General features: G+C 37.6%; 2 protein-coding genes and 2 non-coding genes across 4 annotated transcripts; 1 reads left to right on the top strand and 3 right to left on the bottom strand.

Moving 5' to 3' along the window:
* Window positions 1-27616: 27616 nt before the first annotated feature.
* On the bottom strand, window positions 27617-89632 carry C17H9orf85 (chromosome 17 C9orf85 homolog). The gene is made up of 5 exons (XM_065908142.1): window positions 89413-89632; window positions 57274-57380; window positions 29362-29475; window positions 28040-28881; window positions 27617-27875 (listed from the first exon to the last, which is right to left on the bottom strand). Exons 1-4 carry the CDS (start codon window positions 89512-89514, stop codon window positions 28740-28742), a joined length of 465 nt encoding a protein of 154 aa, XP_065764214.1. The 5' UTR covers window positions 89515-89632; the 3' UTR covers window positions 27617-27875; window positions 28040-28739.
* Window positions 39387-39458, bottom strand: TRNAE-UUC (transfer RNA glutamic acid (anticodon UUC)). Its single transcript has one exon. It is a non-coding gene; the product is annotated as a tRNA-Glu (tRNA).
* LOC136148824 (U6 spliceosomal RNA) lies at window positions 49160-49266 on the bottom strand. The gene has a single exon (XR_010659588.1). It is a non-coding gene; the product is annotated as a U6 spliceosomal RNA (small nuclear RNA).
* An 835-nt stretch (window positions 89633-90467) lies between the features above and the next one.
* On the top strand, window positions 90468-136489 carry ABHD17B (abhydrolase domain containing 17B, depalmitoylase). The gene is made up of 4 exons (XM_065908055.1): window positions 90468-90602; window positions 127710-128179; window positions 131757-131936; window positions 134529-136489. The coding sequence occupies exons 2-4, from the start codon at window positions 127713-127715 to the stop codon at window positions 134746-134748; spliced, it is 867 nt and encodes a 288-aa protein (XP_065764127.1). The 5' UTR covers window positions 90468-90602; window positions 127710-127712; the 3' UTR covers window positions 134749-136489.
* Window positions 136490-144179: the final 7690 nt, after the last annotated feature.

The following is a 144179-nucleotide window of genomic DNA, read 5'->3' as shown; positions in this document are numbered from 1 at the left end:
CAACCCACTCCAGTGTTCTTGCCTGGAGAATCCCAGGGACGGGGGAGCCTGGTGGGCTGCCGTCTGTGGGGTTGCACAGAGTCAGACACGACTGAAATGACTTAGCAGCAGCAGCAGCAGAATTGCTTCCCAGGTGGCCCAGATAGTAAAGAATCCACCTGCAATGTGGGAGAGCTGGGTTTGATCCCTGGGTTGGGAAGATCCCCTGGAGGAGGAAATGGCAACCCACTCCAGTATCCTTGCCTGGAGAATCCGTGGAGAGAGGAGTCTGGCCGGCTACAGTCCTTTGGGTCACAAAGAGTCAGATGCCGCTGACTAAGCACAGCGCCGCACACAGAGTTGCTCTATATGACCTCCAGAGGGCGCTGTTCTCCTTCAGTTCTCAGGGATCCAGCCTCAGCATCCACGGAAGGCTTAAGACACACATCACATCACATCGGGAACCCCCAGAGCTCCTGATCCAATAGGTCTGGATGGCACCTCTGAATGTGCATTATTAATGAGCTCCCAGATAGATGCTGCTGCTGCTGGTCCAGAGACTACACTTTGGAAAGTGTGCTTTCCACGACTGCGCACAAGGATCAAAGACCCTTTTCTGTCTTTTCAGAAGGACAGGTGAAACAAGGACAGACCTCTGAAAAGAGACCATATTAAAAGTCCAGGAGGAAAATAAACACCAAGCCAAAAACCCCAGAACTAAACCCAACCAGATAACGTGGCTTATATTTTGTGACTTTGAGTTCTGCATGCCCTCAGAGTTCCAGCTTTCCGACAGATCTGGCCTCTCTCCCCCAGCCCTTTTTTTCAGGGCAGAGACACATGCCATGTAGAGACAGTAAGCTGTTTCACCCCACAGCCTTAGCAGGAACAAAACCAGTGAGAAAATAACATAAAACAAGAATTCCTTAATCTGAGCAAATGTGATACATATAAAACAGCAAGAAGTCTTCATTTCCTTCAGTTCAGTCATTCAGTTGAGTCCGACTCTGCTACCCCAATGGGCTGCAGCATGCCAGGCGTCCCTGTCCATTTATTTTTATGTTTTTCCTTAACAGTGTCATTTATTTTGACGCTCCCTTCAGTTCCTAGGACTGAGCTCTGTCCTGGTATGCATCTAATAAATGTCAGAAGTGAACTGAGTTATGGCTTATAACATCTCTCCACCCACAGAAGCACAAACTTCTTTTCTGATGTTGGGCATTTGATCTTAACCAGCTGCATTTATCCAAATGTACTTGGAATCATTTATCATTTTTCACATTGCTATAGCTTTCCAGATCGTATACAACCTCAATAAACATACAGATTTATTCTTCCATCTCTCTGTACTCTTTCTGGATCATTATCTTGGAAACTTGTGCTTAATTAATAGTATGTATTTCAGTTGTCATGGCTTGTCACGACTGTGGGTTGTTTTTGGAGAAAAATATGCATAAAAATTTCTTCCTTGAAGCTCATTAATGACTATTTACCCTTTAATGCCATCTATGATCCTCTTGAGAACAAAAATTAAACTTCATCACTTTTATTTCCCATCTTATCCACTTTTTTGTGTGTGTGGTTGTGTTCCCCTTACAGATAGAGGACCAGTAAAACCACCTGTTTTCTTGCACACAAATATTTCCAAAGCCTAGTAGACTTCAGAACATAGACTAAAGCAGGAGTAGGAGGAATTGAGGAATGACAAGAGATGACTGCAACATCAAGAGACCCAGTAACGTTTCTCTGTGGATATCACTGAGACCCAAATAAAGAACAAGATAAAGTAATGGATGGGCTTCCCTTGTGGGTCAGCTAGTAAATAATCCGCCTGCAACGCAGGAGACCTGGGTTTGATCCCTGAGTTGGGATGATCCCCTGGAGAAGGGAATGGCTACCCATGCCAGTATTCTGGCCTGGAGAATTCCATGGACTATATAGTCCACGGAGTCACAAAGAGTAGAAAACGACTGAGCCACTTTCACTTTCAAAGTAACGGATAGAAGAGTGCTAGAAGGGATGCAGATCCAGCTCCCTTGGTGGTGGTCCTGGGTATACCAGTCCTCTTCCTTCCCCAGACCCGGCAAGTCTCAGGCAAAACCCTTGCTCTAGATCTTTAAAGGACATGCCAGGAAGAAACTGGAGTCCAAGCAGGTCTAAGATAAAAAGCAAAAGAGAGTCTTAGAGAGTATGAGAGCAAGAGAAAATGAGTAAGAAGAGGACAGAGCACAAGAGAGAGAGATGTAGAGAGTCTTTTAAAAGGATGAATCACTCTTCCAACCAAGCTACACACACACACACACACACGTCATCAAAACACTTTGCAAGTCCCTCACTCTGGAAGTCCAAGCTTCCGCAAGCTGATTCACTACCTAAGCCCTAAATCTGCTTAACCTAGTTCTATAGGGGATTACTTTTAGCCTTAGTCACTCTTAGATTAGTATTTCCTTTATACTTGCAGTGGCCACCTGTCTCGTCCACCCAAGGTGATTAATGGACCAGCGTCACATTTATGATGTCAAGTTTGTGACATCAGCTTCATGAAGCCAGGTTTTAAAAAAAAAAATGCAAAGCCTGAATAAAATAGATTATTGCTTCTGGATTTTCATCCAGATTCAAACAACTGAAACAATTCCTTCATTCCTAGACCAGGTCATAGAAACATAAAGAAATCACAAGATATTAAAATACAGCAGCTGTTTGCCAGCCCTCAGCCACAAGCAATCTTGAGGAGCAAGTATTATGCGTGCAGATCTTTGTGGAATGTAAGAAATTCTGACTAATGATTTATGAGTGAAGATAACTGGTATATCACATTTGATCTCCATAATGGCCCAGTAAGAAAAATGAACATAATTTTATACATAAGCAAACTGAAGTTCAGAAGAGGTAAGTGATACCCAGCAAGAACCAAAAATTATAACTCAGGCCTCCTAATTCATAGTCTAGTGTTTGCCTGAAAGTATGTATGGGCAAAATGTTGGCTCCTTCAAGACTTATGACAAAGAAGTATATCTCCTTACAATCAATACTATCAAAAGCCCTCCACAAAAATATGCTTAAATTTACATTCGCCCACAGAAAGCATAGTCACCTTATTAAAAAATCAAGATTGCTTGGACTTTTCTCCTCCCAAGTTAAATGAAAGACAATAATCAAGAATTAGAGGACTTCCCTGGAGGCACAATAGATAAAGAATGCACCTAAAAAAAAAAAAAAAAAAAAAAAAGAATGCACCTCCCAATGCAGGAGACACGGATTGACCTCTGGCATGGGAAGATTCCACACGCCTCAGAGCAGTTACGCCCCTGAGCCACAACTACTGAAACTCACCCCCCAACAGCCTGTGCTCCAAAACAAGGAGTAGCCCCCACTCACCACAACTAGAGAAAGCCCACGAGCAGCAAGAAAGACCCAGTGCATCCAAAACTAACTAAATAAAAAAATAAGCAGTTCAGTTCAGTCGTTCAGTCGTGTATGACTCTGCGACCCCATGGACTGCAGCACACCAGGCTTCCTTGTCCATCGCCAACTCCCGGAGTTTACTCAAACTCATATCCACTGAGTCCGTGATGCCATCCAACCATCTCATCCTCTGTCGTCCCCTTCTCCTCCCGCCTTCAATCTTTCCCAGCATCAGGGTCTTTTCAAATGAATCAGTTCTACACATCAGGTGGCCAAAGTATTGAAGTTTCAGCTTCAGCATCAGTCCTTCCAATGAATATTCAGGACTGATTTCCTTTAGGATGGACTGGTTGGATCTCTTTGCAGTCCAAGGGACTCTCAAGAGTCTCCTCCAACACCACAGTTTAAAAGCATCAATTCTTTGGCACTCACCCTTCTTTTATAGTCCAACTCTCACATCCATACATGACCACTGGAAAAAACACAGCTTTGACTAGATGGACCTTTGTTGGCAAAGTAATGTCTCTGCTTTTTAATGTGCTGTCTAGGTTGGTTATAAATTTTCTTCCAAGGAGCAAGCATCTTTTAATTTCATGGCTGCAGTCACATCTGCAGTGATTTTAGAGCCCAAAAAAATAAAGTTTTTCACTGTTTCCACTGTCTCCCCATCTATTTGCCATGAAGTGATGGGACCAGATGCCATGATCTTAGTTTTCTGAATGTTGAGTTTTAAGCCAACTTTTTCACTCTCCTCTTTCACTTTCATCAAGAGGTTCTTTAGTCCTTCTTTGCTTTCTGCCATAAGAGTGGTGTCATCTGCATATCTGTGGTTATTGATATTTCTCCCTGCAATCTTGGTTCCAGCTTGTGCTTCCTCCAGCCCAGCATTTCTCATGATGTACTCTGCATATAAGTTAAATAAGCAGGGTGACAATATGCAGCCTTGATGTACTCCCTTCCTGATTTGGAACCAGTCTGTTGTTCCATTTCCAGTTCTAACTGTGTTTCCTGACCTGATTTATCAGGTCAGGATACAGATTTCTCAAGAGACAGGTCAAGTGGTCTGGTATTCCCATCTCTTGTAGAATTTTTCAGAGTTTGCTGTGGTTCACACAGTCAAAAGCTTTTGCATAGTCAATAAAGCAAAAGCAGATGTTTTTCTGGAACTGTCTAGCTTTTTTGATGATCCAGCAGATATTGGCAATTTGATTTCTGGTTCCTCTACCTTTTCTAAATCCAGCTTGAACATCTGCAAGTTTCGGTTCAGGTACTGTTGAAGCCTGGCTTGGAGAATTTTGAGCACTACTTTCCTAGCGTGTGAGATGAGTGCAGTTGTGCAATAGTTTGAGCATTCTTTGGCACTGCCTTTCTTAGGGACCGGAATGAAAACTGACCTTTTCCAGTTAGTTCAAATCCTAAAAGCTATTTCAAATCCTAAAAGCTAATTCAAATCCTAAAAGATGATGCTGTGAAAGTGCTGCACTCAATATGCCAGCAAGTTTGGAAAACTCAGCAGTGGCCACAGGACTGGAAAAGGAAAAAGAGAGGCCTAAATCAAACACAGAAATGGGATGTATAGAACAGACTTTTTGGACTGTGTGTGAGAAGGCGAGGGTGGGATGATCTGAGCAAATAGCATTGAAACATGTATATTATTTAAAAAAAAGAAAAGGAAAGAGAATTAAATCATTCCTCTATCTTTGTACTATAATATCTGCCCCAAACTAACCTCATGCGAAGAGATGACTCATCGGAAAAGACCCTGATGCTGGGAGAGATTGGGGGCAGGAGAAGGGGACGACAGAGGATGAAACAGCTGGATGGCATCACTGACTCGATGGACATGAGTTTGAGTAAACTCCAGGATTGGTGATGGACAGGGAGGCCTGGCGTGCTGCTGTTCATGGGGTCACAAAGAGTCGGATACGACTTAGTGACTGAACTGAAGTGAACCGAATGAAAATAATGAAACTATTCAAGTAAATGTGTGGGAAAACTAGAATGCTTATTAATTGCAGATAGAAATGCAAATTGATATAATCCTTCTAGAAAGCAGTTTAAAAATACATGTAACATGCCTTAAAAAAAAAAAAAAAAAAAACATAGAAATGGGAACCCAGAGGAAACAGGCATAATATAGGAAGTGGAATAGGAAAAAACAAGTCACAAACAAAGGATGGGGAATCAAAATGATATTTGATTCTGAAAAGCAACACCAAAGGTATTAGGACAATTACTTTCAAATATTTAACAAACAATGCCAGCCAAATTTTGTGGTAGTGATAGTCGTGGTTTAGTTGCTAAGTCGTGTCCAACTCTTGGGATCCCAGGGACTGTAGCCCGCCAGGCTCCTCTGACCATGGGATTCTCCAAGCAAGAATAGTGGAGTGGTGTGCCATTTCCTTCTCCAGGGGATCTTCCTGATCCAGGGATCAAACCTGAGTCTCCTGCACTGCAGGCAGATTCTTTCCCAATTGAGCTACCAGGGAAGCCAAGTATGAAGATAAAGATACTTTCATACAAGCAAGGACACCAAAAATTTAGCTCAAGTGTCCTTCTTAAGAAGCTACTATAGTATTTGTTTCAGTAAAGGAGTTATAACAACAAAGGAAGGCAGCATGGAATACAAAAAACAGGGACCCCACCAAAGGAAGTCACAGAACTGAGGCAGAGTGGTGACCAGCAATTCAAAACGGACCAAGGGGACTAAGGACAGCAATAGTCAACCTAGAACCACATACTCAGTACATCTCTTTTCCTTTTTAGAAAAGATTTGGGTTGCTTACCACCAAAAGACTTCCTGAAGATAGAAAGGAGAGGATAAACAGGCTAAGGGGAGGAAAGTCGGAAGGATGTACAAGTGGGAGGGGACATGGGTAAACCTATGGCTGATTTATGTTGATGTTTGGTAGAAATCAACGCAGTACTGTAAAGCAATTGTCCTTAAATTAAAAATGTTAAAATTTTAAAAAAAGAAACAGGCTAGGATCCTGGTAAATATAAACACATAGAGATTGACTATATATGTTAGTAATAATAAAATCTAATATGGCGGGGGGTGGTGGAAACAAAAGAAGATTGAATTAAAACCCTGACAAAAATAATGTGTAAGATAAATGCCAAGGTCCTAAAATTGGAGGGGGACATGGATTAACTTAGATTTTGTTAAGTATGCATATTAAGATTATAAGGGTTAACAGTTAATAAAACTTTATACCATCTTTGGAGTAAGAACTGCACTTAACTCATCACAGCACTGTCACAACAGCCAGGACATGGAAGCAACCTAGATGCCCATCAACAGACAAATGAATAAGAAACCTGTGGTACATATACACAATGGAGTATTACTCAGCCAGTAAAAAGAATGCATTTGAATCAATTCTAATGAAGTGGATGAAACTGGAGCCTATTATACAGAATGAAGTAAGTCAGAAAGAAAAACACCAATATAGTATATTAACGCATATAGATGGAATTTAGAAAGATGGTAATGATGACCCTATATGCGAGAGAGCAAAAGAGACACAGATATAAAGAACAGTCTTAAAAAAAAAAAAAAAAAAGAACAGTCTTTTGAACTCTGTGGGAGAAGGTGAGGGTGGGATGATTTGAGAGAATAGCATTGAAACATGTATTTAATCATATGGGAAATAGATCGCCATTCCAGGTTCGATGCATGAGGCAGGGTGCTCAGGGCTGGTGCACTGGGATGACCCTGAGGGATGGGATGGGGAGGGAGGTGGAAGGGTGGGTTCAGGATGGGGAACACATGTACACCCATGGCTGATTCATGTCAATGTATGGCAAAAAACACCACCGTAGTGTAAAGTAATTAGCCTCCAATTAAAAAAAAAAAAGAACTGCACTTAAGAGTAACCCAATAGCCCTAGCTAAAAACGAACCTCTTCCTTATCAGAGAATTTCAGCTAGTAAATAAAAAAGAAATAAAAAATTAGAAAGTGACCATTTTGCAGCCCTTAACTAAAAAAAAAAAAAGAAAAGGATCCGGCAAAGATTACCGATGAACAGTGAAACAACATTAAAAAATTGATAGAGAATGAAATATTTGCAAAGTAAATATTTCATGGGTTACTTGTGAGTCACAAGAAGAAAAACCAAACACCATGTTGAAGGCATTAGGCTTACCCCATCTGAACCAAATGATAAATACTCTCATCACTATTTTAATGGAATGAGACATTATGTGCAACTTGACGTGATGTAATGGGAAGTAAACAATATTTACTGTCTGTGATGTATAGTCTTGCCAAAAATGTTTAACCTGAATCTAATCAAGCCTTTGGCTCTTACTTGTAATTTACAAGAAAAACAGGGACTAGAAGAACGAGTTAAACATGACTACAAGGAAGCAGTCAAACCCAGAACTGAGGACATTCTACAAGACAACCGACCTGTCTTTAACTAGACAATGTCATAAAAAGAAAAGGTGAGTGTGCGAGGGAGGAGAGGAGTAGTCTAGATTCAGACACACTTAAGAGACGTAAAACATAATGACCAAAAGCTACAGAGAGACCAAGATTTGATCCTAGTACACACTAAGTAACTGCAAAAGCTCTTTTGGAAAAAGCTGGAGAAATCTGAATACAAATTTACTACTAAGTCATATGAGAGAATTATAGTTAATGTCATTAAGTTTTGATGATAACATTGCAAATATGTACAAATGTCTCTTATTTTTAAGAGACCCCCCATTAAACTATTTAAAAAGCAAGTCTCTTCCTTTCTGCAATTTACTTTTAAATATGTAAAGAAAAAATAAATATATGAAGCAATTATGGCAAAAGGTCAGCATTTGTTACTTATAAAAGATGTTTTCTCACTAAACTAGTGCTTCTCACACTTTAACACGCTCATGAATCAACTGGGGCCTTGTTCACATGCAGATTCTGACTCAGCCGTTCTGGGCTAGGCCCTAGAGTCTGCATTCCTAACAGGCACTCAAGTGATACCAAAACAATGGCTTCATGGACCACATTTTCTGTAGCAAGATATTGCAGTATTTTTTATGCATTTCTGACTGCTTGACAAAATCATTAAAGCTATTCACTAAAGAAAAAGAAATAAGTGCATAAAATTCAAAACAGAAGAGACACAGTCAAAGGGAAAATAAATTCTGAAGGAAGTATCACCAGCAAAGCCCATTCTGGATAAAAAGTGAAGTCTAACCTTTTTTTTTCCTTTTCCTTTGTGCTTAGCATTTACTTGCTTGTAGGATGCCGGGTCCAGAAGCCCTGCAACCAACACTCCCAGTGAGAAATGGCTGGGCCTGTGCTTCCTCGTAGGGAAGCAGGACGCCTCAATCCGAGATGGCAGCAACGGGCCGTGTGCAGAGACGCTGGGCCGGAGCTGGAGCCTGAGCGGCTCAGCTGCACCCAACCTGCAAGAATCCCACCCCCTCCTCTCCCTTCCCCACTGACAGGAACCCTATAAAGTAGCCCCACCCACAGCCACGCAGGAGAGCAAGCACTCTCATGTGTGTCCATTCTTTAACAGAGCAATAAAACTTTCCCTTGCTTCTGAACCAAACTCATTCTACTGGCTCCAACCACACGGGGCAGGAAGACCCTTGTTGGGTACCAGCTCTAAAGGGTCAGCAAGAAAAGCAGTAGAAAAAAGGAGGGAACATAGGAAACAGTCAGGATGAGACAGCAAAAGATAACTCAGAAATAAATCTGGGTACATCAGGAGTCACACACAAAAAGTTAACTCAGTTTACCAATTAAAAGACTGAGATTGTCAAACTGGAAAAACTAGTAGTAGAAGAACTGAAATATATGACACTAACCAAGATAAAAACTTTTGTAGCTCTAGTAATGCAAAATAGAATTCAAGGCAAAAATACCAGGTTGAAGAAGTTCCCCAGGTTGAGAAGTTTTCAAGTACTATACTGTGGAAATCTTATAAAATGAAATACTCTTAAGAGCAGTGAAAAGGAACAAACCCGAGTAAAAACAGTAGATTATAAAAAGATGTGGGAATTGCCCAGTAGTCCAGTGGTTAGGACTCTGTGCTTCCACTGCCGAGGGCCTGGGTTCAGTCCTTGAACAGGAAAATAAGATTCCACAAGCTACCTGGCATGGCCAAAAAAAAAAAAAATGTGTGCAATATTATACCATTTCTATAAAGTACAAAGCCAGGCAAAAAATATATGCACACACATGTATATGTATATAAAGTATGCAAACACTTGTGTGCACATTTGTATCGTTTAGGAATACATAGACATATGGGAAAATTATAAAGAAGTACATGGGAATGACAGAACATGAATTCAGAATAGTGGATCCTTCTCAGGGAAGGGAAACATGGGTGTGGCCTGGAAACATTTTATGTATTAAATGGCTCTGGGATTTATCACACTAGTCTTTGTATTTCATATTTTTTTCAAAGATGATGGAATGAGAACATGTACTCACTCACCATTGGTTTAAATCCCATTATAATGGGGAAAAAAACACATAAGGACAAGCACCTTGGGCCCCTCGTTCCTGAATGAGGGACAACACGGCAGCATCTGTTTTCTGCTCTTCTGGAGCTGAAGTTTCTACCAGCCCTTGGCCTGTCTGGCCCTTGCTGTTATCTTCCTTTTTTCTTCTGCCCTAGATCGTGTTCCCAGGCCTTTCTGCTCTGCTGGCTAAATGTTAGGTTTTTCAGGCCTTTTCTCTGGAGATTCTGATTTAGAGAATGTTATGGATTGAACTGTGCCCCTAAAATTCATATGTTGACATTCTAATCCCTAAGTCCCTCAGAAGGTGACTTTATTTGGAGATAGAGTCTTTACGAAGGTAATCAAGTTAAAATAAGGTCACTCAGGTGAGCCTAATCCAATGACTGGTGTCCTTGTAAAAAGGGAAAATTAGGACACAGAGACTCATTGGAGGGAAGATGATGCAAAGACAGAGAGACAATAGCCATCAACAAGCCAAGGAGGGGACTTCCCTGGCAGTCCAGTGGTTAAGACTCCTCACTCCCAATACAGGGGACCTGGGTTCTATCCCTGGTCAGGGAACTAGATTCCACATGCTGCAACCAAATAAATAAACTTTAAAAAAAAAAAAAAAAACAAGCCAAGGAGAGAGGCTTAGAATAGGTTCTTCCCTCAGAGCCTCAGAAGAAACCAACCCAGCTGACCCCACACTTTGATTTGGGACTTCCAGCTCCAGAACTGTGAGAAATTTCTCTTGCTTAAGTCACCCACTTGTGGTACTTTGTCATGGCAGCCCTCACAAATTAATATAGCGTACTTAGGTTTCCCTGGTGGCTCAGAGGTTAAAATGTCTGCCTGCAATGCGGGAGACCCAGGTTCGATCCCGGGGTTGGGAAGATCCCCTGGAGAAGGAAATGGCAACCCACTCCAGTATTCTTGCCTGGAGAATCCCATAGATGGAGGAGCCTGGTGGGCTACAGTTCACGGGGCGCAAAGAGTCAGACATGACTGAGCGACTTCACTTTCACTTTCTTTCACTTTCACTTTGTATCAAGTCCAGAAATTTGTACTTTTAATAAATGCAACAAACATGGGCACATGTTGGAATGATCTGTGGAGCTTTTTTTCCTAAAAAAAAAGAAAAAGATACTGACCCTGGGGTTCCAATTCCAGAGATTCTGACCTCAGTGATCTAGGGTGGAGCCTCAACATCAGGATTTTCTGAATCTTCCCAGGTGACTCTATGGAGAGTATGTTTGAGAAAAACCAGCTGGGAAACACTCTTCTATAATATCAGATTTGATATTAATATAACAGTTATATTTTAGTTCACTGTTTTTCATTTCTTAGTTTTCTCATCTGTAAATACTGTTGATAGCTACCACTTAGTAGGGCTCTTCGATGTGCTAGGCACTTTCTAAGTTGTCTCATTTAACCACTAACAGTCTCTAAATTTGATTCCTCTCTACAGTTGAGGCAAGTGGGGCTCCATGAGATTAAATAGTCAGTTGAAGGTCACACAGGCTCTTAAGTGTCAATCTATAAACCAGTGTCTTTCCACATTACTATTTAGTCTTCCAGGAAAATAGGTTAAACCAGGTGACCTCTAAAAATGCATCCAGTTAAAAAACTCTTTACTAAGTTTAAAAAATATTTTTAGAGTTTTTTCAAAAACTCTTTAAGATTCACGTGCCTCTGCCTACAAACTCCAGAACCTTCTACTTCAAAGCACAAATAAATGAATAAAATGGACTCTGTCTTCTTCACTTTTTAAGGCAGGAAATTATGAACAATTTACTTAAATCTATTTCATGGTAATGAAAAGTAAAGCAACAGTAGCACATATAAAACAGACCCCGGGTGGAACAAGACAGTCAAAGGTGAACGTTCATGATGAATTATTGTTGTTCATAATCTAGCGAGACTCAGTAGCTTAAGTATCCATTTCCTTTAGTGGCCTAAAGGAAACTATTTCCTGCCATAGACCCTGGGATTACCGCAGTAATCTCTCTTTCTCCTTCTCTTTTTTTTTTGGCCATGTCATGTGACTTGCGAGATCTTAGTTCCCCAGTCAGGGGTCAAATCTGTGTTCTGCAGTGGAATCGCAGAGACCTAAGCACTGGACCAGCAGGGAAGTCCCACCACAGTAATCTCTTTAAAGATGTTTTATGTTAAAACATGCATTGTATGCTGTATCTTCCTCATAATTCTTGCCATTGAGTTTGCAAAAGGATAATGCATGTCTTTGAGATCATCCATTCTTTACATTTCATATTTATGGAGGGCCTACCATATGCAGACCCTATGCCAGGAGCTTGGGGTACATTGGGGAACCAAACTGTCTGCCTGCCCTCATGGAGCCTAGGGAGACAACAGTCAATGAGAATGTCAGTAACTGAGAAAATCACAGATTTTGAAAAATGCTAGGAAAAGAAAAAACCAGGATGAGGAAATGTAGTTTCTAGGGAAGAATACTTCAGATAAGGAGGTCAGGGAAGACCTCTCTGAAGAAGGGATATTTGACTTGAAACCTGAAGAGTAAGAGGGGTCTGGGTAGACAAAAGCTGGGGAGACACAGGAGCAGTTAATACAAAGATCCTAAAGGAGGAATGAACTTAGTGTGGTTGGGGGATAGCAAAGGCTGATGTGATTGAAACTCCACGAGAAAAGAGAAGAACACTATCAGATGAGGTTCAGCATGGGTAGGCCACAATAAAAGGTCTAGGGGCCTTGGAAAGGAATCTGCATAACAGGTTATTGATATTTCTCCTGGCAATCTTGATCCCAGCTTGTGCTGCATTCAAAGCCCACAATAAAAGGCCTAGGGGCCTTGGAAAGGAATGTGTATCTCAAGTTACTGATATTTCTTCTGGCAATCTTGATTCCAGCTTGTGCTTCATCCAGTCCTGAATGTTCACTGGAAGGACTAAGGCTGAATCTGAAGCTCTAATACTTTGGCCTTCTGATGCGAAGAACCAACTCATCAGAAAAGACCCTGATGCTGGGAAAGATTGAAGGCAGGAGGAGAAGGGGCCGACAGAGGATGAGATGATTGGATGGCATCATCGTCTTGATGGACATGAATTTGAGCAAGCTCTGGGAGTTGGTAATGGACAGGAAGCCTGGCATGCTGCAGTCCATGGGGTCACGAAGAGTTGGACACGACTGAGCAACTGAACTGAACTGATCACTGTAATGACTGAATGCAACAGCTACTTGATCTCCCAATGCCTTGTTCTCTTCCTATTCTTCATCTCATGTCCACACAGTGATAATCTGAATAATCTTATGGGATTATACTTCCCATTTGCCATTGGCAAATACAGTATCTCTATTTCTTCAGATAGATATGCAACCCAGACCCAGAATCCATTCTGAGTGTTTATTTCCTAGACACTGGGGCTACTTATGAGAGCAATTTTTATGGCAATCAAGATTCCAGAAAGAAACAGATGACTCACTAAAATTAGATAATTTAAAGAGAGTTTTTAAGAGACTATTTATAAGGATATGAGCTGAGTATAGGGAACCCACAGAGCACAGATTGTACCCTGAGGCTAGGAACAGCATAGCATCGTTACCACCCTAGACCCGAAGGCGGTATGAGAATGTCTTTCCAGAACTGGAAGGCAGAAAACTGGAAGGCAGAGAAGTCTACACACAGAGAATCATCAGATCTTTTCAGCTTGCCCATGGTGACCCCAAAGGGAGGGAATCAGGGGAATAATCTGAACTCTTCTTTCAGGGATACACATGGAAGGAATCTAATTGGAAGGCCAAGGGTAAGGACATCCATGAACACAAACAACCCTTAAGGTCAGGCTCCCAGGTCACAGTGCAGGGGCAGCAGAATACAGTTAACCTAGGGGAACAAAGGGAAGATATCTTGTGGTTTTTAAAACTTAATTTTTGTGTTTTTATGTTCAGTTCAGTTCAGTTGCTCAGTCATGTCCAACTTTTTGTGACCCCATGAACTGCAGTACGCCAGGCCTCCCTGTCCATCACCAACTCCCGGAGTTCACCCAAACCCATGTCCATTGAGTCAGTGATGCCATTCAACCATCTTACCCTCTGTCGTCCCCTTCTCCTCCCACCCTCAATCTTTCCCAGCATCAGGGTCTTTTCAAATGAGTCAGCTCTTCACATCAGGTAGCCAAAGTATTGGAGTTTCAGCTTCAACATCAGTCCTTTCAATGAACACCTAGGAATGATTTCCTTTAGGATGGACTGGTTGGATCTCCTTGCAGTCCAAGGGACTCTCAAGAGTCTTCTCCAACACCACAATTCCAAAGCATCAATTCTTTGGCACTCAGCTTTCTTTATAGTCCAACTCTCACATCCATACATGACCACTGGAAACACCATAGCCTTGACTAGACAGACCTTTGTTGACAAAGTAATGTCTCTGCTTTTTAATATGCTAAACTACCTGGGGCAGAAATTGTCTCACCCTTTCATGGATTCTCCCACAGCACCTGGGACAGTTTAGCATGAGTGAATGAATGACAGTACTTCAATGTTCAGAGCTGTGCCATAACATGTCCACAGACCCAGTTATAAAGCATGATAAAAAAAATTATCTGAAGAAAAAATCTGCCCTATGTATTCTGCCCAATTCCAATGGAAGGACATCAGAGTGACTGGAGCATAATGAAACAGAGCACAGTATTTCAAAATGACTGAATCAGGGAAAACTCTGACAGCATTTAACGTAGTCCCAGCTGAACAAAGATTTCAGCTCTCTTTGAGTGATTTCACTGGTAGGCGTCAGCCAGTCCAGCCCCTGCTTTTGATTAGCAGGGCTTAAGATGAAATCAGATCACTCAGCGTGTGGCTTTAAAGTGATAGCTGAGTAATGGATGGTAATTTCCCATCTATTATGATAAGGCTCTCTTTCCAATGGCTTTTTGTGTATTCTGCTAAGTGACTCTGGTTTTCATTTCCCCAACACATTTTTCTTCCCTTAAATGCCCTTCTAATATGCCTTATTTGGACACTGAATGGCTTAGTACAATTTGCAGAGATTTGTTTGTCTCTGCTACAGATTGATTCTTCTTATCTCACCTCGATTTGTTAGGATGCATTTGACCTCCTCACACTCACAGGAGAGGTGGTGAGGTCTCTTTCTGCAGATGATAAAGAACAGGCAGTTTCATTTCTTAGATTCATTATAAGATTTGAAGAATAAGGAAGAGATAGCAGAGGGTTGCCCTCCCTAAGAGAATCAATTATCCAGGTGTATTGCTGTAGAATACACACCCTGGTCACATACAAATATTCAAAACAAACAAGGGCTTTCAATATACAGAGATCATGCCATGACCTTCTTAACTTGGAGATTGATATACTGTACTCTGAACCTTAATATCCACATGAAATCAAAGTGCTGTGTTCATGTCTGGTGAACACAGATGGCACAAATGAAATAATTTATTGAGTGATCATGGGTTGGTGTACCAGTTACTCCTCGAGGATCACATTTCAACTTTTGAGTCTTTGTTATTGAGGAAAAACATACAGTAAAATGCACAGATTAAAGATTTCAGTTCAATACATGTATGTATAATATGTATATAACTATCACCAGATCAAGTAGAGTATTCCCAGCACTCTGCTTACTTTTAGTTATTTATCACCTTACCCCTAACGGTAACCACTATTCTGACCTCTACCAATATAGATTAATTTTGCCTGTTTTTTATTTTTATTTAAATGGCACCATACAGTGTTTCTATTTTGTGTCAGAGTTGGGGAGAGAGAGAGGATTTTTATTTCTCATCATCAAATTGTGAGATTCAGCACTATGTTTGTGTATATTAGTAGTTTATTCATTTTTACTGCTGAGGACTATTCTATTGTAAGCATATACCATAATTTATCCCATCATTGATGGGCTTTCCTTTGAATAAAATTGAACAAATTGCCGATGAGTATTTAATAAAGTGTGTGTGTGTGTGTGTGTGTGTGTGTGTGTGTGTGTGTGTGCTCAGTAGCACCTGACTCTTTGCAGCCCCATAGACTGCAGCCTGCCAGGCTCCCCTGCCCATGGGATTTTCCAGGGAAGAATACAGGAGTGGGTTGCCATTTCCTACTCTGGGGGAGTAGGACCTCAGGATCAAACCCGAGTCTCCTGCGTCTCCTGCACTGGCAGGCAGATTCTTTACCACTACATCACAGAATTACCTGTTACCAGAAGTTAAGAAATACATTTTCCTCCTCTGTGCCTATCCAGCAGCAGAGTTTTGGAAATGCCTTTCTATTCTTTTATAGCAACACCTAGTGGCCTAAGAAGGCTGTGGGTCTGGATGCCCACATTTACATTTGGAAATAGTAACTTTCAGTGGTAATGGACAGCACCTAGATGTCCACTGGAACCACATCACAATGTCTGGGTCCCACCAGAAATCATTTAAATCAAATTCTTTGGTGGGTAAATTCAGGACTGGTAGGTTATAAAAGCTGCCTAGGTGATTTTAATGCACAGCCATGACTGAGAACTACTGATCTAGATCACGGGTTCTCAAAGTTTTGCTGAACATCAGAATCCCTGGAGGGCTTGCTAAAACACAGATTGCTGGGCCCCTTCCCAAGTATATTCCAGTGTGTCTGAGATGATGCCCAAGAATTTGCACTTCTAACAAGTTCCCAGGTGATGCTGATGCTGCTGGTCCTGGGACTACCTGATGAGAACTACTGATCTAGATCAACTCTGTTATTTTACATAAGGAGAAATTACAGGCCAGGGAGTCGAAGTAATTTACTGGAGTCGTGGAGCCAGTTAGCAACAAAGTTATAATTAGAATGGAGCCTCACAATCACTTTTCCTTTCATCTGATAGAACCAAAATTGGATATCGCAGAATGCCATATCATCTGAAGCTACGTGAAAAGAGAGACTTCCACCCACCAAAAAACAAAATAAGGAGACATTTAAGGAGTGGGTGAAGGTAGCCCTTTTTCACAAGCCTATCTGCAAGACTTTAAGAATGCTGAGCAAGTGAGTAGATCATATACTCTAGACCCAGGACTTGAGGAGGGTAGGAGAGATGGGGAATGTAGATTATGGGGTTGCCTTTAGCAGCTTGAACACTGACCCCTGCCCAGGAAAGGCTGCATTTGCCTTTCAGTATCCCTCCCACTTCTTCCCTCCTTCAGCTACCTCCCAAAGGCTAAGCTGCTGCTACCCAAATGGGCTACATGGTCACAAGCCATCCTGTCAGGAGTCAGGGACTCCTGGGACTCCTGCCAATAGTTTGTTTCTCCCACATCTTTCACGTAGCACAAGATTTAATCTGTCCTGATATTTCCCCATGGAACCTAAATGTCACCCACGTCTGCCCCTTACAATAGAATTTTTTCAAATGTGGCCAGCCTGTCCCCACATCTGAGGTTTAAACAGCTCTGTGCCTGAGGGTTTGTAGTAACCGGGCTGTCCAGAAAGGCGAGTCCATCCTCCTAGCTATGCTAAACATACTGTAATGACAACTGATGGTGTAAATTGACCCTGGCCTGCAGAGCTATTTCTGCCTTCCTGATTGGCTCCCCAAATTAGCTGGTACCAACTCTGCAGAACTTTGCCTAATGGACTGGAGGATCAGTATTTTAATACACATCACAGGTGATTCTAATCTACACCCAGGTCTGGGGACCACTACCCAATATCATGTCTCAATTGATTTTTATTTTTGATGGAGGGTATGGTTACTGGCATGATACAGTGATCTTAGTGTCCACACTTTCAAGCAGTGGAGAAAATATTTTCAGCTCAGGATTCAAATAGGAACAAATTTGTTAAAAGAGAAGAGAAAAAAAACTTCATCAGGCAGAGATGCAGGTGTAGTGCATTTTTATATATGACATTTTTTTAATGTTTTCTATAGAAAACAACTGATGCAGACTCATTTAGAGTAAGAACATAGGCAAAGACTTAACAGTTCTCCGACGCACAGCAAAAAGGGGCCATCCAATCCAGTGGTGGACAAGAGTCACCTTGAAAATAAAACCATCAAATAAAAAAAGAATCTCAAGATAGACCAAACTGATTCCAGCTCTACAACGGTTATACACCATTTTCTTAGGAAGAACCAGAGGCTGATATGAGAATCTACATTTGGCTTTTATGATTTGCTGTATACAGTTTTCATTATTGAAGGTAGATCCAGTTATTCTTTTGTACCCTTCATGAAGTGCCTGGTTGAACCACCTCCTCCAACCATGTTTATTTATTTACAGACACACACATTTATACACATAATCAAATAGTGAAATTCCATTTTGACTTAAAGATGGTGAAAGCCATTTCTTCACATTCTCAACAGATGCCACTCCCCTCCCTTCCCCAGTCATACTGGACATGCCCACAGTATAACCACCACAGAAGAAAACAAAAACTCCTAACATGAAATTTCATACTAACTTACCTCCTGTGGCAATGTGCTAAACTCATACATGCTCTCTATATGTCTTCCAGTTCTAAAAATCTACCCAAACAAAATTGCATGCATGAAGGTTGTTCTAAAATTTTCATAAATGATGTAGCCTATAGCTGGGGGGAGCAGTGGACGGTTTGTCAGGCTTCAGAACTGCAAGCTTCCATAGCAACCAGAGATTATTATGTCTCTACATTGATAATTCCTTAATGTGAATAATCACATAAATTATATTTATATATCTGCCACAGACTGGGTAGAAAAGTATTTTGACATTACATCTGATAAAGGATTTGTATATAGACTATATATAAAGAAATTTTACAATAGTAATAAAACAACCCAATTTTTAAAATAGGCAAAGAAGATATACCACTAGCTGATAAGCATAAGAAAAGATGCTGAGTCAACATCATTAGTCATTAGGAATATGCAAATTAAAACCATGATAAACTTGACACTCACTAGAACAGTGACAATCAACATGGATCAACAAACAGTGTTGGTAAGGATGTGGAACTCCTACATGTGGAACATGTGGACCCCTTGACACTGATGGCAGGATTATAAAACTGGTAAAGCCACTGTGAAAAACAGTTTGGTAGTTTCTTAAAAATTAAATATAAATTTACCATAGGATCTGTCAATCTCACTCCTAGGTGAGAACACTCTAGAATATCCACGTAAACGCAAGGCAAATGTTCACAATAGCATTACTCATAACAACCATCAAGTGGAAACAGTAAAACTGGAATGGGTAAGCAAAATCAGTATGCCCATATGATGGGATATTATCCAGCAAAGAAGAATGATGAAGTATTGACACATGTTACAACATGGATCTATCTCAAAAATGTTATGTTAGACGAAAATACCCAGACTTAACGACTACATATTTTATGATTTCATCTATCTCAAAGGTTCATAAAAGGCAATTTTATAGATACAAAGATTAGCTGCCTGGGGCTGGGAATATGAATGGGGAGCGAGTAAAACTGGGCATGACGGATCCTTTTGAAGTGATGTGAAGAGACTAAAACTAGATTGTGATGATGCTTGTACAACACTGTAAATTTACCAAATCATAAAATTATACACCGAAGTAAATTTTACTAACATATAAATTATACCTCAATAAAGCACTTAAAAAGTATAGAGATGGAATTATCACTCTGTTGTGGGAAAAGCTTTTATAGAATTTTACAGAATTTATAGCACAGTGAAGGCTGATACTTTTACCAATGATTCTCAACCACTTCCAAGACTAGAATCACTCTTCCAAGACAGTGACAGCCCTGCATATTTATATAAATGATTCAAACTTTGGCATAAATTGAGGAAATATAATTTTAAGAATACTATAAAATCATTAATAATTTTATGCATTTAGCTAATCACACCTACACAAAAGAACAGTAGATACACACGTAAGACATTTATTCAGTCTACTGTCAACGCAGAGTTGCACATGTGGATTCATGGGCTTCTTGAACACTGGTGGGTCAGCAGCTGAGTTGAAACACCTTCAAAATCTTCATCATGCAGACTTTTTTAAGTCAAAAAACCCCCAACAAATATACTACTTTAAGTTCAATTCTATGGCATTTTAATTATCTTTGTCATCAGTTTACAGCTGGGAAGAACACGCTTGACTTTTGGACTATAGGATAGGTGTTGTCCAACATGCGGACAAAATGTACTTAAGTGGATCACAGAGAAAGAGGAAGTCGTATGACTGGAAAAATAGAGAAAGGTTGCCTGGTCGGATGCTTGTTCAAACACATAATGACACTGTTCTGTGGGTTCCTGTTTTGTCTCAAATCTGTCTGCAGGGCCCATTTCAGTTGTAACTGGTCATGTCACTACAGTTCTCCAGGACAAGCCTTGTTATTAGGTAATTGTGACCATGCAGAGACGGCATGCTCCCACACGTCTTCCTTCCTCTGGGATTTTCATTTTCTGTAGGATAGCCTTTCAACTTTATGGACAGTGGCATGACATCATTAAGTATTTCCAGAACTACCTGTTGAGGATTTCCCACATATAAATCAATCTCTTAATGGGATCTGAAATGTACCATTTCCATTGCCAAGAAATGGATCCCAAAATTGTTTCCAAATTATTTATGAGACACTTGTTTGTTTCAGTAAGTCTTGTTTTCATCACTGTACGCTGGCAGCCACTCTTGCTGCACCTGCCTTGTTCAGCTGCAGCCACAAGTGTTGCAAAGGTGGGAAACATAAGAGAAACTTATTTTTAAACAGCATCTAACTATTCAGTTGTATTTCCAAATAGTATGTTCAATATACTTTGGGATGAAGTATAACAAAAACATCTTTCTCCCTGTTTTCTAGATGTTTTGGACACTGTATAGTGTATCAATTGTATTTTTCTAGAATAACTATTGACCCTATTGCTTTAAATTTAGAGCATTTCACCAGAAAACACACTGAGTATACTATTTGAAAGTGTAAATAACATTATTTAAAAGTCAGTTTGTTTCCGGACTTCGTGGACATGCTGTAATATCTTCTGCTGTGGGACGTCAGTTCTGTCCTGTAGGAGACCATCTTTCCTAACCTCAGCTGGTCCTGGCCATTTCCCCAGAGCCAATTCATTTCCTCTATCAATCATTTAGGTCATTGTTCTCCATGTTATTGTGGTTCTTCTTCATAATACTACAAGAAAAAAATAACTGTTTTACAGATTAAAGAAAATTACTCTGCAAATAAATTTGTGATTAAATAATTAAGTGAAAATAAAAAGTAGGATAAGGTCATGCTCAACTGCACAAAAAAATTTTAATTTAAATAAAAGTTCAGTGTCATGTAATATGCTTTTCTAATTTATATTTTTAATTCACTAGCTAATCTTAAAAATATAAATTTTTGATCCTTTGATTTACTGAAGATTCTCAGTTTTTCTGATATTAATTACAGTTGGCAGTATGTTATTACTTAATTTTAACAAAGAAATGAAGGGCAGTTTATAAAGTTGCTACTGCCAGAAATATTTTTTCTAAAGCTTGCTATTCACAAATTGGCAGATATTGTTATTCAATGGCCTATCCCTCACAAATACTAAAAATAGCCAATAGCAAGCATGACATGTCTTATTACAAGCACTTTCATTAGAAGGATTTGCCTCTTACTTTCAATGTATAGGAACTTAGTATCAAGATTTCTTTCTTTCTCCCCCACCCAAGGATTTCCAGTAACCTCATGTGTAGTTTGATGTAGTGATATCTTTTGAAAGCCTGGTGCTTTAATTACTTAAAAATTGTCTTATGAGATTTGGAGGTGTGTATTTTTCCATAATTGATGAAATTGTGGAGCTTCTTAGCATAGAGATAAATAATCCCAACATACATCCCTGACTCCACAGGGTTGGCAGTAAAAACTGTGGAATACAGTCTTGCAACATTCAATATTACTGAATTATTTGAACATAATGAGTGACAAAAGTTCTGTGCCACAAGTTATATGGAGGATATCTACAATTGTTTTCTTTTTCTAATGTAGCTTGAAAAACATTTAAGAACATGGAATATTTGTAATTTTGCATAAATGTGGTTGAAATAATATAGGCTTTGGAGTCACATAGACTTGGTATGAACCTTAGGCTTATTACTTATTATCTTTTTGACTTTGCAAATTACTTAACCTCAAGCTTTAGTTATTAAGTCATCTGAAAAACACAGGATACTTACTAAGAACACTGCTGTTTATCTTTTACAAGATAAAAAATATATGCACCAAATACATATAACAACTTTTTCTTCTAATAATTATTACCATATTAGGAGATAATCACTACAACTTACCTTCCCAATACAGCTATTAGATATATCCAGAATTGCTTGTAAATACCTATATCCTTTCCATTGTTCAAGTAGGTCTCACTATAAAGTGACATCACTAATTAGAAAGATTACAAGTTATCACCACTAAAGCCACTTGGGAAGCCCCATGATTTACATATGGAAATCAACAATCATGGAAGAAAGTACAAAAAAGTGATTTGAATTCAGGCAGTTCAATTGGAGAAAATCCCCTGGAGAAGGAAATGGCAACCTTCTCCAGCATTCTTGCCCAGAAAATCCCATGCACAGAGGAGCCTGGTGGGCTATGAACCATGGGGTTGCAAACAGCTGGACACAACTTAGCGAGTAAACCACCACCACATCTGCAGTGGCCTAAAACTTAAGCACTCTCAGCAGTGATATCTGGAACCCAAAAGTTCTTCGGAAAAAGAGAGAGAAGCTCTAAATTTTCTCAAATAATAGAGCGGGAAAGTATGGCAGCAAGAAAGACTGTCAGCAGAGCCCTAGAATAGAACGAAAAACAGTGAAGTTATATAGTCAACAACTACACATTGTTCTTAAACACACTAACCTTATTGCACAGAATGGGGTTTGAGATCACATGGTTGTGTAGGTTTAAAACCTGCACCTAAACACTTTGTGGCTGTGTGTCGATTTATTTAATCTGTTTCTCAGTTGCAAATGTGGATAGTGATAGTTATCAGTACACAGGGCCATATTGAAGGGCTTTACCATGAAAAGGGTTTAGTTGAGAGCAGTGCCAGGATACGGGATACTCGGTGTGTGTGCCTGTTACTTTTCCGCACACCCTTCCTTGGTTCTCCTCTAGCCACTCCTTAATCTCCTAACCTGTATCCATGCAGGACAAACCTCCAGAATCCTAGCATAGAACATCTGCTAGGCAGATACTTCAGAGGTCACCCAGTGTCGCTGTTTGGGCTTACCCAGACGGGAGATCCTTTGGTGAACACCAATGGCATTAAGACCTCAGAAAACATATGCCTAGGAATAAAGACAAAACTCGAGGGGAAAGAGACAGGAATAAGCGTGAAACTGAAACAGACTACCCCTAATAAAGCCTAAACCCAAGTTTTGAAGGGATCCAGGTCATTGGCTTGGAGAAGGAAATGGCAACCCACTCCAGTGATCTTGCCAGGAGGATCCCAGGGATGGCGGAGCCTGGTGGGCTGCCGTCTATGGGGTCGCACAGAGTTAGACACGACTGAAGCGCCGCAGCAGCAGGTAATCAGCAGTAATTTACTTTTCAGAAGAAGTCTATAATGTACCATCTACAACTGCTAGCATACAATAAAAATTATTAGATGTGCAAAGCTGGGAAGAATGACCAAAAACCAAGAGATAAAATAATCAATAAAAGCAAGAAAAAATAAGGACTTCAAAGTAACTGTGATTAAATCATTAAAAAAAGATAAAAAGGCGTAGAAGAGAGGTAGCACAGAACATTTCAGTTTTTAAACATTTAGAAAAAGAATGAAATGAACATTTTAGAACTGCAAAATTCAGTGTCTGACCTGACTCAAAGAACTGACTCACTGGAAAGGAGCCTGATGCTGGGAAAGATTGAAGGCAGAAGAGGATGACGGAGGATGAGATGGTTGGATGGCATCACCAACTTGACGGACATGAGTTTGAGCAAGTTCAGGGAGTTGATGATGGACAGGGAAGCTTGGCGTCCTGTAGTCCATGGGATGGCAAAGACTCGGACACGACTGAGCGGCTGAACTGAACTGGGGTGGATTTAAAAGTATACTAGCAGAAATTCCCTGGTGGTCCAGTGGTTGGGACTCCATGCTTCCACTGCAGGAGGCACAGGTTCAATCCCTGGTCAGGGAACTAGGATCCTGCAAGCCTCATGGCCAAATAAGTAAATAAATAAAGGCATACTAGCAACACATCCTTTTCACAGGAAACTATATTCAATATCCTATAATAAACTGTACTGGAAAAGAATGTGAAAAAGAATATATAGATATATATAAGTCACTTTACTGGACAGTAGAAATTAACACAACAGTGTAAATCATCTATACTTCAATAAAACTAAAAAAATTCCATACCTTAGAAATCAAACCACTGAAAAACAAAGAAAAGCAGGTTTCACATAACATGGCCTCCCATTACCTTCCTGATCTTATCTCTTTCAACTCTCCAACTTAGTAACTCCCTCCTTGCTGTTCCTTAAACACACCTGGCACAACCTTGCTTTAGAGGCTCCACAGTGGCTGTTTCTTCTGCCTGGAACATTCCTCACCAACATGTTTCTCTAGGTACCTTATTTAAAAATCAACACTTCCATCCACTTGTGCACCCTCCCTCCCACCCCATCTGTGCCCTTAGACTTCCAATCACCCTACCATGCCATTCTTCCAAAGAACTTTTCACCTTCTAACATTCTGCATTTGATATTTATACATGTATATATGGAACATATATATAACTCTTTTGAAGAACGTAGGCAAACAACCAAATTGACAACTTCATTACCAATTACTAATTATTTCATTTCCAATTAATAATTACTAGTTCATTACTAATACATATATATATAAATCACAGTAGCAATAATAATCTCAGTTGTTTAGTGCTCTCCTAGTTGGCACAGAAAGATAGATTAATTGGTATCAAGTCATACAGCTACCGTTAAGTGGCAGAGCCAGGATTTAGATACATACTGAGTTCCAATAAAAATAATTTTTACATTAGAAAGGATAATACCTAAAGATATGTAAATGAACTAAATGTAACAGTGAAATTTCAGTCTGTTGAAAAAAACTTTTCCCAGCATTAAAGAATGAAATGCAGATATTAGTAGATGTCACTAGGTGATGCTCTTTGTTAAACTTCTCTCTCAGAAAGGTAATCTGAGGAATTATAACTTACTCAGATGGGAAAGAATTTATGCTAGGTCTAATAATAATTACGTTGGCTCTTTAACCACAGAAGTTACATGGTTCAGAAAACAAATTTACAAACCAAATGGTAAGCCACACAAATTTACGGTAGAAAAAATTTCTGTAGACTGTAAACTTAAAGGCTTCTATGTCACAAACATGAGATCTCCCTTCATTTATTTTTATCTTTTTCCATTTATGTCTCCATTTAATTTTAATGTCTTGATAAGATTTTCATTTTTGTCAACAGAGTTCCTGAATGTTTTTAAAATTTATTCCTTAGTAACATAGTTTTGATACTACTGAAATGTTCTCTGTAGCTTTACTTTTTTATGCTAAAATATTTTAAAGTAAATTGATCATACACCCTTTAATATTTCAATATGCATTTCTCAAATAACATTATCATGCTTTACCATTAAGTAAACGATTCCTTAATATCATCTATTATCCAAAAGTCAATAGTCAATAAACTAAGGGCTTTAATAAACTTTGACTAAAGGCAAAGCAATTGACTAAGGGCGCTCAAGCTTATTAGTAATTAGAGAAATACAAATTAATAAGACGAAGGCATACGTTGCACACCCATCAAACTGACAGAAATGTAACAGTATGATAGGTGTTGGGAAGGATGCAGGTCACAGGAACTCTAATACATTGCTACAGGGAAGGGAGGTAAAACTCCTTCTGGAAAGATGGCATGACATAGCACATGGAATAGTGAAGATGCATATACCTGATGTCCTCTACCACTGCTAGATATACCTAACAGAAAATGTAGTGTGAAATGAAAATATTTCCTGCCATATTAATCAATAAGAAATGTCACAGCCATCAGTGGTTTCTGGCCTCCAAAAGTGAATGCGGGAGCCCCAAGCTGTGATCAGGAGGAAGAGCCACCCCCCACGGTGACTGCTGAGGAGCTGGGGGAATGCAAGAAGCAAGGTGAACTAGGAAACAGGATTGGCCCCAGGTATCTGAGGTGCATATGAAAGGAATGAATTCAGTGAGCCCAGAGGCTTGAACCTTTCCAGAGTATGCTAAATTCTTTAACTAGCTATCTGATCTTTGATGTCCAGACTACCTGCTCCCTTTGTCACAAACTTGTATATAGCCTGACTTCCCTCCGGCCTCCTTGGACCAGTTTTCTCAGAGCTACTGAGATGCTATCTCCCAGGCTTGGAGTCCTAAACATTCCCACCAAATAAAATAACTCTCTACTTTCAGGTTGTGACTATATTTTTTTAGTTGACAGTAGTGAGAAACAAGTATACCAAGAAACATTTCAATCTTCTTCTATTACATAGTTAACAAAAAATGTACCAAGAGATAAGACATTTATACCAAGAAACACTTAGTATTGTTTGTAATAGGACAATTTTTAAATAACTCAAATGTCCCTCATTATTAGAGGGGGTAAATTGTGGTATGTAAATACCACAGAAAAAACACTAATGTAAAACTAACAAATTAGAACTTTTGCAACAACATGGATCAGTCTCACAAATTTCATAATGAAATAAGAACAGATACAAACTAACAGGCATAGGATAAGTCGCTCACATAAAAGTTCAAAACCAGTGTCTGACACTTACTTTCAACTGTTTCAGAAAATAAAAAATATATCCACATATATCTATACAAATATAAAGAAAGTGTGGCAAAATGTTAACTGTGAATCTAAGTGAAGAGTATACAATGGTTCATTGTACTACATTGCTACTCTTTAGGTTTGTGCATTTTCAAAGTAGAAAGGTGATTTTTCTTTATAAGTATTTATTAAACTATACTTATTTTATGCATTTTTTCTGTACGTAAATTTCACAAGAGAAAAACATAAAAATAATGTAATAAAATACATAAAAACACTTTCAAAGAAAAATTGCTATGCATTTGTTAAACAGTGACAGGCTTTATTTTCTTGGGCTCCAAAATCACTGCAGATGGTGACTACGGCCATGAAATTAAAATACACTTGCTCCTTGGAAGAAAAGTCATGACCAACCTAGACAGCATATTAAAAAGCAGAGACATTAATTTGCTGACAAAGGTCCATCTAGTCAAAGCTATGGTTTTTCCACTAGTCATGTATGGATGTGAGAGTGGAACTATAAAAAAAGCTGAGTGCCAAAGAACTGATGCTTTTGAACAGAGGTGTTGGAGAACTCTTCAGTGTCCCTTGGACAGCAAGGAGATCAAACCAATTCATCCTGAAGGAAATCAGTCATGAATATTCACTGGAAGGACTGAAGCTGAATCTGAAGCTCAAATACTCTGGCCACCTGATGCAAAGAACTGACTTATTGGAAAAGACCCTGATGTTGGGAAAGATTGAAGACAGGATAAGGGGACAACAGAGGATGAGATGGTTGGATAGCATCAATAACTCAATGGACCTGAGTTTGAGCAAGCTCTGGGAGTTGGGTGATGGACAGGGAAGCCTGGTTTGCTGCAGTCCATGGGTCAGACACAACTGCAAAGAGTTTGCTGCAAAGAGTCGGACATGACTGAGCGACTGAATTGATTTGTTAAACATTACTATTAAAAATAATAAACTTTTTGCTTTATAATAAGCAAGATTAAGCAAGAGGGCTTTTTTTTTTTTTGCAAGAGGGCTTTTTAAAATTTGGGACATTTACCTGAAATCAGTCTATCAAAAGATACCTCCTTAAGACTAGTTTTTGAGGCTAGCAACATAAGAATGTCATTTTATTTTTCCATGAGATAGTTCTCATACAACCATCAATTCTGAATCTTTAGTTTGATACTAGATAGTGTATTCTTCTAAATAATTTTCACAAACTGCAATATGATACTCCAATACTCATTTTGGCAGATATACTAGCATATGCTACTTTAAAATGTATTATAAGAAACCTCTGGATGGAGTGGAGAGGGAGGTGGGAGGGGGGATCGGGATGGGGAATATGTGTAACTCTATGGCTGATTCATGTCAATGTATGACAAAACCCACTGAAATGTTGTGAAGTAATTGGCCTCCAACTAATAAAATAAAATTAAAAAAAAAAAAAAAAAGAAACCTCTGGATGAAAGTTTTATCATTATTCAAATATCATACACAATTCATACTGTATGTGTATTTTCTATAGGTTTTTCCAATATTCTTACTAGGATTCCACAGTTTGTTTGTTTTTTTAACCCTCAAAGTCTCAGATGGTAAAGAATATGCCTTCAATGCAGGAGACCAATTTTTGTTCCCTGGGTCGGGAAGACTCCGGTGGAGGAGGAAATGGCAATCCACTCCAGCATTCTTGCCTGGAGAATCGAAGGACAGAGGAGCCTGGTGGGCTACAGTCCATGGGGTCACAAAGAGCTGGACACGACTGAGCGACTTACCACCACGTCTCTCAAAGATGTTCAGAGGCCCTCCCTGGTGGCTCAGTGGTAAAGAATCTGCTTTCCAAGGCAGGAGACAAGGGTTTGATCCCTGGTCTGGGAAGATCCCACATGCTGGGGAGCAACCAAGTCCATGAGCCACAACTACTAAGCCTGTGCTCTAGGGCCCACAGGCTACAACGACTGAAGCTCATGATCCACAAGAGAAGCTACTGCAATGAGAAGCTGAGCACCGCAACTAGAGAAAGGCCCCCACTGGTCGCAACCAGAGAAAAGTCCGTGCAACAACAAAGACCCAGCACAGCCAGAAATAGAGTGGAAAAAAATTTTATAAAAGGATGGTCAGAATTTCATGTTTTAAAACTGACTTTTAATACAGTTATATTAATTGTCTTCTTCAGTGTCATCTAAATCAATATCAAAATCTAAATCATCATCATTTTCTTCATTCCTTCTGCAGCTTCTTCTATGGCTGGAATGTAAATTATTTTCAACATTTTCTGTCTCTTCTGGTTCTTTATCAAACCTGAAGATGGAAGAAAAAAACTCTTATTTCTCAAGATTGCATTGTTTGTATAGACTGAAAAGACTTTTACACTACACTTCTCGATTAATAAGAGCTTAATGAAATAAAGAGGAAAAGATCCTTGAAGATTAACTTAATTGAAGAGCCAGCCAATTATAATACTGCTGTCAATAAAGCATGATCAAACAAATTAATCCGTGCTGTCCATTAAAGAAGTTATACAAAGAATAATTCTTTTGTAATATATAATAAATATGACTCTCACAGATAAATATTTTAATTTCCTAAAAATGATGTTTTGCTTTTATTATAACAATAAATAATTAATTAAGATGTTTTTTCTTATTGGGTAGAAAAAGTCTACATTACTGCAATATACTGTATCTTAAGATCCTCAGAGTTACTCAATGTTTCCTTAAAAGAAAATTCACATACCATTTACTAAAAGAGCAAATACCAAACATAAAAAGAAATACTCACGGAATAATAACATCTTCTCTCTTTCCACACTTGGCACAAACTTCAAGTTCACAGGCACATGGTCTACACATTATATGATAAGAATCCTTCACTGTCTTTTGTAAACATTTAACACTAAAAATAGAAAAGAAAATCAAATCTTAATTTTTACTAATTGTCTAAGATTTTATTTAGTGAAATAAGGGGGTGTGTCTAAGTATATAGCTGAGAAGCCTCAAACTCAGATATCTCTCCCATATGTCACTTTAGATTAACTATAGAGCATTTCTAGACAATGGTTGACAGCTCAAAATAATAGTACTTAACATTTATCTACTTTCTTAAAGCTTGTAAAGAATGTCACCTGCAAACAGTAACAATTTTACCTCCTTTTCAATTTGGATTCCTTTTCTTTTTGTTCTCTGACCTCCCTGGCTAGTACTTACAACACTATGTTGAATAAAAGTGACGAGAGGGGACATCCTTGTCTTGTTCCTGATCTTAAAAAAAAAGCTTTCAGTTTTCACCACTGAGTATAATATTAGCTGTTAACTTGTCATATACGGTGTTTATTATGTTGAGAAACTTTCCCTATATATCCACTCTGTTGTGAGTTTTTATCATATCACTGTGTAAAATGCTTTTTCTGGATCTACTGAGAGGGTCATATGATTTTTACCCTTCATTTTATTAATGTGGCATATCATATTGATTGATTTGAGGAATCTGAACCATCTTTGCATCCCTGGAATAAACTCCACACTTGATCATGGTGAATGATTTTTTTAATGTATTGTTAAATTTAGTTAACTAATATTTTGCTGAGGATTTCTGCTAATATTTTGTTGAGGACTGCTGCATCTATGTTCATCAGGGATAATGGCCTGCAATTTTCATTTCTTGTGGCTTCGTCGTCTGGTTTGGTATCAGAGTAATGCTGACCACATAAAATGAGCTTGGAAGAATTTCCTCCTCTTCTATTTTTTGGAAGAGTTTGAGAAGGCCTGGATCATTTCTTCTTTGAGTAGTTGGTAGAATTTACTAGTGAAGAAATCTGGTTCTGGACTTTCGTTTGTTAAGAGGTTTTTTATTTAAATTCAATCTCATTACTAGTAACTGAGCTTTCAGATTTTTACTTCATGATTCAGTACTGGCAGGTTGTGTGTTTCTAGGAATTTATCCACTTCTTATAGTGGATCAAATTGTGGGCAAACAATATTCCATGAAAGAGAGACTGTTAGTTGCTTAATCGTGTCTGAGTATTTCCAACCCCATGGACTGCAGCCCACCAGGCTCCCCTGTCCATGGAGTTCTCCAGGCAAGAATACTGGAGTGGGTTGTCATTTCCTTCTCCACGGGATCTTCCCCACCCAGGGATCCAACCCAGGTCTCCTGCATTACAGGCAGATTCTTTAGTATCTGAGCCAGGGTACCCCATAGTCTCCTACAATCCTTTGTATTTCTGTGGTATCTGTTGCAGTGTTTCCTCTTTCACTTCTGATTTGAGTTCTCTTTTCTTTTCTTGATAATTCTAGCTAAAGGTCTGCCTGTTTATCTTTACAAATGACCAGTTCTGAAATTCACTGACCTTGCCTGTTGTCTTTTCATTTCCTATTATCATTATTTCCAATCTGATCTTTGTTATTTCCTTTCTTCTACTAACTTTAGACTTTATCTTGTCTATGTTTCTAGTTTCTTTAGAAGTTAAAGTTAAGTTGTTTCAGATTTTTCTTGTTTCTTGATGTAAGCATTTATTGCTAGGAACTTCCCTTTCAGAATTATTTTTTGCGGTACCCCATAAATTTTGGTATGTTGCCTTTTCATTTCTCTCAAGGTATTTTTAAAATTTCTTTTTGGTTTCTTCTTTGACCCACTGGTTGTTCAGTAGCATGCTGTTTATTCTCCCCAAATTAGTGAATTTTCCAGATTTCTTCTTACAATTAACTTCCAGTTTCATACTATTGTGGTTTGAAAAAGATACTTCATATATATGATTTCAATCTTAAATTTTTAAGACCTGTTTTGTGAGCTAACAAACAATATTTTGTGGAGAATATTCCGTGGACACTTGAGAAGAGTATTTTGTTGCTTTTGGTTGGGATGTTTTGTGTACATGCATGTAACATTGCCTAAAAGGCCATACATCCAAATTTCAATGATATTTTTCACAGAAATAAAAAATCCTAAATTTGGATGGAACCACAGAAGGCCCAAAATAGACAAAGCAATCTTGAGAAAGAAGAACATAGCTGGAGGTGTCACATTTCCTGATTTCAAACTATATTACAGTTTCAAAACAGTATGGCACTGTCATAAAAATTAAACACATAAATTAACGGAATAGACAGCCCCGAAATAAACCCACTCATATGTGGTCTTCCCTGGTGGCGCTAGTGGTAAAGAATCCACCTGCCAGTGCAGGAGATGCAAGAGATGCAGGTTCAATCCCTGGTCAGGAAGGTCCCCTGGAGTAGGAAATGGCAACCCGCTCCAGTATTCTTGCCTGGAGAATCCCATGGACAGAGGAGCCTGGCAGGCTATGGTCCATGGGATTGCAAAGAGTCGGACATGACTGAAGTGACTTAGTACAGAACAGCATGATTTACAAAAAAGGAGCCAAAAATATAAATAAGGAAAGAACAGTATCTTCAATAAATAGTATTTGAAACTGGACATGGAAAAGAAAGCCACATGCAATAGAATGAAACTAGACCACTATCTCACACCATACACAAAAAATTAACTCAAAATGGGTTAAAGACTTGAATCTGAGACCTAAAATCTTAAAACTCCTAGAAGAAAACTAGCAGAAAGTTCTTGACAACAATTTTAGAATTTTTTTCGAAATCATATTTAGAAATAAAGTAAAAAAAATAAGAAATAAACAAGAAGGACTGTATCATACTAAAAAGTTTCTTCATAGCAAAGGAAACCATCACACAAAATGAAAGGCAACCTATAGCATGGGAAAAATATCTGCAAGTCATATATATATTAAGGAGTTAATAACAAAAATATACAAAGAGTCATACAGTCAAAAGGCAAAAAAAAAAAAACAAAACACCACAGATTAAAAAGTGGGCAAAGGATCTGAATAGACATTTTTCCAAAGACATACAGATGGCCAACAGGTACATGAAAAGATGCTCAACAACACTAATCATCAGGGGAATGCAAATCTAAACCACAATGAGATATTAATTCATACCTGTTAGAATGGCTATAATCAAAAAGACAAGAAATAACAAATGTTGGTGAGAATGTGGGAAAAAGGAAACCTTTATACACTGTTGGTAGGAATGTAAATTAATGCAGCCACTAGAGCAAACATTATATTAGTTAATCAAGAAATTAACAGAACTACAATATGATCCAACAATTCTACTTCTGGGTATTAAAACACTAAAGTGAAAAGATATATGCACCCCAAGTTCACTGCAGCACTATTTGCAATAGCCAAGAAATGGAAACAACCCATGTGCCCACTGATGGATGAATTTAAAAAATGTAATATATACATATACCCTTCTGATGGATGAATGAATTAAAAAATGTAATATATACATATACCCTCACACACACACGAATGTACTGTCACACGCACACACAATGGAAAACTATTCAGCCTTAAAAAAAGAAGGAAGTCTTGTCATTTGTAATAACATGAACAGACTCTGAGGAAATTAAGCCAAGGGAAATAAGTCAGACAGAGGCAAAAGCAATATGATCCCACTTATATGTAAAATCTTGAGTGAATAAATGAATGAATGAATAAATAAAATACCTAGCTTACGGATACTGAGAACACATCGGTGGTTGTCAGAAGCAAGGGGTAGGGTGTGGGCAATATGGGTGAAGGGGGTCAAAAAGGCACAAACTCTGAGTTGTAAACTAAATAAGTCATTGGATGTAATGTACAGCATGGTACTATGGTAAATATCATTTTTTAATTTTATTTATTTATTTTGGCTGTGGTGTTTGTGGGATCTTAGTTCAAACAGGGATTGAACTCAGGCTCCCTTCATTAATGCATGGAGTCTTAACCACTGGTCTGCCAGGGAAGTCCCTATAGCTAATAATCTTATATTGCATATTTGAAAGCTGCTAAGGAAGTAAATCTTAAAAAATTCTCATAAGAAATAAATTTTTGTAACTGTGTATGATGACGGATATTAACTAGACTTCTTGTGATCATTTTGTAATGTATAAAAATACGTTGTATACCTGAGCCTAACACAATGTTATATATCAATTATACTTCAATTTTTAAAAAATTAAAAAACTTCTGTGCATCAAAGGACACAATCAAGAAAGTGAGAAGAAAACCTTACTGAATGAGAGAAAATACTTGGAAATCATATCTGATAAGGAAGTGGCATCTCAAATATACTAAAAACTCCTATAACTTGATAACAAAAAGATAACTCAATTAAAAATAAGCAATGAATCTGAAAATATATTTTCCCAAAAAATGACACATAAATTGCCAATAAGCATATGAAAATATTCTTAACATCTTTAGTTATCAGGGAAATGTAAATCAAAACCACATGGAGAAAAAAAAAAAACCACATGGAGGAACCATGACACACTGACCAAAATGACTATTACAAAAAAAGGGGGGGGGGGGCAAAAAAAGCATGGGTAAGGATGTGAAGAAACTGGGTTTCTTGCATTGCTGGTAGGAAATAATAAGGTATGGTCACTTTTGAAAACAATTTGGCAGTTCCTCTAAAAGTTATAAATATATAAGTATCACATAACCCAGAAACTCTACTTCTAAATACATACTCAGAACTGAAAAAACATACACACACAAAAACCTGTACATCATTGTTCATAGCAACATTAACTGTAACAGTCAAAGAACTGGGACTAACCCAAATGTCCATCAATCGATTAATGGATAAATAAGCATATATATCTTTACAATGGAACATTATTTATTAATAAAAATTAAGCACCAATAAACTTGAAAAAAGTTGAAAAAACTTGAAAAAACTTGAAAAAAGTCAACATGCTTGAAAAAAATTCCTAAGTGAAAGAAACCAGTCACAGAAGTCTAGATATGATATGACTATTTATATGAAATGTCCAAAATAAGTAAATCTACATGGACAGAAAACAAGGGATGGGAGAATGTTGGTGTGGAGGAGAGGGAATGGAGACTCCTAACGGGTATGAAGTTACTTTCTGAGATGAGAAAATGTTCAAAAACTGATGTGTTATAAAAAAAATTGAGTTATACAACTCTGTGACATACTAAAAGTTACTAAACTATGTACTTTAGATGGATGAACTATACAGTATATGGATTAAACCTTAATAAATCTGTTTTTAAAAGTAAAATGGAAATATTAGAAATTTAAAAATGGAGTGTAAGATACAAGATACAAGAAATCTACTTTAAACGTAAAAAGGTATACCTCATTTTATTTTGCAGCGACTGCATTTATTTATTTATACAAATTCAAGGTTTGTGGCAGCCTTCTGTTGAGGAAGTCTATTGTTATCATTTTTTCCAATATTTGCTCACCTTGTGCCTCTGTGTCACAATCTGGTTACTCTTGCAATATTTCAACTTTTTAATTATTATTATATTTGTTACAGTGATCTAAGATGAGTAATCTTTATGTTACTACTGCAAAAAGGCTATGACTCATTGAAGGCTCAGATGATAGCTAGCATTTTCTAGCAATAAAGTATTTTTAAAATGAAGTGCTCACTGATTTTTCTAGACGTAATGCTACTGCATACTTAATAGACTAAAGTATAGTATAAATGTGAGTTTTATATGCCCTGGGAAACCAAAAAATTCACGTGACTCAGTTTATTGCAGTATTTGCTTTACTGAGGTGGCCTGGAATCAAGTCCACAATATCTCTGAGATATGCCTGTATACAGTTAAAAGTAGAAGGAAAGGAAAAAAAAAAAAACAAAACATGCAAACATTAATCAGAAGAGAGTTGGAGTAACTACATTATTACTGAAATAGACTTCAAAGCAAAGAAAAAGAAATTGTTAAGTTTAAGAAAGATTTATTATATGACAATAAAGGAATCAATTTCCCCAAAGCATGCAATAATCTTAAATATTTACTTATGCACCTAAAAACAGGGTTTGAGATAACTGATGCAAAACCATTGAACCAAAAAGAGAAACAGACAAATCCACAATTAAAACTGTGGACTTCAATGCTTCTCTCTTCATAAGTGAAACAACAAGAAGACAAAAAGCAGTAAAACTATACAGCACCTGGTTGACAGAGTCTATCAATCAAACTGACATTTACAGAACACTCCGCCAACAAGAGCAATATAGTCTCTTCAAGGACACATTGAACAGAATCTAAAATTGACTCTACTCTGAACTATAACACCAACATCAATGCATTAAAAACAAAAACCAAAGCTTATACAAGGTGCATTCTTTTACCACAATTTAATTAACTAGAAATCAGTAAAAGAAAAACATCTAGAAAATGTCCAAATACACAGAAATTAAAACACTTCTAAATAACCTATAGGGTAAAGAGGAAGTCTCAAGAGCATTAGAAAATGTTTTGATTCAAAAATAATCTAATATAGCATCAAAATTTGTGGATTAAAGCTAAAAAGGCATTCTTGGGAAATTTATATAATTAAATGTTTACATTACGCAAAAGAACTATCCAAACTTCCACCTTAAGAAAACAAAAAAAGAAGAGTAAATTAACTCAAGGCAATATCGATGTGAACAGAAATCAATGAAACTGAAAAACAGGAAAAAAAGAAAACCAATAAAACTCCAAGCAGCCTATTTGAAAAGATTAATGTAATTCATAAACATATAACCAGACAGACCAAGATAAAAAAGTAAAGAACACAATAAACCAATTTCAGGAAAGAACAAGGGAACAATACTATAGATGCAACAGATATTAAAAGAATAAGAAAAATTTACTAACAAATCTATGCCTATAAACCCAAACACTTTATTGAAATAGACAAATTTCTGGAAAGACAGTATAAAAACCTGCTTAAGATGAAACAGATAATTTAAAAACTCCTCTAGCCATTAAAGAAAAACTTTATTATCGTTTAAAACTCTCCAACAAACACAACTCTAGGCACAAACTGACTTTACTTTTGTTTACTGTAAACATCTGGAAGTTCACAGTTCACATATTGCTGAAGCCTGGCTTGGAGAATTTTGAGCATTACGTTACTAGCATGTGAGATGAGTGCAATTGTGCGGTAGTTTGAGCATTCTTTGGCATTGCCTTTCTTTGGGATTGGAATGAAAACGGACCTTTTCCAGTCCTGTGGCCACTGCTGAGTTTTCCAAATTTGCTGACATACTGAATACAGCACTTTCAAAGCATCATCTTTTAGGATTTAAAATAGCTCAACTGGAACTCCATCACCTTCACTAGCTTTGTTCCTAGTGATGCTTCCTAAGGCCAACCTGACTTCACATTCCAGGATGTCCGGCTCTAGGTGAGTGTGAGTGATCACACCTTCACGATTAGCTGGGTCATGAAGATCTTTTTTGTACAGTTTTTCTGTGTATTCTTGCCACCTCTTCTTAATATCTTCTGCTTCTGTTAGATCCATACCATTTCTGTCCTTTATTGAGACCATCTTTGCCTGAAATGTTCCCTTGGTATCTCTAATTTTCTTGAAGAGATCTCTAGTCTTTCCCATTCTATTGTTTTCCTCTATTTCTTTGCATTGATGGCTGAGGAAGGCTTTCTTATCTCTCCTTGCTATTCTTTGGAACTCTTCATTCAAATGGGTATATCTTTCCTTTTCTCCTTTGCTATTTACCTCTCTTCTTTTCACAGCTATTTGTAAGGGTTCAAGCTGGTTTTAGAAAAGGCAGAGGAACCAGAGATCAAATTGCCAACATCCGCTGGATCATCGAAAAAGCAAGAGAGTTCCAGAAAAACATCCACTTCTGTTTTATTGACTATGCCAAAGCCTTTGACTGTGTGGATGACCACAAACTGTGGAAAATTCTGAAAGAGATGGGAATACCAGACCACCTGACCTGCCTCTTGAGAAACCTGTATGCAGGTCAGGAAGCAACAGTTAGAACTGGACATGGAACAACAGACAAGAAGTGCATCAAGGCTGTATATTGTCACCCTGCTTATTTAACTTATATGCAGAGTACATCATGAGAAATGCTGGGCTGGAAGAAGCACAAGCTGGAATCAAGATTGCTGGGAGAAATATCAATAACCTCAGATATGCAGATGACACCATCCTTATGGCAGAAAGTGAAGAAGAACTAAAGAACCTCTTGATCAAAGTGAAAGAGGAGAGTGAAAAAGTTGGTTTAAAGCTCAACATTCAGAAAACTAAGATCATGGCATCCGGTCCCATCACTTCATGGCAAATAGATGGGGAAACAGTGGAAACAGTGGCTGACTTTATTTTTCTGGGCTCCAAAATCACTGCAGATGGTGATTGCAGCCATGAAATTAAAAGACACTTGCTCCTTGGAAGGAAAGTTATGACCAACTTAGACAGCATATTAAAAAGCAGAGACATTACTTTGCCAACAAAGGTCCATCCAGTCAAAGCTATGGTTTTTCCAGTAGTCAAGTATGGATGTGAGAGTTGGACTATAAAGAAAGCTGAGTGCAGAAGAATTGATACTTTTGAACTGTGTTGTTGGAGAAGACTCTTGAGAGTCCCCTGGACTGCAAGGAGATCCAACCAGTCCAACCTAAAGGAGATCAGTCCTGGGTATTCATTGGAGGGACTGATGTTGAAGTTGATACTCCAATAGTTTGGCCACCTGATGCAGAGAGCTGACTCATTTGAAAAGACCCTGATGCTGGGAAAGATTGAGGGCAGGAGGAGAAGGGGACGATAGAGGATGAGATGGTTGGATGGCATCACTGACACAATGGACATGGGTTTGGGTGGACTTCAGGAATTGGTGATGGACAGGGAGGCCTGGTGTGCTGCGGTTCATGGGGTCGCAAGTTGGACACGATTGAGCAACTGACCTGAACTACTAACATTTAAAAGATAGTACTAACTGTATACAACTGCTTCCAGAAAACAAAATAGAAACAGTCCCCAACTCACTTGGTGAGACCCTAACATCAAGATAACAACAAAATTTCAGACGAGTATTAGTTAATAAAAATGTGTATGAAACTGAGTTGGCAAATAAAATCTAGTAACATGTAAAAAGGATACAGTCATGCTCAAGTGGGCTTTATCCAAGTGCATTAAAGGCTGATTCTATATTAAAATCAATAAATGCTAATGCATCAAATCAATGTTCTAAGAAAGAAAAACCACATGGTTATCTAAATAGATGCAGAAAAAGTATCTGACAAAACTTAATTGAAGCTTTCAAACTGTGGTGCTAGAAAAGACTCTGGACTGCAAGGAAATCAAACCAATCAATCCTAAAGGAAATCAACCCTGAATATTCACTGGAAGGACTGATGCTGAAGCTGAAATTCCAATACTTTGGCCTTCTGGTGAGAAGAGTCGACTCACTGGAAAAGAATCTGATGCTGGGAAAGACTGAAGGCAGGAGGAGAAGGGGATGACAAAGGATGAGATGGTTGGATGACATCACCAATTCAAAAAAAAAAAAACTTGAGTTTGAGCAAGTTCCAGGAGATGTTGACGAACAGGGAAGCCTGGAATGCTGTATCCATTTGTGTCTCAAAGACTTGGATACGACTGGGCGACTGCACGATAAATATCTATTCATGATATAAACTCTCAGCAAACTAGGAATTGAAAGACACTTCCTCATCCAGTAAGAATCATCTACAAAGAATCTAAAGCTAATATCATACTTAATGTAAAAGACTATGTTCCTCACAAAGTCAAGAACAGGGCAAGAATATCTGCCTTCACCACTCCTTTGCAAAAACACATTGGAGGTGCTAGGCAGTGCAATAAAGGCAACATAGAAATAAAAGTCACACAGATTGGAAAGCAAGAAATAAAACTGTCCTCATTTTTTATCACTTAAAAAAATGTATTTATTTATTTTTTGGCCGTGCCATGGGGCTTGTAGGATCTTAGTTCCCTGTCCAGGGATCGAACCCAGGCCATGTCAGTGAAAGTGCCAAGTCCAAACCACTGGACCACCAGGGAATTTTTTTGTCTTCATTTTTTAAAAAAATCACTATCTATGGTAGGAAAATCTCACGTAATAAACCAAAAAAGTATTAGAAATAAAACTGACAAGCTGATTCTATAGTTACAAGAAAAAGCAAAGGAAAAATATTAGCCAAAACAATTTTGAAAAAGGAAAAAGAAGGTGGGAACACTCTTAAGACTGGATTTCAACATTTATCTTAAAGCTGTAGTAATCAAGGTAGTGTGGTACTGGTGAAAAATAGACACATAGATTAATGGGGCAGAACAGACTCTAACATATATAATCAATTGATTTTCAACATAGTACAAAGGGAGTTCAATGGAGAAAGGACAGACTTTTAAACCAATGACCACAGAGCAATTGGATATACATAAAATTAACAGAAAATGGGCCATAAATGCAATATAAAACCAGGAATTACATAATTTCTAGAAGGAAACACAGTAAAAAAAAGTATTTGTGATCCTAACCAAAGATTTTTTACCTACAAGAAAATAATAATTAATAAATCCTGATGAAACAGATATTCACCAAAATAAAACATTTCTCCACTTTAAGATACTTTTAAATGGATAAAACAGAAGTCAGAATTTGGCAGAAAACATTTGTAAAAGCCATATCTGACAAACAATTTGCACCTATAATATATAAGAATTCTCAAAATTCAGTAATAAGTGAAACAACTTAATAAAAACATGAGCTAAATATATGTATAGAAAAAAAGAAATAAGGATGCAAAATGAGCACGGGAACCAGATTAGCATGACTGGTCATCAAAAAGTGCAAATTAAAATCAAAATGAGATATAGCTATCCACACTTATGGTTTAAAAAGAACAAAACAAGAATTCAAGGGGGAAAAATAAAACCCTGACAATCCTAAGTATTGATGAGGATGCTAAACAACTGGAACTCTCTCTCACACTGCTATTGAGAATACAAATGATATAGCCACTATGGAAAATAGTTGGACAGTTTATTCTAAACATACCCTTAACATAAACCCAGCGAGCTTACTACCAGACATTTACTCAAGAGAAATGAGGCCATACATTCACACAAAACCCTGCACATGAATGTTTACGGCAGGATAGTTCACAAGCACCAAAAACTAGCAAAACCTAAATGACCGTCAGCCAGGGGACAGACGAACAACTGTGATACATCTGAAGGAATACTACCCAGCAATAAAAGACCTAACCACTGATTTACACAATTCGGATGAATCTCAAATCCACTATGTTAAAGAAGTCAGCTTCAAAGACCATATACTATGTGATTCCTATATAGGACATTCTGCAAGAAGGCAAAAGTATGGGGAAAGAAAACAGACGAGTGTCTGCCAAGGGACTGGGCGTGAGGCAGCAGGATACCAAGTGGCATAAAGGAATGGGGGGGTGATAGAACTGTCCTGTATCTTAACTGTGATGTCAGTCTCACAAATGCATTCATTTGTCAAAACTTACAAAACTGTTGTTAAAACAACTGGCCCCCAAATAGACTTACTTAGGCTAAGCCCCAAATCATCAATGGTGAAAGTGTTAGTCACTCAGTCTCGTCCGATTATTTGCGACCCCATCAACTGGGGCACAGCAGGCTCCTCTGTCCATGGGATTCTCCAGGCAAGAATGATGGTGTGAGTTGCCATTTCCTTCTCCAGGGGATCTTCCTGACCCAGAGATCAAACCTGGTCTCCTGCACTGGAGGCAGATTCTTTACCATTTGAGCCACCAGGGAAGGCCCCGAATTCATCAAACTGAGACTTAATTTCAGTTTTGGCTCTCCCAGAAATGGAATTTTAAACCAATCCTGATCCTGAATACATGCTCCGTCATATCTGACTTCGTGAATCCATGGACTATAGATCGCCAGGCTCCTCTGTACATGGAATTGTCCAGGTAAGAATACTAGAGTGTATTGCCATCTCCTCTTCCTAGGGATCTTTCCTATGCAGGGATCCAACGCATGTCTCCTGAGTCAGCTGCACTGGCAGGAAAATTCTTTGCCACTGCAGCCACCTGGGGAAGCCCCTTAAATCAGTCATGAACTGTCTGATCAGCAGAAGCTAGGTACTCAGTCTGATAAGACCCTTGTTATCCCCTAAAGAAAAGTGACTCTGCAATAACCAACCTGCTTTTCTGTCTAGTGTTCTTGTTACCATTCCTTTCTACCTACAAAAGTCTTTCATTTTCTACAGTTCCTCACAGATCCTTTCCATCTTCTAAATGAGACAAAGTCAATAAAATCTTTAAAAGTCACTCAGTTGAATTTTGTTTTTTAACACTGTTTCTTACAATATGTACATTTTACTGCATGTTAGAGCTTTGGGAAATATAAATTAGAATTAAAAACAAAAAGTCTTCACAATCAAAGTGAAAACAATTTTGAAAATTGTTTGCTAAATTATTTGGTATGCTTGTGTTTTGATTTTCCAAAGAGCTTTACTTAATTACTTTGAAATAAAAGTTAGATTAAAATTTCATGCTATTAGAATACACACAAAGTCCTACCAATACAAATGGACTAGAAAAAAATCTGAGTATTTTTTGGCTTCAATTTTTTAAAGTTTTTAAAATAATTTTAAGGAAACTGTTTTGGTTAGGTTCTTCTGAGGCTTCAAAGAAATTCATTTCTATGAATATGCTGTTTTATAACGGGGACTCCTGGGGTAAACTAATCCTTAAGTATTCAAATTGCTAATTCAAAGATAAAACTGTATTTATAGAACTGCTAATGTTAAAATTTACATGTAAAATAGGCTCGAAAATGGGATATCCTGTTTTCGAATCCAGAGTCAAAAGAGAGCAGATTCTACACTCTCTGGACCATCTAATCCTCAAGACAGTGACTTTTGGCACGGGCTCAAACACTCAAATAGCTTATTAAAATGCAGATCCCTGGGCTACACCCGTTATTTACATAATCAGAATCTTGGGGATGGGTCTCTAGAATCTGTTCGTTAACAAACTCCTCAAGAAATTCTTATGCACCTAAGCACCTGAGAACTCTTGACCACATCAAAGGACTACTGGCTAGATAGGGGGATTTCCCAATAAGCCCAAAGCTGGTGGAGAAGACAAGGAATTTTGTTGCTATAAGCAATTATGCTCTTTTCAAATTTAAATCCACTCGGAAAAACAGGTTGTATTAGGGTAGTGAATATAAATCTACCTATCTTATAAGGAAATACACACATAGGCACATTTTTAAAATGTTTCCTTTTCATAAATGTAAAATGCAAAATGTTTGTTGCAAGGTAAATTATATACATTTTTTATAACCTTCAAGTTTCTCAATCACAGACCTGAGATCTTTGTGCCTCTTTGCTTTCAAACCTCTTAACCTAGGCTTTATGTCTTCACAGGGAGTACAGAGAAAGAAGATATAAAAGTAATTTGAGTTTCAGCATTTTTCTTCTCCTACGTCACATCTGTCCAGCCTAAGAATCTTGATCTTAAGCACAAGATGGTTTAGACATTATTTTATTTTAATGATAAAGGATATACATTCCAAGTTGTCATAGAACTTGTGCAGTACCTTGAGACATCTTTAAAAATACCTTTAAGTTAGATAATCACTCCTGAGTATTTTTTCTTACAAAACAAGTAGTAAGGAAAAACTTGAAATTGACCTAAATATAAATTTTACCTAATTTCCCCTGAAAATAGCCATCTTTTGAATACTTTATGAGTTCATTACTAAGAGAATTGCAGAGATGTTAGAATAATGGTGGCTTGGCCTTCTTTTCATATTTTCATGGACTACAATTCCCAGAAACAATAAATCTTGTCCATGCACACACCACAACTAACCATTTTAGTGGAACCTGGTCAAATAAAACAGGTTATTCCTGTGAACCACGTTTACTAACTGATAGGGCCCACGTGGGGTCTCATTGATAAGATGGCTCATTATGTTGACCTTGCAAACTAAGAATAAAATCACTGTGATCCGTGATACTGACCAAATTGCCCAAATGACATTCTGTTTTCCCACTGGCGCCTATCTTCTCAAAGCTGTGAGACCACCTCCCTCTAATAAATTTCCCTTTTCTTGCCTGACTGCCCGGCTCCCTCTCTTTCTCTGCACTCACCTTACACTAACAAAGGACACAGTAGTACACTTTTAAAAAATGTTACCATATTTTTTTAATGATGAAAAACACAAAAAGAAAATAAAAGCTAAAAAATGGTTACTATAACTTAAGAGTAAAATTCAAGAGATAAAATTTTATTTTCAAGATCACTGTAAATACTAGAAAATATTATGTATTTTGATTTGGAAAGCAAGAGAACTAGATCTAGCCTAGCTTTGACTTATCCTTGCCATATAATCACTGAAAGTCACTTTAACTTCTTTGAGTCTCATTTTTTATAATAGTTACTAAAAGTGCTCAAACTTAGCATGAACAAAGACAGCAGCACCAAACTGTATTAGTAATCACTGTATTTGTCACCTCCACAAACCCACAGCTAACTAGCAAAAATGAAAAACCCACATTTTTAAATGACATCCTTGCAGTTTCAACACAACATTTTAAATTGTATAATAAAACACAGCAACATTTGGAAGATCTGTATAATTAAATGAATTAGTATTTCCAAACTAGCAAAATGCATGATGTTACAAAACCATGCATGGGTGAAAGATCCATTCAACTGCAAGACAGACCAATGGATTTTAGTATAAGAAGTGTTTACTGATATGGTTTCAGATTCTACACCGTATCAAAGATGAATTTCTATAATTATCTGGAAAAGGTTATTAATATTTACCTATACTATTTAAAAAATGTACGGCTTCATTTTCCTTCTACTAGTCAGACACTCATGAAATTCATAAACATATGAAACAATGCCACTTGTTTCACTAATATTTTTGTTTCAGAAGTTATTTTTCATAAAAAATTATTAGTATCAAATGTGGTGACTCAAGGACAAAAGAGCAAATAAAACCAAGAAAGGTCTTGGAATGCAGGAACATTCCCTCCCCCATGTTGTAATTATTAAGGGATTTCAGGTCCTCCTGAGCAGTATAACCTGTCTCTCCTCCTAACCCACAAGGGCTTCCCCTTCCTCCCCCACCCAGTATATGTGTCTCATCCAATCAGCAAATGTCCCGCAAGACCCCTAGCCCACTCCCTGAATCATATGTATAAAAGCGGACTAAGGACCACTGTTCAACGTCAATTCTCCATTGAGCTGGCCTGCTGTTCTAACAGTGTCTCCTGTTCTAATGAACTTTATTTCCCTCTCATTCTGTTTCATGTCTGGAAATTCTTTTCCAACCTGCACTAGGAACAAGACATTAACCTTTAATGGTTGCTTATATTCACATTATTTATAAGATAATTATTTTTAAGTCTCAGTTTTCATATCTAAAACAATAAATATCATTATATCTAATAAATACCATTAGATATAATGCATAAAAGCTGATATAAATCAAGCTATCTGGGTCCTCAGTAATTTTTAACAATATAAAGAAAGAGGTCCTGAGGACAAAAGCTTTGAGAACTACTAATTTAGACAATAAACATCAACTGAAAAAGAACTGATCTGATATTTTTAGTATTTCTGGAACAGACTTTCTGCCACAACTTTTCTGGTACTGCCTTCATTTCCTGGTTTTAATATTACACTTTAACCTTTATGATAATTCAGCTCCACTTATAATACTCTCACACGAGATGACTAGGCGCTTTCGTAAACAGTGAGCTGTGCTACTCCACCCTTCCTGGGAAAATAACAGAAACTCACACAGACGATCAAGACCATCCCCAAGAAAAAGAAATGCAGAAAGGCAAAATGGTTACCTAAGGAGGCCTTACAAATACCAGAGAAAAGAGAAATTAAAGGCAAAGAAGAAAAGGAAAGATATACCCATTTGAATGCAGAGTTCCAAAGAATAGCAAGGAGAGATAAGAAAGCCTTCCTCAGCCATCAATGCAAAGAAATAGAGGATAACAATAGAATGGGAAAGACTAGAGATCTCTTCAAGAAAATTAGAGACACCAAGGGAACATTTCATGCAAAGATGGGCACAATAAAGGACTGAAATGGTATGGATCTAACAGAAGCAGAAGATATTAAGAAGAGATGACAAGAATACACAGAAGAACAGTACAAAAAAGATCTTCATGACCCAGATAATCATAATGGTGTGATCACTCACCTAGAGCCAGACATCCTGGAATGTAAAGTCAAGTGGGCCTTAGGAAGCATCACTATGAACAGAGCTGGTGGAGGTGATGGAATCCCAGTTGAGCTATTTCAAATCCTAAAAGATGATGCTGTGAAAGTGCTGCACTCAATATGCCAGCAAATTTGGAAAACTCAGCAGTGGCCACAGGACTGGAAAAGGTCAGTTTGCATTCCAATCCCAAAGAAAGGCAATGTTAAAGAATGCTCGAACTACCACACAATTGCACTCATCTGGCACACTAGCAAAGCAATGCTCAAAATTCTTCAAGTCAGGCTTCAACAGTATGTGAACTGTGAACTTCCAGATGTTCAAGATGGATTTAGAAAAGGCAGAGGAACCAGAGATCAAATTGCCAACATCCACTGGGTCATCGAGAAAGCAAGAGAGTTCCAGAAAAATATCTACTTCTGCTTTACTGACTATGCCAAAGCCTTTGACTGTGTAGATCACAACAAATTGGAAAATTCTTCAAGAGATGGGAATACCAGACCACCTGATCTGTCTCCTGAGAATCTGTATGTAGGTCAAGAAGCAACTGTTAAAACTGGATATGGAACAGACTGGTTCCAAATAGGGAAAGGAGTATGTCAAGGCTGTATATTGTCACCCTGCTTATTTAACTTATATGCAGAGTACATCATGAGAAATAGCAGGCTGGATAAAGCACAAGCTGGAATCAAGACTACCAGGAGAAATACCAATAACCTCAGATATGCAGATGACACCACCCTTATGGCAGAAAATGAAAAAGAACTAAAGAACCTCTTGATGAAAGTGAAAGAGGAGAGTGAAAAAGATGGCTTAAAACTCAACATTTAGAAAACAAAGATCATGGCATCCGGTCCCATCACTTCATGGCAAACAGATGGGGAGACAACAGAAACAGTGACAGACTTTATTTTCCAGGGCTTCAAGAGCACTGCAGATGGTAACTGCAGCCATGAAATTAAGAGACACTTGCTTTTTGGAAGAAAACCTATGACCAACCTAGACAGCACATTAAAAAGCAGAGACATTATCTTGCCAACAAAGGTCTGTCTAGCCAAAGCTATGGTTTTTCCAGTAATAATGTATGGACGTGAGAGTTGGACTATAAAGAAAGCTGAGTGCCGAAGAATTGATGCTTTTGAACTGTGGTGTTGGAGAAGACACTTAAGAGTCCTTTGGACTGCAAGGAGATCCAACCTGTCAATACTAAAGGAAATCAGTCCTGAATATTCATTGGAAGGACTGATGCTGAAGCTAAAACTCCAATAATCTGGCTCCTGATGCAAAGAACTGACTCATTGGAAAAGACTGTCATGCTGGGAAAGATTCAAGGCAGGAGGAGAAGGGGACGACAGAGGATAACATGCTTGGATGGCATCACCGACACAATGGACAGGAGTCTGAGTAGGCTCCGGGAGTTGGTAATGGACAGGGAAGCCTGGCATGCTGCAGGCCACGGGGTCGCAAGCAGTCAGACCCAACTGAGCATCTGAACTGAACTGAACACTGACAGAGATCTATAACGTTAAAGTTACTATAGTGGCTCTAAATAATCTGTGCTAAAACATAAAAAGAATCTGAAACCATACTAAGGAATTACATCACATGCTACTTAGGAAATGTTTTTAAGGAAACAATGTCCACAGATTTCAAGAACTTTGAGTAGAAGAAGCTTAATTGTCTTCATAATTAATGTATTTGAAATAAGTGGAGATATTTTATTACCTCTTCTTATTGCAATGGATTTGACTTAGAATAATTCTTAAAAGAGTACAAAATATTCACCTCCAACCAACAGTAGTTTAGAAAAAAGAGAAAATGGAAATTACTGCTCAAAACGATTACTTGGAGCAGGCAATTTAAAATAAAAGCTTGCTGTATCAATCTATACTAATGTCAAAAAGTAGGCTTTTTGAACAGGTGCACAAGTGATGACAGTACTAAAAAGTCTCCTTAATGAGGAGGACTAAAGCTTAAGGACTTTAGTCTAAGGGACTAAAGCTCTGGGCAATAATAAAGCCAGGGTTTACAGTCACTGTACTATGATATGATGTAGAATGGCCTGTGACTAAAACTCCACTCTAGGGCATTTTAATACTCTTGGAATGTGGTGACACAACTCTCAAATTACTGATTAACCAAACTATTAAAAGAGCCTCAAACTATTATAAGAAATGCTGGAGCTGAAGAGCTAAAACAAAGAGTTTACGTTCACACTCTGTATGTGTGTGTGTATGTACATACATAAATACTACATATCTGTATGTATATATACACACACATATATACATATGTATATAATTTCTTGTCATACACTGGTATATATGGAGGGACTGATTATTTTGTTGTGCACTCGTTAAGTTGTGTCTGACTCTTTGCAACCCCACGAACTGCAGCGCACCAGACTTCCCTGTCGCTATCTTCCGGAGTTTGTTCAAACTCATGTCCATTGAGTCAGTGATGCTATTCAACCATCTCTCCCTCTGTTGCCCCCTTCTCCTGCCTTCAGTCTTTCTCAGTAACAGGGTTTTTTCTAATGAGTCAGCTCTTGGCACCAGGTAGACAAATGTTGGAGTTTCAGCTTCAGCATCATTCCTTCCAATGAATACTCAGGGTTGATTTTCTTTAGGATTGACTGGTTTGATCTCCGTGCTCTCCAAGGGACTCTCAAGAGTCTTCTCCAGCACCATAATTCGAAAGCATCAATTCTTTGGCACTCAATCTTCTTTATGGTCTGTCACATACATATGTGACTACTGGAAAAACTGTAGTTTTGACTACACAGACCTTTGTTGGCAAAGTGACACCTCTGCTTTTCAATAGGCTGTCTAGGTTTGTTATAGCTTTTATTCCAAGGAGCATGCAATCTTTAAATTCATGGCTGCAGTCAACATCTGCAGTGATTTTGGAGCCCAAGAAAATAAAATCTCCCACTGTTTCCGTTCTTTCCCCTTCTGTTTGCCATGAAGTGATGGGACCAGATGCCATGATCAGCTTTTTGAATGTTGAGTTTTAAGCCAGCTTTTTCACTCTCCTCTTTTACCCTTAACAAAAGGCTCTTTAGATCCTCTTCACTTTCTGCCATTAGAGTGATATTATCTGTGTATCTCAGGTTGTTGATATTTCTCCCAGCAATCTTGATTCTTGCTTGTGCTTTTCATCCAGCCTAGCATTTCACATGATGTTCTCTGCATATAAGCTAAATAAGCAGGCTGCCAATATACAGACTTGACATAATCCTTTCCCAATTTTGAACCAGTCTGTTGTTCCATGTCTGGTTCTGTTCCTTCTTAATCTGCATATAGGTTTCTCAGGAGGCAGGTTAGGTGGTCTGATATTCTTATCTCTACGAATTTTCCACAGTTTGTTATGGTCTGCACAGTCAAAGGCTTTGATGTAGTCAATGAAGAAGTACAGGATCATCTCGTAGCACCCAACAGTGTTTGTTTTTTTTATGTTTTTTTCCATTTATTTTTATTAGTTGGAGGCTAATTACTTTACAAAAAAATATGGAACGCTTCACGAATGTGCGTGTCATCCTTGCGCAGGGGCCATGCTAATCTTCTCTGTATCGTTCCAATTTTAGTGTATGTGCTGCTGAAGCGAGCACCAATGTTTATTTTTATAAAAAAAAATCAAAGAAATACTAATCAACACACTTTTTAAGGCTAGAAATCCAATGACTAAACCGAAATTCTATCCTGTTTTCTCTTCATTAAATGTATATACAAAGCAGATCTTCTTTTGACAGGCAACACAGATCAAATGAATGAACAAATGGCCACTTACGTAGAATCCAAAACAAGACATATTGACAGGTCGTAAGTATCTGCAAGTCCATCAAAGAGAACAGGGGGTTCTCGTCCATTTTCCCTTCATTCCCTGGTGCCTTCCTCATAGTGTTTCCTGTAAACACTGTTTACTGCTGCTGCTGCTACTAAGTCGCTTCAGTCGTGTCCGACTCTGTGCGACCCCATAGACGGCAGCCCACCAGGCTTCCTCCGTCCCTGGGATTCTCCAGGCAAGAGTACTGGAGTCGGTTGCTGTTGCCTTCTCCACTGTTTACACCACCCATCACCTTTTCTAGATTTATCTCTCCTGTTTTCATTACTCCTCAGCAGTCTTAACTTGCATCCTTTGGGTCTCTGTGTCCTTTTCCTTTCACCTAGCACTTGCAATCTGTCGATGAGTTATCTGTGGGCCCACTTCCCCTAACAGATTGGGAATTTCTTAGTATCAGAGAGTCATTTTGGTATTTTCTATAGCACAGTGTCTAATACAGTGAAGTTGCTATTCAAAATAACTGCAAAGTGAACCAAATTTCTTGCCTGTTATCCCTAGCAATCCCACTTCTTTGTCAGAAAAGAACTATGCTTGGGGTAATATCCTCAATCATTACCATGAACTCTTCCTCGAGAGAATTTTGTTTCTAACACACACAAATGTGTGTGTGCTCAGTTGCTCAACCGTATCCAACTCTTTGCAACCTCACAGACTGCCAGACTCCTCCGTCCATGGGATTTCCCAGGCAAGAATACTGGAGTGGGTCTTGTCATTTCCTTCTCCAGGGGATTTTCCAAACAAAGGGATCAAACCCTCATCTCCTGTGTCTCCTGCCTGGGCAGGTGGATTCTTTACCACTGAGCCACCGGGGAAGCCCCAAAGTAACATATAAATTTTACTAAATTATCTTTCAAATCCATGGCAGGTTCCTTGGTTTTTGCAGGTTAGATAAGGAAAATCTGATTATATAATCAGATTGCGGCTCCTGGGCTCTAGAGCACTTGGGCTTCCGTTGTTGAGGCACCTGGACTCAGCAGCTGTGGTTCCCAGGCTCTAAGGCACAGGGTCAGTAGCTGTGGTGCAAGGGCTTAGCTGCTCCACAGCATGTGGGGACTCTCCCCAACGAACCTGTGTCTCCTGCATTGGCAGGCAGATTCTTTACCACGGAGCCACCGAGGAAGCCCCGAATCTACTTCTCCCTTGCATGCATTATAGCTTTATGCCAGTGATGGCTCAGAGACTTGTCAGAGGTTTGTTTTAATAACATAAGCTACGCTTCTGGAGTAGAAAGAACTGATAAATGTGCTCAGTTTTACAATACATCAAGACAGGCAAGGCAAAATGCTTTAAAACATGTGGATTGTAGAATAAGCCACCTATATAATGAATCTTCAGATACTATAAGTTCAGATTATATGGAGGAATAAGGGCTCAGTTTGGACTGACCACTGCAGATTGCAAACATTATTTTTCAGGTACCTCATGGTGAACTAAATAATATGCTCAGTTCCTCAGCACTGAGAGCATGCACAACTTGGGATACTTACAAATGGAACCTATCTATCTAAAACATGCTTATAACTGGTTAAAGGAGATTCATGTGATGGTGTTTGCTAAATGAAGAAATGCAAGTAATAAATGCCAGCTGATGGACAAATACAATAATTCAGCACCAAAGAATGAGTGCTAGGTACTGTCATGATTTAACCATTAGCTAGTGGATAAACCTGGGGCTTTCTTTTTGCATTAACTTGCTTTCTTTGGAAAATGAGGGCAGTGGTACTCTTTATTAAGATAGAATTTTAAGAGTATGATACTTCTTCCCTTTAACAATAAAGAAGTTAATACTGTATAGCACAGGGAACTCTACTTAGCATTAAGTGGCAGCCTGGAACAGAGAGGAATTTGGGAGAGAAGCGATACATTTCTATGTATGGCTGAGTGCTTTTGCTGTCCATCTGAAACTATCACAGCACTCTTAACTGGCTATACTCCAGTATAACGTAAAACAGTAAACATATAAAAACAAAACTTCTAGGGGGACAAACTCCACTTAGCCCCCTGCTACTGGAGACCCAACTCTTCCCCCACAAGGGCCTTGAAATATTGATGTGAAGTAAACCTTTGGAAAACACTGTTTTATTCATCTGGACCAAGGGAATAGAGGTGAGACAGAGGACGATGCATTTATTTAATGCAATGAAGTATGAAGAGATAAGGGTTGCACCAGGGCAGCCTGTGGAGATAAAAATTAAGAGGCAACACACTTCAAAATGATCAAGTAAGGAGTTCAATAGCTGGATGTGAGGACCCAGAAGAGTGACTGTAGCAGTGTTTTTAGGCATAAAGTACTCACAAGTAGTCCTGAAACTACTTGTCCAGCATCCCCATGGCAATGTGGTTCTAAGATATGTTACACCAGTTCTCCTCTTTACTTGAAATATTTTTAGGGTGAAATCTACTTTCAATCAACATTCTTCTTATGGCATATAAGGTCTTGACTCTCCTCTCTTCCTTCAGGACAGTTCCACTTTGGCCTATCATATTCTATAGACTCTGGGGTAAGCTTTTGTTTTATTAAAAAATTCTACAGCTGAAAAGTTTGAAAACCACTGAACTAAAATACACATGAAGTTTCAGTGACTCGACCCTGTGAGTATCCATCTATTTTGTACGCAACAACTAAGACACTATTGACATGTCAGGCTGGCTGTATCTTTGTTGTGGGACTGTACTATACACTGTAGGATGCTAAGCCTATACCTGGCCTCTACCTATTACATACCGGTAGCATCCTTCACAGATGGTCTGGTCGTGACAACCAAAAATGTCTCCAGACCTCACCAAAAGTTCCCTGGGAGGCAAAACCCTCCCCTGCCAGACTCTAATCTGTTTGTGGCCTGTTGCTATTTTATACGAGCTTCTCCTTTCTCTTGTAATACCATGGCAATGTTAAACATGAGTTAATACTACATAAACTGGTGGTTTGTTTTTTAGTGGGTAGAAAGAGAAAAGCAAGCAGGCTAGAGATTTTAACACCAACGTGGGTATTAGCACGCCACATTTTGAAATTAACAGGAGAAAAAGGTTGCTTGGTTACCTGAAACACAAGGCATAAGAAGTTTCTAGGTAACAGCTTAGGCATTTCAGGCCCTGAAAGTAAAATCTATTGTCCAAAGATACATGTTATTTCAAAAAAAAAAAAAGAAAAACAAAAGCAGGGCTATATATGCTTGACTCAGAAGTTGGAAACTTTCATAAACAACATGGATGACTTTTATTAAATTTAATATTGGGCTCAGGTGAAGAGGGAGAAAGGACTTTTTTTTTTTTTAAAGGACTTTTTAAGTGAATAATAAAATACTGAGAATTTGCTGTAGGAAAGTAAAAACACGGGGCTTTGAAATAGGACAATTTGCATTTGAATCTTAACTCCATCTGCTTTACTTTCTTATCTTGGGTAGACATTTAATCCCTCTGAGCCCAGAATTAAAAAAACAGAAAGGAGTATATGTAAGAGTTCATTTCCTTACATTACTTGAGGAAGGGGGCAGTTTTTAAACATCTGTATTTCTAGTACCTGGAAAATAATGTCTACAAATGAGTTTTAAGTGAAGAATATCAAGATTCCTTCTTTGAGAGTTACACAAATCACTTTACATTTTTAAGATTTCTTGCTTTTCCAGTAACTTTTAGCTCTACACCTAAAATTATTTACAGTGTTCATGAATGGCTTGGAACTGACCAGGAATGGTAACAAATGGTTTTAATTTATCTTTGGGTTTTTATTTTCCAAAAGTAAAAAACATGGCACTTGAAAAATGAGGGGGTTTTTTTGCTTTGTTTTTTCCTGGCCTTGCCTTGCAGCTCGCAGGATCTTAATTCTTTAACCAGGGACTGAATCCATGCCCTGGGCAGTGAAAGTGCAGAATTCTAACCACTGGACCGCCAGGGAATTTCTCTTGAAAAATGAGGTTTAATACAAAAAGATTTGGTCCTGTCCTGAACCACAATTCTTACATCTAATAGTAATCTTAATAACAATTATACTATTCAGGTGTCAAGGGAGAAGTCTGTCATAGCACCACAACAGTCCTCCACCCAAAAGTAACAATTTTTTGCTTTAAAATCAAAAGATATGAGCCAAAATGATGGGAAATTCTGGTACAACTTACGCTGACCTCTGATTAAGGGGCAGAGTGTAAAAAAAGGATGGCAGTTCATCTTCTTGCTTTTACAGAGATGAAAAGCTATAAAAAACTAAACATTATCTTTATAAGCCTTTCACTTTATTTCTATAAAGACCTAAAGCTTTGTATACTCAATGACATTTAAAATTATCCTATCAAAGGATAGTATTGTATCAGTATCCCATTGTTCACACATTACTAATAGGTGACATGCATTTTTTCCCCTTCCCCTCATAGCCATCCTTCCCGTCTCTCTAGCATATACACAGTTTTCAACTCTTTCTGCTTTTAACTCAAGTTCAGACATCTGTTCAAATAGTCCAGGGTTGTTTCTGGTAACTGGGAGAAACTGTCATAAAAAACATGCTTATACAAATTCTGCAGCACATCACCTTACTGAAGGTGAAAGAGAAACATGAAAATATTTTCTGCCACTTACCAACATCATACAATTTTTGCTTCCCATGACTGAAACAAAGTTTGACGAGTTTAGATATCAAACTCTTTTTTTTTTTCTTGAATCTAACGTTTGATATCAGATCCCATAGACAATGGATATTTGCTAGATGTGCGTAGTTTTTGATGATTCACATGCCAAACAAATGGGAGAAGACGCTTTAATTTCCCCAATACTCAGAATATTACTTCATTCTAAAAGAATTGTTACTTATAAACAGCACTTTCTCCTCCTACATTTTATGTTCTGCTGAACGTTTCTTTATGTACCTCACTGGGTTACATAATCTGTGGAATGAGACAGACAAGCGAAACAATGCTCAATATTTTAACTGAATGTAATATTCAGGGGGCTGGAAAAGGAATCTTTACACAAAGACACATCTAGTGTCAAAGTAAACCTCCTATACAAATCTTAACAAAGGACAAATTTAATTTATAAGTGGCTAGCTTGAATAAAATATTTAAAATTTTAAATAAATTATGCTACTTTAATCATCTTTTACCAGTGGATTTAAATCCTTATAATATTGGTCAAGTTTTGATATGCAGAGACAACAAAGTTTACATAGGTGATTTATACTCTTCAGAACACTCTCAATCTTGGTTTGGAGTTTGAAAGCTAGGCTTTCTAAAATGCCTAATGTAATCTAGAATTCCAGTGTAATCTGAAATTCACGATACTGTAGGCCAGGCAAGTCGACTTCCTAGATAACATGCTCAGAGCTTGTCTTAACTAGCAGTTTCTTAGTTTCTCAGGAGCTATCACTGTTTTGAATTAGTTTGGGCTTCTTATTACTAAGGTCTTCCTTCAGACTTAAAGTCTTGTCACCTGTGCTTTGGTGTCTGTACAACATTGCATTTCCTTCTTTCTGCACTCATTGTTAGCTCTTCTGTGGCTGACTTCAGCTGCTTCAGGGTGATACAGAACGGCAGCTCCTCTCTAGCTCTCATCTCGAAGACCTCTGGGTCACATACTACCAGTACTAGCAGCATCACCATGAGCTTCCCTAACTTCAACGAGTCCAAGACAGGAGAGAGTGGCTGACCTTTGGGTCCATGTGTCTACATTCAACCATTCTTAGGTTGCTGTGTTATAAGTTCTCCAGAATTAAACATAAGATTTGCTACTAATACTGTTTCCTTTTACTTTTATTTTTAACTGAGTCTTTATATTTAGATAAAATATTTGTTCTTCTAGGACTTATAGTATGCAAATTCTTCTGCAGCCATAAAAATATTAAGACCATAAGCAATACACAAAAAGAGTGAAAATTCAAGACCTGTATAAAATCACTTGGTTCAGAAATTCTACAGCAAGTTATATCATCTGGAAAATGTATAATAATTGATATGATCTTTTACATGCTGGCACATTCAGTGAAGATAAACATAAAGGATGCAGCACATATTAAAGAGATTAAAATACTGGGTATGGGTAAGGAACAAATATAATATTTTTCAATTATTTCCTTTGTTATAATGTGACTCTATTACAACTCTATGGCTATATAAATACTTCTTACCTGTACTTCAAATTCTTTTAGGTAATAGTACTACAAGAGAAAATTGCAGACTGGTGATGAAATCTCAAAATACCATTATAGAAAAAAAAAAAAAAAGACCTGTTGAAAATATTCAAAAAACTACAAATTTTGTGTTAGGTCTATTAACTAAAACTACATGGTTAATAGTGAATCAGCATCTAATTTCGATGGTAGGGGACAGAGTTAATTTATTCATGGAAATCTAGTATTGAATAGTACAAACACTTGCCAAATTTCCCTACTGCTAATTTGGACCAATGAGCATTTTTTTTTTTTTTCAATGAGCATAAATTTTAAATTTTCTTTAGATGTGTTTTCTTTGGGGGAAGAGATGCTAGAGAATACAAAGAAAAGGCTGGAAGACAGGAGAGAGAAAAATGTAGAGCTATTTTAAAAGGGGTCAACTATAACTAAAATAAATACTAAAAATTTGCTCTGAAAGAGCAATACAAAAATAAAAATTCTAAAAAGCTGAAGTTAGTCTATCCTTACTTGAGGTTTTTAACCATTCAGTATTAAAAAGAAGCATCTTGAGCAAACTAAATTGCCCAAATTAAAACATTCAAAGCTGTTATTCTCAAATAAACAAATTACCCCATAGCTTGAGCTGAAAATTCACAAAAAAGCTGACATAAATTTTCAAAAGAAATGAACAGCAAAGGTTATAATATATTTATTATTTAGACTAACCTTCCAAAATTTAATTAAAATTTCCTCCCAAAAAGAAAGAGGGAATACATTTAAGGAAGATGTCAGTACTGAATAGCTAAAAGGAAAATAAAGCAACAATGAACAAATGCATTCAAATAGGTCCTATAAATTATAGGTTATATAAATTAACCTATATAAATTATCAAATTAATTATCAAATTATCAAATTAAATATCAAATATATATACATTTTCAAATTATAAATATAAATTATCAAATTAAAATTCATAATTGTCAAAACAATATCACACATACTGATGCTAATTCTTATATTTAAAATGATCAGTTTTCTCTTTCAGGCAGCAATTACCCTCCAATATGGCCCTTACTCAGCTAAGCCAAAGGATGTGAGGAGGCAGCATTAGGATATGCATAAAGCTAATAAAACAGAATCCCAACATTACAGAGGAAGGTAAAGGACAGAAAAATGAGAAACCTTTTGTGTAGACCCAAAATTTCAAAGGAATGAAATTATAAGTTACCAAGCTAGTGATTTACTCATGATACTCAATTTAAGTGATATAGTAATCTTCATGGGTCCAATTAAAAGGTTAGATGCTTTTAAAGATCCCCTGTGGTAAAAATTATTATTTAATTTAGTAAATTAAATAGCAAATATCATTATCTTGTCATTGGGAGATAGAATTTTGCAAAACAAAAACCCTAGTCTCATTTTTGAACAGGATGCTACAAAAACGGTGTATTATTTACTTAGGGAAGAAGGAGGAAAGGAATGATGACTCTACCCTTTCAATCTATTTGTCTCACAAGCCAGGCTGCAGCATGTAAGATGAAATTCTAGTCCACATGGAAGAATGGAAATTTTTTCTCTATTCCCCCTAATATTTATCTGAACACATTTTGAAAATCAGGAAATGAAGTAATATGATACCGATATTACTGGTGAGGTAATTAAGGAACTTAACTTACCATTTTTTGGGCTTTGATAATGGTTTGTACTTGCTGTATTTTACACGCCATTCAAGAACTTCTTTACAACGCTGACATACTCCATCATGAAGTTTTGCATTAATTTTCTTAAAAAGAAACAGAAAAACAAATTGAGAATTTCACTAGTGAGTCAGCATTACAAACTCCAAAAGGCATATGAGAAATTTAAGTTTTTTTTAAGCAGCAACCTAAATTTAACCTGCATAACATTTTATGGTATACTATGTGTTTTTATGTACATCATCAATTTGGCTCTTTATGAAGGCAAGGATTCTTAACTAGATGTAGCTCAGAATCATCTAGGGAACTTCTTAATTTCCTGGCAGGAGTATTTTAAGCACATCATCCCCACTGATCCTGATGCATATTCATTTTACAATTCAAACTATATAGTTAAGATATATGCAGTTTACTGAATATAAGTTACATCTCAAAAAAAGTAGAAGAAAATCCAATCATATTTTAAGCCTACTGTTTTGACAACTCAACTCTTACTACTGAAAAATGAGAAATTAAACTGAGAAATTAGATACTTCTGAATTGTAGTCTGCAGGAGAGGGCAGAGACTAAGAAACTTGAGAAAGGAGAGCCAGGGAGAAGCAGCTGGAAGCAAAGAGATATTTAATTATTCAATTTAATCTTTTTGTATTCTCATGTAAAGATGTCTTAGAAAAAGTTACTTTGATAACCTGGTTTCTTCAAACCAGAAGATAAGTATGTGCATATGACTGGTAGAAAATGGGCTTTATGAGGAAAGAAATTTTTTCCCTTATAATATTCTTCTCAAAATGTGTTGGGAAATAAGAAAGAAGGAAAACTTTTAAATGTGTCATGTGTTCTCACAACAGCTTTGTATTTTGTAATATGTTCATTTGACTCAAGACCTAGACTACATATTTTCACTAAGTACTCTGAGAATTCTCTAACTTGTTTTGGTTGTGGAAGCCTGGTCTTTGCCTATTGTTGGAATAATGAATAAAGGACAGTTTAAGTTTTCGTTCTCTTTGCTTCTTTTCTTTTTTAAATTTTTCAAAAGGAGAAAAACAAAGCATCTCAAAAGATGCAGGTTCTTTGGAAGGTTATTTGAATACTGAGTTAAAAGCACAATGTTTAGAAATCATCTGAAAGAAAACAAAACTTCTGAACAGCGCTTGATATTCTTTAATGCTCTAAACAAAAAGGTAAAATAATGACAAAACATTTATTCAAAGAGAAAATATTTCAAGGGTATTTTCAAAAAAACCATAAATTGAGCTGTGAATACATTATGCTTGAATTTAATTCTGTGGTAAAAAACATATTCTATTACTTATGAATTGTGTATGGGTATTCTTTTCTTCCTGACCTAGATGGAGAGTCCCTGGGAAAATAAATCCTGCATACCATTATATTCCCTCTCTTCTGTGGCTCATTGTTGCCAGAAAGAAGGAAATCTGCCTAATACCAAATTCCTCTTCTTATCAACTTGGCACCTAGTTATCGCATACAGGGTTTGCTAAGAAATATCCAGAACTAAGGTTCACATTTCATCTTTTACTGTCACTGCCCTCTGTCGCCTAGAATATCTTACCAAAAGCACTGCTTATATTTTCCTAGCTCCAACAATAATAAAAAACAAATGACGATCTATGATTATAGTGTGAATGTGACGTAAACTTTCTAGCTAGCATATTCTTAGAATGCACACCATTTCATTACCTGCGATTTTATTATATACAACACATTTTACTTGTTAACTGGCGAGCATTATTTGGTTTCTCGCTTGCTTCGTATCCAATTTCTGACCAGTTCATCTTGATTTACAAAGCTGTGCATAGTTTAGAAACTGGTTTCTTTAGGGTGGATCGACAGATCGACAGTGTAACAAAACAGGTCTTTGTGGGAACTTGTCCTGTGAGTGACGTGTGAAGCGGGGTAAATGGAGATGTGCGGCCCTCACATGACCAGCAGGCATTACTACAAAGTTACACTTGGTTTTCATGCGCTAAGAAATCATTGAGAAAGGAAATGAATGAATAAATGAGAATGAATAATACTTTCATTTAAAAATACTACAGAAAGAAAACTGTGGGCCTTGTTTTTGCTGTATTTTGGCAAACTAGAAAAAGTGAATTCCAGAGACCTAAGTGAGGAAAGCCTAATCCTAGCTTTAAGGAATCACTGTGCCTGGAGCAAAGGGGGTGGCAATCTTACATTACTCACAACTGTGTGTACAACTAACCCTGCCCATTTTGGCAATTAATTTCAGCATGTCCCTTATGGTAGAAAATGATAGGTTACTAAGGTTAAGATTTAAGTATGTTCAAATATAAAATCAAAACTTAAGTTTTCTAAGTACAAACACCTTTAAAGATAATTTAGTTTAACAAGCTACTTCTCAGATCTTTAAAGGAAAAAAATCATCAGTGGAAGATTCCACTGGACTTAAGAATCCTAGCTAAAAAAAAATAAAACCTTCTTTATCAATGAATACTTCTCTTAAAGTTAGAATAAACTTATCATAAACTTAACGTATCAGAGGACAATCCTACGTCATATATAAAGTCCTAAAAACCGTCTTAGCCATTATTAATTCATACAACATATTTTATAGTGCTGTTTTAAACATTCTGCTGTCCAACGATGCATCAGTGGTAATATAAAACATTAATCACCAAAAAGAACTACGTGATGTGACGACTTCAGCTCCCAAGAAGGTAGCAAGAACAAATTGTAAATATAACATCTATATCAATATGCTGATGCTGAAGAATATTTTATAAAATATAAAGTATCATTTAATAGAAGATACTATTGTGTATGAAGGGGAAGAATTCTAATATCATTCAAGAGCAACTAATATAATTTTCATTAGGATTTTTTGTACGTCGTAATCCTTTTAGAAATGCTATAGATAAAACAATGGCACATTTACTTCCCTTCATTAGTTGAAAAAAAAAAGAAATTAAAAAATGAAATTCTCAAGAAAAATGCCAACTCTAACTGCAGCTGAATTTCCATTTCCATGGAATAGAATGACCTCATTCTCTCCCCTGCCTTACACCAAAATAAGGTATTTACTGCCAATATAACTACCACCATGTTACTCCATATTTAACTATATTTAAAAGCATATATTTTTAAATTTTCTAGTAAAACTCCTTTTATTCTAAATTTGGTTAGAGGATAAAGGATCTCTGAAATTCAGAACAAGATATTATATGACTAATAATAATAAGTGTGAAAAATCAGTATTTGGGGCTGTGACTTCCAAATCATAAGCTGCATTTTCTTAAATCCTTTTAATATGGCTAGAATACTGTTGGACATAAAGTATCTTACAAAATAAATATAACCAAAAAATAGATGAAGGAATCAGATTAAGGGAAAAACTAGAGTTGGAAGGGAAAATCACAAAGCAGCCTGTACAGCTGGGAAATGCACCTGCTAGAGATGGGCCACAAGTGAGATGTGAGTTTTCTAATTGCCAAAAGAAATGTTCTGCTCACTTACCTGACTCAAGGTCTGTAACGTGCCAAAAATCCAGTTTCTCAGAAGCAGCACATCTTTTCTTATTATTAAAACCTGAAGTTTCATTTTCCCAGAAGATGCCATACAAATACAGTAAACAATGCCCTCCAAAAACACCCTTACACTACAAAGCATTTCGCAGAGTTGTTTTCTATCCCAGTTCTCAAGGAGACAGTGTTACATAGTGCAGTCTAGTAAAAAGTTATTTTCAGGTGAGAGTGAAGTCGCTCAGGCGCGCCCAACTCTTTGCGACCCCAGGGACTATACAGTCCATGGAATTCTCTGGGACAGAACACTGGAGTGGGTAGCCGTTCCCTTCTCCAGGAGATCTTCCCAACCCAGGGATCGAACCCGGGTCTCCCGCATTGCAGGTGGGTTCTTTACAAGTATTTTTCAGGTATGCAGTGTAAATACAGGTATCTGATATTCATAAGATCTATAGAAATGCACTGCAAATCATAAGGCCATCTTGAGAGAATACTTCCTCCCAAACAAGTTCTAAAAACACTTACCTCTATTACAAAAAAATTCAAACATGCAGAAAAAATTAAAACAATACTAACGCATAATCACAAACATCATCTAGAGACAACTGTTAGCACTTTCCATCTTACCTACTCACTTTTCACGTGTTCAGTTCCGTTCAGTCGCTCAGTCACGTCCGGCTACTTGCAACCCCATGACCTGCATCACGCCAGGCCTGCCTGTCCATCGCCAACTCCCGGAGTCCACCCAAACCCATGTCCATCGAGTCGGTGATTACAAATATCAAGATTCTTCACCTCTCAATCATATATATCCTAGAAATGAGACTTTCTCCTACTTAACCACAATACAGAAAACCACACCTCAGAAAAATGAAAAATAACTAATACCATTGAATGTAGCCAGTCTACATTGAAATTTCCTCAATGATCCCTCTCTGCCCCACACCCCAATCGGTACTCAAGTTCAGTTTGTTCTCTCTCTTTTGGTCTAGCAGGATCTCCCTCTTTTATCCTCTACCCTGATTTTTTTCAGTTTTTTTTTTTTTTTAATTTTTATTGGAATATAGTTGACTTAAAATGTTGTGCAAGTTTCAGGTATATAGTAAAGTGAATCAGTTATACACTGATGTTTTTGAAAATAACGTCAGGCACCTTATCTTCGGGAATACTCCACATTTTGTATTTGTCAGATTGTTTTATCTTGGTATAATTTAACTCATTGCTTTATGTGTTTTTATTTTCATTATCTTAACAATGTTTTTCTAAGAGAAAACCTTTTCACTTTCAATGAAGGACAATTTTTTTTCTTTCTTTCTCTTATGGACAATGTTTTTAATGTCAAATCTAAGAAGTCTTTGAAGAAACATGATTTTCATCTATGTTTTCTTCCGGAAGTTCTGTAACTTTCAGCTTTACATTTAGCCTATGATCTATTTTGAGTTCATTTTTGTGCATGGTACAAAACAGTGGTAGGAGATTCTTTATAAATTATCTATGAGTGTCCAATTTCTAGCATCACTGAATTGTTTTTTTTTTTAATTGTATTTTTATCTTTGTCAAAAGTTAAATATGTGTGTCTGTTTTGGACTCAATATTCCATCATATTAATCTATGTTTACTTTTTCTTCTGTACCACCCTGTCTTGATTACTGGAGCTTTAAGGTCTTGAAATCAGCGCTGTGCCTCCCCTAAATTTATTCTTTTTCAAAACTATCTAGCTATTCTACTTCATTTGCTTTACTGTATACATTTTAACATCAATTTGTTAATTTCAACAGCAACAACAACAAAAAGCCTGTGATGATTGCAATTAGGATTATATTGAAACTATAAATAAATTTGGGGGAGAAGTGACATCTTAACAATAATAAATATTCCAATCCATCAACATTGCATTCCTGGGATAAACCTCACTTGTCTGAGGTGTATTATCCTTTTTATTTATTGGTGAATACAATATGCTAACTTTCCCTGAAGATTTTTGTGTTTATGTTCAATGAGGAATACTGGCCCACAGTTGTTTATTTTAATAATACCTTTGTCTGGCTTCAGTGTTTAGTTCAGTAGCTAGAGGATTCAGGTACAAGGGTTAAAGGGACTGAAAATATAAATAAAGATTTTCTATATGTTAGAAGAACACTGGACTATTAAACATCTTGTAGGGGCTTCCCTAATGGTCCAGTGGTTAAAAATATGCTGCTAACGCAGCGGGCACAGGGTCAAACCCTGGTCTGAGAGGATGCCACATGCCGAGGAGCAACAGAACCGATGGACCACAGCTACCAGAGCCCACGAGCTGCAGCTACTGAAGCTGAGACCCCAGGCCTACGCTCCACAAGAGAAGCCGCTGCAATAAGCCCGCGTACCAAAGCCAGTGCGCCGGCCCTGCTCCCCACATCCAGAGAAAGCCCGCACCCTCAACCGAAGACCCAACGCAGCCAGAAAGAAAAAAACAAATCCTGTAGAATAAGCTCAAGTCCTCATTTTTAAATAATTGTAAGTACAATTATATGTTTAAAAGTGGTTTTTTTGGTCACACACTGAGAAAACTTTTATCCTAACTAGATGAAATTAAATTACTTACAACTGGCCTTTGGTTTATTATATAACACTTTAGGAAATAGAATTTATCACTCAATAAATATGAATGGGGCAGGGGAAAAGACAGAGTTCAAACTTCACACAGAAATCTCTTTTGTATTCTGTCCAGCAGTCTGTACATTTTGTTCATCTCCTTACCACTTGGTTTTGCAACTAGTCTTTTCCCTTTAATATTTTTTCCCACTGTGTATGAACAATGGTATACTCTATTATATAAATTTCTTATGCCAAGAATTTATTACTTTCATGGATGAAAAATAACTTTACTGATCAGTTTTAAGATTTAAAACTGTATGAGCATCTATATATAAATATTCAATTATAGAAATTTTTGTAAAAATTAAAAAAAGGATAAATCTTATCCCTCAGAGATTCTACACTTTTCAGCATTTCAAGCATATATATTCATAGCAATTTGTATTTTTATGTACATGGTGTTTTATAACTTCTAATCAATTTTTTCATATTAGTATATATACTTTTAAAACATGTTTTTATTGACTGTATATTATATTCTTTCAGAGTAATACTTTCACTTAACCTATTTTCTGATATTTTGCTTATTTCCAACTTCTGACTGAATACATACAGTTTTCAATGTATTATGTTATAAATATCAGAAAACTTCTAATAAACATGCAAATTCTCATCACATTGTATTTACACATAACAACTGTTGATCACATTTCAATAAAAGAGTAAAAATGACAGGAATTTTACCAGAGGTGAAAACTCATGGTAAAGAATAACTGTCTTAATTATTTGGACATTAAAGCAAATATTTCCTAGTACTGTCTATAAAAATTTGCTTTGTTTTCTTATCCTGGCAGTTAAAATTTTAAAAAGAAGAGAAGAAACTGCCACTCTTCTTTTCAAAAAGGGAACTAAAAATCCTTCTTGCCAGGAATTCCCTGGTGGCTCAGTGGTTAGGACCCAGCACTTTCACTGCCATGGGTCTGGGTTCAATCCCTGGTCAGGGACTAAGACCCCACAACTGTGCTGCTCAGACAAGAAAGAAAGAAAAAAAACATCATCCCTGCTATAATCAACAATACCACAGTTACTAGAGAGAGAACACTCCTATACGATCCAAAGTATTAATACTGACTCCTAGTCACTTAAAACTTTCAAACATACAAACTATTTCAGTGTGATAAGAAACAATAATTTAAATGCCTATTACTCTCAGAAATACCTTATTTGGACAAGTTACTGAGTCTTACTATTTTTATGTATTTTATTATTTCAAAAAATGAACTAGTCATATAAATAGACCAGAAATACTTTTGAAGTGAGTTCTAGTAACAAAATTCGTTTGTCATTTAAGGAAAAATAGAAAACTAAAGTTACTACAGGCTTAATTCTTTTTAAGAAACTACCCTGGTTCAATGTAACTAAAGCGATTAGCTCTCAACATTTATAAGCAAACTATAACTTTAAAATTCTAAAATATTTGATAATAAATACATATGGACATCAAATACATAAACATTCCAGTTACCAATATTTGATTTTTCACAATATAAAATTCCAATTAAGAGATACCTAGAGGATAAAGTGAGGTATATTTCTACTATACGCTAAAATAATTATTTTTTTCCCCTGAAGTCTAGTCCATCTTTGTCTCCTTCACACTATATTCATCTAAAACACCAATACCAACCAGAGAATTGAAAATATATACTAAAAATATTCAAACTGTCCTCTTGTTCACCATATTTACAATATTAGCTTTTCTAGTCAAGAAACAATATTGGATTCCCTCACTCACTTTTTTTTTTTTTTACTGCTGAAACCTATAACAAACGACATCTGCAAAAACAAACAATTGCATTTTCATCCGAAGACTGAATATAAAATGGGCCCTGATCAGCCTAAACAGAGGACTATTCTCTCAAAAAGTGGGTAGAGCTATTGTCTGTTGCAATTATACAGAGAGGGTCTATGTACAAACTACCTACTGATTTATTTCAGTAGCCATGCAAACGACTCAGATTCTCACTGACAAGCTTAATGCAAACACTTAAATGGAGCCACACCTGCCTACAGGCAGAAACATGCTATTGCAGTATCTTCTGGCAGTAGCAAAGCCTATTAAGAAAGCCATTTCTAAAAAAAAAAAAAGAAAAAAAAAGAAAGCCATTTCTGTTTTCCAAAGTATATTTCACTCATTTACTTTTACGTAAAAATTAAAATAAGTTGGTGCTGTGAATTTTAACAAGAAAATATTTCTGAAGGATTTGAACAACCAAATCATTGCACTGATAAACCAATCACATCTTTTAAAAGGTGTGGTCAGTTGGAACAAGAACACTCTGGTATAAAGATTTTTAATTCTCTCCATATTGTACTAAAAGGCACAATTCAGGAGGATATGTTATGAATGTTTAAAAAAATTTTTATAGAAGGATTCACAATGCAACACTAAGAACAAATTATAAGCAGAACATAGAATAATCTCCCGAGGACAAGAGAAATTTTGCTCTACAACAATTAAAACATTAGGAACTTAGTATTTTAAGATAATGTACATTTAATTATCTTTAAGCCATCTTCATTATTAACTACAGGACTTTATTAAATAAATAATCCAAAAATAACTTTACTTTAAAGTGGAAATAGCTTTATTGTCAGAGTAGTTTTACGGGAGGTGTTTTTTCTCTCAAAATTTTGCTGTAAATGGTTTTATCCAGGAATAATTTTTGTCTTTCCTGAAAAAAGACTCACTTTACAAAGTAGGATTGTACTTCAAACTTCATTTGCTCTTTCTCAAGATCCTTTGCTAATACTTCTTCCTCTGATTACCCCTTAAAATGATCTACTCCTCAATATTTAGTCATCAACCCACTTACTGACCTGCCTTCCCTGTCTCTGTCTCTTCTTCAACTTGGATGTCTGTGCAGTGCTCCTTTCTTCCCACACTCTGTGTGAGTGTGTGTGTGTGTATGTTACTCGTTCAGTCATGTCCAACTCTTTGCGACCTCATGGACTGTAGCCTGCCAGGCTCCTCTGTCTATGGAATTCTCCAAGCAAGAGTAGTAGGGTGAGTAGCCATTCCCTTCTCCAGGGGATCTTCCTGATCCAGGATTGAACCGGGATCTCCTGCATTGCAGATTCTTCACTGTCTAAGCCACTAGGGAATCCCTTCCATGCTCTTCACTCACGGTCAACATAACCTATAACTACAGCTTCAGTAATGAGCTCAATGAAGATTACTTCTAAAACAATGCACAATCCAAATGCTTCTCTGGAGGTCCTGCTATATCAGACTGCATGAAGGACATCCATTTTCCTCCTCATGGAAATCATTGAAATACCCCAAATCCATGGACTGAATCACAATCACTATCTTAGCAGTAAAATCTGTTTCTCCTTTGTCCCAAACGTCATCTTAAACTCGTCTTATAGTCTCAGGTATAAAATCTCAGGTCACCTTTGACTCCTCCCTCTCCTAGCAAAATGCCAATACTGACAAAACCAATTTTTCCACAATGTCCCCTGCTTTGTCTTCTACTTTATATCCCCCCCACTTCTATATGTCAGGTCCTCATTTCTATCTGTACTGCTAAAGCAGCCTCCCAAATGGAAGATGGATTAGAAACTAAAAAAGATAAATGGAGACCAAGCTGTCAACAGTTATGTCTAACAGACATCTGTCCATTTGCCTCCTCTGGTCAGAAACTTACATTCCTTAAGGCATGCCTAAGACTGAAATTGAGACCTCACCACAATATGATCTCTACTTTCCTTTCTGGTCCTATCACCTGTCTTTCTTGCCTATGCATTTGGGCACTCCCAAGTAAACAAATCCGGCAGATACCACAGTCTGCCTCCTCCTGAGGCTTTGCTCTGCCGGTCCTTTTCCACATTCGCATGTCGAAGTTCAGTTCTTCATTCAAATCTAGGTTTGTGTTCCAAACAACCCTCCAAAATCCCATGTAGTATTTTCCATCTCATTCAATTCAAAAGACTTATACAAGGCCTAGAATGGCCAAGCATATATTAGATATAGGGGTACAAGAGAAAAGTAAAGTCTTTTCTTTGAGCTAGTAATCAATCAAACAGAGAGACGGCCTTGGCAGTGTGGAAATTATAACAGAGCTAGACAAAGGGTGCTGTGGGATCATCCTCTACCTTATAAAGGCCAAGAGCCACTGCAAGGGAAGGACACATGAAGCATGAGAAAGTACGCGGCCCTTCGGGGAAGCTGCGAGCAGTCAGGAAGAGCCAAACAACAGGCTGTGAGGAGAATGGAAGGACTGAGCTAAATTATAAGAGAACATGTTTGCCAACTAAAGAATTTTGAGTACTAAACAGGAAAGGAATCTGATTGAAAAAGATCCTAAGCAGCAGTTAAAGATAGGACTAGAGGGAAGTATGGGGAACCCGTGAGGAAGCTGCTGTAGTAGAAAAATAATATACTAAAACACTAAATTTGGCTGTAGCAGTCGGGACAGAAAGATGCGTACAGGCATGGGAGATAATAAATACCAAAAAATGATCTAGGTTCAGTAAGTAGTCAGAGAAATGATAACCAGAATAGAGTTAGGGCAAAGCCAAGCCTTTAGGGAAAAATGGCTTTTAAGTCCATTCTCAAACTCTAAGGTACATCAGACCCAACCCAAAAGCATATTAAATATCAGATTTCCAGGCCCCACTACTCCGAGATTGTGATTTGTAACTCAGGAGTTTCTGCTGCATAGGCCACACTGCGAGAACCTATGGTAAAGTGATGGGGAATGCCACAGAGCAAAAAAGGACTCAGACAATAGCCTCCTGTGACAGCAGCCCCCCACGTTGCTCAGACAGACCTAATGTACAAACGAGGAGAGTGTGGTCACTGGAAAGCTAGTCACACAGACAAGCACATCAATCTGAGTGTCAAATACAGGGGAAGGTAATTAACAGACGACCACGTGGTTTGAAGACATGGACGTTAGAATCTCCTGCTGCTGCTGCGTCGCTTCAGTCATGCCCAACTCTGGGCGACCCACCTGGCTCCTCTGTCCCTGGGATTCTCCAGGTAAGAATACTGGAGCGGGTTGCCATTTCCCTCTCCAATGCACGCACGCATGCTAAGTCACTTCAATTGTTTCCGACTCTGTGCGACCCTATGGACAGCAGCCCACCAGGCTCCTTCATCCACAGGATTCTCCAGGCAAGAACACTGGAGTGGGTTTGCCATCTCCTTCTCCCTCCTGTCAGCTACTTGTTTAGAATGATGATTCCTAGACTCAACCCCAAGATCTACTAATCGATAAAATCTGCATTTTATACAACTCTTCAGATGATTCTTAACCATGTCAAAGGTTAAGAACCACAGGCAGCTGAAGCAAGTTGACATTTCCAGAGAGAAGGATATGTTCCTAACCTTACCTTTGCTACTGGGAGTACTACTTATAAGGGAGTGATATGCTTTTCCTTAGAAAAAAAGTTGATTACTGTAGTTGAAACACCACTAGTTACTGCAAGTGAGAACAATAATATTTATATAGTATCATCTTAATCAATATTCAGTTAATCATATCATTTCCTCAAGACATTAGGGGGAAAACAGTTTTATTTCTATTTTACAGACAAAGAGAAAAATCCAAACAAGTTTAACAATCTGCCTACACTTACATACCTACAAACTCATATAACCAGGGCTCAAGACCACACCCTCTGACTCCAAATTCTATATTTTGCTCTATCATTCTATACTGACTCTCTTTTAGAATCTCAATCTGATTTCTAGTTTCTCCGTTGAGAGCATCTCTATACTGGGAAGATACACTTTGATTTCCAACCAAGTAACTATAGCATATTAAAAAGCAGAGACATTACTTTGTCAACAAAGGTCCATCTAGTCAAGGCTATGGTTTTTCCAGTGGTCATGTATGGATGTGAAAGTTGGACTGTGAAGAAAGCTGAGCGCCGAAAAATTGATGCTTTAGAACTGTGGTGTTGGAGAAGAGTCTTGAGAGTCCTTTGGACTGCAAGGAGATCCAACCAGTCCATCCTGAAGGAGATCAGTCCTGGGTGTTCATTGGAAGGACTGAGGCTGAAGCTGAAACTCCAGTACTTTGGCCACCTCATGCGAAGAGCTGACTCATTGGAAAAGACTCTGATGCTGGGAGGGATTGGGGGCAAGAGGAGAAGGAGACGACAGAGGATGAGATGGCTGGATGGCATCACCGACTCGATGGACATGAGTTTGAGTAAACTCTGGGAGTTGGTGATGGACAGGGAGGCCTGGAGTGCTGCGATTCATGGGGTCACAGAGAGTCGGACACGACTGAGCGACTGAACTGAACTGAACTTAAAAGAAACCTTTGAAACATACAGTACCGACTAGACTATGTATACTAGAGTAATGTATCAAATATCTGAGTCTCCAGAATAGCCTCAGAACTGACAGGAAAAGCTATGCTAGAGACACAAGTCCAGAATCCAGAAGACCTATTATTTAAGAAGCTTTTCCAAAGTCTAACATCAAAAGACATCATACCAAATGTAATTTATCCTAGATTCTCAGTCTGTATGTTTAAAGTCTCTTAATTCAGACATGGTTCACACTGCTACGGAACGGTATAGAAACCATCTGTTTTCTACTCTGACTTCCTCATGGTCAGGAAAAATAGAATTTATAGAAATAGTTTCTGGCCTTTATTGCTGTTTCTGGAATTTAGGCCAGATCTAAACATGCTGAAAGCTGGGAAATTCTTCTTTGCTCTTCCCTGTGTTCTAAACTTGCCTTAGGTATTAATAAAATCTAAACATCAGACCAAATCTCAATTAGCTATGGAATCTAATATTAGGACCCTTGCAGAAGGAAATGGCAACCCACTCCAGTACTCTTGCCTAGAAAATTCCATGGATGAAGGAGCCTGATGGGCTACAGTCCACGGGGTCACACAGAGTCGGACACGACTGAGCAACCTCACTTCACTTCACTTCTAATATTAGGAACATGCTGGGAAATCTGAGTAATTTCTAGATCAGTGATTATCAACTTTTGTTTCTCCCGCCACTATTCACGTCCCCATGTTACTCTTATCATCAAATACAGAAAATAATACAACTTAATTAACAGGAAAGTAATAAGTATTTTGGGGAAGGACAGGGAAAAGAGATCCTGATACATTATTTTCCAACAGAGGATGTCTCTATGCGAACTAGAGGAGACAGAGCTAAATACATGTATTTCTATCTTCTCAAGAAATCTGCTATACTTATCATTTAACTCCCTGTTTGGTTGTTTACAGTTCTGGTCAATGTTCTTTTGCTTACGCAAGTCCTTGGGTGATTTTATACCTATGGGATATGTCTGTACTTTGGTCAGATGTCTAGATAAAAGCATGCTTTGGGAAAAGTTATTTATGTGATTTACTATAAAACAGGTCTTTTTTGGTTTTCATTATAGAAATAATAGCAAACTAAATATTTTTTACATAAGAGACTGCTATCATAAATCTATAAACCACACGTCTAATCCTTTATAAAAATTCTCCCTGCTGCTATTCTTAGAACATTCCTGTGGCTAGGGGCAGGCATAATTATCTTCATTTTGCAGATGAGAAACCTGAGGCTCAGAGAATTAAGAGATTTGCTTGAGGTCACACAATTAATCAGGACAGCAGAGGCAGAACTCATAAAAAGATGCCTTTTATTTGAGGGCATTCTATTAAAGTTAGAAGAAAGTGTTCCCCTATAGCTTTTAAGGTTTTCCAAATAGTAAAGAAAAAAAAGTAAAAGCACAAAACTTTGCTAAATTTGTCTATGTTTTTGTCCTATGTTTTGACTCAAATTCTAACACTGGTATATTGTTTTGCAAATAGGGTCAAACCTGCTGGCTTGTTCCTAAGGAGCCTTACAGTGTTATAGATCATTTGTTTAAAAGGCACAAAAAATTCCTAAGTTAGAAAAATTCATTTAGGAAAGAAAATATTACCTTTGCTAAGCTATGTTCTAAAAGAGGATTTACTTTTCTATCTTGTTCTTCACAGATTCTCAATACACTGAACCCTGAATAATAAAAGGTAAACTAAGCAATGCGCTACACAGGCCAACTATGTCCAATCCAACTGGAATGCAAAAAGTGCTGCTCAGGCAGCAAGCGTGCAGTGTCATGAGGCAACACATGTGTTTTTATAAGCACTCATTAAAAGTTAGTTACAATTTGAGATCCTGTCCAACAAGTATGGTATGCCTCAAGTTAGTGATCTTAAAAGAGACAAAACTACTAACCAACAATTGTTTAACATGTATTAAACAAAAAGGAACAATGATATTAATTTCCTTCTAATAGCATATTTTAGGAATTTATGGATTTAACTCTTCTAAGCATAATAATTGGCAGTGGCCCCAAACCAAATGATTTTATCTTTTAAAATAAGTCAGCATTGTACATCATTTACTTGGGGACAGGATACAAGGGCAATTGCCATCCTGAAGCTAGTTAACTTCTTCAAAGACAGTTGGCTTGTTCTGGTCACATTAGAAGGTTGTAAGAATAATCTGTACATAATGACAATTGATTGAGGAGTCAAGTCACATGAGAAAAAAATTAGGTTTGTGCCATGATTAGTTTAGTCCAGCTATGCACATGTGACTTACCTAACTTCAGTTGAGAGCATTTTCTCATTCCTAAAAAGAAAGATATTTTTTATGACAAGAATATAACAAGCTAAGGGATTAAAATTAAAGTATGTTCTGAAATGAAAGATGCAAGTCACCTACAACAAAACACTACTACATTTTATTTCCAGAGTTTGTTTGTTTTTTTTAAATCTAAAGTTGTCCTATAATTCTTACTTAATTCTCACATCAGCCTTGTGTGGAAGGAAGAAAGTGCTACTGCTATTTATTGTTATTCTAATTTATAGAGCATTGATATAACTTACTCATGGTAACAGAGTGACTCCATAGCCACACAGGGAGGAATCCAAAGAGTTTACTCCTGTGCTGCCCTGACTCCAAATTTAGGAGTCTTTCAAACAGTCAAATTATAAAATGTATCACAGCTTAAAAGTAAGTACAGGATGTATCGTGACCACGATACATCCTGCTGTCTACAGGAACAATTCGAAAAAAAGTATGAGCTAGTGTGTACTCAGACAACACAAGGATTCAGAAGATTTCCAATACACAGTTCTTTCCTCATAGTGCTTCAAATCTAGTTGGAGACAAAAGTAAAGGGCATGACGTAAATCTGAATAGTAAGCAATATACTGTTAAGAGTTAAAACGGTGTTTAAAAGAAGAGATTAACTGGAAGCTTCTTCACACTGGGCTTTTGGAAGGATTTAGACTGAGGGATGGGGCGTCCCAGGTGGTACCAGTGGTAAAGATCCTACTTGCAGATGCAGGAGACATAAGAGATGTGGGTTCAACCCCTAGATCAGGAAGATCCCCTGCAGGAGGGGATGGCAACCCACTCCAATATTCTGGCTTGGAGAATCCCATGGACAGAGGAGCCTGGCAGGCTACAGTCCATAGAGTTGCAAAGAGGCAGACACAAATGAAGCGACTTAGGACACAGAACACTCACTGCGAGGTGGGGGAGTCATCAGAGATTCAAGGCTGACTGGCAGGTTTGCAGATTCAAAAACTCTATTGTTCCATTCAGTCCCAACCCAACAGGACAAAGAGAGGAAGACATACATCCCTACCTCTCATGACAAATTTGCAAAAGTGTTACAAAAAAGACATCTTATGTTTTCAAAGACCATTGTCAATCTTGTAAAGTAAGTCCTCAAAAGGCTGCAGATCAAAGTCTAACGCGACACACAGGCTTGATTTAAAACAATAGCACTTCATCTTCTTTCATCCCTTCTTTGTACTTCTACCAGTTGAGTATTAGAACCAGAAGTGGGGTTCAACTGCAAGCAGAAGCAGGAGAGATTATCTACAGATATTCACACAGATCGTATTTTTCAGCCCTTCCAAAAACTGCTAGTAAAATTTCCAGTTTACTCACTATTACTTCTTGTACACTGGCCTTAACTCTCCAGCTGCACTATCAACACCATAATGGCAAGAACAAGGTCTTATTTTCATCTCCACATTGTTTAGCACAGACAGCAAATAAATAACAGGCATTTTAGACTTTAATGATGATTCTGATTTCTCTTCTCTATGGCTTTTCCACCACCCTAAGACAAGACCTTTAGCTTGCTTTTGTTTTTAGTTCCCAAGTGTGGCTGAAATGAGTATAGATCTTGTCTTCCAAATAGTTTACCTATTCTGTTTTATGATTCACATATAACAGTATTTATGTTTACTGAATGTTTACTGAAAAGTTAACTTAGTTTTATTGAGTTCTCCTTTTACTGCTATTTCTTCTACCATATATCTTCCTAATACCCTGGAGTACATCACTTACTATATAGGTATTTTTCACAAACTTTTAGTCTGGATGATTCTTTTGCCTTGATTTCCAAGCCATAGCTTAGCTCTACAAAGAACTCTTAATTCAGGACTTCCCTGGTAGTCCAGTGACTAAGATTCAGTGCTCCCGAGGCACGGGGCCCAGGTTTGATTCCAGGTCAGTGAACTAGACCTCACATACTGCAACTAAGATTCGGTGCAGCCAAATAAATAAATATTTAAAAAAATAATAATTCTTAATTCAAAATACTTTCTTTATAACACTTTGATACCTTTTCCTTTTTTTTTTTTTTTTTCCCCCAAGTAGCAGATGAGAAGTCTGACGCCCACAGAATCATAGTTGCTTTATGGGTAACCTCATTTTTCCCTCTCTTTGAAAGCCTGTAGAAATTTCTTTGCACTGCTACGACTGGAGTTCCAAAATATAACCATGATAGGTCTAGAAGTCTTTTATCTGAAGGTCTAAGATTTTCGTCAACTTTGGAAAATTTTTGTGTTCTTTTCCATTACTTTTTAACATTTCTTCCTCACCCTCCTTGTCTTCTGGATTTCTTTAGCTTTCCTAACTTGATCCTCCTTATCTGAAATTTCATTTCAGAATTTTTACCATTTTGACCTTTCATACTAGGTTTTAGACAGATCCAATGGCTTGATCTCTCAAACTGCCAATTTAGTCTTTAGTTTTGTCCATACTGCTATTCAGCCATCTTATTAAGAAGTTTACATTTCTGTAACCACAACTGTCATTTTTACAAAATGTCATAGGCTTCTGTAGCTGCTGCCGCTGTTTCAAGCAGCAATCTATCTTTGTTTTATGGATTTTGAGAGCTTTCTGAGTCATTAAAGATGGATACCAATTACACTTTTTCAAAGTTCTCTTCTGTGTCTTCTATGACCTTTCTTAACCAGGCACAGAAGGTAGGGTTTCCAGTCTACATCTCATAGTTTCGGTTTTCCTAAAAAGTTTAGTGCTTCTCAGTAGTCTGCTCGTATTTGTAACTGAGGGTTTAGAGCTGTACTACCCAATATGGTAGCTACTGTCCACATGTAACTATTAAAATGGAATTTAAATTAAAATTCAGTTCCTCAGTTCCACTGGGCATATTTCAAATGCTCAACAGGTACATGTGGCTAATGGCTACCATACTGGGTAGAACTGATCTGAAATATTTCTACCATCATAGAAAGTTGTTCTGGAAAGTACTATTACAGTATAATCAACAGATACAGAATGGGTTACTAAAGCAGAATTGAGAAATGCTACTGTTCTGGAATCCAAATATTATACAGTTTCTGCCTCTGGCCAACAGGAAAAAACTTAACTGCTTGATAGCTTTAGCTTTAGTAGCATAGGAAGCATGTCGCCTCTAAGCCTAGGGATTCCTCATTTAGCTCTGAGACCAGAAATGATTAAGAATATTGCTCTGACTTTGTCTTTCATGGCATGTCCCCAGTTTAGAGAGTTGCTCTTCTGACCTTATCTTGAGGGTAAATGACAGAGAAAACCACTTGTTGCAAAAACTTGCATCAAGATCTTATTAATTAACTGATCTTATTAATTCTGATACTGACATTGTTCCAGAGTTTTATTGGAAAAATCTTGACTTCCATCTGTATTATAACACAGATTCAAAAAATGCTTAGTTGAATCAGTCTAATCTCATCTACTTTATATCTTAAATTTCTTTTTGTTTTTTCAGTTTTTCTAATGTTGCAACTTTATTTTTTCCTTCTGTCATTTCATTTTAAAAACAGAAAGATAAATGCATGCTTTCAGTGAGTCATTTTGAATTAGAAGTTTTAGTAAAATTTGACTGATTTTTTTTCTTACTGGGTACAGAATGAAGGCATTAATAAAGGTGTCCCTAGAGAATCCCTAAGATTAGAATTAACTATCATGAGAAACCAGAGATTTTTATTTAAATATACTAGGAAACAGTTGACCTTGAAATCATCATATGAGGGTCAAAGAACCATCCACGGTTCAATAATACGGAGTTTAAATTAGGGCAAAAGCATCACATATGTAAAAGTAATCCTTTTTATATGTTTTATATGGAGGCTAAATGACAACTTATCCCACATGACTATTCTAACTTTATTAAAAATTAGATCCAGCATTATGTCCTACAAGTATTCACGTTTACAGGAAACATGATATCATATTAACACAATGTCTTGTGATAAAGGCTAATGATAGTATACAGACTATTCACATATGCAAGTATATAACATGATGTCAAATATATTACTCAATGTGATGACTTCAGGGACATGACTAATTTCAAAACAAATAAGTCAGCCACCTGGTAAGACAGGGCGGAGCATTTAATAATATATAAATCTTTATAGAACAACAAACATTTAAAATAATCCCTAGTTTAGCTTGGTATTTCACATCCCTATTGTAAATGGCCTTCAAAACAGGTGTGATTAATATAAAGTTAGAATAGAATTCTAATGCCAATGAACGACCACTGAAAATTATTCTACATACATAGTTCTATCACCTACAAGAATATTTCTTTGTTAATAACATATAACTGCCAAAGCAAAAACAAAATGTGTTACAACTCAGTTTCATAAGGACAATTTGAATTATATTATCTTCAGAATATAGATACAACTATTCCAATTAGGAATGAACCTGATAAAATATCTGAGAAAATGTCCACCACAAACTTCTTAAAATGTAATTCAACCTCAAGAGTAAGTAGATCAAGTGGAAGACATTTATGATCGAGGTTGAAATAATCAGCTCCAAAGCTAAAGTAAAAAGTTCAAATTTACTCTTGATAGTTTTAGAAGTCAGGAATCCTATAGGGACTAAATCAATCACTCGGAAAATCAAATCACACTAATTTTTACATTGCAAAGTAGGATTGTATCAAGTCTTGTTGTATATTTAAATAGTTAATATGATCCATCAGGATGCTTGTCTACACCCACTAATACTATTTCTGTAAAGAAAAGCTGGTTATCTGGGCACCTACAACCTCTCCTTTGACTCCAAAAGCCATGACTTTAAGGTTATTCAAAAATACCTCATATTCATCAAGATCATCGTTATCAGAAGAGAGAGTTGTAGTGACTAGGAGGAGCCAGTTACATTCTCTTGATAGGAATGGTGATTACATGACTGTGTTCAGTCTGTGAAAATTCATTTAACTCTATTACGATTTTTGCACTTTTCTACACATTGTATGTTATACTTCAACAAAAGTTTAATAAATGAAAATGCCCCATATTTACCTTTTTTCACTGTTTAGAATAGTTACTTCATTCCTGAATGAAGGATTCATATCATACTCATCTTTTGCAAATGTTTGCTATATAACAATAAGACAGATGTTAATGAAGACAGATGAATTAACAAAGACCAACAATTAATTGCAAAATGTCAGTAAGAACTACTTGATTTCCATTCCTTCATCCCACAGCACTGAACTGCTACTAGACGTACATATTACACCATTAGTAGTTTAAAAAAATACTTGAGCCCCTCCTGCCAGAGATAGATGGCATTTGTGATGTATGTGTAAGAGAAAGAAGCCAAGACATACGTACCAATACCTACTAAGACATGCATCATACGTGTTATGAGGGCAATAAATGCCACAGGGAAGGAGGGAGACATTCCAGTGGGATTAACCAGGAAGTGCGTAAATGAGGGAGGAGCATGTGAGCAGGAGTAGCATGTGAACATGATGAACATCATATAAGCTGAAGGAATGGACTAGCATCTACAGAATGCTTAACACTGCATGCCAGGTATCACATGAGGTAAACTTTGAATAAACCTTACCTAGTCACCCTGCTTATTTAACTTATATGCAGAGTACATCATGAGAAACGCTGGGCTGGAAGAAGCACAAGCTGGAATCAAGACTGCCGGGAGAAATATCAATAACCTCAGATATGCAGATGACACCACCCTTATGGCAGAAAGTGAAGAAGAACTAAAGAACCTCTTGATCAAAGTGAAAGAGGATAGTGAAAAAGTTGGCTTAAAGCTCAACATTCAGAAAACTAAGATCATGGCATCCGGTCCCATCACTTCATGGCAAATAGATGGGGAAACAGTGTCAGACTTTACTTTTTTGGGTTCCAAAATCACTGCAGATGATGACTGCAGCCATGAAATTAAAAGATGCTTGCTCTTTGGAAGATAAGTTATGACCAACCTAGACAGCATATTAAAAAGCAGAGATATCTGCTAGACATCCATCTAGTCAAAGCTATGGTTTTTCCAGTGGTCATGTATGGATGTGAGAGTTGGACTGTGAAGAAAGCTGAGTGCCGAAGAATTGATGCTTTTGAACTGTGGTGTTGGAGAAGACTCTTGAGAGTCCTTTGGACTGCAAGGAGATCCAACCAGTCCATCCTAAAGGAGATAAGTCCTGGGTGTCCATTGGTAGGACTGATGCTGAAGCTGAAACTCCCAATACTTTGGCTACCTCATGGGAAGAGTTGACTCACTGGAAAAGACCCGGATGCTGGGAGGGATTGAGGGCAGAAGGAGAAGGGGACGACAGGATGAGATGGCTGATGGCATCACCAACTCAATGGACCTGAGTTTGAGTAATCTCCGGGAGTTGGTGATGGACAGGGAGGCCTGGCATGCTGTGATTCATGGGGTCACAAAGAGTCAGACATGACTGAGCGACTGAACTGAACTGAACTGAACTTTCACAATATAGCTAAACCCACTAAAATCTTGACTACTTAAGAAATTTGTCCAAGATTACAGAACAAGTAAATACTAGGGAATTTGACCTAAATCTCTAGACTCTAATATCAATGTCTTCCTACCACACCACGCTGCCAGTATCTTGAATAAGAGACCGATGCCTTTGGCCAAATGCAGGAGACATAAGAGACGCAGGTTCTATCCCTGGGTCGGGAAGATCCCCTGGAGGACGTCATGGCAACCCACTCCAGTACTCTTGCCTGGAGAATCCCATGGACAGAGCAGTTTGGCATTCGCGATCCACAGGGTTGCACAGAGTGGCATGCAGCTAAATGGACTTAGCACACACACGTATGCACGCACATTTGGCCAAAACCCAAAAACACATACCTGAAAACTGACAAATTTTTTTTTTCCTATCCAATACATACACTTCAAAATATTTTTATTCTTCAAAGCAAAATGATCAAAAACCAAAACAGACTGCATCTACTTATAGGAATGATGGCCTAAATTGACAGTACTAGAATTCTAAGTCACAGCCTGAAATAAGTCTATTTGACTATCCTTTCTGGTATAAGAGGCCTTAGTCAACCATACTCTTTAACTAAAAGTAATGAGAAGGTTATAAAAGTTAAAGATAATTTAAACAGTTGACAGTTCTGCTGATGAACTGAAACACAGAATGTACAAAAAGGCCAAGAGTCAAGGGTAATTGTTATATTTTGGTTTGAGGAACTCAGTAGTGGAGTTGTTAACAGAGTTGGGGAATACAGAAGGAGGAAAAGGTTTGAGCGAGAAAAAATTGAGTTATTTCTTTGTCACCTTAAGCTTAAGAAACCTTTTTTATTTTCAAGAATGGAGGTCAAGTAGGTAGTTAAATATACAACAACTCTGCAGCGCAGGAGCGAGGCTGGCCTGGAGTTTCAAATCTGGAAGGCATCAGCATAAAGATGGTATTTAAAGTCATGGACTGAACTGAACGAAAAAAAATTATTTCGGAGAATGCTAGAGAGGCAAATGCTGCCAGTCAAGCGAGTGAGGTGAGTACTGAGCATCACAAGGATTTAGCAACACAGAGATCAATGACCCTGACCAGAGTGGTTTTAACAATGGTGTAGGTGGTGCTAGTGGTAAAGAACTCTCCTGCATTGTCAGGAGACAGGAGACAGGTTCCATTCTCGGACTGGGAAGACCCCTGGAGAAGGGCATGGCAACCCACTTCAGTATTCTTGACTGGAGAATCCCATGGAAAGAGGAGCCTGGAGGGCTACGGCCCACAGGGCTGCAAAGAGCTGGAAACAACTGAAGCAACTTAGCACGCAGGTGTGCAGAAACTACTTAAATGGGGATTGAAAAAAATGGGAGATAAAGAAATGGAGATCAAGAACTTTTCTATAAAGAAGAAAGAAATAGGGTGGAGCTAGAAAAGAACATGGATTCTATCTAAAGAGGATTTAAAAAAAAACAAACAGAAATAACCCATTACAGATAGGAAGACTAATGACACAACAGAACACAGACAACTGAGGAGTCTTAAGCCTTTTAAATCACAAGGTAAGCAAGAATAAATGAGGTCCAGAGTGCAAGCAAAGTGATTCAGGGAGGACTAGGCACTTCATCTGCTAAACCAGGGAGGCGTGTGTATGGGTACAGATGCGGGGAGTTTGGTAGATGTAATGGTGGATAGAAAGCTGGACCTAAGCAAGGTTAGGATTCTGTCAGGCAAGTACCACAGAAGGGAAGAAAAATAAGGAATTTGAAGTATATGCAAAAGAGCAGTTGTACTGATAGAACATGGTGTGCATGCTGGATAAGGAGGGGAAAAAGGACAAGGCTGAGGTACAGTGAAAAGTGGAAAAGTTAATGCACCTGAGTACCCAGTGGAATTTTAAAAAACTATTTGAGGAAAACCAGGTAAGTAGACGGTGATCAGTTTCTGCTGTTTGTTCAAGTTTGTAAGAGGAGCAGTTACCAACAATGAGGGTTTAATATTTGAACACGGGAGGAGATGTCTGAGGTGGGGGATATAAAAACTGAGAGATCAGACGTTTGATTATCCATGTGACTGTAGCAATCACTAAGTATGATGGCAGGAAAATCTGGAAAGGCAGTGAGCCAGATACTAAAGAGGATGAAAGGATAGATCTGGAGGAGATCAACAGTCTGATGCCATGTATCTCAGAAGAGGTGGGGTTTTGAGCAAGGAAAACTTGAACTGAAGAAGTAAATGGGAAAAAGGGTTCTAAATGACGGGTTGAAGATACAGGGTGAAAAAACATTGTTACTTAAAGACTACAGGGAAACAGAGTTCCCAGGAATAGTCAGGGCAAGAAAGTGAAAGAAATTTTATTTTCAACACTATGTCTCTGATGATAGTAAACTATCAATTCCAGAAGGCAAACTGGAATGGTTAGGGAAGGGGGCATTGAAAAGTTCAAAGACTGCAAATTAGAATCTACACAAAGTCAAACGAGTATAAAATTTCCCAGCAATAATGGCCAACCCGGGAATCTTGATCACTAAAATATCAACCAAAACAAACTAATAAACACCTTTTCTAAGCTTCATGAGAGCAGTTCGGTATCTTTTCAATAAATTCCCTTTCTGCTTAGAAATTAAAGAATCCTTACAATAATTACTATCATGTAGAGGGCCTTGCACACACAGACAAGGTGAGAAGAGGAATGTTTATTTAATTCATTCAATATATTTAAGTGCTATTTGCCCTGGAGTGATAAGGAAAATTTCAGAAAGGAATTTTAGGCATGCTAGCTATTCGTTTATCCCCTTCTCATTTCATTTCTTCCTTTCACAAAAGTTAGTGGTGAGCAAAAGACCAGTAACAACTGAGGATAGAGTGAGCTGACAACAGCAGGGTTGTTCTGAGGATAAGCAAGGTTCTCTGTAAACTTGCCTGTGACCTCACAGTAACACTTCTGCAGGTGTGGAAAGAGTCCTACGGCTTAAAATAACAAATGCCTAATGAATGCTGCAGCAGCCTGTACCTCTCAGCCCTGAGGTTCTTTGTCCAGTGGCGACACTCCAACTACACAGCTTTTCTCAAAGCAGAAAATGACCCCATTTGGGGAAGACTTAATATACACTATGACGCTTTCTCTCTCTCTCAGGTAACTAATTTACCTAGATGAAGAATTCTGAGAATACTGTATTTCTAAAAGGGGAGTATTTACCTTCATGTAGAAACAAGTGCTGACAATGTAATTATAAAATTTCATAATCCAACAGTAAGTACAGTACTATCCCTTAACACATAGACCAAATCAAGACAAATTAATTTTAGTTGTCATTTATTATGCACAAAATGAAATGTCTAAAACATACAATTAATGTAGAAAAATTATATTGTAGCAGGCATTAAAAATAAGGAACTTGTAGGATCGATTTATTGATCCTGCCCAAGTGTAAGCACCTTGGAATTGTAGGTAAATGAAATATTCCAAAACATGGATGAGATTATTTTGTGTAAAAGAGAACACAGTACTTAAAAATATTCAAAATAGTGAATATTCACTAGCACTGACTTTTTAAAAAATTTTTAAAGACTTTTAATTAGTACAATATTCCTACATAGTATAATGCTCAGTACATCATAGATTAAATCACCATGTCAAGTGAAAAAGTATGTTGAATATAATAAGAAGTCAATTGGGGGAGGATACTTTTAACTTAAATCTATGTTGGATCATAGAGAAAACAAAGGGATTTCAGAAAAACATCTACTTCTACTTCACTGAGTACATTCCAGCCTTTGTGCTGATCACAACAAACTGTGGAAAATTCTTAAAAAGATGGCAATACCAGACCACCTTACATGCCTCCTAAGAAACCTATATGTGGGTCAAGAAGCAAGAGTTAGAACTGGACATGGAGCAAGAGACTGGTTCAAAAGTGGGAAAGGAGTACATCAAGGCTGTATATTGTCACTCTGTTTATTTAACTTCTATGCAGGGTACATCATGTGAAATGCCAGACTGGATGAATCACAAACTGGAATCAAGATTGCGGGAGAAATAACAACCTCAGATATGCCAATGATACCACTAATGGCAGAAAGCAAAGAGGAACTAAAGAGTCTCTTGATGAGGAAAAAGAGGAGAGTGAAAAAGTTGGCTTAAAACTCAGCATTCAAAAAACTAAGATGATGGCATCTGGTCCCATCACTTTGTGGCAAATAGATGGGGAAAAGTGGAAAGAGTGAAATCTTTTTTTCCTGGGCTCCAAAATCACTGTGGATGGTGACTGCAGTCATGAAATTAAACGACGTCTGCTTCTTAGAAGAAAAGTCATGATCAACCTAGACTGCATATTAAAAAGCAGAGACATTACTTTGCCGACAAAGGTCTGTCAAGTCAAAGTTATGGTTTTTCCAGTAGTCATGTATGGATGTGAAAGTTCGACTATAAAGAAAGCTGAGGGCCAAGAATAGATGCTTTTGAACTGTGGTGTTGGAGGACTCTTGAGAGTCTCTTAGACTGCAAGGAGATCCAACCAGTCCATCCATCCTAAAGGAAATCAGTCCTGAATATTCACTGGAAGGACTGATGCTGAAGCTGAAGCTCCAATACTTTGGCCACCTGATGCAAAGAGCCAACTCTTTGGAAAAGATCTTGATGCTGAGAAAGACTGAGGGCAGGAGGAGAAGGGGGTGACAGGATGACATGGTTGGATGGCATCATTGACTCAATGGACATGAGTCTGAGCAAACACTGGGAGAAAGTGAATGGACAGGAAAGCCTGGCACACTGCAGTTCATGGGGTCACAAAGAGTCAGACACGTCTTAGCAACTAAACAAAATGTAATAGACAGCATTGGTGAATATACCAAGAACATTTCCCAATTTGGAAAAAAGATCAAAAGGAGTCCCAGGTGATCTCCAGAGTACCAAAGATGGTTACCTTGAAACTACAATGGAAACCATTGCCAAGCTGAAGATTTATTTAACAACTACCTACTTCTTTAAACTTTAATTATTGAAACTCATTGATTAGGAAATAACATTTATTCTCATACTGGCACTTTATCACTCATACCAAAACTACTCACACCAGAGATTACCTAAACCAATATGAGACCGTTTCCTAAAGCACAGCATATTTGGGCTAGAGGAGATAAGACAAAGATCCCGTATCACTTGAGTTCAAGTTACCCCGAACAAAACAAGCCTTACCACTAGTACCCTTTTCCATAATAGGGTTTTATTCACTCATCTTACAGGGCAGGCATCATGGCCAACTAAATTACTATGACTCTACTCTATTGATTAAGATCCAGATTCAGTAATCTTATAAACAAGATCAACTTTGGTTTGGTTTTTTGTTTTATTTTTTATTTTTGGTCACACCACATGGCTTTTGGGATCTCAGTTCCTGAACCAGGGATCAAACCCAGGCCCTCGGCACTGCAAGCACAGAGTCCTAACCACTGGACCACCAGGGAATTCCCAAGATCCACTTTGTAATGATCATCTGAATTCCTCTTACAGAGAGACAATACTTAAGTGTCATGACTGGAGTATGTAAATAAAAGCTTACAAGATGGGAAAATATTAGAAGACAACTACTAGAATTATTTTGACTTGTGGTTAGCTAAGATATTCAGTATGTTAGAATGTCGATCTGTCATTTGTTTTCTTTCTAGAGAAGTTAATAAAATAGTTTTCTTTTAAAAAATACTGATAATAGGTAGTGTTTCTACAATGTGCCCAAACAAAAAAGCAAATAACAAAAACAGAACTTTACGATATTTGAGTGGTTAATCATTTTACTGTAGTATCTATTTTTTATTGATGTAAAACTTATGTATCATGCACAGACCTTAAAGGCTCAATTCAATGCGCTCCAATAAGTGCTTTGTGATCTTCATGTTTCCATCACTCCAGAAAGTTGTCTTGAGCCCCTTCCAGTCAATTCCCCCACCACCCAAGGCAAACTACTGTTCAGATTTCTATAGATGTGAGAAATACCCAACTTCTTTCCCTTCACACAATGTTTCTGAGATTTATCTACATGTCTGCCATGTATCAGTAGCTTTTAAAACAAAACAGCAGAATAGTGTTTCACTATATGATTGACACAATCTGTTTATCTATTCTCTTGTTGAAGGATATTTGTGTTTTTTTATTTGTTGGGCTATTGCGAATAAAGGTGCTTGTAAACATAGAATCCTGTTCTGCTGTATAAATGTACTCATATCAATACCTTTAAACTTCTGTCTAAACCAAGAGCTGAGGGACCTGACAGAACTAGCATGTTTTTACACAAAAATGAATGAGAAGAGCCCTATCCCTGCTCCACAGCCCCGGTGGACTAGATGGGACCCACTTCAATCCAACCAGCCTATACCTGTGTTATGTGACACTCCAGGGGCAACACTTTGCAAGGAGAGACTCCTTCCCTGGAATATTTCAAACAGGCAGTGTTTAGGGTCAGTGGCACTAAAGCTCATCTCTGTTCCAACTCTAATCTAATGTTACAATGCCTCTATTACAGACAAAAACAGTCTTAAAAAAGAACAGCCAACACACATACACAAAAAGGGACTTTTGATTTACCTGTTCTTTGAGGTCTCCCAGCACAGACCTCACCTAATCAATGGATAGCCACATACTAGGAACACAACTTTGGGCACTAATTTCCCAATAGGCAAAAACAGGAAAATTGCAGCATCTGTCTAAGGGTTATTTTGAAGATCAAATTAGATAATATAGATCAAATATTCACAGTTGATAACACACTTAAGTACAAAGCATTAGCTATTATTAACAACACTTCATTTCCAAAACTAACTACAGAATACAGCCTCAGATTTTCCTTTTCCTTTTCAAGGTAATAACAAGAGTTTCCTGAAAGGGATGTGTTCCCCTTCCCCAAATTACTTCATGCTAAATGTGTTCCCCCCCAAATTAATTCAAGTTCAACTGGTGTTATGTAAACCAAAGTGCACAGTCAAGCAAGTTTTGGCTAAATCACTTTTTTAAAACTGCAAAACGTCTAAGTAATGTACATTGGTGGTTTAAGTCACTAAATCGTGTCCGACTCTTGTGACCCCATGGACTGTAGCCTGCCAGACTCCTCTGTCCATGGGATTCTCCAGGCAAGAATACTGGAGAGGGTTGCCATTTCCTTCTCCAGGGGATCCTCCTGACCCAGGGATCAAACCCAGGTCTCCTGCATTGCAGGCACTATTACCCTCTAAAAGCAAGATCTAGTACTGACTACAGAATTGACTCCTGCCCCAACAATAAGATCATGTGATCCTGGGGTTCTAAGGCTTTTGAACATGCTAGTATAAACAATGTTGACTACACATATGAAACAAATAGCATCCTTAAGAAGATGATATATGCTTTTCCCATTTCCCTCAGTTAAATGCTATCCATCCTTCAGATCTCAGGGAAGCTTTCTTAAACCCTCCTAACTTAATCAAGATTCCTGCTAGACACTCTCAAGGTTCCCTTGGACTTTTCTTTCACAGCTCTTACTTCCATTCGTATTAACATACTCAAAAGATTACCTAATGCCTGTCACCTTACCCACCAAACTATATGCTTCAGTTAAAGGCCTGGCTGTATATTACACTCAACTTTATACCCCTAGTATCTACCACAATGTTTGGTACCATATAAATGATGTGGAACAAATAACGTTAATACAAGAATTTCACTGCAGCTTCATTTGTCATAGTGAAAATTTGAAAACAACTCAAAGGTTTATTAATAGGAAAGTAATTAAGCTTCTACATATATATGACAGAATAGTACACAACCGTTAAAAAAGAAAGAGCTTAATCTCTATGTTCTGATATACCCAATCTTCTAAATGAAAAAAGAGAAATGTATTTTATTTCATATGTACCATATTGTACTTAGATACCTAAAAACATACCATCAAACTGTTAGCAATGACTATATCTAAAGAGGAATAGGCCTGGAAAAAAGTACTTTCACTTACTTTACACATTTCCATGTTTCAATATTTTTCAACAAACATTTCTAATCAACTTTTTATGCTTTGAGCAACTGCAAGTCCATATAGGTTATCATACACTAATGCTTAGTTCATATTTGTATCACTATTTCTTAAAAATATTTTTTGTAATTATCTCCACAGAAACTGTGAGAGGAAGGTAACACAAAAGATAATACCAGCCCCTGTAGCATAGGTTAACAGCTGTATGTAAACTGTCTAAATCACGAAGCAAACTAAACAGAACAGGAGCTAAAATGCAGGTCTGTTTTCTTGGCCCAAGGTTCCTTCCACTACACATCAGTGCCTTTCCAGTAAAGGACACAAGCCTGTCTTGATATAATCAATGTTTTTTTAGTACCAAGTGACTAGAAGGGATATGAAACTACTCCCATTTCCACCCCACCTTTGCAAGTCACGAGAGGGCACTGCACGCAGATGGCCATAGAGGCTTCTTTTAATAACCCCAGAGAAAGGGAGACTATAAAATTCTAGTGCATGCTAATCACTATTAGACAATTCCCTTATGTTGAGCTGAAACCTCTCTCTTTTGCTTTGACTCATTGGTTCAAGTTTGGCATTTGGAATGCCAAGCTTCTCTCCTCGTTGAGAATATATTTAAGACAGCTATCATCTGTGTCTTTCTGGGATACTGTCTGAAATTTATAAGCTGTTCTTCAATAAAACATCTCATTATCCAACTTCTAATTTCAGTCCTGATAAGCTACTTGGCAGAGGAGAAGGGGAACTATCCTGCAAGACTCCTACAAAATAATGAGGTACAAAGTAGTCAGTTGTTACTACAATCCTTCACGGAGGGTCACAGAGAACCATGCATATCTTAGCACTCCTTTGTTAGAGGTCACTGAGTCAAACACCGTTCTGGTGTAAAGCACAGGAATGAAGACAAGGTCAGATGCTTACAACAAAATCCTGGCTTTCAACAGCTGACCATAGCTGGTTCAAGAGTTTGCCATGAAGGCAGCATGGCATTCCTTATTATTCTTCCATAAGACACAGGAACAATCAACCTAATGATCCTTTCTTAGAAAAATATTTCTTGCTGTTTTTGTTAGCACCTTCAATAACAAAGCACCTGGTGGTTCCACCAATGTACAAATGAGACTTCCTCACAATTCAATAGAGACAAAGCAATGAATGATAAAAGTAATAAACAGAATGAAACTTCTCAACTGAACTTGAGATGCATGAAAAGATTTGAGACCATAATGACAAGGCTGTTAGAAAATACTAGAAAACACACAATGAAAAGTACAGGGCGTCTAGGAAGAAGTGCTAGGACAAGAAGGACAAGTTCCAGAAGCCTTGTAACTTACAAGGCCAAGAAGCACAGTAAGCTACATTATCGCTACTTATCAAACAGGGCTTCCCTGGTGGCTCAGACGGTAAAGAATCAGCCTGCAATATAAAAGACCTGGGTTCAATCCCTGGAAGAGGAAGATCCTCTGGAGAAGGTAATGGCAATGCACTGCAGTATTCTTGCCTGGAGAATCCCATGGACTGACAGGCTATAGGCCATGGGGTCGCAGAGTCAGACAGGACTGAGCCACTAACACTTTCACTTATTAAACAAACTGCTTTTTATCACCTGATGAAAAACAACAGAAGTAAACGCTTGTGCAAAAACTTAGAGTAGGAATACAGGACAAGACAGACATCTATTTGGAACAGCACAGCTTTTTACTCTGTTTTACCTATTGATGACAGGCACAAACTTGGTAAAGTGTTTCCAAATGTTGCTCCAGGTTTTCCTTCTGAATTGAAGGAGAGGGCCTCTGGGCAGCCAATTGAAAATAATCGCCCCTACTCTTCACTCAACTGTGCTTCCCTTCATCAGAATTTATAATTATACATCTCTGTGTTTATTGTCCCATGACCCAGAAAACCATAAGTTCCTTGAAGGCAGAGTCAACTCTTTTGAGCACCGTATACATATGTACATAGGTCCTTGTACGTGAAAGATGCTCCTTAAATATCTGTATAGTGAAAACAGAAAGAGGAAAGGAAAAGGAAGTCACTGGGTACCCTAAACAGTCATTTTGCTTTTGTAGCCAATGTTGAGAAATTAATCACCTGTCGAACACTAATTATGATCCAGATTACTCATATACATGATTTACTTTACAATAATACTGGCAAGTTTCTCATTTGTGATCAAAGTAAGACTCAAAGAAACTAAATATTACATAACTTAAGTCACAAATCTAGCAAGTCTGAGCTCCAGTTTATGTTAATATCAGGTTTACCTGATATACTGGAGGCTGCCCCCAAGCTGCTCTCCACTCCTTATAGTTAAGGGAGTAGGGAGAAATACTTAACAGCAAACCAGTAGTTGTATATAACCCAAGATTTCTGACTATCAATTCATTCTGAATTTGCTTCCAGCTTAAAGAAATCTTCTAAAGAAATATAAACAGCAAAACAAGCATTTTTACATTCATCAAATAATTTGATTCTCAAAAACAATCTTACAAATGAGAGAGAAAGTCCCACTATGTTGGTGCGGACACTGAGGCTAAGAGCGCTTAAGAACTTTGACACTCTCCCTACAAACCTATGGGCCTGGGGTTTTCAAAAAGAAATAGTGACTGCATAAACTTAGTGCAACCTTTGAAAAAGACACTCGCGCCATAAACCTCGTTTTCCTACTGCAAATATGTAATCCAGATGGGAACGTTCAACGACGCGATTTTCCCATTGCATTTTAGATTTGATGAGGGTCCCATTCACTCTATACAATTAGTTAAACGTTGACTGCCAAATATAAATATTTACGAGGAGACAACACATGCAGGTCAAAGAAAGGACGTGGGAATATCATTTTAGAAAGGGCCGCAGTGCAGCCAAAACTCTGGGCTGCGTCCACATTTGCCTTTGCCAACTCCTCATCTCCCCTCCACTGAAGCATTCCTCCCTGGAGTCAGATTTAGTGCAACAGGCAGGTTCCTACCTTGGTCTGAACACTCTTATCAAACTTGTCATTTTTGAAGCTAAACGTGTTCTGGTGCCTCTGAGGCCTGGAACGAGTCACGTTCCCTTTCTGTGAGCTCATCGCCGAAACGACAATCGCCTCGCGCTGGGGCAAGGAAGACGCAGGGAAGAGTAAGATGCGAGAAAGTACCCCACGGAGCTCACGCTTCTACCACTGACCCGGAAGGAACTTAACCAGCTTTTCTGTCCCCGCCCCCGGCATATCCACGTGACTCCTCGCGGAGGTCAAAGGACACCCTCAGGCATCTCAGCGCCCGCAAGGCCCTTTTAAAACCGCCCAGTCTCGATCCCTCCCCCTTCTCGCAGCCTCTGTCTCTCAAAGCCGGCGTAAAAATCCCGCTTTCTTCGAAGCGAGAATTCCCCCATTGGTCCAAATGTGGCAGTCCATCAAAGCCGAGGGGCGGGGAGACCTTGCTTCTATTGGCTCTCCTTTTCCGCAATCCCCGCCTCCTGCCGACTCTGCTCAGCCTCTCCCGTGTCCTACTCCTCTGCGCTGCTTGTGATTGGTGGAAGTCGGGCTAAACTAGACTCCGTCCCTCCCCCGGCCCGCTCGCAGGCTGGAGCCGGGGTCAGCTTTGGCACCTTCCTACAGTCAGTGACCAACTCCTAGCTTAGTGAGCTCTCTGCAAACCCCAGGTTTTCCCTTCCAGCCTCCCGCCACGAGATCTAGCCCGGCGGCCATCAGGCTGTAGGGGAGCGAAGAAAAGAGAATTAGAGAAAAGAAAGATCTGGGTGGTGTCTGCAGTGCCAGAAAGGGAGGTGGCGGCGGCTGCGGCAGCTGCGACCACGGCCGCGCGGGACGTGAGGCCCAAGAGCAGCCGACCGCGGCGGCGGAGGCGGCCGCTTCAGCGCCTCGCGCCGGGGCCGTTAGTCAGCAGAACGCGAGCCCGTGTGGAGGAGCAGGGTCCGCGCGAGGCGAGACTCAGGAGCTTAAGCCGGCCCCCTCGGGCGCCGCCGTCCTTCCACGTCCCGGCGCCGGGGGCTGCAGTCCTCGTTCCCGGCTTCTCGGCCGGGCCCGCCCGCAGGCGGGCAGAGTCCGGCAGCGGCAGCAGCAGCAGCGCGGATCGCGCCTCGTAGAGGACAGCGCGGCGGCAGAGGTTCCTCCCGGCCCTTTCAGCCTGACGCGTTGGCTGCGGCCCTCAGGTGCAGGTGCGTGGGGCCGCGGCCGGGAGCGGGGGGGCCGGGCGCTGCGGCCGGGCTGGAGGAGGGGGCGCTGGGCCGGGAGCCGCAGCGCGGGAGGGACGAGCTGGGGGAGGGGAACGGGAGGCGTCTTTGTTGTTGGCGACCGGGATTCCTCTAGGCGCTGGGAAAGGCAGAGAAGCCACTCCCGGTCGGGTCTGGGGTTTTGAGAAGATTGTCTGTTGGTTCAGTGAAGGGGAGAGGTAGAAGTAGAAGTCTTTGCGGTCGATGAGGCTGCGGGAGTCGGAGGGCGGGAGAGGGACGGACAGATGGACTGGGGAAGGTTTTGGGTCCTCCTTTTAGAGAAGTCTCATTTCATCTCTTTGCTCTTCTCTCTGTGGACGGAAAGATGGGGTCAGGTTCACATTCCCACCCTCGCTCATTGTGAGATTCGCGGCGCCTGAAAACTGTCTCCTGAATGTCCTCGAATGTGCCAGCCTTGATTTTTAGATCGAATCTGCCCGGTCCTTGGTGATTTGTGTGTTCTGATCCGGCCGTTCTAGGGTCTTTTTCTCTCGATGATCGAGCTTCACTCGAACTCTAGGACAGGCTCACCAGGAATTGTTTTTGAATTGAAAAATTAGTGTTTTGTTGGAATTTTTTTGAACCCTGAAACGAAAAGTTCTGTCAAGTTAGGTTGTACTGTTGTGAAGAGATGTTTTAAAGAAGAGAGTTTAACCCTTGCTTTTTTTTTTTTTTTTAAATAAATGTTCAGAGCTTTGATCCATGGTGATTTCTGCCAGTGCCAGGACACAACTTTCTAAAACAACACGTTGATTTATCAAAGTCGGTGTGAAGTGTATTTGTTAAGCAAAAGAGTGAGTAACGGAATGCAGGGAGGGTGACCTTTAATTTTTTGCTCTTAGCTTATGAAAAGGTATTCATGTTTAAAACTTTTTTTCTAATATACAGTTCTTGATCCGCAAGATAATTCATTGATTTTTTTTTTAAGGCTCCAATAAATAAAAAGAATTTTGGAGTTCTTGTGTCAGCGTTTAAAACTACCTAATGAATCTGAGTAAAAAGTCAGGTATATGTTGTAATAGCATTTGTCTGTTTACATTAACAAGAAGACATAATAAAATGAGCTTTTTTTGGTAAAGAAAAAAGCTTTTTTTGTCTCATATACTTATAGCATAAACTCATTTGGATGATTTATCTAACATCTAATCATAGCCAATATTTTGGTAATTATCATAATTGCCAGCGTTCTAATTGGGTACCCAGCTCTTTGCTTGTTGGAAGTAGGGGTAGAGGCTAACTTAAAGAAGAGCAGTGGAGATAGCTATGCTTCAACTTAAAAAAGAAATAAGGTCTCTGTTGGGCAATAATTACTATATTACTTGAGATCCAGCAGGAAATAAATAGCACCCTCACCCATATTTTGACCTCTCTTTTCTCCTACTCTAGTATTAATAAGGTTAATTGGCAAGGATAGGATTAGATTTTTAGCAGGCTAGGCAGTTTTAATTTTGTCTCTTGCTTTGCAGTACTGTAGGTGATCAGTGGCTTGCTCCTTGAGTATCTTTGCCTGTTTTGAAATGTGTATGCCCTCTGACAAAGAATTTTCTATTTCCTGTGACAAGCAGAATTACCATAAAGCATCATGGCAATGTAATGTTTGGGGCCATTTAATGAACCCAGAAGAAGTAGGCAATTAGTGTCTGTTCCGAGTTTTGTCACTGAATTGGTCTACAACTCCAGGCATGCTATCTCACATCTGAGTCAGTTTCTCCATCTGTGATATAGGGTAATGAAATGTGCCACCTGCTCACTGTGTAGAAAGGGCCGTGAGAACAGCAGTTCTTCTGGTTATGTGACATTGGTTGGTTTAGTGAGTGACAGTACTTTTTTTTTTTTTTTTTTTGACAGTACTTTTTAATGCAGTTCTTTTGAGTTTGTTTTCATATTATGAATTTCAGTTCCTTGGTGAAGAATTAGGATAAACATAGCTATAATAGGGAGACTCTATCCATATGCTATCACTTAGGAATGATAAACTCTAATTTTCTCCAGTGTTAAGAATATATAATTTGGTGTCGAATCTTTAGAATCAGTGATGACAAGAAAGAGAGTGATAGATTGAGTTGGTGGGTTTATTTACTGATAGATTTTATTTCTACTATATCAAAGGTTTTGCTCTTAATTCTCAAAAATTACTCATACTCTTCCTATGCTGTTAAAGATTTCTCACATACCAGTATGCCTCTCAAACCCAGCCTTCTGAGTTGGAGAGGAAAAAGGATGCTTTATGACTTTATTACAAATGAAGTGAAGCCTAGAGAAGTTTAATTATTTGAATTGTCTAAAGCTACACAATTTGTAAGAACCAGAACTGAGACTTGAATCTGGGTCTTCTGACTTCTCATTCTGAATCCTTTCCTTTGGAGCAGTGTTTTCCAAACTTCTGTCTAGGAAGTTTTTGCCAATTCAGGTGAAATGAGAAATAAGATAGTAATATAAGTTTGTTAACTTACAACATAATGAATATTCATGCACTCATTACCCAGTTGGAAAGTTATAACTACAAAACATAGCTTCCTCTATACTTGGTACCCCTCTTAAATCCTATTTCCACACTCCCAACCACAAAGCCCAACTTGACATACATCCTTCCTATACATGTGTTTACTACATTCCTTTATATCCATGAACATTATATGGTTTTTTTTTTTAATTGATTTAAGACTGCTTAGGTATGGTTTTTATATCTGTAGCTTGCTTTCTTCACTGAACATGCCAAGATTTATCTATGCTGATTCAGGTAGCTCTAGTTTATTATTACTGTCATTTGGTTATGTGATATATCAAGTTACTGTTAGTGATTTTAGTGGTTTCCAATTGTTTTCTTATTAAACATGATGTAGGGAATATTCTTATGTATGTTTATTTAGGTAAAATGGAAGACTTCCTCCAGAGTAGTGGCTCTTGAACCTATATCTCATTTCTATAGAAATATTTTACAACCTCCCCAGTACTGTCCTAAATGAAATTCATAATAATAAACTTCAATTGGTATTTTAAATAATGTAATATGCTTACTAAAATAAAGAAATAATATATAACAAAGTAATGTATTGCACTGTGAAATGCTCAGCCTCAGCCACATTGTAATCTTGCTACCAAGTGTGATAATAGACCAAAAACATCAGAATTCTAGGGGTTGGTTAGAAATCAGAACCTCAGGTCCTACCCTAATGACTAAGGTGCTGAATATTAATTAGCAGGATTCCCAGGTGAACTGAGTGTACCTGGAAGTCTAAGAAGCACTGCTAGAAGAAAGAGTAGTAATCAGATACTTTGAACAGATGGGATCACCTTGACTAGGACAGGCGCTAAAGCAGATTAAACTAATGTGTTGAGTTGGCCACTGGAATACCAATAGAGGGATTTGAATTGATAAGTTTCTGAAATAACTGTAATTTCAGTAAAGTTTGAACAAAATAAAAATGCAGGCTTCTCTCTTTACACAGGGGTTGCACTCTTTTAAATCTTAATCTTTGTTAAAAACAATGCAACTATACTTTGTGTTGAGTCCTATTTATCAATATCTGACCTTATTTTTTCCTTCCAGTCCCTTAAATGACTGTCCAGCAGAATGTTCAGAAGTCATGGGACATGGGGCAGCATTATCTTTATATACCACGAATGCGTCATGTCCCTGGAATCTATTCAGTAGTGCCCCCCCCCCATTTGTTACAACTAAAAAGCCATTATTGAGAAAAATTGCCCTGGGATATAAAAATATCAATAGTATTAGACTGCGGGAACATAGGATAGGAGTTGCATCTTCAACTTCATAGGATACAATCAGTTTTCTCTCCAGAGTGTATCAGTAATGAATGAATGAAGTGAATGTTTTTCCACCTTCCAAATCAGTTCAATCACTCAGTCATGTCCGACTCTTTGCGACCTCATGAACCGCAGCACGCCAGGCCTCCCTGTCCATCACCAACTCCCGGAGTTTACCCAAACTCATGTCCATTGAGTCAGTGATGCCATCTAACCATTTCATCTTCTGTCGTCCCCTTCTCCTCCTGCCTTCAATCTTTCCCAGCATCAGGGTCTTTTCAAATGAGTAGGCTCTTTGCATCAGGTGGCCAAAGTATTGGAGTTTCAGCTTCAACATCAGTCCTTCCAGTGAAAACCCAGGACTGATTTCCTTTAGGTTGGACTTGTTGGATCTCCTTGCAGTCCAAGAGACTCCCAAGAATCTTCTCCAATACCACAGTTCAAAAGCATCAATTATTTGGCACTCAGCTTTCTTTACAGTCCAACTTTCACATCCATACATGACCACTGGAAAAACCATAGCCTTGACTAAACGGACCTTTGCTGGCAAAATAATGTCTCTGCTTTTTAATATGCTCTCTAGGTTGATCATGACTTTCCTCCCAAGGAGTAAAGGTCTTTTAATTTCATGCCTGCAATCTCCATCTGTGGTGATTTTGAGCCCCAAAAAATAAAGTCAGCCACTGTTCCCCATCTGTTTGCCATGAAGTTATGGGACCGGATGCCATAATCTTAGTTTTCTGAATGTTGAGTTCTAAGCCAACTTTTTCGCTCTCCTCTTTCACTTTCATCAAGAGGCTCTTTAGTTCTTCTTCCCTCTCTGCCATAAGGGTGGCGTCACCTGCATGTCTGAGGTTACTGATGTTTCTCCTGGCAATCCTGATTCCAGCTTGTGCTTCCTCCAGCCCAGTATTTCTCAGGATGTGCTCTGCATGTAGTTTAAACAAGCAGGGTGACAATATACAGCCTTGACGCACTCCTTTTCCTATTTGGAACCCGTCTCTTGTACCATATCCAGTTCTAACTGTTGCTTCCTGACCTGCATACAGGTTTCTCAAGAGACAGGTCAGGTGGTCTGGTATTCCCATCTCTTGAAGTTTGTTGTGATCCACAGAGTCAAAGGCTTTGGTATAGTCAATAAAGCAGAAGTAGATCTCTTTTTCTGGAACTCTCTTGCTTTTTTGATAATGCAGCAAATGTTGGCAATTTGATCTCTGGTTCCTCTGTCTTTTCTAAATCCAGCTTGAACATATGGAAGTTCAAGGTTCACGTATTGCTGAGGCCTGTCTTGGAGAATTTACTAGCATGTGAAACGAGTGCAATTGTGTGGTAGTTTGAGCATTCTTTGGCATTGCCTTTCTTTGGGATTGGAATGAAAACTGACCTTTTCCAGTCCTGTGGCCACTGCTGAGTTTTCCAAATTCACTGGCATATTGAGTGCAGCACTTTCTCAGCATCGTCTTTTAGGATTTGAAGTAGCTCAACTGGAATTCCATCACCTCCACCAGCTTTGTTTGTAGTAATACATCCCACTACAAGTGATAAGACCCACTTGACTTCACATTCCAGGATGTCTGGCTCTAGGTGATTAATCACATCATCATGATTATCTGGGTCGTGAAGATCTTTTTTGTATAGTTTTTCTGTGTATTCTTGCCACCTCTTCTTAATATCTTCTGCTTCTGTTAGGTCCAGACCATTTGTGTCCTTTATTGAGCCCATCTTCGCATGAAATGTTCCCTTGGTATCTCTAATTTTCTTGAAAAGATCTCTAGTCTTTCCTAATCTGTCGTTTTCCTCTATTTTTTTGCATTGATCACTGAGGAAGGCTTTCTTATCTTTCCTTGCTATTCTTTGGAACTCTGCATTCAAATGGGTATATCTTTCCTTTTCACTTCTCTTCTTTTCGCAGCTATTTGTAAGACCTCCTCAGACAACCATTTTGCCTTTTTGCATTTCTTTTCCATGGGAATGGTCTTGATCCTGTCTCCTGTACAGTGTCACAAACCTTCGTCCATAGTTCATCAGGCACTCTATCAGATCTAGTCCTTTAAATCTATTTCTCACTTTTACTGTATAATCATAAGGGATTTGATTTAGGTCATACCTGAATGGTCTAGTGGTTTTTCCCACTTTTTTCAATTTAAGTCTGAATTTGGCAATAAGAAGTTCATGATCTGAGCCACAGTCAGCTCCTGGTCTTGTTTTTGCTGACTAGAGCTTCTCTATCTTTGGCTGCAAAGAATATAATCAATCTGATTTTGGTGTTGACTATCTGGTGATGACCATGTGTAGTCTTCTCTTGTGTTGTTGGAAGAGGTTGTTTGCTATGACCGGTGAATTCTCTTGGCAATTCTCTGTTAGCCTTTGCCCTGCTTCATTCTGTACTCTAAAGCCAAATTTGCCAGGTGTTTCTTGACTTCTTACTTTTGCATTCCAGTCCCCTGTAATGAAAAGGACATCTTTTGGAGGTGTTAGTTCTAGAAGGTCTTGTAGGTCTTCATAGAACCGTTCAGCTTCAGCTTCTTCAGTGTTACTCGTTGGGGCATAGACTTGGATTACCGTGATATTGAATGGTTTGCTTTGGAAACAAACAGAGATCATTCTGTCGTTTTTGAGATTGTATCCAAGTACTGCATTTTGGACTCTTTTGTTGACTATGATGGCTATTCCATTTCTTCTAAGGGATTCCTGCCCATGGTAATAGATATAATGGTCATCTGAGTTAAATTCACCATTCCAAATACTTAAGACTTCTTAAATTTTGACATTCTAAAGAATGTGAAATGTTACCTCCTTGTAATTTTCATTTATATCTTCCCCAGTTAGTTGTGTAGTTAAGAACACTTTAACTTGGTTTTCAGCTGTTCATATTCCTTTTCTACAAATTGCCTATTCTGTTTTTCTTTGAGATTATTTTATTGATTTGTAAGTACTTTCATGTATTTAGGATAATAGTACTTAGTAGGCTTTAGAAATATTTTCTAGTGTTTATGGTGCCTTTTTATTTTAAATATGGTATCTTTTGATGACTAGACATTCTTAATTTTAATGGCAAATTTATTCTCTTATTATGGTGCTTTTTCTCTGTAAAGGAAGCTTCTTGAGATTGTAAAGATTGTTATAGTTTGTAAAAGTTTTACTTTCTCACATTTAGATGTTAAATACACATGGATCTGTGTTTATATAATGAGATATTTGTGAATCTAAATTTACTTAATAAAAATGACTACCCTTTATACTGAAATTGTTATTTTTATGTTAATGTGCTCTTATGAAATTATAGTGATAATAGATTATATTTAGTTTGTAACATCCCTTTGTGGCAAAATTAAAATTTGATAACTTGTCATTCCAACTTTTTTAAAAATTTGACTGGATTTTAATAAAAGGTTTGGGAGCTGCTTTTAGAGTACTCTGATTCCTTTCGATTCATGTTTGCCTCACATTCATCATCTAAAACATCACAGAAAATGATCAGGTACTCTTAGGTACTAATCTTTCATCATCTGCATCTCTACATTTTATAGTTTAACGTGTCTTGCCATCCCTTTTTATTCTGACTAGAATATTTTAAATAATACTTATGATCCTAATTTTTAACATAATTTCAGACAAAATTCAAATATTATTTTAATGTTAATTTAGCTCTGATGTAGGTCCTAAGTATTTTGTTTTCCCAGGAATTAAAGGTGAAAATGGTTAAACGTGCCCTCATACAGTTAAAGATGAAAAAAGGGAAAGGAAGAATGGGCCAGTGTCTACTGAGTATCAGTCACTATTCTGGGTTTGAGGGAGTGCATCTGTAAACAAAACAAGCAAACAAAGATCCCTAACTTCCTAGAGCTTACCACCTAGCAGAGGATTATATACAATATGCATAATAAATTACTAATATGTTAGAAAGTGATAAATACTTTGAAGAAAAGGTAGAGAGTGGTAGGAGGGAGTCAAATGAGGCAGTTTTGACCTTTGATATGGGGAGAATAAGTGGAAATGTGAGGTATGCAGTGAGGGCCTTGACCATGCACATAATCTTGGAAGAGTGGACAGAATACAGTGTTAAGTTAAAACTGTGTTCCTGGCTCTCCCATTTAATAAGAGGATGAACTTGGACAAGTTGATAGATGTAACAACCTGAAGCCCTGATTTCTTCATATACAGAAAGATGATAATCTGAGAAAAGTATTATTAAGATTAAGGGAAGGACTTCCCTGGTGGTCCAGTGACTGAGCCTCCCCACTCCCAATGCAGGGGGACTGGGTTTGATCCCTGGTCAGAGAACTAGATCCACATGCCTCAGCTAAGACCCAATGCAGACAAATAAATAAATAAGAATAAAATTTAAAACAGCATGTTAAAAAGCAGAGACATTACTTTGCCAACAAAGGTCCATCTAGTCAAGGCTATGGTTTTTCCAGTAGTCATGTATGGATGTGCAACTATAAGGAAAGCTGAGCACCAAAGAATTGATGCTTTTGAACTGTGGTATTGGAGAAGACTCTTTTTGAGAGTCCCTTGGACTGCAAGGAGATCCAACCAGTCCATCCTAAAGGAAATCAGTCCTGAATGTTCATTGGAAGGACTGATGTTGAAGCTGAAACTCCAATACTTTGGCCATCTCATGCGAAGAGCAGACTCATTTGAAAAGACCCTGATGCTGGGAAAGATTGAAGGCAGAAGGAGAAGGGGATGACAGAGGATGAAATGGTTGGATGGCATCACCAACTCAATGCACATGAGTTTGAGTAAATTCTGGGAGTTGGTGATGGGCAGGGAGGCCTGGTGTGCTACAGTCCATGGGGTCGCAAAGAGTTGGACATGACTGAGCGACTGAACTTAACTGAAAATTTTTTTAAAAGATAAAAGTAGATAACAAGTGAAAACACCTACCTCCTTCCCTCATCTCTCGCCGTGTAGATTTCATGTACCACTCAGTACTTTATTTTATAGCATTTGGCACAGTGTATATAATAACCTGTGTCAGTTGATAAATTTTATCTCACCTCTTGTGAAATAATGAGAAGAGCCAGTCAGTGTAGTATTTGGTTGGCCAAAACGTTCATTCAAGTTTTCCGTACTGTCTTATGGAAAAACCCAAACAACCTTTTTGGCCAACCCAATAATATGTATCATTAACATATAGTCATTTGTAACCTTCCTTTAAACTTTGTTTTTAAATTTGAAAATTATTTCATGCAGATTTGTTGGAAAGTCTTATTATTTATAGTGTCTTTATGCTAGAGCTTCAAATTGTATTATAGGCATTAGCTCATTAAATCACTACACATCATTTTTGTGATGGAGGTGATAGAAATGTATCATCTTGCACTTGAAGAAATTGAAGCTGCTAAATGGCATAAAGTTACACAAAAAGTCAAGGAGAATCTGGGCCAAATCTGATTATGGTTATATTTTCTCTATGCTCTTTTTTCTTTCTGCAGTATTGCTAAGTCCACTCTCTTTAAAGCATAAAAGCAAATATGTGTAGTTTGTTATATTGTTAAATTAGTGCCCTTTAGAAAATCATTAGATGCAAATGCTATTTTAGTTATGACTTTATTTTCAGTTTTCCCTGTAAAGCTTCTTACAGTGTATAAGGAGGTGGTGCTAGAACTGGCAATAGAGTTAGGGGGTTTTACCCTTAAAATACATATTGCAAAGAAATTCTTTTCATTATGTCTGTCTTGGCATAACTAAGATTTATTTTTAGAAGGTAGCCACAGTAAAAGAGTAGGATTAAGAGCATAAGTACATGCTTGACGTAGGTCAGGATGAAGAAGAATGAGGGGTTGGAAAAAAACCTCATTAACTTGGTATAGGCAGGTCTCCATTCCAATCCCAACAAATCTGAAATAAAAGCAAATGCCTCCAGGAACAAAAATAGAAAACATTATCAGTTTACCCATTGTAACAAATTTGTTTGACTTCCAGTTTTAGATTATTCTTAAATAAGCTTTGAAAATTAAAATCAATTGAAATAATTCCTGTAATAAAATTTCCCCAAAATGGCATTAGCAGATTGACCTAGATTTTTTGTTTCTGATTAGTATCCTGCTTGGTGTCCTGATAATTTTTCACTCTTTAGCTTTGCCATCTTCACTTCTAAAAGTAAAAAATTAATTTCCACACATCAGCTATCAACAAGAAAATAATGCTTGGTTTGGCAAGCTTATATCTGAAACACTACAAGTTACATTTCATTCACAGCTTTTTAGCAGACCTCAATGTCACTTTTATTAATGAAAATTTGGGGCAGTGAAGTCAATGTGAGTGAGGAGGACCTTTAAATATACATTGAGGACATTCTGATAGAATTCGCTAGGGTAATGGCTTTCAATTTTTTATTTGTTAAAATCCATGAGAAGTTTTGCTTTATGACCTAATACATGCGTGTGCACTCACACAAAAGTTGCCCCGAAGAGATTATCTAAATGTTTAGTAGAATGAATGGAAAGGAAATTGCTCAGAAATAAGGATAGATACCAGGAAGGGAAATATCAGTTCAGTCACTCAGTCATGTCCAACTCTTTGCAACCCAGTGGACTGCAGCACAGCTTTCCACTCCATCACCAACTCCCGGAGTTTGTTCAAACTCATGTCCATCGAGTTGGTGGTGCCATCCAACCTTCACATCAGGTGGCCAAAGTATTAGAGCTTCAGCATCAGTCTTCCCAATGAATATTCAGGACTGATTTCTTTAAGGATGGATTGGTTGGATCTTCTTACAGTCCAAGGGACTCTCAAGAGTCTTCTCCATCACCGCAGTTCAAAAGTATCAATTCTTTGGTGCTCAGCTTTCTTTATGGTGCAACTCTCACATCCATACATGACTACTGGAAAAACCATAGCTTTGACTAGATGGACCCTTGTTGGCAAAGTAATGTCTCTGCTTTTTAATAAGCTATCTAGGTTGGTCATAGTTTCTCTTCCAAGGAGCAAATGTCTTAATTTCATGGCTGTAGTCACCATTTGCAGTTATTTTGAAGCCCAAGAAAATAAAGTCTATCACACTTCCCATTGTTTCCCCATCTGTTTGCCAGGAAGTGATGGGATCGGATGCCATGATCTTCATTTTTTGAATGTTGAGTTTAAAGTCAGCTTTTTCACTGTCCTCTTGCACTTTCATCAAGAGGCTCTTCATTTCCTCTTTGCTTTCTGCCATAAGGGTGGTATCATCTGCATATCTGAGGTTATCGATATTTCCCCTGACAATCTTGATTCCAGCTTGTGCTTCATCCAGCCCTGCATTTCGCATGATGTACTCTGCATATAAATTAAATAAGCAGGGTGACAATATACAGCCTTGACATACTCCTTTCCCTATTTGGAACCAGTCTGTTGTTCCATGTCCAGTTCTAACTGTTGCTTCTTGACCTGCACACAGATTTCTCAGGAGGCAGGTCAGGTGATCTGGTATTCCCATCTCTTTCAGAATTTTCCAGTTTTGTTGTGATCCACACAGTCAAAGGCTTTGGCGTGGTCAATAAAGCAGATGTTTTTCTGGACCTCTCTTGCGTCTTGTATGATCCAGCAGATGTTGGCAATTTGATCTCTGGTTCCTCTGCCTTTTCTAAATCCAGCTTGAACATCTGGAAGTTCCCAGTGCAGTACTGTTGAAACCTTGCTTGGGGAATTTCAAGCATTACTTTGCTAGCGTGTGAGATGAGTTCAGTTATACGAGAGTTTGAACATTCTTTGGCAATTGCCTTTCTTTGGGATTTGAATAAACAGTGACCTTTTCCAATCCTGTGGCCACTGCTAAGTTAAAAAAAAGGAAGGGAAGAGGGTGGGACAATCATGTATGACATGCTAAAGAATTTAGAGTTATCCAAGAGGAATATAAGACCCACTGAAGAATTTTAAATAAAAATGTGAAATTGCTTGACAACAGTGTAGCATGTGCATTAGAGGAGTGTGAGATAAGATATTTCTGAGTGACTTTATGACATTAAGTTGAAAAGTAGTTGAGCTAAGATGTGGCTTAGGTGATGGAGAGATACGTAGGAGTTCAGCCTTGATTGAATGAGAGGAGTGAAAGGGAGAGGGAGGAAGAGCAAGGGAGTATGGATTTAGAGATTCAGGGTCTGTAGCTTAAGAGAGAGTTCTGTGCTGAAGATTTAGGTTAGACATCATTGGTGTATAAGTGATAGTTGAAGCCAGGGATATGGCTGAGAACAAGAGATAGGAAGACAAAAGAAGACCGAAGTGTTAGATAAAGCCTGGATTTGGGTGAGTTAAACAAAAGATAAGAGGAAGATGAAAGAAGCCGATCTGTAAATAATAGTAATAATAATAATAGTGTGTGCTCAGTAGTGTCCTACTCTTTGTGACCCCATGGACTAGAATCTGCCAGGCTCTTCTGTCCATGGAATTTTCCAGGCAAGAATACTGGAGTAGGTTGCCATTCCGTACTCCAGGGGATTGAACCTTCATCTCTTATGTCTCCTGCATTGACAGGCAGATTCTTTACCGCTGCACTACCTAGAAGGCCTAATAATAATAATAGTACAGCCTCTGAAAGATCACCAGTAAAACCTAATTTCAAGGCGAGGAGAGCACAGTGATGTTTAATTCCACAAGTGATTGTGTAAATGGAAGACTAAGAAATACCCAATGCGCTTGAACTTATGAGGTTACCAGTAATCCCGAACAATCAACAACTTCATGATAGATGTTGGGTCACAATTCATTTTGGGCCTCATGGGAAATAGTGGAAAATGAGTAGAGAAGTTTGATTCTGAAAGATAGTCAGAGAAGTAATAGAATCTAGATACAGATACATGCCTTTTTTTTTTTTTTTAAAGAGGAGACTCATATGTTTATAAATAGTAGAAAAGAAAAGAAGAGCAGGAGAAGCTGAAGAGAAAGGAAACATCAGCAAGGATAAGGCAGGGTCTCTGAACAGATACATTGAACCTTCCAGGATATGTGTGGAGAAGTTGGTCATGAGGAAGGAACACTTAGCAGTGAGAAGGAAGTCAGGATTGATTGGTTTCTAGGGTCCAGAAAGAGATCAGATACATGCCTGCATTCTCCAAGTAGTGAAGAGCATCTGTTTCTGCATCTAGCATAGCAGGAATTTAGATGTCTCATTTATTGTTCCTAACAACTCTGCACAGTTTATAAATATTAATAAAGATTGAGGCACAGAGAAGTACTGTAATTTATCTAAAGCTGCACAACTTAGAAGGTAACTGAGCTGGAATTTGATTGCATTTATATCTAGTTTTCAAGCTCAGTAGTTCTAAAATTTTTTATTTTTGAGGGGACAAGCCAAATTTCCAAAAAGAGGGCCGAGGCTTCCAATGTAAGTTTCCCCCAGTACAATCACTTCAAAAATGAAAACTTAGTACCTATTACAATTTTTTGGTTTCTTACAAGAGTTTGATTTTTCAGAAAAAAGATATTTGTTGTTAGAAAACTGTCAAAAGGATTTAATCTCCAAATAGATGGCAGCCCTTTTAATTTATGAACTCACTACTTTTGTCCTTAACTTTCTCATTTTGCTGAAGAGTGGTGAAAGCTTCGGTAGGCCGGTGCATGCGTGCTCAGTCACTTCAGTCCTGTCCAGCTCTGCAGCCCCATGGACTGTGAGCCTGCCGGGGATCCTACAGGCAGGATACTCGAATGAGCTGCCATGCCCTCCTTCAGGGGATCTTCCTGACCAGGGATCAAGCCCCTGCATTGCAGGCGGCTTCTTTACTGCTTAGCCACCTGGGAAGCCCATCATAGGGTAGTACCAGTCCTCACAGTACCCATGCCAACAGAGATTCATGAAATGAAACTTTATATACAAAAGTCAAGTACAGTGTTATCATTTTATAACAAGCTTCAGTTGTTATAGCTGAATGTTTTGTGTTCAGAAGAACTAAATATTATATTTCCTCCATATTAGAAGCTTCATATTTTGGTTTGCTGCAAGTTGATCTCTATGGATTCTCACTTCTAAACTTTTAAGAAGTTAATAAAATGACCGATAAACAAAAGCAACTCCAAGAAATTCAAAGCATTAATTCACAAACTGTTTTGTAAATTTGTTAGATATTTCTAGGTTTTGTTTATAAGGTTATTTTTTGAAGTGCTAAAAGCCACTGTAAATCTAAATACTTTAAGAAATAGAAAATCAAATTGCTCTAACAGATCTTGTACCATTGCTTACCTACCTTGTCCTACTTTGGGAATATTATCCTATGTGCATAAACTCATTTGCTTATAGAAGGGAGAATATTGCCTAACTTATAATGGTACATCTTTAATTAACACGTGTAACTTAATGTTAGTCTTACAGAGTTCCTACCAAAGTGAACTGAGCTAAGTTCCATGTTCTTCTCTTTAAGTTTGAAGTTCTGCCGCCTTGATTGCACTGGAAAGCAGTAAGAGTATGTAATACAGGGGGAAAATTAGCGTCCAGGGGCTTACAGTGGGCCACTAACTGATACCTTATCACTTAGGGAGAGTATGTTCTACCTGGGGGCTGCAAGAGCAAGTCACTCCTGTAAGTACCCAGATCATTTAAAAGTGAGTGCTTTAGGAGTGCTTTAATCTTTCCTAGTAGCACACATTTCATTTTAAAAGAAACTCTCAGTCAATAGAAGAGAATGTTCAGTTTTTGCCAAAACAAAATTTAAATTAACTCTTTAGAGTAATTCATGAGTACTAGGCTCTCTAACGTGGTTCCCAAATTAATCAACTGGGAAGCATTTCAGCTTTCTTTTTTTTTTTTTTTTGCCACCGTTCAAATAACTCTTTTGAAAAAGGATTTTCTAGCCTTGTCCAAGGACACTGGTGATAACAGCTTGCTTAATATGTAAAAATACAGTGTTGCAGCTTTATAATCAGGAAATGGATTTTCTATTGCAGATAATGATTATTAGCCAGATAGACCGTTAACACATTAGTACATTGTACATGTAGTAATTATCCTTAACTTACTGATCTGTTTATTTAACTGCCTTTCAGAGCGATTTTAAATACATCAGAAGGTGTTTTTTTAATGCATAGAGTACAGTGTAAATAGAAACATAATTTGTCAGTTATTATGGTTTCCAGAAAGATTCAAGCCATAAATTACATACACTGGTGTTGTAAATCCTGGTTCAAAATAACAAAACATGTTTTAATTATATTTAGTATTACCTCAGTTTATATTCTGTCAGGTCTTTAGATATAGCTGCAGGTTCTTATTTTAATTTTTATATCTTTTTCATTGCATTTGTATATTGCTATTGATCAGGTACTGCCTGTGAAGAAAATACATGGTCACTGACCTCATAGTAAAGATAGTAGGCATTAATCAATTAAACACAGTATTCACGTGTAAAGGAAAAGAACCACATGCTAAGAAAAAGAATGACATGATTAAGATTTGAGGTGTACAAGATCTTTGGAAAAAGTGGCATTTGAGACCAGAATGCTAGAGGTCAGAGGAAGCAAACGATGCATGCGTACAAGTACAGTTGGACACAGCTTTCAGGAAATTGAAAGGGTGAGGAAGACTGCAGTCATAGAGGTGAAGGTATCAAGATAAGTTTGGACAAGTAGGGACAGGCCTTATCACACGAGGCCTTTAAGGACCTATGGAGAAATCAGATTTTATTACAAGTGCAGAGTGAAGCTATCAAGGAGTTCTTGACCAAGGTAATCTGGTCATGTAGGCTATGTAGAAAAGAAATTGTAGGTTAGGAGAATATATGAATGAAATTCACATTTACTCTCAAACATTTTCTATTTGTTTGTTTACACACACATTCTGAGTTATTCCTTCTGTTGTCTTATTCTTGGTAACTCTGGTCAGTCCTTTCATTTGTAAAATCTGGAAACTACTACAAAAAAGTGGAAAAGGTAACCTCAGCAAATCAAAAGAATTGCATGTGTTCTGCAATTAACGATGACAAAAAATGATTGTTTTTCCCAATTGAACTCTCTATTTAGTATAAAGATTTTACGATAATTGAGGTCAAGTTCATTGAAAACTAACTGCTGTTTGATACTGTTTTAATTTCAGTAATGTTCCCGCAGGTTTCACATTTTGTGTTCTCTTTAGAAGTATTATATTTTAAAGGCTATCTTTACATTTTTGGTATTTTTTAGTGGAATATACAATCAGATTTTTCCTTCTAAATGGTCAAGGAGAGGAAAGGAATCATATCCAGTTGCATAAAGAGCAACAATGTGAACATGGGATATGATGCCCCCAAAGTCCAGGCAGGTTACAGAGGAGAAGGAGGATTTAGCATAATAAAATATTCTCGCTGGAAAAGCTCTAGATCTTTTAGTTTAATCTTCTCACATTAAAACTGAGATAGTTGGGAGCATAAGAGCTCACTTGAGTTATAACTGGAACCTGAGTTTCCTAATTTCCAGAGTTGGTGTTGTTTCTACCATTCGTTTAGTTTGTAAAAATGAGGTACCTATAATGTGAAACAATACTTCTTCAAAAGGTAAACATTGTATGAAATGCCAAAAATTATTAGATGAGTTTAATATTTCATGCCTAAGGTGATATTTAATACCCAATTGATGACATTTGAAACGGTGAATGGATTACCGATCCTTAATGCTTGCTTGCTTCTCCTCCCAAAAAAGTATTTACACCGGAGGTACACTAGACTTGTATCTGAAACTGGCTATCAGATTCTTCTCAAATCAGATGTCAAGGATTTGCTTCAACTGGTTTTTGCAAGCTTCAGTTCTTCCCTCCGTCCTACTTTTCTCCAGCTGCATTACTTGGCATACAATATCAGAAACATGGTTGTTCTCTATCAGTTTTGACTAAAATACTTTTCAGACCTTTTCTAGAAATTAATCTCTAAAAGAAAGCGCAACAACAACAAAAAGGCCTGCAATATTTATTTGCTGCTTGCCTCATTAGAAGGAGAATTAAAGACAAACTATTCAAAATACTTACTCAGTGTCTGGTCGCTGTGGGTCTTCGTTGCTGCCCTCGGGCTTTCTCGCTCTTGTGGCGAGCAGGGCTACTCTTGGATGCCCCGTGAGCCTCTGGAGCACGGGCTCAGTGGTTGCGGCGCGCAGGCTTGGTTGCTCTGTGGGGTGTGCGATCTTGCTGGACCAGAGATGGAACCCATGTCCCCTGCGCTGGCAGATGGATTCTTGACCACTGGACCACCAGGGAAGTCCAAGACAAAATTGATATTAACTAAAATATCCAGTAAATCAAGATTGGTTTTAGTTTATATTGTGTCATAGAAAGTTATAAAGTTACTTTTAAATGTAGTCACATATTGGTATTTAATTAATGATGTGTGGTTTATACTTTTTGCATTATATACACATTTGTTTATTAATTTTCTCCTTTCTAAATAGTGTATTTGACATACCTCCATGTAGCAGTTTGAAGGGTATACCTGTTTGATGTTTGTTTTTGAAAGCTTAAGATATAGGACACAAATAAGTGCTCCAAAGTCATCAGTACTGTCAGATTCTAATGTAAATCCAAGTCAGTATCGCTCTATATGCAGTTGCCTAAATGACTGCATCACTCTATTCTGTGTGTGAGGAACTACAACGGTTTTCTACACATTGTTAAACAGATTTATTTTTTAAATTTCTCATTTGTCTAATCCTCCCCTTTCCCTGATTTTTTTTCTTCCTTTCCACCATAGACCCTTTGCCTTAGTTGTTTCTCAACTGTCATACTTTTATGTGTAGTACTCTCCTAGCCTGGAGGGTTTTCCCTCTGCTTTTGGAAATCATATCTACTGGCTATCAAGTTATAACTTCTTCATAAAGTCTTTCCTAAGTATTATCTACTTTTGTTTGATTCCTGAAGTTTAAAGTCTACCCCATATTACATAGCACTTACTTTTTTATAAGATGAAAAGACCCTGTAGAACATTTTGTTGTTCAGTTAATAAGTCCTATCCAACTCTGGGACCCCATGGATTGCAGCATACCATGCTTCCCTGTCCTTCATTATCTCCCAGAGTTTTCTCAAATTCATATCCATTGATTCAGTGATGGTATCTAACCATCATATCCTCTGCCACCCCCTTCTTTTGCCTTCCATCTTTCAGCATCAGAATCTTTTTCAATGATGTAGAACATCAGTTTATTAATAATGAATATATATATCATTCATTATAATACAATTAAAATTCTGATGACCAATTTACAAAAGAGAACATGAGTTTAAGAATTAACAGACTTGAATGAACATTAGGCCTATTACCATGTATTTCTCAAATGAAGAAACAAAGCAGTTAAGTGATTTGCCCACGGTTTTAAAGAATTAAAACTGGCTCTTATCCTATTGAATGTGTTGTTCTTATTTTCCTTAATTAGACATACAAACATTTCTTCTTTGAAATAGTTAGTCCAGTTGCACAAAATTTCCATGTTTGAAGAAAGAGTGGCAAAATGTTGATTTGTTCAGGCCAGAAAGATATTAAGCACAAATTCTTTTTTGACTTTGACAAATTATAGTGACTGAGTGTTTAGTACACATTTTCTAGGAGTGGTAGTATTTCTTCAAACCTTTACTTTTAGATGAACATAGCTAAAGAAAAGCAGCTGGCAACCGTGAAAAAAGGAAGTGGTGAAAGTGACAGTTTATATTGATAGACAAATTGAAGGCCATAAGAGTAAGGATTGAGTGGCTTGTTACCCAATCTGTGTAAAAAGAGGTACTGATATTTGTTAAGAAATATTGTACTTGCACTGAGGCTGCATAAATGCCAGAATTCCCCACATCAGTTCAGTTCAGTCACTCAGTCGTGTCCAACTCTTTGTGACCCCATGGATCGCAGCACACCAGGCCTCCCTGTCCATCACCGCCTCCTGGAGTTTACCCAAACTCATGTCCATCGAGTCAGTGATGCCATCCAACCATATCATCCTCTTTCATCTCCTTGTCCTCCCGCCTTCAATCTTTCCCAGCATCAAGGTCTTTTCAAATGAGTCTCTTCTTCACATCAGGTGGCCAAAGTTTTGGAGCTTCAGTATCAGTCCTTTTAATGAACATTCAGGACTAATTTCCTCTAGGATGGACTGGTTGGATCTTCTTGTAGTCCAAGGGACTCTCAAGTGTCTTCTCCAACACCACAGATCAAAATCATCAATCCTTTGGCGCTCAGCTTTCTTTATAGTCCAACTCTCACATCCATACATGACTGGAAAAACCATAGCTTTGACTAGACAGACTTTTATTGGCAAAGTAATGTCTCTGCTTTTTAATATGCTGTCTAGGTTGTTCATAACTTTTCTTCCAAGGAGCAACTGTCTTTTAATTTCATGGCTGCAGTCACCATCTGCAGTAATTTTGGAGCCCAGAAAAATAAAGTCTATCACGGTTTCCACTGTTTCCCATCTGTTTGCCATGAAGTGATGGGACTGGATGCCATGATCTTAGTTTTCTGAATGTTGAGTTTTAAGCCAACTTTTTCACTCTCCTGTTTCACTTTCATCAAGAGACTCTTTTAGTTCTTCGCTTTCTGCCATAAGGGTGGTGTTATTTGTACATCTGATGTTATTGATATTTCTCCCAGCCATCAGGGATTGATATAAGGAATAAACTTGTATGTATAAACTGTGGTTCTGTTGTCCCAATGCTGTTGTTTAGTCCCTAAGTCATGTCTGACTCTTCTGTGACCCCATAGACTGTAGCCCCCAGACTCTTCTGTCCATGGGATTCTCCACGTAAGAATACTGGAGTCGGTTGCCATTTTCTTCTCCAGCAGATCTTCTTGACCCAGGAATTGAGCCCACATCTCCTGCATTGCAGATGGATTCTTTACCACTGAGCCACCAGGGAAACCCAGAGGTTATCCCAGTGCTTGACAAAAACACCTCTTTCAAAACAGTGTCTGTACAAAGTACAAAAGTGAAGTCGCTCAGTCGTGTCCGACTCTCTGCGACCCCATGGACGGTAGTCTACCAGGCTCCGAGTCCATGGGATTTTTTCCAGGCAAGAATACTGGAGTGGGCTGCCATTTCCTTCTCCAGGGGATCTTCCCAACCCAGGGATCGAACCCAGGTCTCCTGTATTGCAGATAGATGCTTTACCGCCACCTAAAATTGTACTTGGATCCACCCTGAAATCTTGTAGTTTTCTGCTTTTTCCTTGCATGCTTAAACAGATTTATATCTGTTTTAGTTCTCTGTACTGCTTTATTAAATAAGTAGGATAAAACCAACTTAATTTAAACAACCTAAATTTCACTCCTTCACCAAATTAACATTTTTAGGACACTAAATCTAGAACGGATGTGGTGGAATAGCCTGTTATTTTGGGAATTGATATTTAATACATATATGTAAGTTTGGACTGCTTCCATTTTCAGTTTGAAGAATGGGTCAAGCTCTCAGTGTCTGTCATACTGCCTTTCAGTGATCTAAGGTAGAATTGTTTCTTATTAACATCTTCTACCCCCAAATGGCAGTGTACCTGGATCACGTAATAATGTATTTCTCTTAAGAATTGACATGGGACAGGGACCTCTCTGGGGGCGCAGTGGTTAAGACTCCGAGCTTCCATGGCAGAGGGTGCAGGGTTGATGCGTGGTGAGGGAATTTCCGTTAGCATGCCTCACGGTGCAGCCACACACTCAAAAAGTTAAGAATTGATATAGGACAAACCCTTATCAGGATGGTTCTGAGCTAGGTACTGTTTAATCAGTCTCATGCAAAAGCAGTTAATGTGCTATCAACTTGGGATCAAACCTGAAAATTACCTTGGATACTAACAGCACTGTTAAGACTATGTGTGGTTCTATAAACCCTGAATCTGTATGTTTTAGAAAAGGGGATCCAAAACATTTAATTACACAATGACCTGAAATCTCTCTTCTCAAAAATCTGGTGCTACTTGAGTTAGAATTTCTATTACATAGTCATTTTATGCTTTTTAAGTCTTATAACCTACCTATACCCCTTGGTTCTATAAATGATCATTCTATCCCAAATTTCCTTCTATAAAATTAATATTCTCAGCTCTAGATGGGAGTTTCTACTTTGTACTACTGACTTTAATTTCTTTTTTCCATTTTAGCAGTGCACACAATCCAGATTATAATTCTGGTAGCGATTTATTCCTCACCTGGGCATATGCATTCAACCTGAGCATGAAGGACTATTGCTAGCTTGTTGTTCACACTAAGTCAGTACAGAAAAATATTTTGCATTTCTATACATGAACAAAGAATTAGAACATGGTATTTTTTAAAAAGATTAAATAAGTATAGAATACAGGAATGCAAACATTCAGATTTCAGTTCTTCCCAAATTGATATCTAGATTCGCTGCCACTCGTCAACATCTCAAGAGAATATTAAGTATCAAAGTTAATCAAAACGACAGTTCTCCATGAGTGATTGTAGAGATGTTCCTGCAACCGAACGCCACCTTTGACAGCAGCCTGCACCCCATTTGGGTGCATTGTAAGGACGAAACTTGGCAGTACTGCCGAGTGTACCCAGAGGCTTCCTGGGGTCCTTACACAGTGAAGGCCACTGGAATAGAGCTGAGAGAAGGAAAGATGCAAAGGAGAAAAGGAGAGATACACCCATTTGAATGCAGAGTTCCAAAGAGTAGCAGGAGAGATAAGAAAGCCTTCCTCAACAATCAACGCAGAGAAATAGAGGAAAGCAGTAGAATGGGAAAGACTGGAGATCTCTTCAAGAAAATTAGAGATACTGAGGGAACATTTCAGGCAAAGATGGTTTCAATAAAGGACAGAAATGGTCTGGACCTAACAGAAGCAGAAGATATTAAGAGGAGATGGCAGGAATACACAGAAGAACTGTACAAAAAAGATCTTAATGGCCCAGATAACCAGATGGTGTGATCACTCACCTAGAGCCAGACATCCTGGAATGTAAAGTCAAGTGGGCCTTAGGAAGCATCACTAGGAACAAAGCTACTGGAGGTGATGGAATTCCAGTTGAGCTGTTTCAAATCCTAAAAGATGATGCTGTGAAAGTGCTACACTCAATATGGCAGCAAATGTGGAAAACTCAGCAGTGGCCACAGGACAGTTTTCATTCCAGTCCCAAAGAATGCTCAAACTACCACACAACTGTACTCACTCACACACTAGCAAAGTAATGCTCAAAATTCTCCAAGCCAGGCTTCAATAGTACGTGAACCATGAACTTCCAGATGTTCAAGTTGGATTTAGAAAAGGCAGAGGAACCAAAGATCAAATTGCCAATATCTGTTGGATCATGGAAAAAGCAAGAGAGTTTCAGAAAAACATCTGCTTTATTGACCACACCACAGCCTTTGACTGTGTGTATCACAAAAAACTGTGGGAAATTCTTTAAGAGATGGGAATACCAGACCACCTAACCTGTCTCTTGAGAAATCTGTATGCAGGTCAAGAAGCAACAGTTAGAACTGTACATGGAACAACAGACTGGTTCCAGATAGGGAAAGGAGTACATCAAGGCTGTATATTGTCACCCTGCTTATTTAACTTCTATGCAGAGTACATCATGAGAAATGCTGGACTGGATGAAGCACAAGCTGGAATCAAGATTGCTGGGAGAAATATCAATAACCTCAGATATACAGGTGACACCACCCTTATGGCAGAAAGCAAAAAACTAAAAAGCCTCTTGATGAAAGAGAAAGAAGAGAGTGAAAAAGTTGACTTAAAACTCAACATTCAGAGAACTAAGATTATGGCATCCAGTCCCATCACTTCATGGCAAATAGATGGGGAAACAATGGAAACAGTGACAGATTTTATTTTCTTGGGCTCCAGAATCACTGCAGATGGTAACTGCAGCCATGAATTTAAGGCTTCTTGGAGAAAAGTTATGACCAACCTAAACAGATTGCTTTATATATAAAGCAGAGACATTACTTTGCCAACAAAGGTCTGTCTAGTCAAAGCAATGGTTTTTCCAGTAATCATGTAGGGATATGAGAGTTGGACTATAAAGAAAGCTGAGCGCCTAAGAATTGATGCTTTTGAATTGTGATGTTGGAGAAGACTCTTGAGAGTCCCGTCGACTGCAGGGAGATCCAACCAGTCCATCCTAAAGGAAATCAGTCCTGAATGTTCACTGGAAGGACTGATGTTGAAGCTGAAACTCCAATACTTTGGTCACCTGTTGCCAAGAACTGACTCATTTTAAAAGACCCTGATGCTGGGAAAGATTGAAGGCAGGAGGAGAAGGGGCTGACAGAGGATGAGATGGTTGGATGGCCTCACCAACTCGATGGACGTAAGTTTGAGTAAGCTCCAGGAGTTGGTGATGGATAGGGAGGGCTGGCGTGCTGCAGTCCATGGGGTTGCAAAGAATCAAACACGATTGAGCCACTGAACTGAACTAAAATATATCACTTTCTTTCATGTAACAAGTAAAATTTTCCTGTTTTAAACAGTGGCTCATAATCTTCAGAAAAGAACATCAATGCTGTCAATTTATAAATGCCATTTCAAGTTATACTTTTTTGCCATCTAGTGGCCAAGACTATTTCCTACTTGCCTCAGGTACATATTCTTACCTTCTGAACCCCCAAAAAACTTTAACATAGTCTTAAATTTTAATTTTATTTGGTTTGATTTTGAGTTTTGTGTATGAAATGGGAAGGTCTTTTCCTCGTTTTCTTTGTCCACTAGACTCATTATACTCTTTCCATGTTGACACCATACATAGCAAGACATTTCATTCCCAAGACTAATCTTAACTCAGTGATTAAAAACATGGATTCTGGGTCAAACTATTAAGTATGAATCCTGGCTTCACTATAGTTATCTTGGGGAAACCCAACTTCTCAGCTTTCTCATCTGTAAATTGTGCTGGTGGGGAGGATAAGGGCATCTCTTTCATAGGGTTGTTATGAGGATTATTTATGAAGTTTTTTTTCTTTTTACAAGATCTAGCTATTTAAGTATTTTGATAAATAAACACTAGTTTGACTTTCACAACCTAGCAAAATAACCTGCAGATTTATATCCCTGAATGTCAACAGTGACAGTACTGTTTGATTTGTTTTGTTTTACAAACTTTAGCTCTGCTGTCATTGGCTTTTGAGGGACTTCTGTGTGACTCTTGGGTCAGCATGCTTACACAAATATAAAGGATACTCATTTTAACTCTTTGTTCGTAAATATGGATTGTAAGTGAAGAAGCAGTCTAACAGCATGAAAATAAAAGATGAACAGAGGGAACAAACGTCATCTGAAAAACACACTTGGACAGAACAACAAAAAGTTGGCTCAGTATTCTGAGAGAGATTTGAGAGGGTATTGCACCCCTAATCCAAAAGGTTTTTAAGTAAAAATTGTTTTTATAGAGTACCAAAGTAGCAATCTGAACTAAGCACAAAGAAATTCCCTAGGAAATAGAGCTGAAAGAAAAGGAGGAAAAGAATAAGTTTGTTAAGTATAATAGTCCTGGGATTCCTATATAGGAATTCCTGGTAGAAAGGAAAGGAGATGGAGAGGGAATTAAAAGACGGTAGAAGAAAAATTCTTTAAGTCTTGGGGCTTCAGATCAAAATGACTTGTTAAATACACAACAGTATGAATGAAAACACGCATTTAGACACACATAGTCTCGTAGAATTTCAAAGCTAAGGGTAGAGGAAAATCCTACCTTTTTTTTTTTTTGGAGGAAAGAGTTTTTGTTTTAAAGGAATAGAAAATCAGATTGGTATTAGCAATCAATATTGAATGCTAACCCACATCATCATCTAAATTGGGTTGGAAATTTTTTTTTTAATTTGTAATTCTAAAGCATGCTTAATTTGCCATAGGTGTGAAATCTAAAGAACTTTTTAAAAGTGTTCGCTAAAATATGCTTTATTTTCCCCAGGCCCTTGTGAAGGAGGGAGGGCAAATGCTTGGAGGTGTATTCTAGCAAAACCAAACAAAAAATAATCCCACAAACGGATTAAAACATGGTATTATGAAACAACAGAAGGAAAATGAAAAGAAATCCTGGATAGACACACAGCTGAACTGGGAAATGTCCCAGAACATAATTGTTTCAAGTTAAAACAAAACTCACTGGGATCTGAGACCATCTTCAGAAACAACACAGATTCTGTTGCACAAATTCTGAGAATAAGAAGATGGAATATATTAAATGTTATGAAAGCTTCTGAGTTTTGTAAAGACTAAAAAAAGGCACAGGTCTGAGAGAATTAAAGGTTCTTCAGAAAGTCCAAATATGAAACAAACTGAAATGTACCTTATTTTTAAGCAGTTATCAGAGTTATAAAAGCACCTTAACACTTGAAATTTAGTGACCTAAAATATCACCCTACCTGGATGTCAGTGGAAAACATTGCAGATAATTTTTACTGTTACCCGTTTAAAAAAATATATCATCCTATGAAACTGGAGCCCATTATACAGAGTGAAGTAAGCCAGAAAGATAAAGAACATTACAGCATACTAACACATATATATGGAATTTAGAAAGATGGTAACGATAATCCTATATGCAAAATAGAAAAAGAGACACAGAAGTACAGAACAGACTTTTGAACTCTGGGAGAAGTTGAGGGTGGGATGTTTCGAAAGAACAGCATGTATATTATCTATAGTGAAACAGATCACCAGCCCAGGTGAGATGCATGAGACGAGTGCTCGGGCCTGGTGCACTGGGAGGACCCAGAGGAACTGGGTGGAGAGGGAGGTGGGAGGGGGGATCGGGATGAGGAATACGTGTAACTCTATGGTTGATTCATATCAATGTATGACAAAACCCACTGAAATGTTGTGAAGTAATTAGCCTCCAACTAATAAAAAAATTAAATCATCCTATAGATAAAACAAAAATTTAAGAATTATAAAAAGCAAACTGCAAAGGATATAAAATTTAATATGAATGTAATTTTATAGCCAGTTATAATGGTATTTGATTACATGGGAAGCCAGTAGAAACTTCCTAAAGTTGGTGGAACAAGAAGTGAGGATTCAAGTATAATGTTAAAGTTATAAAAATAACCTATAAAAACGTAAAAATAACATCGAAATGAGCAGAGAACGGAGAAAGGGTGAATTCTCTGAATTTTCCTTAATAATGAAACATTATGATGGTGGAGAATAAATACATGACTGTGGTATTAGACATGAGATCTAAAAGCAAATGACCCAACATCATAATTTCTGGGATGGAGCCTGGTTTGGGTTTGAGTTTCTGGTGGGATTAGGGAAGAGACTTTTGTTTTAAATCTTTATTTTTCTCAGATTCATACAAGCGTTTGGTTAAGGAGCCAAATGTTTCTACAAAATTTGTTGTAAAAATTAGCAAGCCTGAACCCTGCTCTCTCTTTGGTGTTTACCTCCTAAAGAACAATGTTATATTGCTACTTCTTATATGTTGACATCCCACTTACAAAAGGCCCTAAACTGTTACATTCTCCTTCCCACAACTTCCCCATGTAACGGTCCCATATAAGTATCATTGGATCTTTCTGATTATTCTGCTTCCACAGAAGATTCTTCCAGTGCAAACCTCTGGTCTTCTGAATTGGAAAGAATATCTAGGGAACTGAATTCTTAAATACACTTTCAACCAGTACTTACTTTATTTAGCCTGGAAGGAGATTTACTTTATATTTTTTAAACTTTGTTGTTTGACTTTTTTTAAACCATGTCTTACAATACTTTTATAATTGCAATATTGCTTTTAATATCATAGTAATCTCAATTATGCTGCCTGTTTAATAATTATTTGAATATAGTAGTGGTATTAGCACCATGTACATTTCAAATTTTCTGAACCTTATTAACTACTTTGATTATATTGTGCTGCAGATGGGTGTTTTAAGGTATGTAGTGTGTTTAAGTGTTCACCTGGAAAATGTCCCAGAAACAGATGTTACCTTTTATAAATGTGGAGAAAATAATGTTTATTTGTGGAATATCTTCACCAATGTACATTGCGAATTTTGAAGATAAGCATGTTTTGGAAAGTTTTTCATTAGAAGTGCCAAAAATGCCATGATTGTGGGTAGGAAAATGTGTGTCTGTTCATATTTTAGCATATGCTCAGCAACATATAGAGGTATGACTTTGAAATTGCGCTTTACAGTCACCAAGAGTTTTATATGAATCTGTGATATTAGCATATTCAAGTCATCAAACTGTCCTTCTGCTTAAACAGGAAGACTTGGTTCAGTTGTTCAGGCATTAGTTGAGTGTATCATCAGGATTTTTAAGTGTTTATAATATTGTATGGACTGTATTCAGAGAAACCAGTTAGCCAATAGTCACAAACATTCTTAATAGTTTCTTATGGTTTACTTGCAACTCCAACATACAACAAACCTTTTAATAACATTATTAAATAAAATGGCTTTTAAGTTAAGATTGGATTAGATGTAATATTTTCGTTAAGATTATAACCTTCTATTATTATTGTGTAGGTATTGTGTAGGTAATCTCATTTAGTTCTAGGTGATTACTTGTTCAACAGAATCTATAAAAATAGCTTGTACGTACTTCGATGGGAAGATTGGTGAGGAAAGAGTGCCAGCATTTAAAGCTAGTGTGGGTATTAATATGCATGTAAACTCTGGTTCTGCGTTGCCTGGGTTTGAATTCTCTTAGTTCGACACCCCCTGCTAGGACTTTCTCCAGTGATGGAGATCCTCATTCTGCACTGTGCAACCTGGAATGAACATGAACTTGGGCGACCTCCAGGAGATGGTGAGGGACAGGGAGGCCTGGCATGCTGCAGGCCGTGGGGTTGCACATAGTCAGACATGGCTGGGTGACTGAACGGCAACAGCCAGCACATGAGGCTGGTGTGGCTGAGGAACTGGGTGTTTGATTTTAATTACTTTACCTAGCCACAGGTAGGTGGTGGCTCCTGTACCAGTGCAGAAAGAATTTTAAAACTAAAGGAAAACGTAAGAATTACAGAAATGGCTGCATTGACCAGTATGTAGGACTGCTGAGGCAAATTAGTTTGTTTGGCGTAGCTTATAGGCTCTTCAGTCTTAATTTCCATTGTCTATAATCATGTCATAGATCCAGTTTCCTTGCTTCTGATTCTTACAGTTTAACTTTCTTTTACTAAAAAAAATAAATTATACTAACACTAGGAGTGAGATTATTTTGGTATCTCTGGTAGACCTCAACATTTTATGTGTCTAACCTGAACTTTTCTCACCAGCAGGAAAAGAAACTTATTTTGACATTGCCCAGTACATTTTGCCTATTTGCTGCTGCTGCTGCTAAGTCACTTCAGTCGTGTCCGACTCTATGCGACCCCATAGACGGCAGCCCACCAGGCTCCCCCCTCTCTGGGATTCTCCAGGCAAGAACACTGGAGTGGGTTGCCGTTTCCTTCTCCAATGCATGAAAATGAAAAGTGAAAGTGAAGTCACTCAGTCGTGTCCAACTCTTGTGACCCCATGGACTGCAGCCCACCAGGCTCCTCCATCCATGGGATTTTCCAGACAAGAGTACTGGAGTGGGTTGGCATTGCCTTCTCCATTGCCTATTTGAGAAACTCCTAAATTTTTTAAGACATACAATTGTTAGGGCTTCTGTTCAATTTACCAACAAAAACCACATTTCATAGGTGTTCTCCAGTGATACATTGGTCCAGTTACTAAGTTTCTCTAGAATCTTATTCATATTTAAAAATTATAACTCTGTCTTGAAAAGTAACTGATGTGATTCAGTGAATAGTTCTGAGAAATTTTTCCTTTCAATTTGAAATATAAAAAAAAATACAGTGCTTTGAAAAATTCCTTTGCTAAGTCTTTTTTTCCTAGTAAAGTCCCTCAATCAAGTCTTTTGATCACACAGAATGTGGAGTACTTCTGCTATTGATTTTTTTTTTTTTTTTTTTTTTTTGGCCGTGCTGGGTCATTGCTGCCAGTGGCCGCTACTTTCTAGCTGCGGTGCACGAGCTTCTCATTGTGGTGGCTTCTCTTGTTGAGGAGTTGGTAGTTGTGGCCCGCAGGCTTAGCTGCCTCATGGCACGTGGGTTCTTACCAGATCAGGGGTTGAACCTGAGCCACCAGGGAAGCCCTGTGGATTCTTATAATGATCAAAAAGAACAAATAAACATAACCTACCTCAAAGAGATAAGAGTTGCATAAGCTATATTTCAGGCTTCCCTGGTAGCTCAGATGGTAAAGAGCTACCCCCGCTTGCAATACGGGAGACCTAGGTTCGATCCCTGGGTTGGGAAGATCCCCTGGAGGAGGACACAGCAACCCACTTCAGTATTCTTGCCTGGAGAATCCCCAGGGACAGAGGAGTGTGGTGGGCTGCACAGTCCGTGGGGTCCCAAAGAGTCGGACACACCTGAGCCACTAAGCGCACACACACAAGCTGTATTTCTACATACGGTATATACAGATAAGAAAATGTGTTAAAACCACATATACAGAAGAGAGAGGGGATATATTTATACATAGAGCTGACTCACATTATTGTACGGCAGAAACCAACCCAGCTTGTAAAGCGATTATACTCCAATTAAAAAATGACATAGACTAAACACCCAGTTTCTAAGTAACAGCCGAAATTTGGATCATTCTAAGTATTTTGGATGCTCTTTTGGGGGCGGGGGAGCGCAGGATCTTCCTTGCTGCACGAGGCCTTTTCTAGTTGCTGCGAGCGGGGGCTGCCCTGCGCAAGCTTCTCGTTGCGGTGCTTCCCTTGTTGCAGACCGTGAGCGCTGCCTGCAGGGGTTCTCAGCGCGTGGGCTTCCGGAGTTGCAGCACGTGGGGTCAGCGGTCAGCTTCGTGGGCGCTCCGCATGTGGAATCGTCCCAGACCAGGGATTGGACCCGTGTCCTCTGCATTGGTAGGCGGATTCCTGCCCACTGGACTACTGGGGAAGTCCTGGGTGCTCTGTCTTGACTGGAAAATAAGTATGTTGCCAAATTTCCTTAATGATGAATATTCCGTTTCTCTGTATGTATTAAACTCTGTAATATGTATGGCTCCCTCAAAAACCGTAACACGCAGTATTTTCCTTGTTGCCGTACTTCCGTAAATGTTACTACAGATAACATGCTGGATGTTAGGGTGGCAGTACCTCAGTCTCTTGGTGCCCTCCAAGACTGAAGTGAGCTTAATTTCCCTTACTTTGACACACCCCTGGGCTACTGAGTTGAATGTGATTAACCCCCTCTGTATGTAGTATTAATGGCAATTTCCTTTGCCTTAGTCAGTTGGGGTGTGCTGGGATCATGCCTCCTTGCACAGAACTAACCTTAAATCTTTTTTTTTTCTCCTTTCTTTTTCATAGTTGAGTATCTTGTGTGCCATCACTTCTGACTTCATTCTGACCTTTGCTACTTCTTGCTCTTAATGTTCAAGCATCTACCTTGTTTATACATTTCTGGTGTTAGGCTCTGCTTTAATTCTAACTTAATTTTTACTTTTTCGGGTTTCTTCTGGCAGTTTGAAAAAACATAAGTCTTTAATTTCTAGTTCTGTTCATTACAACAAACTCTTGAACCCTAAAAGAATCAATTATCCTTTGTATGTGGTAGTAATATGAGACAATCCGCATTACCAAGAGACTATTACAAAAGAGATCAAAATGAGGTTTTTTTTCTCAGTACATGTTATTATGTCAGGAATTGCTGCAAGTCATTTCAGTAATTTCTTGTGTCAGAAGAAAGGAAGGAGATTATGGTATGTCATTTTATTTAAGGACGATCTTTAACATTAGTCTTCCTGTTTTGCTGAGAAAGGACTTGGGTGTTCATCTTTTTTCCATTGTCATTGAGCAGGAGAAGCAGGTTCCTAAATTATTATTTCATTCAATTTTAGGAACTTCCTTCTGCTATAAAAGTAAAATAACTGAGTCCCCCGCCAAAAGGAAAACCTTAATCTTCACAATGGGCCATCTGTTTAACATTGAGCTGACCTTTCACTTTGTGAATTGATTTCCAAAGGGGCAAGATTTCCTTCTCCCTGGGAGACTGTTATATTCTGTGCTTTATAATGCACTGAACAATTTTAGTAACTAGCAGTGCTTTTCCTGCCAGCACCTGCCTCATTCAGGTTCATACATTTTTATTTGATTGCTTCTATGCTGCCACCATACAGAAGACCTAAGTAATTGTCACAAAATATGCTGGCTTTCTTTCTTAACATGTTGATTTGTAAACTTTTTTCCTTTTGTGGCAACTTCTGAGGTGAGGAGAATTGAGTTAATCTTAATAACTTATTGCTTCCCTGATAGCTCAGTTGGTAAAGAATCCACCTGCAATGCAGGAGACCCCCGGTTTGATTCCTAGGTCAGGAAGATCCGCTGGAGAAGGGGTGGGCTACCCACTGCAGTATGCTTGGGCTTCCCTTGTGGCTCAGCTGGCAAAGAATCTGCCTGCAGTGCCAGAGACCTGGGTTCGATCCCTGGGTTGGGAAGATGCCCTGAAGAAGGGGAAGGCCACCCACTCCAGTGTTCTGGTCTGGAGAATTCCATGGACTGTGTAGTCCATGGGGTCACAAAGAGTCAGACACGACTTGACTTTCACTTTACTTCACTAATAATTTATTAACTCATTCATCTAAAAAATTATGTTAGAGACTTCACTATGTGCCAGACACTTTGCATGGCACTAGAGGTACAGAATGACCTTTCTTCATATATTTGTTAGCCTGTGTATCTCTCTGCCTATTCATATGTTTTGTCCGTTTCCTCTCTTGAGTTTTTTGTTGTTTTCTTGTTTATGTAGAAGTTTCTTATTTTAGATATTAACCCTCTGACTGAATGGTTTTGATGAAGAAATCATATTTCCCAAAGCATTTTTTACTAAATAGAAATTCTTTATTTGGTTGAAGCTAAATTTGCTAGTGTTCTCTCATCTTTTATGGATTTTTTTTTTTTTTCTGACTTGTAGTAGTTTGACTTTTAGGTTTATAATCCATCTGGAGTTTGTGTTCTACATACTGAGAGGTAAGGATACTAGGTTTTTTTTTTTGTTTTTTTTTTTAATACAGTTTTTAAAGGTTACTATTGAAACTGTGCAACCACCACCCAAGTCAAATATAGAGCATTTTTGTTAAAAAGAAACTCCATACATACTCTTCCGTTGTTCCTCAACTTTCCCATGCTCCACAGTGCTTGAAAACCAGTGATCTCTATTTCTATAGATTTGCCTATTCTAGATATTTCATATAAATAGAGTCATAAAATGATCTTTTATGACTGGCTTCTTTCAAGATCCATCCACTTTGTAGAAATGAATACTTTGCTCCTATTTTTATTCAGTATTTCATCATGTGGATATCCCACATTTTGTTTATCAGACAATGACCATTTGGCTGGTTTCTGCCTTTTTAGCTATTATGAATTATGCCACTGTGAATGTCCATTTACAAGTTTTTGTGTAGACATATGTTTTCATGTCTCTTGGGATTAGAATTTCGTGTCTCTAGGATTAGAATTGCTTAGTCAAGTGGTAGCTCTGTTTTTGAGGAACTGCCAAAGTGTTTCCCAAATAGTTGTACCATTTTACTTCCTATCAACAGTATATGAAGAGTCCAGTTTCTCAATATCCTTGTCAACCTTTGTGTTTTTTTTAATTGCCATCCTAGTGGGCTTGCACTAGTATGTTGTGGCTTTGAACAGCATTTCACTAATGACTAATGATGTTGAGCATCCTTTCGTGTGTTTATTTGCCATTTGGGTATCGTCTTTGGGAAAGTGTCTTTTCAGATCTTATGTTCATTTTTTATTGGGTATTTTTGTTGTTGCTGTTCTGTTACTCAAGAAATTCATGTATTTCACTAGTTATTTAACTTATTCACATGATATTTTTTACTTTTAAAGCTTGTCTATAAATCTGTCTTCTTTTTCATTTAGCATTTTAGATTTTGCTCATCTTTTTCTCTTGATGTCTTGTCTGAATTTTCTTTCCATAAAACTATGGTTATGAATTCAGGTTCCAGAGTCATTCTGCCATTTATTAGTTCTACCATTTACTAGTTGTGTCACTCCTGGCAGGTTTATAACTACTCTGTGCCTCTGTTTCCTCAATTGGAAAACAGGTATAAGGGTAGTCTTTATGTAAGAGGATTATTGAAAGAATTAAGTGAATTAATATGTGAAAAGGATTAGTATGGTGCCTGACACTTTAGGATTAGTAAGTGCTCAGTTACTGCTATGAAAAGTGAAAGTCGCTCAGTCGTGTCCAGCTCTTTGCGACCCCGTGGACTATATAGTCCATGGAATTCTCCAGGCCAGAATACTGGAGTGGGTAGCCTTTCCCTTCTCCAGGGGATCTTCCCAACCCAGTGATTGAACCCAGGTCTCCCTCATTGCAGGAAGATTGTTTACTAGCTGAACCACAAGGGAAGCCTTCAGTTACTGCTAGTTGCTGTTAGAAGTAGTGGAAGCCTTTTCTAAGAATCATTTTTTGGTCTCTTAATTTTTCTGTTGCTTTTTGTTCTCTATTTTGTTGATATCTATCATTAATTTACCATAACTATTTGTATTTATATGCCTTCTTGAGTTTAACATGGTGATAAATATTCAAAGCTAGACATTTGTAATGAATAACTATAGTTACTTCAGATGTTTCCTAGAAACTGTCTTTTTTTTTTTTTTTTTTTTGGTGGTTATATCTGACTTATTAAGAGTCATAATCAGAATTCCCCGTCAGCGCATGATTAGGACTCCATGCTTCGACTACAGAGGACATGGGTGCAATCCCTGGTCAAGGCACTGAGATTCTGCATGCCCTGTGATGTGGCACTCCCCCCAAAAATCATATTCATGCTTTTCTTCTGTCTTAAGCTTATCAATATTAATATTCTGATCAGTTCAAATGACCAGTGCCCCTGTACACTTGTACTATTTCCAATCCTCTCCATATTGGTATTCTCTAAAGTTTTGATTCTAGGTTATTAGGGATATACTTTGTTGCTTTTTTCCTTCACTGCTTATTTACTAAAAAAAAAAAAGACATTAACTAGTCTTTGTCATATCTCAGACTTCTCTTGGATTTCTTTTCCTTTTTACTAAAGTTTTTCAAAGAGAGTCTTGGTTTAATCTGAGTTTTTGTGTCCCTGCAGATATCATTATTTTGTTCTCATACTAAATTGGTATATTGTCTCTCTGTGGAATTCTAGCTTCAAAGTTTTTAACTTATTTTAAAACCTGTGTCTTCTGGTTTCTAGCGTCGCTATTGAAAAATTATATGTTCATCTGATTCTTGTTCCATTGTAAGTAATTTCTTCTTTTTGGAAGCTTTTAGATTTTTGTTTCAGTTTTAATATTTACTGTAACTTGTCTAGCTGTGAATGTTTTCTTAAATACCTTCTTGGCATTCTGAGCTATTTCGATCTGAATTTTCTTTTATTCTGAAAAATTACTAAGATTGTCTTTATTTTATTCTCTTTTTTTTTTGGAGGGGATTCTTATGTAATATTGATGTTAGTTTTTATTTCTACTTACTTCGTCCTTAAATTTTCTTATTTATTTTCCATATCTTAACCTCCTGAAAGCTTCTGTACTTGGGAATTCCTCATCCTGATTTTCTAGCTCACTAATGTGTTCTTAAACTATTATTGATACTTGTACCCACCCACCAGTGTAGTTCTTTATTTCAGATACTGATTTTTCTATTGCAGAGATTCCAGTTGGGTTTTTCTTTCTGACACTTTTTTCTGCTTCATCTTTTAAGTTTTCTCTTCTCTCTCACTCTGTGTAAATAAGATTATTATAACATTTTAAATCCCTATTTTTGTCTGGTCATAACTGTTGTTTTCCACCTGTGATTATTTTGTTGCCAAGAAATAACTGGTAAATGACATGTTTATATTTAGGTGAGTTATATTAAAAAATTGGGTTTAAATTATCTATATTTAACAAGATATTTCAGTGAATTATGAAGAATAATATATTCTCCCTCGGTAGTTTGCTCAGCTCTGATCATACTAAAACTTAGGTTTGTTTTATTTATATTTTCTGTTGTGGAAAATTTTCACATTTATAGGAAAGAGAATAACTTTTAAGCAAGTCTGTGTTGCTGCCCTATCAGAGCTGTTATTAGGAAAGCAATAATTTCCAAGGTTTTGTTATTAAGTGGATACTAGTTATGTGGATTCAAGGCAGTGGAGGTGCGAATAATTTCTTCTGCCACCATTAAGAAAATCAGGTTCTTTCAATAGACTTGACCATGGCACAGCAGATTTTTCTCGTTTTCATCTTTTCTTTGATGTTTATCTTCAGAAGCATCTCTGCAGCATTGTGTATGTTCAGTTAGCCAGATTTATTTAAAAATTACTATAGTATATAAAAGTCTTCATGTTCAAGAAGTAAATTACGGGAACAAAGTATAACTAATAAGCTTTTAATAGGCTGTTCAGAGTGAGCAGTTGATGGCATGTAAGGTAATTGGAAGTGAGAAATAACCATAAGCAGAGTATTAAACAGGTGGCACTGATATATTGTACCTTCTACCTCATCTTTTTCCAGATCATCTTCTTTGTAACTGACCCTTTGAACTTCTTTCTCTACCATCCCTGCCAGATCTTTTATTCCCCTGGCCAGGATAATAGATTTGTCACCAAATTCTGCAGTAGACATCACTAATTTATCGCACATTCTTTGTCTGGCCAAACCCTGGGTATCCCCTCAGAATCCTCAGTATAACCCTTCATGGAACCAATTAGAATTATCATCATAGATGACAACTAGTTGTCATTTCTGTTCAGTCTGACTCTTGTTCCAACCATAGTTAGACATTAACTTACTCAGGTTGTATTCATTTTGAAGGCTGAAAAGGAATAAAGATAGAAATGCAAGTAAAATGCTTTCTGTTAGCCAAGATACATTTTTCTGCGTTTACTCATCTTTTAAAGGCTTTCATATCACTCCTACCCATGCTTGCTTCTTTCTCTGCTGTTTCTGCTGCTTCTTTCTACCTAATCAATTTGTACATGGAAATCAACACATTTGTATTAAGCAGTATAAACTAGATTTTCAATCAGTAATTAATGAAACAGGCATTCCTTTCTTTCTGTATGTACTCAACACTTTAGTCACTCTTCTGAGGTGATTTTTTTTTTCTTTTTCTTTTGGTATAATGAAGTACTTTTTTTCCTGTCCTTTATTTAGATTTTTTAAAGAAAATTAGGTGCCATTAGACCAGACCAGAGAGACCTGGTTACTCTGGAAGGTGTTTGTTTTGAATGCCTTCTTCCTGGAACCAAGTAATGGTCTACCACTGAAAAGAGATAAGAATTTAAGAAAGGATAATTAGAAGGAGATGCTGGTAGGGCAAACAAGTAGTACTTTATTTATGTTCCTGAGTTAATATGAACTGTGGATACTTTTTAAATATTGCTGAAAAAGGCACAGGAGAAAGTGGACCATTTACGAGTGTCGGCTGTATAGCCATTATTACTATGTTAAATGCTTTAACAATATCATTGTATATGTTCTTCACAACCAGTCTGTTCATTGTAGGCATTTACTTAAAGAAGACAATAAGGGTCAAAAAGGTAAATAATTTGCTCAAGGTTATATGGCTATTCAGTGCTACCCCCAACTCTGACTTCAAATGTTCCTCTTCTTTCTGTCTAACCATTTAGAAAGTTTTCCTTGAGCAGATTTTACCTTTTTTTCCTTCTTGATTTGGGCAATAATTACATACATAACATATATTGATTTTAATGTCTTATTGGTTATTTAGGCCACTGGCATTATGGCTAAAATAATAGGCTTCTGAGTCAAGTAGTGTTCTGAGCCTTTGAGGCAGTATAACCTGGTGATGTAGGACGATGACTGAGCCTGGTGTAAAATCCTGGCTCTGCCACTGACTCACCTTGTGCAGATTTCTTTCTCAGACCACCATACAGGGTTGCTTAGAGGATGAAACGTGCTGAAAGGCACAGAGCACTTAGCACGTGCCTGGCAGAGAGTGAGTGCTTCCTCAGTGCTACTATTATGTATTTATTATGTTAAATCCCTAACTTCTCTTGAGATTCTGAGAATTTCCACTGAAATACAAACTAAAGATATTTCATACCCCCTTTATTGTTGTTTAGTGAAGAAATAGCAAATTTATACCTGTATTCTCTGGTAAGAATAGAATTTTTCATCTTTTGGTAAAGTATGACAAGATATCACTACTATTTGAAATGTGTCATATAGTATTTGAATCTGTTTTCTGCTCAGGAGTATTTGCCTCACCTCAGGATTTAATGTGTTTCTACAAAGATGCCAAAAATCTATTTGGGCAAGGATACTTCCTATAACAGTAGTAGACACTGACCACTACTAGAATTTACTGGTTGGTGTCTTTGTTTTAACTTTTATTGTATGTAAATGCAGAATGCACATTCAGTGATTAAAACATTGACTGTTTTCTTTTTCAGAAGATGAATAATCTTTCGTTTAGTGAGCTATGTTGCCTCTTCTGCTGTCCACCTTGTCCAGGGAAAATTGCTTCGAAGTTAGCTTTTTTGCCACCTGATCCAACTTACACGCTAATGTGTGATGAAAGTGGAAGCCGTTGGACTTTACACCTATCAGACCGAGCAGACTGGCAATATTCTTCTAGAGAAAAAGATGCCATTGAGTGTTTCATGACTAGAACCAGTAAAGGCAACAGAATTGCCTGCATGTTTGTGCGTTGCTCACCCAATGCCAAATATACTTTACTCTTTTCCCATGGAAATGCTGTTGATCTTGGTCAGATGAGCAGCTTTTACATAGGACTCGGATCACGGATTAATTGTAATATATTCTCATATGATTACTCTGGATATGGTGCAAGTTCTGGGAAACCAACAGAGAAGAACCTCTATGCAGACATAGAAGCTGCTTGGCTTGCTCTTAGGACAAGGTAAATGATGATTGGAAATTGTTTTCCACACGCTGAAATTGCCTTGTGTAAGAATAACATGTTTTTGTAATACACTTTGAAGTACTAAGTAGAGTTTATACTTACCAGTATAAATCTATAAATAATTACAGTTTTAGATTATAATTTTAAATTTTATATAATAGCATAAAAGACTTTGACAAATTATGTGTGTGTGAGAGAGAGATTCTTAAAAATTTTTTTAAGCCAGTGAAAAACGTTTGGTTTTAGAAACTTATTAGAGAAAAAAAAAAAAACTTACTGGATTGTGGTGTTGAAATGTTTATTCAAAGTTGCAGAATTTCAAGAGAGAAAAAACAGTGATTTAAATAATCATTCGCTTGATCTGTCATTAACAGCATAAGAGGCTAGATTGCTTTTGTTCAGATCCTAAGCAGGATTTGCATTATTTTATATAATTAAAAATAAATAGAAATTACATTAATCATCTTCTAGTCACCAAGATGCTTAGTTTTTTCTTGAAAAATATTGCAGTTTTGTATACTTGAATGTATTTTCTCATCAGACAGTTAATGTACACCAAACAGAAATAATACCTTAGTACAAATTATTCCTCATTATACATTAATAAGCTGCCTGACTTCCAGAGTATTTTAGAGTACATAGAGAAAACTTCCCATTCCTAAATTAATCTTTAAATATTAATATTAATGGTTTCAGTTGACTGGGAAGAACTTCCTCAATTTCATTAGTAAGTATGATCTTTTTAGAAAATGTCTTTAGAAACATTTACCGCCCTCCCCACCCCCCCACTGCAAGATGTATAATAGATTATGGTCTCATAGCAGAGTTCTGTATAAAGGAGATTCTTAAGTCAATTGAAATGATATGAGAACATATTTCTAACAAGTAAGAAAAAAAGAGATGGTAAGTAGTAATTAAGTAGCTTTAGAGTGGGAGGGAGGCAGGCACAAAAGGGTAAATATTTATAAACTTCAGAACTACCGTAAATGACTGCAAAATATGCTTATATCAATCCCCTCAGGCCTACAAACAAAAATGAGTGCCTCCTTTCAGAGTCAGCCAGTTAAATATAATATAATACCTGTCAGGAAAATATAATTTTTTAAATAACAGATTTATTGCAATATAATTCACACACTATAATCAACTTCGGTGAATTAGTATAGTGTTTTAAGCTGCTAAAAGCAGAAAGCCTTCCTTACTAGTGCTTTTAAGTAAGACAAAAGTATAAATTTATTGAAGTAAAACTTTGGTATCCAGTTAGGTGTTCTTTCTATGTTTATATAAAAGAATTCCCTCTTGTAGGTGGTCAGTTTTATTATTTTTCTTTTTTAAATCTTCTCAGATATCAATTTAAAAGAAACGTTCTAAAATGATTTCTTGTCTTGGTTAATCTTTTTATACACTTGACCAGTATGATTGAAGAGCAGGAGCAGAATAGATAAGTTATCTCACATACTCGTTTACCATAGAATTTCAGACTTATAATTTCTTTTACATTGAACCCTTAATATGGTTAGAAGACTTATAGGAAGTCTTGAAAACTTTAACTTTTCTGTTTCTTTGCTTAATGAAGAGGTTGAGTTAAATCATCTCAAGATTCTTTGCAGTTCTCGAATTCTATCATCTAATCAAATGTGTGTAATTAGAATGCATGCTTTTCATTTCCTTTACTGGATTAAAGTAAAAAGTTAGGGTTTAAGTAACAGGAAGGGGGAAATTAATAAAAATTAATTATTAATAAAATTAATAATTAATGAACTTAATTATTATTTGAGTAACTTCCTTGTAAGGGTAATTGAATATCTATAACCCACATTACTGAACTTTGATGGATAACAGAAGATAAGGGACTAATACTCACTCTGTGGCCTTTCCCCCCCAGTCTGAGCTCCTCATCTGTGTGCCGTAGTAGAAAAGGCACTGGACCTGGAGTCCATATACCTGAGCCTAATTATAGTCTGTCATTAACTTACTCTGACTTTGAACATCTGCTCAGTAAGCAGCTGACCTAGATTAGATGGTCTCTAAAGTCCTTTCCCACATGTACTGTTCTGAAATTCTGTTTCTGCCTCTAGTCCTCTGATGCTAAATTCGCAGCTGCTTCTGCTACTCTGGAGCCTTGCCATTGCTAGCTTTAGCCTAAAACCCGTCGTTGCCACCAAATGTTCATTTTCCCAATTCCTTCATTCCTATGAAGTTATGTCTGTTGCAAACAAACAAAAAAAACCTGTTCTTAGTTTTACATTTAGAGTCAGTCTGGAGTAGCTCGAACCCAGTCTCTGGGCCAGGGTCCAAATTCTTGTGTAGAACTGATTTGAAGAAACTGAGGAGGGTACATCACTACCTAGATAGTTCAAATAGTCTTGCCCCTGGCAAGGGCTGTAGGAAGCACAGGGGTTTATCTTACTTTTTCCTGGTAAATATTCAGATTCTATTACCTTTTCACAAAACTAAAAACTGTTGTGCAAATAACTGTTAGCATCCAGAAATGACTGCTGACAGACTGCTAAAGTGGAAAGGCAGCATATTTGATGTGACTGTAGCCCTTAATCACACATTCATAAGCTCCCATAGTACCTCACTTACACTTCCAGTAGTTTATAGTTAAGACAATTATATTGTAGAAACATAGTGTGTACCCAGTATTACTGAGTTAGTGAGTCCATGTATTTAAATCTGAAGCATTTTTAAAGGAATTAAGTCATGTCTGACTCTTTGTGACCCTATGGACTGTAACCCACCAGGCTCCTTTGTCCATAGAATTCTCCAGACAAGAATACTGGAGTGGGTAGCCATTCTCTTCTCCAGGGGATCTTCCCGACCCAGGGATCGAACCTGGGTCTTCTGCATTGCAGGCAGATTCTTTACCTTCTGAGCCACCAGAGTTAGGTAGTACTCTTGAGATTTTGTCATGAAGTCTATTCATAAATCACTGAACCTGTGGCATTTGGAATTCTCATTCATCTGTTGATCATTTCAACAGAAATGACATTAGTCCATTTCTATGGGTGAATAAATGCAAACCTCAAGAAAATAAGTAATTTGGTCCAGGCTATAATACATATATTTTATTCATTCCCTACTGTTAACAATACATTGCGTTTTCATCACTACGACCAACTTCAGAAAATAAAAAGAGCCACTTTTAATACCTAGAGAAATAAAAAACCTTTGTTTCATTGAATGGAATATAAAAACTGAATCTCCGTTGAATATCAGTCCGTTAAAATATTAGCGACATAGTATGTTCCAAATATATTTAATAATAAGCTACATTGAATTGCATAAATGATTTAATAAATTCATTCTTTAGCGTTAACATTCTAAGAGACCTCAGCTACTATTTTTTCAAAAGATGGAATGGAAACACATGAAATACATGAATATAGATTTTATTATTGCATTAGATATGGTAGTGGTGACTAAGAAACTTAAGTTTTAAATATAAATTTGTTGGCATTGTCTCATTCTAAGTCATTCTTTTATAAGATTAAGTACTTACTAGTGATTGAACATTTCATACCAGTTTGACTCTACAACTCTTTTTTTTTTTAACTTCTGTACTATGTAGATACGGCATTCGCCCTGAAAATGTGATTATATATGGCCAAAGTATAGGGACAGTACCGTCTGTGGATCTTGCTGCTCGGTATGAGAGTGCTGCTGTTATTCTTCATTCTCCTTTGACCTCAGGAATGCGAGTTGCTTTTCCTGATACCAAGAAGACCTACTGTTTCGATGCATTCCCAAAGTAAGTATTAATATTCAAGTAGTTTAATTCAAAGAAACTTTTGAAGGAATTTTTTTTCCATCACTCAAGGTATTCATGATACGGTTCTCTCAGCCGTGAACTCCTATTAACTAATATTTTACATATATTATAGAAATTGTGAAACAATTACTCTGTGAAGAGGGTGGTGGCAGGACACGGGTCAGCAGGCTGAAATGTTTGTGCATTAGTAACCTAGGTGAAAAGTGCTGCGAGCCTTATTTCCCAGACAGCAGCACTAGTATTAGAGACAAGAGAATGAATTTGAGAACTAAAACTGATAGAATAAATGTTAGACTGTATATAAACAAAAAAATTTGAATATAATTCCCAGATTTCTGAGTTGAATTGCTAATGGATGATAGTGCCATCCAGTGAGGTGCATAATACTGAAGGAGAGGAGCAAGTAGAGGGAAAAGGAGATACATGTGCATAAAAATAAGTGAATGATGTCTAATTAGTGACATGTTTTACAAAAGAAATGAATTGCAAAAATGTTTTCTTAAATGAACCAGAATAATTATTGTCCCATAGGTCTGCAAACATAAGTGTTAGACAGATATAAAATGAGGACTACATTTCTTCATGTCTCTCAACGTAGGATGATAGTTCCTGCTAGCTCCTCTTCATCATTACAAAAAAATTGATGGCCTATTTTTCTCAATAAAGGGAAAAGGCAAGAAGTGAGAGCCTGGAAAATTTCAGTCTTACTTTCTTTCTCAAATGGGCAACAATACGAAGGTTTTTTTGTGAATGATAGATGGGCCAAAGGCCAAAACATCACTCATTTCTTTATAACAACAGCAAGGGTCATTTCAAAACCATTTTTTCTTCATTAGCCTAAGGGGTTACTTTGGTAGGGAAGCTTATGGGAGCATATGATCCTATCACCAGAGCAAGCTATGGGGTTTTTTGGTTTTTACATTTATCGGGGATTTGTTTTGATTTTAGAAAACGGTAGATTGGAGGGTATGTGTGTTATACTGTGTAGCTGAATGGTTGGAATGATAGGGAGACATTTGGGGTAAACTACTGCCAAGTTATATGTCTGTCTGACACCCTCTTCCATTTTAGCTACACCAACAGAAGCACTAACAGTAAGTAAACTGTTTGAAAAACATCATACATTTCCTTTTTTGTTTAATTCCTCTATTATGGAATAGTTGGCAGCAAATAACATACCCAAGCATTTTTTCCTTACCAAATGCTGCCTTGAATTATTTCATTGATGATTTTCTTCTTTTTTAGACTCTATCCTTATTTTATACTTATAATACCTAAATGTCTTGGCACCACTCTCTCTGTCTCTCTCAGGAAATTTTTAAAGAATTTTTATTTGTAAGGTTTCTTTGAATTGTTTGTCTCTTCCAAGTTGCCCTATTTTATTGTTTATTTTGATCCTTGTGTTACATTTAAAATATTCTCCACTGATGTCTGATAATTCTTGGTTGTGGGCTCATATGGAAAAGTAAGGAATTAAAGAACCGACCTGCAGTGGGTGATTAAGACTTGTTGACTGAGTTTCACTATCCAGTGATCTGGTCAAGCCGATTAGTTGGGGATCCCCATGCTGCTCATCAATATTTATTTATCTTTCCTCTTAAGGCAGATATATAGTCTCCAAAGAAGACTCTTCCTACATCTGTGCCTTAAGAATGAAGGCCTAGATGCCAGCATGTATATGTTTACTTGTTATTTGATATCTCTGCCTTAAACTGTATCTGGTAATCCCCTAGTCCACTAGTTACCAAGCTGCAAAAGCGAGGGAAAAGAAAAGAACTGGGGGCAGGGGTGGCTAACTACTTCTTAATGAGACTTTGAACAAATTCTATAGACTTGAATCACCTGCCTTCATTCCCATGTCCGTTCCTTCTGGTGTATTCCGTGGTACAAATTGGGCTGGTTCTTCACTTTACCCTTCTATCCTCTTAAAATTGTGTTTTCTCCTATACTTTTAATCTATTTCTCACATCCTCATCTGCTTTCCTGTTCCAAAATGTTCTGTTTTATTTCTACTTTTGTAAATACCCTAAAAAAAAAAACAAAACACAAAAACATTTTGCTATCATTTTAGTAAGAGATTAAGAGGGAGAAAAAAATATGAATGCAGAGAGGTATCAAGTTAACACATAGCTGAAAGAGCCCTTGATTTCCCCCTCTCCTTGCACCCTAAGTTTCTGTTCTAAATATCAACACTGTAGAAAGGAGAGACTCCCCTGGCAGTCCAGCGGTTGAGACCCTGCACTCCCCATCGCGCTAGAACTAAGGTCCCACATGCCGTGGGACAGCCAAAAGGAAAAAATACCTGTAGAAAAGTAAACTAAGGTGACTGTGGTAATTGAGTGATTCTCTCAAAACAGAAGTGCATGAAATTAACATCCTCAGATATAGTAGGGAGTAATGTAAAGATGACTTTTGAATCTTATTTGTAATCTAAAAGGCATCCAGCCCTTCTGAATTGATTCAAAGGTGGTTCTAATGTTTGAATTATCTAATATAACATAAGAAAATCTGTTTTATGTTTCCTTTTCATACTTAATTTGTTGACTTCTTCCCCCTTCTCTTTTCCTACAGCATTGACAAAATCTCTAAGATAACCTCTCCAGTATTAATAATTCATGGGACTGAAGATGAAGTCATAGACTTTTCACATGGTCTCGCATTGTTTGAGCGTTGCCAAAGACCTGTGGAGCCTCTGTGGGTTGAAGGGGCAGGTCACAATGATGTGGAACTTTATGGACAATACCTTGAAAGGTTGAAACAGTTTGTGTCACAGGAACTGGTAAATTTGTAAAATATTCTGTAAATTTGCATATTGGGTTTTCTTTTCTTGCTGAACTGCACTCTTTGGTAAATAACATAAAACCTGAAGGTTTTGTTTTCAAATCATGTCAGTTGCCTTCATAAATGTACAGGTAATGATTTGTTAACAGACTTAATGAAGGTTTTAATTACCAAACTAGAAACTGGAAATAACAGTATCATGCAGTCAGGCTGTGTAATTTATATTTTTTCTGTGAATTTTTTTTTAAACATCAAGATGAGTACTGTATGAAATTTTAATTCTATAAAATCAAATGCTATAAAAGTATTGCCAAATGCTTTTGCATATCAGAAACAAATTTATAAATATTTTTAAAACATCTCAATGTACTAAATCTTATCCTGGTATACAAATGTAATATTCTTTCAATAAAAAATTGTATATCTAAAACAGTTCAAGTACTCATAATAAACTATATGAAAACATGCAAGTTCACTAAAGATGACCTAAACCCTGTTGTACAGGGATAGAGATTTAAAAGGTTATTTTATTGTAAAATACATTGAATTTTCTGTATTCCCTGGTTATCATACATTTTCTCCTAAAAAAAAATGTAAGTCTTAATTTTTATGCCATCTGTTAATTTACCAACTAGTTACCTTTAAATGAGAAGTCATGATAGAACTAAATCTGAACTAGTTTTAAGTTTGGTACTGTGAGGCAACTACTTAAAAATTTCAATTTAGTAATTTAAAAGGCATTTAGAGCTTCAGGAATGATTTTGTACACAATGTTTTAAATTTTGACTAATCCCGTAGAAATGCAGTATTATAATTATTAGAAAATCTGAAAGTCCATTAGATGTTCCTTAAGACCACACACAGACTGGGCTATTCGATCCCTTTTCACTCTTGACTATTTTTAAGAATAAGACCTATTGTTTTGGATTACTTTCTGAGAATTTCATGGATTTACTCCTGGATGCAGGAGATAAGAAAACATTTAATTCATAACTTTTATATTAACCAATGTAGTAAAAAAAAAATAAAGCTCACACACAAAAACTAAGTTGCCTTTCCTTGAATGAATCCTGCTTGAATAAACAATGAAAGAAAAATTAAAATTAATGGTATGTAGTCTAATTTGTAAATGAATGAATATACACACTGTGGATATATTTTAAGGCCTTATGTAGTTTTAATTGTTCTGCTTGTTCTGTGGTTATGTCTAAGACTATAGTATATGATTCTCTTCAAAGTATATCAAGTATTGTGAATGCTTTGGTTCAGATGTGTCGAATTAATAGTAAAACAAAAATATGCCACTCAGCTGTGCTTGTTTTCCTTCTTCCATGCTCCTCACTTCCTACTTAAAATAAGGACTGGAAAAAAATACCATTCATCTTTATAGTATATAGATCTATAGTTTTCTAAATTTTATTGTTATTTCTTTCTTTTAAAGAGACTTTTTCCTTCTCATGATTGTCTTGAAGCCTATACAGTTCCTTATGTTTAAACATACCCCAGAGTTTGGCTAAGTGGGTTTTTATATATATATATATTATCACCTGGGAAAATTAAAAATATTGATCATACTACTTCAGTATTTACTTGCTCATTCACCAGGTACTTACTGAATGTTTAAATCATTCAAAACCCTATGCCAAATAAAGACAGACATTAACCTTGTCCTCAGAGACTTAACAGTATAACTGAGGAGACAGATACTTTATTGCACGAGTATTATTACTGTTTGTGTGAGACTGAAGGAGATTTATAGAATGTTATAATAGGTAAACGGACTTCCCTGGTGGCTCAGACGGTAAAGCCTCTGTCTACAATGCGGGAGACCCGGATTTGATCCCTGGGTCGGGAAGATCCCCCGGAGAAGGAAATGGCAACCCACTCCAGTATCCTTGCCTGGAAAATCCCATGGACGGAGGAGTCTTGTAGGCTGAAGTCCATGGGGTCGCTATGAGTCGGACACGACCGAGGGACTTCACTTTCACTTTCTATAATAGGTAAAAGGCATTCTTGAGAGGGAACATGGGGAGGGAGAAGTGGAGGAGTCCCACAGAGAAGTGGTATCTGAACTGAGCTTTGAAGGATAACTTAAGAAAAGACTAGACCTGGGTGGCCCAAAGAAACATTCCTGGCTGAGGGGAACAGTATGTGGAAGCCTAGATGAAGGATATGGTGTGTTTGAAATTAAGAAGACTGGCCAGAGATCAAGGGGAAAAAATATCATAAGGATGAGACTGGCAAGCTAGTTAGGGGCACAATTCCACATGGTATGATTATTCTGGAAACAGCCACTGATAGAAATATGAAACTATACTTGTCAAGAGCTTATGGAGGAAAAATACCTGGCGATTGTAGCTTGCAAGAAATAACATGTGAACCAGTTGATTACAACCTACCTTAAGTAAGCTCATGGTAATGAAAAATTGATGTTGGAGAAATAATCTCATGTACAAAATGCTTGTTAAACCACATCTGCAATACTAATTTCAGGATGCAGTGAAAGGATATTCCCAAATTAGAGCAAATCCTGGGGTGTTTTACCAAGTTGGGAAGGGTCTCATAAACCGAAACCTAAAGAATTACGTGACTAAGGAATGATAGCTGTCTTCAAATATTTGACAGGCTTGTACAGTTTATCCTTTTTGACTCCGTAAAACTAGGTGAAAGTTGCAAAACAGCAGATTAGAACTCAATGTAAGAAAGAATTTATGGTTCTTTGTACACTAAGGAAAGGGAACACTTCTGAAGGATAAGTGAGTATCTTAAACATTGGCACAGAAGCTGAATGACATATGACACTAAATTTCGGATTTAAATGAGAAATTGAGCTAGATGGCCCATCTGTAAAGTGTCATTAAGATTTTATATTTCATTTAGAGTTCTGCCTAATCAGAGAACTTCTAGATGTCCTGCTCTGACATCTAGAAGAAGGACAGTATGATACAGAATTGGCAATCACATCTGTGCACTCTTCTCAAATGATATTAATAGATCTGTGACCTTGGAAAGTCACTGGACCGTAGCTTACTACTAGAAATGAAAAGATAGCACAGATTGATCCCTTACATTCCTAATGTAATGTGAAAACTTCTTAGCCCCACTCATATGTAATGACTCATCAATTTTTAACCTTGACAATAGTACCAAATAACATATTTCAATATGTGACTTTTGTGCATATCTACATTGCACAGTTTGGATAATAATCTTGGGTTCTGGGAAAATGGTCAACAGTGTACATAACTCCTACAGTATCTTGTACAAAAAAGAAGAATCAGAACTTAAATTGGTGTATCATCTTCACACTTTTCCTCACCAGTCCTACATTCCACCTAAGAATATATTCCACAGTAGTTTTTTTCTTGGTGATTTCTATAAATACATAGATATTGCTCGCTTTAAGAAAACTTGATAAAAAAAAATTTTAAGTTGTAAACTGACTATTTGTCATGTAAATAGGGTGTTCTTAGGTGCAAGTAGACATTATAGCAAAAACTTCAAGAATAGGTATTATGGGAAGCCAAATAAATCTTGAAAACTTTAAGTATCATAAAGCCTAATCCCTTCATTTTACAGGTGAGAAAACCCAAAGAAGAGAAGTTACTTTGCAAGGTCTACAATCTAATTTTCAGGAGTTGTACTGTCATCTTCTCTTCACCAAATTTATCTGGACTACAATGCCAAATGGTCCTTTTGAACTGTAATTCAATATAAACTTACTTGCTCTCCAGCGTTAAGCATTTTTAAAGAGGCTCCTACATTTCTCTTTCAGCTAGTTAATTCATTGAATAGTAAATTGGTCGGTTATACCTTGAACATCCCTCTAATGATTTCTATCTTTAAAGTAAGTAATACTAATTAATTTTATAAAGCTCAATAACAGCTATTTGGTTGTGTTAAAACCTGGTGAAGATTTCACAATTTATAGTCACATGAACAAACAAATATTTCCTTCAGCAGCACATTTACTACAAATTATATAGCATGCCAAGAATAGGCAGTTAATGTTGGGGGAAAAAAGCATCAAAGCAGTTACTGCTAATTGATGACAGGACAGGCTTTAAATTTGTTGCTTTGGGTTCTTTTGGTTTTTTTTTTGCTTTGGTTTAAAACAGGCAATATGTTCAGTACCATGATATCATGTCGCATTTTACCAATGCATATCTCAAATGTTCAGTAATCAAAACAGGAACTATACATGTGACAGCTGAAATTGAGCTATAATTTGCAGAATAGAGAGATCTCTACTACATCTACAAATGGTTATGCCTCTGACTGAATTAGTTGAATGAGTAATGCAAAGGAAGGAAGCAAATACCTCTATCCTGGAAACGACCCACTTGACCTTAGTTGGTGGGGGGACAGAAAGGGAGGAGACGGAAATAACAAGAGTATAAATATCAGTAAGGTAAAGTCTGTTAAACTGGTTCTTACATTAGAAGCCAGATGGTCCTGAAATTATTTTTCTCTGTCTTTATTTCCTCTTGTAGGCCACCATGTACTGAACTTGCATAATACAATTATAATGCTTCTAGAAGGAAATTTAAATGAACTTTTTTCCCCCAAATTACACAGTATATTAATTGAAGTAATAAAGGTAGCAAATAGGTTTATGTGTATAAGGGCATCTGAGTCAAAAATTTTAAATTGACTGCTCTTTTCCAGGTTACCTGCAAAGTATCATGGATTTGAGACTATAAATCAAAACTTTTAACTTCTAAAGTTTGAGATTTTGATATTTTTTTCCTAGCTGGTTTGAGTCTGAAAATCTTGTGTTCCAGTTTTTCTAAGTTCTCAAGTGAGAGAGAGACATGAGAAAATAGCTTATATATATATCCCTGAATACATGCAGTGCTATCAAAAATGATTATACTTGCTGTAGTAGCTACTGTAATATTAACTGTAAAAAGAAAAATATAAATGGTTATACTCAATAAGATGTAAATGCCTATGGAATAAACCAGAAGGGAATAAATAAAATGGAAAATTATTATGTTGCGGCAATAGACTTATGGGTGAGTATTTTCCTTTTCTTAGAAAGTTATCTTTTATGTTGCTATGCTATCTTTTATGATTTTTTTTAATGGTTTTTATTTTCACTGGGAAAAACTGATTCTTTTTAAGAAATCCTAGGATCCCCGTATAGACCAATGAGAATAACTCTCAAATGTTTTTAGCCTGGCTCTCAGAAGAGCAAATATATTCCTCATACTTGGGTAATGCCTGATGTTGACGGTTTTGTTTTGTTTTATGGGGATGGGGGGAAGTCAGGGAGTATAACAAGTTGCATAGTATTGTATAGTATAACTTGCAAATTGCATAGTATAACTTAGAAATAATGAAAAAAGAGGTATGTGATAAAAGCATAAAATATGTAAATACTAGTCTTTTTTACTATCATAAAATATACATAAATCTATTATAAAAACTTAAAATTTATCAAAACTTAGACCATCCATGGTGCCATTCTCATTGAGAGAAATATGAATATAAAATGTAGTAAACTCATAAAATTATAATACACATACTGCTGCTGCTGCTGCTGCTAAGTCACTTCAGTCGTGTCTGACTCTGCTACCCCATAGACGGCAGCCCGCCAGGTTCCTCTGTCCCTGGGATTCTCCAGGCAAGAATCCCGGAGTGGGTTGCCATTTCCTTCTCCAATGCATGCACTATTACTATATTAATTTTGTAGTCACCTCCTGTTGATATTGTGAGCTAAAGTGTTTGAGCATCTGCTTAAGTTGCTATGTAAGCCATTCATCTCTCCAATAAATTGCATAGAGCAGTAAAAATTGATCTCTTGTCATTCTCACATATTTTTCATGTTTGGTACAATACTGTAAACCTTGACTGACACTCTGGGACATATATGAAGTGTGCCCAAAAAGCAGAAAAATGTCATGACGTTACAAGAAAAAATTGAGTTGCTTGCTATATACCATTAACTATAGGTTGAGGTCTGCAGGTGGTTCAGCATAAGGACCATCATAAAAACAGAAAAGGAAATTCACAAAACTTGCTGTGGTTGCACCAGCAGGCGTGAACATCTTCCACTTTGAACAAAATACCTTTTTATCTTGTATTGAAAAATACAGCCTTTATGTGCATGAAGGATTATTATAAGAAAGGCGTACCTAGAGACTCCAATATGATTTGAGGAAAAAGCAAAGTTAATATATGACAAAGCAAAAAGAAGTTGAATCTAAAGCTGGAGAAATTTAATGTCAGCAAAGGATGGTTTGATGGTTTTAGAAAGATGGTTTGGCTTTAAAAATGTCAAGATAACAGAAACAGCTCCTGCCAGCCAAGAGGCCACACACAAGTTCCCAGATGCCATTAAGAATATCAGTAAGGAGAAAGAATATCTGCCTGAATAGGTCTTTCATGTAAACCAAAGTACCCCATTATGGAGGGAGAAAAAAATGTGCCACAAAGAACATTTATTAGTAAAAAAGAAAAATGATCACCAGGATTTAAGACAAGGAGGGATACATTACTGTTTTGTGAAAATGCAGTCCAGTTTATGTTCCAGGATGCCCTTATCTATAAAGCTGAACCCCCAACTTTGAAGGGAAGAGATAGATACCATCTACCAGTCTTTTGATTGTACTACAGGAAACCCTGAACAATGAGAACCCTTTTTCAAGATTAGTTGTATTGATGCTTTGTCCCTGGAGTCAGGAAGTACCTCTCCAGTAAGGAGCTGCCTTTTGAAATTCTTTTGATATTGGACAATGCCCCTGGCCATTCAGAACCCAATAAATTCAGTACTTCAAGGCGTCAAAGTGGCTTACTTGTCCCCAAACACATCTCTAATACAGACTCTAGATCAGAGGGTTATAAGGACTTCTAATGCTCATTATATATGGTACTCTATGGAAAGGATTGTCAACACTATGGACAAAAATCCAAGAGAGCATCGTGGAAGTCTGGAAAGATTATACCATAAAGATGCCATCATCACAGAAAAAGCCATGTAAGTCATCAAGCCCAAAACAATATATTCCTGCTGGAGAAAACTCTTCAGATGTTGTGCATGACTTCACAGAATTTATGACAGAACCAGTCACGGAAATCATGAAAGAGACTGTGACCATTGCAAAAAAGTGAGGGTGAAGATTCTCAAGATATGAATCTTGGAGAGATTCAAAAGCTAATAGACACCACACCTAGGAAATGAGCAGAAAACACTTTGATGGGGCTGGGTGCTTCTGAACCAGTGCCAGACAATGAGCAAGAAGTAGAGTCAGAAAACAAATTGTCAGAAGAGTTCTGATTATTTATGACAGTTTTGACTTCTTTTACGACATGCACCTTCTATGATATGAGCACTGAAACTAAAGCAAATGGTGGAAGAAGGGTTGGTACCATAGAGCAGGGATCCCCAAACTTCAGGACCTAACGCCTGATGATCTGAGGTGGAACTGATGTAACAACAATTGAAATAAAGTGCATAATAAATATAATGCACATGAAGTGAAAGTCCCTCAGTCATGTCAGACTCTGTGACCCCATGGACTATACAGGCCAAGAAATTCTCCAGGCCAGAATACTTAAGTGGGTAGCCTTTCCCTTCAGGGGATCGTTCCCAACCCAAGGATCGAACCCAGGTCTCCTGCATTGCAGGCAGGTTCTTTACAAACAGAGCCTCCAGGGAAGCCCAAGAACGCTGGAGTGGGTAGCCTATCCCTTCTCCAGTGGATCTTCCTGACCTAGAAACTGAACGGGTCTCCTGCATTGCAGGCAGATTCTTGACCAGCTGAGCTACCATCCGCAAATCATTCCCCCTTTAACCAGTCCGTGGAAAAATTGTCTTTCGCGAAAACTGTCCTGGTGCCAAAAATGGGGACTGCTGTCACATAGAAACATTTATAAAGAAACAAAAAGGCAAAAAATCAGAAATTACATTGTATTTTCATGAAGTCACACCAAATGTGCCTCCCTTTCCTGCCTCCCCTTCCACCTCCTCCACCTCTTCTGCTTCTGCCACCCTAGAGAAAACAAGATCAACTTCCCTTCCTCCTCCTCCTCAGCCTACCGGAAATGAGGACAATGGGGATGAAGACCTTTATGATGATTCACTTCCTCTAAATGAATAGTAAATAGTCATGTCATGCAGTTAATAAACTTATGTATGCATATGAGTGTCTTCATGCAAAAGTCTAGTAACTGTAGAATAAAAACTTGAGATATTTTTGTGTCATCATTTTCTTTGCCCAAGTATCCATCATGTGGAACACTGTTGCAAGATTGGTTCTGAAGGGAGTGGGTGGCTTATCCTTACCCAGGCATTAGGTGAGTAATATTCAGTATAAAATTATTAACATTAGTGTTCTTACTGCTTATGCCTTTGTTTTCAAAGAATCATGCTGCCCGTACAGTAGTGTTCCTATACTTCTCTCGTAATTGGAGAAACTGCAAATCAGCTTATCACAGCTAAGTGGAGTTTTTTTTTAAGTAACTTTCTAATACTGTATTATGGATACGACTATATATACCATAAAATTTGTGTAGTGTTTATTCGTTAGTCTATAGGTTGGTCTACCTTGAAGTGATTGTACCAATTACACTAGACCACCATAAAGCAATCACATTGCTGTTTCTTTATCAGTGTATGAATCATTATACCTGTAAATAAATTCTTTTTCACATCATCTTTTCGTTTTTGATACCTAGGGTTAGTAGTACATATACATATACATATATGTATATGTTAGTAGTTAGTAGTACATATACATATACATATATGTATAAAACATATACATGTTTTATATTGTATAAGACAATACTGGTGTAGATATTAACAGAAAGATGATTCATCTTGTAAACTGACAGTACAAACTTATGGGATCAATACAGACAGTACTGTAAATGTACTTATGATTTTCTTAATAATCCAGAAGTAAACTCTCTTGTTGTAAGTGATGCACTGCTTTCCTCTAGGTTTTTTCAAGATTTTCTCCTTGTCTTTGCCTTTCAGAGTTTTGTACTATGATATGTTTGTGATCTCTTTGCACTTATACTTGGAGCTAGTTGAATTTCCTGGATGTGGAGATTACAGTTTTTCAATAAATGTGGGAAATTTTTGCCGTTTTTCAAGCTCAGTTTTCCTCCTCTCAGTTCTCTCAGTTCAAGTACTCTCAGTTCAAGGGCTGCAAAGATTACAGAATTAGTCATCTGCTCTTATGTTAATGAGCCCCAGGCTGCTTTACTTTTTAGATTCTATGTTTGCTTTCCAGTTTCCTCTGTTGGCCTTTCACATTTTTAACTGTCACTGCATGATACTGTGAGCTTGTTTTTTCTGCTCTAACTTGCTGTTTCTGGTGTTTCTATTCAGATGATCTAGGAAAACAGATAACTGAACTCATTAAGTCTAAATTAAGAGCAACATGGCTCTGCTTAAGACCCTGAAAGACCACACTATGAGCTACAGCC

This window comes from Muntiacus reevesi, chromosome 17 (genome assembly GCF_963930625.1).
Source record: "Muntiacus reevesi chromosome 17, mMunRee1.1, whole genome shotgun sequence".
NCBI lineage: Eukaryota > Metazoa > Chordata > Mammalia > Artiodactyla > Cervidae > Muntiacus > Muntiacus reevesi.
The sequence above is the reverse complement of the archived record's forward strand: the minus strand, read 5'-3'. Positions and strand labels throughout refer to the sequence as shown.

Coding starts and splice junctions, on each gene's coding strand:
- C17H9orf85 (XM_065908142.1), bottom strand. CDS start 89,514: ATGAGCTCACAGAAAGGGAACGTGACTCGTTCCAGGCCTCAGAGGCAC. Junction 29,476..57,273: donor TTATCAAAGCCCAAAAAATG/GTAAGTTAAGTT, acceptor TTCTATTTTTAG/TGTTAAATGTTTACAAAAGA. Junction 28,882..29,361: donor AGAGAAGATGTTATTATTCC/GTGAGTATTTCT, acceptor TTCCATCTTCAG/GTTTGATAAAGAACCAGAAG.
- ABHD17B (XM_065908055.1), top strand. CDS start 127,713: ATGAATAATCTTTCGTTTAGTGAGCTATGTTGCCTCTTCTGCTGTCCA. Junction 128,180..131,756: donor TGGCTTGCTCTTAGGACAAG/GTAAATGATGAT, acceptor TGTACTATGTAG/ATACGGCATTCGCCCTGAAA. Junction 131,937..134,528: donor TGTTTCGATGCATTCCCAAA/GTAAGTATTAAT, acceptor CTTTTCCTACAG/CATTGACAAAATCTCTAAGA.